General features: G+C 36.8%; 1 protein-coding gene across 2 annotated transcripts; it reads left to right on the forward strand.

Annotated features, from left to right (window-relative positions):
- Positions 1-11805: 11805 nt before the first annotated feature.
- Positions 11806-113106, forward strand: CWF19L2 (CWF19 like cell cycle control factor 2). 2 transcript variants are annotated; one of them, XM_037137657.2, is made up of 18 exons: positions 11806-11916; positions 15285-15395; positions 18290-18412; positions 24586-24699; positions 25421-25540; positions 31649-31742; positions 37095-37210; positions 42316-42965; positions 60732-60831; positions 65893-65985; positions 74032-74148; positions 75767-75904; positions 95039-95251; positions 98859-98975; positions 101725-101880; positions 103983-104063; positions 109528-109629; positions 112352-113106. In XM_037137657.2, exons 1-18 carry the CDS (start codon positions 11824-11826, stop codon positions 112493-112495), a joined length of 2682 nt encoding a protein of 893 aa, XP_036993552.2. In that variant the 5' UTR covers positions 11806-11823; the 3' UTR covers positions 112496-113106. The 2 variants fall into 2 exon arrangements, with proteins under 2 accessions (XP_036993552.2, XP_036993553.2); XM_037137658.2 differs by having other exon boundaries at positions 60735-60831.
- The last annotated feature ends 31073 nt before the right edge of the window (positions 113107-144179 follow it).

The following is a 144179-nucleotide window of genomic DNA, read 5'->3' on the forward strand; positions in this document are numbered from 1 at the left end:
TCCAAAATTTGCAGGTGCGATCCTTGGTCAGGGCACGTACTTAGGTTGGGGGTTTGATCCCTGGTCAGGGCACAAACAAGAGGCAGTCAATCAATGTTTCTCTCTCACGCTGTATTTCTGTCTGTCTGTCTGCCCCTCCCTTTCTCTCTCTGTAAATAAAATTAAAAGAATATCTTTGGGCGAAGATTTAAAAAAAAAAAGATTGGTGTAATGCTAGGATGCCCGCATGATATATTATCCTGCTTGGGACACTTTCAAAAACAAAAAGGGGTACTATTACTAACTTCACTAGGATAACCAGATCATACATCCAAGGTATATTTCAATTTCAAAGACATGCAGAGTACTGGTGAGGTTGCCAGTATTGTACACATTACATATTAATACATGTGTACTGCTATACATGGATTTTTTCCCTCTAGACCCTGTACCTATATTTTAAGGGAAGTTTGAAGGATTTTTGAGAATGACCTTGACTATGCTTGATATTTGCCTTACTCTTGGATGATGGAATTTAACCCCTACAGAATGTGCCCTCGTTATGTAAATAGGTTAAAATTTTTCAAACAGGTTCTCTCTCTTTGTTTTAAAGATTATATTTATTTATTTTTAGATAGAGGGGAAAGAAGGGAGATGAGAGGCAGAGAAACATCGATGTGTGGTTGCTTCTTGTGCACCCCCCACTGGGGACCTGGCCCACAACCGAGGCGTGTGCCCTGACTGGGAACCAAACTGGTGACTCTTTGGTTGGCAGGCTGGCACTCAATTCACTGAGCCACACCAGCCAGGGCTCAAACACATTCTCTTACCCAGCAGGCTAGCTGAGCTGTAGAAAAATGTTTACTGAAATATTCAGTGTGAACTGATAACTTGACTTCCTGTAAGAAATAGCATAAATTCTAAATAAATGAGGTTTGAAAAGAGTGGGTTTTAAATTTTTTAAATGTATTTATTGATTTTTTCATAGAGATGAAGGGGGGAGGAAGGAGAGAAAGAAAGAGAGAGGGGCCGGTGGGGAAAGAGAGAGAGAGAGAGGGAGAGAGAGATTCGTTGTTCCATTTATTTATGCCTTCATTGTTGCTCCTTGCATATGCCCTGACCAGAGATTAAACCCACAACTTTGGCTTATCAGGATGATGCTCTAACCAACTGGGATACCTGACCACAGCCTCAAGAAGTGTTTTAAACTGTAAGTAGATTAATACTTTTCTTTAGACAACTCGTTTATTCACAAAAGTTTTTGAGCTCCCATGTGCCAGACACTTTGCTAGATGTTAGAGATACAGCAGGACACCAGCAAATAAGTAAATAATCAAGGTCATTGCCGGTAGAGATAAGTGCTCTAGGGAAGATAAAACAGAGTGATGTGATAGAGTAACTGGAAGGTAGTGTCTGGGTATGGAAATTAGATTGTGTGATTAGAGTAGACTCAGGGAAGGGGCATTTGATCTTAGGCACAAGTGAGCAAAAGTTGAATCATGTCAAAGTTCCTGGCAAAGAGAACACCAAGTGCGAAGGCCTTAGGTGGGAAAGAGAGAAGGAGGGAGTCTAGTGTGGCTGGGGCAGCAGAGTATTTGTGAGGCAGGGAGGTGAGGTGAGGGAGGCTGTGAAAGGATAGCAGCTGTGTAGCTCCTTCGCCCACCCATCTTTCAACACCTCATTATGCTTTGCGTCTTGGCGGTCTTTAGAGAGGAATGGGACTGAATGTCAGCATTGGCAGGAGTCAGGCCTCACTGATCTTCCTTTTTCTTTCCATGGTGGTGGGGACAGGGCAGAGCAGACCTTCGAGATGAACACAGAATCAGGCAGCTTGTGCAGGTGAGCCAGGGCAGGGCGGGCAGCTCTGATTTCAGTTGTAACAATATCAGATTGTCTTTGCCCTACAGACCCTAATGGGGTGGGGGCATGGGAATATCAAGAAAAGAAGGATCAAAATCTCATTTTCACTATCCTGATGGGCCCACTTCTGTTATTCTTCCAGTAGAAGGGCTGTTTTCTTCTCACTGATAACAAGACCCTTCAAAGTCTTGTGAATGATAGTGATACAAATTTGCTGTGTGAACCATACTAGAGTGGTTAGAGAATATTTGATGACATGCTCTCTTCGATGCTTTAGGCACCAGGTGAGCAGGCGTGGCAGCCTCGCCAATCAACTCTGCCTTGGATTGTCACCCTGGCCTGAGATGCACCAGGTGTGCGGCCACCCTAATAAGGTGACTCAAATCAGACACTCTTCAAGAGGCTGTCACTTTCTCTCCCCTTAAAACCTACTCTGGAGCTTAACAGATGACATTCATATCCTAGAGGAGTGAAAAGCATGTGGCTTCTTAAAATTTCTTATCTTATACACGTAAGTCCAGCTACCAATCAGATCTCTCCCCTTAGATATATAAGTTCCAGGTATCCCTGAGTTGCCAGAGGCAAAAATGACAGGGAAATGGCCTACCCCAACCTTCCTTTATCCACACATGGGCCAACTGGACTAAGCAGTCATGCCCAGACTCCTGATGCAGAGAACTATTTATTGGGATGTAAAGAAGACAAAGGGGGTGGTTCTTTGGTCCCTTGGTGAGAGATAATCTCATAACCGAGGCATCTTTCCTGATGATGATGGAAACTGCTCTTGTACCCAAGCTTAAGCAGTACTAGACCTCCAACCTCTGCAGATTTTTCAGGGGAAAAGCCCAGGAGTAAAGTCAGGTGTCAGAGTGCCATTCAAAGAAGCAGGATTCTTCCAAGTTTGCTACATCAGGAGAAGGGATGACTCCAATTTACTCCTAGTGAATTTGTTAGATGTAGGGGCAGTCAGTTTACTTGATTTTGTTTATTTTTTACCTCCTGAACATGCCATGTTTTCTCATGCCTCTGCACATTTAATCACACTGTGCTCTTTTTCCAGAAGTCCCCCTCCCCCTCCCATCCATTACTCTGCTAACTCTTATGGGAGTTTCAAAATTCAGTTCAGGATTACTGCCTTTTCAGAAATCTCAATACTGAGCTAGGAGCATCCTTCACCTCATCCCAGCATCTGCAGTCCTAATCATCCCAGGGATTTCTCTGTCAGAGCCACTACGCACCTTGAAATTCATTCAACAAAAGTGTATTTATGGTAGACTCTGTTTTAGGCACTGAAGCAAAAATAAACGAAAGTACCTGCTCTGATAGGACTTATTTTAGGGGTGGAAAACAGGCCATAAATGAATGGATACATCCTTGTAATAAGATACTATGCAGGTGTAAAAAGGAATCAGGAAGAGATACAGATCTTGCTATGGAGTGACCTCCAGGATGCATTATCAGTATTTGGTATAATTCTGGATGCAGTCCATCGTTTCTGTGCAATGTCACTTAACTTGTTTTTCAATTAACTAGTTAATCTAGATATTGGATTGAATTTATGTGTTTATGTCTTTCATTTTTGGCAAAAAACATGTCTTATGATATGATGTACTTTCTACTGCATCACACCACAAAAAACATGATGTCTGGTATGTTTCCTTTTGTGCTTATTGTTTTGAAAAAGAAACCAGAAAAAGATAACCAAAGGCTAATAAAAATGATCACCTATGGGGAAATGAGTGAACAGGAGTATAAATAAGACCTCTGAGTGTGTCTAGTTGAAACTGTATAAATATTTACATAATTTAAACAGAGCATTCCCACTGAAGGAACAGCATGTGCAAATGACCTGCACACGCTTGGTCCACTCAGGAAGAGCAAGGATGTCGGTGAATAATTTTGGTTTGCTTGTTTGCCTGTGCTGCTAGACTGCCAGGTTTTAACAACATGGCTGATGGTTTTCATCTGCGTAGAGTCTGATTTTACACAGAGCCTGGCTCATACTCTACGTTTGATACAAGTTTGTTGAATAAATGAGTGAAGGTTGTTTGAATGCAGTCATTCGGTGTCCTGAACAGGGGAGGAAAGAAAAGAGTAAGGCACTCTTGGGATCTCATTGCCATCAAATAATGAATTTATAACTTTCCTCATCAGTCGTTTCTGAATCAGAGAAAGGTTAGAAAGTCTCTAAAACAGGACAACTGGGGCAAAATTAAAATATTAGCACGCTATTACAGGTCTTCAATGTATATGGGAAACCAAAACACACAATGCTCCCTGGAAAGTAACACTTTATTAGTTATTCCTACATTTTACTATTACAACTATTTAAAAGCAACAGTTTAACACAAATAAAACATAAAAACTTATGTGATAAAATTATTAAACAAAATTTTTAAATAAGTAACATTAAAATTATAAATACAGAATAATAAGCAAATCATTAAAACCATAAATTCTCGAAATGCACAATGTGTTTACTTCCTAGGTGAGAATAAAATAAAAATTTTATTCTCAGTCCTTTGCCCTTTATTCCTCTCTGTGTGTGCTACATGTACTTCACCCTACATGTCCACCTGTGATCAGGGACCAAAGAAAGCTGAATGAGGTGGGATCCAATTGTCACACTGTTCTTTCAGTTTACCTCTACCTCTGCTGAGGCATCAAATTTATTGCATAAAATATTTGTGCAATAATGGAAAGGAAATGTTTCATTGTCCTCTGAGTGATTGGAGATGCATCTTTAGAGTTTCTAGAAATAGGAGACTGGTTAAAGAAAGGTGAAGAAAGATTCCTTCTACCCACTAGAATCTAGGCTCAGTGAGGGCAGGGGGGCTCATAGCCACGGGGCCTAGCAGGACAGTTAGTTTGTAGGTGCTCAGTTGATGGTGAAGATGTGAACGAATTCAGTGTATCCATGGGCAGAAGTCTTCTACATTGTGCTGCTCCATTACATTCTATTCTGATGTGAAGAAGGAAAGAGCAGAAATCAGGAGTGTTCAGGGGTTATCTGGGGTAAGAGAACTCATTTCTTTGGAACTCAATTTCCTGCTCTTTGAAATTGTTGGACAAGATTATTTTAAAAATTCTTTCCATTTTTGATAGACGAGTTATCAAGGCACTCGCTCAGTACCACTGTCCTCATCCTCTCTGTTTTCCCCTTTAAAGTTGATGACTGAGAAACTAACACATTATAACAACTTACGGAAATAGAATAATAAAAAAGCAAATAAAACTTCTAACCATTGTTCAATAGAACTTTCTGTGATGATGGAAGTGTCCTGTAACTGTACTTTCTAGTAGCAGAATGGAGGAAATGAACACTAGTAGCCACTCATTAGATGTGCCTATTTTTTTAAAGACTTTATTTATTTATCTTTAGAGAGGAAGGGAAGGAGAGAAGGAGAGAAATATCAATGTATGGTTGCCTCTTGTGAGTCCCCTGCTGGGGAGCTGGCCTGCAACTCACTGACTGGGAATCGAACCGCGATCGTGTGCTTCGTGCTTCGCAGGCCCGTGCTCAACCCGCTGAACTACACCAGCCAAGGCAGATGTGCCTATTTTTAATTAAATGAATTAAAATGGTATAAAATAGAAAATTGAGTTTTCTATTTCTGTATTTTTATATTTCTCAATAAACTGAATTTTCCCTCCCCCCTACCTTTTTTTTTCTTTTCTTTCTCTTGCTTTCTTCTCTTTCTCTCTCTTTCTTTTCTTGCTCCTTACCTGACAGAGGAATGGAGAGGAAGCGGAGGAGAGGAAGAGGGAGTGGGAGACAACAGTTACCTGCCGTATGTGCCCCGACCAGTGATTGAACCCTCAGTATCCACATGTTGCTTGTGGCCATTCTTCTTGTGGACTGCAATACAGATACAGTGGTTCTGGGCCACCTTGTAGATGCGGACAGTGCCCTAAATGTTGGTTAAGTAAGAAGGAATCTGAGTCTCACTTGGATGATGGAGGAGTCCCACCACCTGTGTGTCTAACTACCTTCTTATAGCCAGGCCATTATACAACTGCAGGTTAACTTCTGTCTTACTTGAGCTGTTGTAATTTGGGTCCCTTTGTTACAGCAGCTTACTCTGTATTAGAGTGCAGTAATATGCCAAAGGAAAGGAAAAGTGGGAGCAAATATTCCAATCCTGAAGGGTGAGGAACACTCATTTGAAATAATGTTTTAAAATTTTAATCTTTCTTGTGCTTTTTTTCCATTACCAATTAACCCCCCTATAACACTGCCCCCAGCAATCACCACACTGTTGTCCATGTCCATGAATCCTTTTTCCTTTCTGCTCAAGTATAAATTGAGACAGTGGTCACATGTATAAGCAATAGCAACAAAATATATGTTTCAAAAGTTCTGAATACTGCATATGAACTTTAAAAACCTCTGTCTAAGCTTATATTTAATATAGATCACATATGTCAAATCTTACTCAGAAAAAAACATGAACTCTTTGGGGCCAAAAGAGCAGCATCTCATAGGCAGTCGTCTTCAATAAGAAAAAGTCGCCCCTGAGATCATCTTGCTGTTGTAATTCCTTGTTGTGTAAATGTCATCGCAGAAGGACTTGCACTAAGGGAACATAATAAATAAATGACACGAGAAGATTATTTTGTCCCTGATAATTAGGCCCTTATTCTCCTCCCAGGGCCTGGTTCTAGAACATGTGTTAGCAATTATCTTGGAGAAACACAAATTAGATATAATCATCTGTTGAGGGTGGTAATATTAAAATGGAACAAACACCAAAGAATGTCTAATCATTTAAATTTTGAGCCTAAGAAACCAAGTTTAAAGCCTTTTTCTCTGACTCATAATTATATGTATATTTTTATAATGCAAAACCACTGAATGGGTTTTACACTGTGAAACTCATTTGGCATGATTAAGGTTGATTAACTTATTTCTGTAACTATTAAAAAGTAGTAGAAAAAATTGGAGAATGACTTGTACATGTTGCACCCTCTCAGATGTTTGTAGAAAAAGCAAATGAATGTTATACTTTGTTAAAATTATTGTTAAACCATTTTACTCATTAACAAGCAAGAAGTGACTCACGACAGGCTGAAGTTTCTCATTTGCCACCGATAGGCAATATAGAATAGTGTTTAAGACCACATACGGGAACCAGAGATTAGCTGGATTCAAAAAGTGGCTCTGTAATTTTCTACTTATGTGAACTTTGCAAATTGTTTAACATTTCCGTGTCTCAGTTTCTCATCTGAAGAATAGATAATAGTAACTCCTACAGCACAGGGTGTTGTTCAGGACTAAGAGAATAAACTTTTATAAAGTACTCAGAACAGTGCCTGGTACAAATAAGTCCTTTACATGTTTGGTTAATAAGCTGTTGGGTTGGCCAGAAAGTCCATTTAGTTTTTTCCATAAAATAAAAGACTTTTTTTCCACATTTTCATCAATAACTTTATTGATTTGGATATTTTGAGTATGTCAGCTGTCCTCTGTGTGGTGTAACACTGACTGTTCTCAATTAATGTCTCGATTTGATCACTATCAACTTCAACTGGTCTCCCCAAACACAGAACAGTCCAGTGAGATATCTCCAACACGAAACTTCACACACCACTTCTGACATGTTCCATCAGTCACAGCACCTTCTCCATACAATGCACAAATACTTTTTTTATGTTTCAGTTAATTTTTTTCCTTTATTGAAATAATAAAGCATAATATGCCAAAATGTGTATTTTCTTCCATCTTCAATATTAAAAGGGCTACATAAAACTTCAGCAATTTTGATGTTCTTTTTAAAATGCACGCTGATATGACAGCTATCACAATATCATCTAACAAAATTGTTTTGAATGAAATTGAAGACAACTAACTAAGTGCTACTAGAGCCCTCTTATGGAAAAAACCAAACAAACTTCTTGGCCAACCCAATACCTTCCAGGGCAATAATTCTGTGATAGTAACAGGTGATGTTTCTGAGCAGTATGGAAGGTTTAAATCACTAATACTCAATCAGAGGTTCACTTCCCTGTGGCAGGCACAGAATCTCTAACTTTAGATTGAAGAATTATATTTAATATGTGCATGTTTAATATCATATTTCAATATGTGGAAAACTTCATCTAGTTTTCTAAAAATACAGACTGTAGAAAACATGAAAGTACTCCCAGAAAGCTATTTGGTAGATACTGATAAATTGACTCTGAATTTTATAGGGAAAGAAAAAAATCCCTCGATTAGCCAACACAATACTGAAAAACAAAGTGGAAGACTCACATTTCCCAACTTCAACATTTACTATAAAGCTACAGCAATCAAGACAGCATGATATTGGTGAAAAATAGACATATAAATTAATGGAACATAAAGAGCGCAGAAATAACCCACAGAAATGTAGTCAATGATCTATGAAAAAGGAGTGAAATCAATTCAATGAAGAAAGGACAGCCTTTTCAATATATGGCACCAGAACAATTGAAGGAGCACACACAAGAAAAGGAAAAAAATGAACCTAGGTACAGACCTTACATTTTTCACAAAAATTAATTCAAAATATATTACAAACCTAAATGTACAGTTTAAAAATATAAAGTATTTCTAGAAGGAAATATAGGGGGAAAATAAGCTATGTTACCATGGACTTGGTGATGGGTTTTTAGATACACCAAAAGCCCAATCTGGGAAAGAAAAAATAAGTTGTACTTTATTAGAATTAAAAATGCTGCTCTGCAGAAGACATTATCAGGAGACTAAAAAGACAAACCACAGAACTGGAGAAAAGATTTACAAAACACATATCTGATAAAGGACTTCTATTCAAAATATGGAAAGAACTCTTAAAACTGAACATAACAGTGGGAGAGACACTTTATATGATATAGATTGCAAATAAGCATAAAAAGATCTTCGCCATTATTTGTCACTATGTAATTGTAAATTAAAACAATAAAGATATTATGCATACCATTTAGAATGGCTAAAATTCCCAAAACTTATACCAATTATTAGCAAGGATGTAGAACAACAGAAACTCTTAATCAGTGATAAAGGGAATGTAAAATGGTGCAGACAATTTATTTATTTACTTATTTTTGTCATTTTATTTTTTATTATTGTTTGCATTCAACACTATTTTGTATTAGTTTCTGGTATACAGCACAGCAGATACAAATACAGGTTACAAAGTGTTCCCACCAATAAATTAAATTCCCACTTGTCATACCAGGTGACCTAAAGAGTACAGTATGGAAAGGGAAAAAATCCTGGCAGGTGTCCACAGTTAACATCCTCAATGATGAGCATGAGAAAAGTCCCTATTGAGGGGCATTCTACAAAAACACCTGATCAATACTCCTTAGAACCGTCAAGGTCATCAAAACAAGGCAGGCCTGAGAAACTGTTGCAGACGTGAGGAACCTGAGGAGACAGACGACTAGCAGGATGTGATGCTGGGTGGGGTCCTGGCACACAAAACGGACATGAGGTTAAAACTAAGGAAATCTAAATAAAGTGTGGACTTCAGCAAAATTATTGCAAGATATTAATAATAGAGGACACTGATTGTGGGGAAGATGGAAACTTCCTATTTTAACTTTGCAATTTCTCTGTAAATTTAAAACTGTTCTAAAATACTTGGTGAAAGAAACAAAATGTTCACCTTTTCATCCAATGGGGAAACAGAAGGAAAAATGGAAGAGTACTTTCGAATGATGTCTAAAATTAACATGGACTGTAAAATGAATGTGAATATGCAAGGAAAATTACACTGAATTTCCCAAAGCATATAACATACTATTAAAATAGGATGTTAGGGATTAGGAATAGAGTCCCATATACTGAGGATGTGACATAGACATGGGCGTATGATAAAAGTACCATTTCAAGTCTATGTAAAAATAATGAAGCAAATCAATAAATGATGTCGGGACTTTTGAATACTCATATGGAAAAAATGTTACATCCTGTGCAGATCTGTCTACCAAATCTACTTCCTCTTTCATAGTCTAGATTTTTAACTGGGAAGTGGCTGCAAAGCCAGGGGATTTTTTTCCAATCCCTTGTGTATTGGGGTGTGGCCATGTGACTAGCTATTGGTAATGTTTTGCGAGCAGATGGAATGTATTCCATTTGGGGCTCAAGTTTCTTACAAAGTAGGTGTGCTTCTCCAACACTTTTTTTTTCCTTTCCAAAAGAAACACCCTAGGTGCTGGCAGAGAAACAAGATGAAAGCAGTCTGGGCTCTTGAATGACTGCATGGAGCAGAATTAACCACTGGGAGGAACACCTACCATGAGCCATTGTAAAATTGAGCCATGTTACACTTTGTTAACCATAGCCTAGTGTAACTTAAATTTAGGACCATTTTCCCCATTGCTTATATAAAAAGTTTCTTGATTCATGGAAGAGATGATCATAGAAATAAAGTCAAAGAGGTAATTTACAAAATAAGTATAGTGAATATGCATATGGAAAAGTGCTAACCTCAAAAGGAATCAGGAAAGAGCAAAGTGAAACAGCAGTGATGTAGCATTTGAATTTCATCTATCTATTTCACAAAATCTTAAAAGAACCTGGTTATTACACTACTCATGAAGAGTTGGGGTTATAACAATCATGCTAATGGCAGTAATGTAAATTGGTAGATTAGAAAGCAAAGTTGTGTGTATAGACATAAACATATGGGGCAAAGTAGGGAGGGAGAACAAGGGAGAGTTTATACTGTTAGAATTTTTACTGTGGAAATGTATTATTGTAATTTTATATAATAAAAAAGCAAAACATTTTGAAATCAGAGAAGGAAAGATCTGGTAAGCCAGATCTGGCTAAGCCAGATTACAAGGAAACTTGTAACATATAATAAAACCAAACAGATGGTAATGATGTTTATAAATGCTAAGGGAGAATTTTTGAAGCCAAGCAGGTATAATAGAGAAAACATAAAAAAATCCTACAAATAATTTTTTTTTAATTTAGAAAACTTAAGAGTCTGTATGTGTATGCGATTGTAGATGGTGGAGAAAGGGTGTCCAAAAGGCTTAATTTTGATAAGAATGAGAGGGTTGGGCAATAGATGATCCGGGTAAGGATATATGAATAGTTATTGCTTTTACTTAATAATGAAGATATAAAACGTTTAGTCATGATATAGAAGAGCAGTAAGATAACAATTAGCACTAGAATATATAGTAAGATTTTCACATCAATGAGGGAAAGCTTGACCCAGCCCCTTTCGAAAGGAAAAGGTAAAAAAAAACAAAAACCAAAAACCAAAAACCAAAAAACAACCCAGTAAAACTAATAGTACAGAGTAGAATTTAAGATAAATATAAAAGTGTAACATGATATAGCAGTTATTACACTAAATGTGAATGCACTTATTTCTCTAAAAAGGTAGGGTTAAAATCTTTATTTTTATTCAATAAAATTTACAACGGCTTAAATAAGTACCGATAAATTATAGAGTACAGTGCAAAATTCACATGACGTTTCCACATACAAAAGTGGAAAACAAATCCACCAAAGCAAAACATTAAACCTTCAAAATAATTTTGCCTTGTCGTCCACCTTTCAGGCCAGTCTCCCTGCAGCCCATTCCTCCAGCCAGGGAAACACTTTGGCGAAAAGGGTGTTTCGGTGGAAAACTCTTGAGAAGTACAGGTTTAAACTCTATAAGCTCCTAACGTACTACAGTGATTTTAAGAGGAGATAGGTGAGAGAGAATATTGTTGGTATCGCGCAAAGAGCTCAATTAATACAGTGACATTAATCCCGCTCGTGAGGACCGCAGCACCCCAAGGCGGAGACTTCCTCAATTCAGTCTCCAACCTTCTCTGAACCCTGGTGTTGGAGTAATCACGGTAACCTTAAGCGCACTCTCAGATCCGCGCATGCGCCTTAGGTGGAGCAGCCCCGCTCTCTACCAAGTCGGAAGTCCTGTTTGTTGATTAATTACGACAGTCGTAAACTAAGATTTCTTGACGGCTTCCTACTTTACGACGGCAGCAGCTATGGCGGCTGCCAGTGGTCGTTTTGAAAGTGCGAGAAGTATCGAGGAGCGTAAGGAGCAGACCCGGATCTCCAGGGCCGAAGTGTTGCGCCAGGTACCTCCCTTTTTGCGCTAGTGGAAGCACGTAGAATTGTGGGAATGGAGGTTTTCTGGGAGCTGGGCCTCTGGCTTTTCTCCCTAACCCTTCTGTTCTCTCCCCACCTTAGTATCACCTCCTCTGGGTTAGAAGTGGGTCTCTGGGGTGCGTGGGAACTCCTGGGTATCTCCCGTCTCCTAGGTGCTCCGGCAGGCTCCAGGTGCTCGTTTTCTTTTCAGGAAGCCCTGTTTTTGTCCTCTTTTTCTTGTTCATATATCCCGTCCCTAATATTGCTGTCCCATAGGCTGCCTACTTTCGAGGGACTTGGCCACTAAAAACGAGTCTCCCCAGAGTATTTCACAGCCCCAGCTCTGTCTCGCTGTGTGTGAAAATGAAGACTTTTATTTTCAATAATATATATGAGACGCATTGTAGTATATTTTGTTTGACCATTTAATTCTCCTGTGGCACTATTGGTATCAGTTCCTGGCTCATTATACATCCTTACTGATGCAAACAAGGGTTGACACAAGAGACCAAGAAAATTTTACTCCTCGGAAAAAGGTTGAGAACCGTTGTAGTTCTCATTAAATAGACAGATGCAGAGAGGTACCTTACAAAGAATGAAGGAAGTTGTATTGAATTATCTGAAAAGATGGAAGAAATGTGGTAATGAAGAGGGAAATGAAAGGGAGAGTGTCATAGAGTATGTGAGGGTTTTTGTTTTTATTTGTTTGAAGATGGAAGATTTTAAACAGGTTTAAATGCAGATGAGAAGGAGCCAGTAGAGTAGACAGGAAGGAGAAGGCATAAAGATACAGCCAGATTTTAAAGGGAAAGAGTGGGTGATTAATCTTTGACAGGTGAAAGGTTAGTATTGTTCTTTGATGTGAGCACATGTGACATATATTTAAAATAAAATATTTTCATTCTTGTCTCTTTATTACTTCAGGCAGTTTTGGGACAGAGTAAGGTATGTAAGCTGTGGTAAATATTACAATAGGGATATGCATAGAGTTTGAGAAGCCCAAATCTGACTTTGGAGTTCAGGGAGAGAATGAAGAGGCAGGAACAACCTCCTAGGAAGAACTTACTTTATTTGACTTACTTTATTGTTGAAGCATGAATAAAAACTAGCGATATGATCATCTATATTTAGAAAGATAATTCTTCCTGAAGCATTTTTGGGGTGTGGATAGAGGGTTATGGGCATTGCAGATTGAAGGTATGGAGGTCAGTCACTTATCAATTACAGAAGTCTCAGGTATAGCACTGGGATGGTGAAGGGGCAAGAGATTAAAGTCAGACTTTAAGTTGGGAGCTTAAGGAAAGGGGAAAGCCTACCTACAATAGGCCCCAGGATTCCGTCCTTGATTGGTGGATCAATTCACTAGAGATTGGTAATGTGATGGTAATGTGGAAGGAGAGGGTTTTTCTTTTCCTTTTCTTTTCTTCTCCTGAAATCTTTTTTTTAAAATTTTTTTATTGATTATGCTGTTACAGTTGTTCTATTCCCCCCTTCATTCCCCTCCACCCTACCCCCTCCCCCCACCATTACCCCCCCTTTAGTTTATGACCATGTGTCTCAAGTCCTTTAGGTTCTATATTTCCCATGCTATTCTTGCCCCCCCCATCTATTTTCTATCTACTGTCTATGCTACTTATTTTCTGTACCTTCTCCCCCCATCTCCTCCCTCCCACTCCCCTGTTGCTAACCCTCCTTGAGATCTTCATTTCTATGTTTCCACTCCTGATCTAGCTGTCCTTTTAGTTTGCTTTTGTTTTAGGTGTGGTTGTTAATAACTGTGAGTTTGTTGTCCTTTCACTGTTCATGTTTCTTTAACTTCTTTTTCTTCGATAAGTCCCTTTAACATTTCATATAATAAGGGCTTGGTGATGATGAACTCCTTGAATTTGATCTTATCTGAGAAGTGCTTTATCTGTCCTTCCATTCTAAATGAAAGTTTTGCTGGATAGAGCAATCTTGGTTGTAGGTCTTTGGATTTCATGACTTGGAATACCTCTTTCCAGCCCCTTCTTGCCTGTAAGGTCTCTTTTGAGAAATCTGCTGACAGTCTGATGGGGACTCCTTTGTAGGTGACTGTCCCCTTATCTCTTGCTGCTTCTAGGAATCTCTCCTTCATTTTAATTGTGGCTAATGTAATTATGATGTGCCTTGGTGTGTTCCTTCTTGGGTCCAACTTCTTTGGGACTCTCTGAGCTTCCTGGATTTCCTGGAAGTCTATTTCCTTTGCCTGATTGGGGAAATTCTCCTTTATTATTTGTTCAAATAAGTTTTCCACTGGTGGCTGTGCCTTTCCCCCTTCTGGTACCCCTATAATTCGGATGTTGGAGCGTTTAAAGATGTCCTGGAGGTTCCTAAGACTCTCCTCATTTCTTTGAATTCTTGCTTCCTGACTCTTTTCTGTTTGGCCATTATTTGCTTTCTTCTGGTCCACTCCATTGATTTGAGTCCCAGTTTCCTTTTCATTGCTATTGGTGTCCTGTGCAATTCCATTCATTTCAATTAGTTTCGCCTTCATATATTTGTCTAATTTGTCGGTATAATCAACCAGTTCTGTGAGGATCCTGATCACCAGTGTTTTAAACTGTGCGTCTGAGAGTTTTGCTATTTCTTCATCGCTTAGATCTATGGGCTCTGGGGCTTTGAGAACTTGCGACATTTTTGGTTTGTTCTGGCCCTTTAAGTGTGAGAAGCGGTGTCTTGGACTCCCAGGTCGCTGGGTTGTGCCACTGTATGTTGGGGCGTGGTCAGAGCGGGGAAATGGCGGCGCCCTCCACCGCCACTTGCCATGGGGACCGCAGGGGCCCCGGTCCAACCGCCCACTCCCTCGCCCGTCCGCTCGCGCACAAATCGGCGACCACAGTCAACACACAGCACCGCTTCGCAGTCGCTCAACACACAGCACTCCTTCGCAGTCGCTCACCTGGTGGCTCGCTCGGTCGCTCACTAGGTCCAGCCCTGCGTCTGGATTCGCGTGTCTGGATTCCGCGCCTGAGCCCGTCTGACCGAGTCCTCCTGTGCAACCCCTCACCAGCCGCTGGTTTCGCCCCTTACCGGTCAGGCTGAAGAATTTGTTGTTAACGGACTTCTGAAAAGTTCAATTTTCCGTGTTCTGGCTGTGTTTTCTGTTGCTAATATTTAGTTGTCTTTAAACTTGGTTGTGTGAGAAGGCACGGCACATCCACCTATGCCTCCATCTTGGCGGAAGTCCTCCTGAAATCTTCCCAAGTGCTCTGGTAGAAGTGAATTCCTGTCAAGGGAAAATTGGTTTATGAGAACATACATGAAAGTGAGAGAATTTGTTTTACTTTTTTCTGAAAAGCAATTGGATCATCGTCAATTTTTTCCTTCAACACTTTAGGCCAAAGCCAATTTTGAAAAGGAAGAAAGGCATAAAGAACTTAAACGACTTCGGGGTGAGGATACTTGGATGCTACCTGATGTGAATGAGCGGATTGAACAATTCTCACAGGTGAGTACTTACAGGTGTACTTGATTTAAGCATGTCCGACTTTTATTTTGTACTTAAGTTAATATTGGAGGAGCTACTTTATAGACTTTTAAAAAGTTACAGAATGAATATTACATAGTGGGCATTACAGAATAGTTTTATCTCTGGCAAAAATAATATATTTTGATATTTTTGGGCATTATGACATTGGACAGATTTCATTAGTTGAATTGACTGATAGAAAGTTTAGCTAAAAATTTCTGAACTGTTTGTACAAGCTTATGCATTTTAAACTTAATGTCATTTTTTTGTCTTAATTCTTGTTTTCTTTTTCATAATTTGAATTTATGCTATCTTGTATTTTAAGTGGCCTAATAATCTATAAGTTCTTTTGGGGCCATAGAAGGATATGTACACATACATATACATATATATATATATGTTTGTGTATATATGTGTTTATTTGATTATATATATCTGTCAAATGAATCTACAAATAAATTAAAACTTCCCTTGTATTTTCTGATGAAGATATCTCAGCTCTATGATTTTTTTTAAATTTTATTTATTTATTTTTAGAGGGGAAGGGAAGGAGAGAGGGAGAGAAACATCAGTGTATGGTTGCCTTTTGTGCATCCCTTGCTGGGAACTGGCCTGCAACCCAGGCATGTACCCTGACTGGGAATAGAACTGTGATTGTCTGGTTCACAGGCCCGCGCTCAATCCACTCAGCTATACCAGCCAGGGCTTATGATTAACTTTTTTATTTATTATTATACCATTTTTAAATGTATTTTATTGATTATGCCATTACAGTTGTCCCATTCCCCCTCATTCCCCTCTACCCTGCACACCCCTCCCCCACACATTCTCCCCCTTTACTTCATGTCTATGTGTCATAAGTTCTTTTGCTTCTACATTTCCCACACTATTCTTGCCCTCCCCTTGTCTATTTTCTCCCTGCTGTCTGTGCTACTTATTCTCTGTACCTTCTCCCCACCTTTCCTCCTCCCACTCCCCTGTTGCTAACCCTCCATGTGATCTCTATTTCTGTGGTTCTGTTCCTGTTCTAGTTGTTTGCTTAGTTTGTTTTGTTTTTGTTTTAGGTGTGGTTGTTAATAGTTGTGAGTTTGCTGTCATTTTACTGTACATGCTTTTTAATCTTCTTTTTCTTAATTAAGTCCCTTTAACATTTCATATAATAAGGGCTTGGTGATGATGAACTCCTTTAATTTGATCTTATCTGGGAAGCACTTTATCTGCCCTTCCATTCTAAAAGAATGCTTTGCTGGATAGAGCTTTGCTTGGATGTAGGTCCTTGCCTTTCATGACTTGGAATACTTCTTTCCAGCCCCTTCTTGCCTGTAAGGTGTCTTTTGAGAAATCAGCTGACAGTCTGATGGAAACTCCTTTGTAGGTTACTGTTTCCTTATCTCTTGCTGCTTCAAATGATACAATTATGTATTTTCCTGGTCATTTTAATCTTGGGTAATGTTTCATTTATCAATTATGATGTGCCTTGGTATGTTCCTCCTTGGGTCCACCTTTGGGACTCTCTGAACTTCCTGGATTTCCTGGAAGTATATTTTCTTTGCCAGATTGGGGAAGTTCTCTTTTATAATGTGTTCAAATATTTTTTTCATTTGTTGCTCTTTCTCTTCTCCTTCTGGTACTCCTATAATTCGGATGTTGGAAGGTTTAAAGATGTTCCGAAGGTTCCTAAGCCTCTTCTCATTTTTTTTGAATTCTTGTTTCTTCATTCTTTTCTGTTTGGCTATTTCTTTCTTTCTTCTGGTCTACTCCATTGATTTGAGTCCCAGTTTTCTTCCCATCACTTTTGGTTTCCTGTGAATTTTCCTTCATTTCACTTAGTGTAGCCTTCATTTTTTCATCTAATTTGCGACCAAATTCAACCAGTTCTGTGAGCATCCTGATCACCAGTATTTTGAACTCTACATCTGATAGGTTGGCTATCTCTTGGTGGCTTAGAAGTATTGGCTCTGGGGCTTTGATATGTTCTTCTGTTTGAGCCATAATGTTTTGGTCTGTTTGTGCCTGTTATGTATGAGGGGCGGAGCCTTAGGTGTTCACCAGGTGGGTGGGTCAACCCAGTCACTTGGATTTCAGTCCCCTCTCAGTCCCCTCTGCCGCTTCCCACAAGCAAATTGGGCCCTTCTGATGCTGGTTTCCAGGTGGATGGGCTTGTGTATGTTCTAGGACCCTGTGGGTCTCTCCAACAAACTCTCCTGTGAGGCTGGGAGTTTCTCCTGGCACCTCAGCCCTCGCAAATGTTTTCAATCGGTGCTTTTAGGCTTTATTTCCTGGCGCTGGGGCCCTGGGTCGTGCAGTCTGTCTTGTTGCCCATTTTTTGCCTGGTTTATCTGCACACAAATGTGTGTCTGCAGTCATCTAACTGCCTGTGTGGCTCACTGGGTCTGCTCATTTCCACCCCGTGCCTGGGGTCTGTTAGCCTCGTGCGCCCTGTGTGCCTGGGTCTGCCAACCACTGCTCTTTCTTGCTGTGACCCCTCTCCACTGGCTGTCAACTCCGCCCCTCTGATGGGTCTGGTGAATGGTCTGTTATTGGACTTCCGTACAGTTCAATTTTTTGTCTGTTCTGGTTGCGTTTTTGTTTCTAAATCTTTGTTGTCCTTAAATTTGGTTGTGCAAGGAGGTACAGTGTTTCCACCTATTCCTCTGTCTTGGCTGGAAGTCAGCTCTATGATTTATTAGTAGTGCATATATTTTAGAAGTATGCCAAGGTTTCTTAGAAGATCTTATTTATGTAGTCATGTTTCTTGTTTCATTTCCTGAAAACTTGAAAGTTTTTTGGAATGTAGATTTTTTTCCTTGAAATACTTTTTTTAAAGTAAGTTAAGATTTAAGTTCTTTTTTCTTCAAAATGATTATTTATAGGAACACTCTGTGAAGAAAAAGAAGAAAAAAGACAAGCATTCAAAAAAAGCAAAGAAAGAGAAGAAAAAAAGGAGCAAGAAACAGAAGTATGAAAAAAATGATGAGTCAACTGATAGTTCATCAGTAAGTATGTACTAACACTAACCAAAGCATCCACTTGACAAAATTTAGTTTCAAGAATTATGTATGGGTACTTAATAGGTATGAGAACTTAAAAAATACTACTAGTTGGGATATGAAAATGTCTGGTAGACATCTAGAGAAAAGTAAGAAGATGGAGATGAGATTTGGGAGCTGTTGCTTATTGATGCCAATAGAATAAGTGAATTGTCAAGGGAAACTGAAAAGAAAGAACACCAACAATGAGGAGCCAAAAAAGACGTTAAGTAGAGGTGGTTGGAAAGTTAAGAGAAGCAGGGAAGGGTAGTGCTTTACAAATAAAGGAAAGAAGTTCCAGGATATTTGAAAGTCTGTTACCCCTATTTGCTTTTTCATAGAAAAAGACATAGAAATTAACATTTAAGTGTTTAAGGTATTATATGTTTATATATTTATTTTGGGGTCCAAAAGAAAGAGAATGCTGCATCTGCTCTGTCTCTGGCTGGTTCTGGGATGAGCAGACTTACAAAGGACAGGAAGGCAGGCCAACCCTTCAAACTTGTTTCCAGGAAGAAAGAAGTCCCTGCTTACAGAGCAATGAGCCAGAGGTGTTAGGGATGATCGGTCTCTGAGGTATGAAATTCAGAGGCTATGCTTTCAGGTGAGTCACCATATTCCAGAGTCTGGCCCTCTCGTAGTTTCAGAAAGTAAAGTTTTGGCAGCATACCCTGAGATGATAATTGGCTCATGAAAGCCTATCTTATGAGAAGTCAGTGTATAAATTCATAGTGAGAAGTATAGCTGGATTGTTGTGTGAAGTAGCCAGCATATTTTGTAATGGTTGGAATAGTTCAATTATATAGGAAAAAATGTTTTTGGAGTATAACTCAGGTCAAATTCAGTTCAAACATCGTAAAAGTGATGGGAATAAAAAACAGAAAACTACTTGAACAATAATTAAATAAATTTTTTAAAAAATCCTACAAGTGAAAAGAAGATAAAGACACTCTCTTCACATTTGTGGGTTTGGGTTGTGGACTCCATGGAGAAATTGATAAAAGTAAGCGATCCTTTCTTCAAAAAGAAATTAATGTACGAAGTTATTTATTTCAGAGGGGTTAACAAAACTCCCTTGAGTTTATGTGGATCACAGGTTAAGAACTCCCATCCCCTGGGAGTTCTTAGATCTGCCAGGCTGGCTAAACATTATGTCATTTGGTTAGGGACATTACCCTGTGTTAGAGACACATTACCATGTTCCTTGTTCATTCCTGGAAATGTGTGTAAGTTTTTTTGTTACAACATATGATATATACATTTATATATTTCTATTAAATTGTATAACATACACTTTTTTAGAGAGAATAGTTCGAATGCGTGCTCAGTACCCACACTGAAGTGAATTTAGGAAGGAAAGAGAAGCCTATACTGACAATGAAGGGAAGGAAAGATGGAAGGATAGTTAGAGGAGTGTGTGTATTTGGGTGGGTCTTTTTGAGAAAATATTTTTAGGGAAAGAAGGATAAATAATGAAGAGAATGACAGTTGTGGATTAGCAAGACCCCAGGGGAAAAGCTTTGATCAGGAGTAGCAGCATCTTCAGAGCTAGGAGGGAAGTTGTAGAGATGTGCACAAATCAGGTAAATGAGGTATGGAGGGAAGGGGAGCAGATTATCGGCTGTGTTTCTGCAGTTCCCTGTTTTTGTGGAGAAGATCGAAGCATCTGAGTAGATAATTTGGGAGTGCAAGTAGGGTGGAAGGATTGGGGAAATAATGTAAATTTGAAACAACGTTGCTTCAGCAGTAAAAGAGAAGCTAATAAATTGCTCAGTATCTGTGTAGGGTTGTAAAGTATATCTTGACTTTATCAAGGTCTCTCTTTTTTTAATGCCAGCTTTATTAAGGTATAATTTACATATAATAAAATGCTCCTATTTAAATTGTACTATTTGGTAACTACACCTGTTTAACCCTGTCTATTAAGATACTCCCTCATCCCCCACTCTGGGAATGGGCAATCATATATTTGCTGCTGACACAATAGACTAGTTTTCTGTGTTCTAGAATTTCATATTAATTATTCATATAATGCGATCATTTTTGTGTTGGGCTTCTTTGGCTCAGTATAATATTTTGCACTGATGTATGTAGTTGCATGTTATCAGTAGTTCATTCCTTTTTCTATATTTTAGTGTATGAATATACCAGCTTACCTGTTGAAAGTCATTTGGGTTGTTTTTTTAGCTTGGGGCTTTTATGAGTAATGTTAATGTGAATGTTTGTGTACAAATCTTTTGGGTACATGTTTTTATTTCTTTTGGGAAAATGTCATTGTTTTTAAAAGTGGCAGGACTATTTTATACTCTTACCAGCAGTGTGTGAGATGAGAGTTCTGGTTATTCTGAGTTCTTACCAACACTTGATATTGTCAATTTCTGTACTTTTGTCCATTCTACTGTGTGTAGTAAATTTCATGTGAAGTCATCCCTGAAGATCAGTCATGATTGTAAAGCATTATTTTGAGTCTTTATTTGTCATTCTGTGTTTTCTGTTGTGAAATCCAGTGTATCAATTACTTTCTTTTCTCATTATTCTTTCTTGGTTATTGCTTTTGGAATCCTAATCTTTTCACATCTCAAGGTTGTACAGGGGATAGGGTGGGGGAAAGAGAGGGAGGAAAACAACAATGTGTGATTGTTCTTGTGTGCCCCCTATTGGGGACCTGGCCTGCAACCCAGGCATGTGTCCTGACTGGGAATCCAACGTGCGACCCTTTGATTTGCAGCCCTGAGCTCAGTCCACTGACTTACACCAGCCAGAGCAGCAGCATTATTCTTAATGAGAATTCCGTGGATATTTTTATCCCTTTCCTCCATGTATAATTTTTTTGCTCTGAATGCTTTTAAAGTTTTTTTCTTCACCATCTTTTTTTTCTTCTTTTAAAGCAGATCAGTTATGATGTGTCTTTATACTGTTTTCTTTGTATTTCTCTGCTTGGGTTCATTGTGCTTTTTTGATTTATGAGTTTATAGTTTCCATTAAATTAAAAACTTAATGGCAATTGTTTTGTGAAATATTTTTTCTGTCTCTTTATTTTGCTAGTCTCTGTCCCACAGGCCACTGAGACTGTTCATTTTCTTTCTGCGTTTCAGTTTGGATAGATATGATAGTTATGTCTTTAGTTTCAAGTTCACTGTCCTTTTCTTTTGTAGCATCTAGTGTGCTGTTACCCCATTTAGTGATGTTTTCATTTTTGGTATTTTTCATCATTAGACATTTCAGTTGTGTCTTTTTTATATCTTCAAATTGTTTATTATTATGTTCATGTTTTTCTTTCCTTCAGCATATTTATAATAGCTGTGTCAAAGTCCTAGTTAGACATGCCATTATATCTCTTTTTTTGTTCTTTTTCAGTTAACTGCTTTTTCTTACTTTTAGATTACATTTTTCTGCCTTGAATGTCTAGTAAATACTAGTTGGATACTGAACCTTGTGAAAGTTGTATTGTAACTGCTGGATTTTGTTAACATCTCTGGGTGTTGAGTTTTCTTTGGTATAGAGTTAGTTACTTGTGGATTAGTTTAATCCTTTTGAAAGCTGGTGTTTAAGTTTCCTTAGTGTATATCTAAAGTAGCCTTAAGTCTAGAGCTGACTTAGCTTTACTAGCATGACATGCTAAGGCATGGCCCTTGTGGGTTTTCTGGTGATTATTTGGGTATTTAAAATTTCTCTATTCTGGTTGGTAGGAACTAGAATATCTTTTGGCACTTTGTGAGCTCTGGGAATTGTTCTGCTTATAACTCTCTAGTAATTGTTCCTTGAATGGTAGTTATTCTTTGCTGGGCTTTGTGGACTTTGTCCTAAGCATGTTCAGTGTGGTATTCAGTTAAAAACTGGGGTGGGGGGAGGTCTCCCATGCAGGTCCCTGGAACTCTTTCTCTGTATAAGCTCCCTTTTCATGGGTACTGTCTCAGCCTTCATAATGTTAAAATTCTGTTTCCTTGGCTCAGTGAGGTTGTCATACTTGGCTTGAGTTATGTCTTTTGTGCCATGATGTGGAAAGTGACACTAGGCAGAAGGCAGTAGAGATTTTAATTGTGATGTTCATTTAATTCATTTCCTTTTTCTCAGGATCATAGACCTGCACTAAGACTCAATGTCCAAAACAGTTACTTCATACATTTTCTATTTTTGTTCCTATTTCTATATTTTTAGTCTGATGGCATTTACTTTGTCAGGGACAGAAGCAGAAGTCCTCAAGTACCTTTGACTTATTTTTAACTTGAAGTACTTTCTGTCTTTGTTCCATATTCTAGGTTTCGACTGTTAGGCTCAGAGGTTAAGTACGATGGATGCATGGGAGAAGGAGAGCCTGGGAGCTGTGATAGGTCAGGGCGCATGTTGATGGTTTATGAGTTCTAAAGGTAAAATGGAGGATGGAAACTGAAGTCGGCAGGAGAATGAGGTCAGCATGGGGACAGGGCTTTACAGAGGAAATGATGCTTGCGTTGAGACTTGAAGGTTGAATAAGAATTAGCCTGGCATTTAAAGGGGTGTGTGGCATTTCATGCCAGAGGAAATGTAAGAGCAAAGGCCTGGGAGTATGAGATAACATGTGTATAAGTGTGTGTGAAGTATGTATCTAGATATTATTATAAGCAATTTAATAGCATTAGATTATAACAAGAGGGGAATGCGTGGAAATGAAACTGTAAGAGTTGATAGAACCTTGTAAACGAAGCGGTGGCCCCCCAAGTCCTTCCCTGGGGCCTCCATGTGATCGTGCCTGTCTTAGGTCAATGCTCCCTTGAGGAATCTTACCTGCCATTGGCTAACCGACCAAGCACTGGAGGCCAGTTATGGAAAAAGGAGCAGAAGCAGTGCTCCTGCCAGGGAGATAAGCTTTGTCTCCTTAGTAGCTTATGGTCTGAAGGTCGTTCACTCAGCCTTAGCTGTGGGGGGGTTACAGCTCCTGAGACCAGGCAGGGCGGTTCCCAACACACTTTATTATAGCTTTCACTTTCCAGCAAGGGAGACATTATGTCTCCAAATAAAATTGGGTTCTGTTGGTAGGAAAGAGGAGGAGCAACTGGCAGCCTTTGTGACAGGGAGCCACAGAAGAGGAGTACTGTGGTCAGAGTACTGTGCCCTTCTTTTATGTTAAATGTATTCAGGGTGGGGGTTGGAGAAGGAAGGGGATCAGGAAGGACTAGAGAACAGGAGACTAATTTGGTTCTTACGGTCATCTGGGTGAGATGTAAGAAGATTTGATCTAGGGTTGCTGCTTTTTAAGAATGGAGAGGAGATATGTATTAGTTGGCGCTTGGATACAGGTGACAAAAACCAAACTTAAATTGGCTTGTATGATTTATTTGAACTACAGAGTTGCATAGGACATCTAGGAATGCAGTTGGGCTTCAAGAATAGTGGGAATTAGAGTCATAAATGCTTTTATGAGTTTTCTTCCAATTGGATACCATGTAACCTGGGGAAGTAACTTATTTTGGAGAGCTCGTCTTATCTGTAAAACCAAATTAATATTTCATGTTGGGTTTTTTAAGGAGTCAGCATGATAATAATATGTGAAAATACTGATTATGATACTTAATGTGGAAGAGGTGATTAATATATTCGTTGAAAAGAAAACCCCAAACCTGGCATACTGGTTAGCTCATAGGGGATGCTGCTAAATACCACTTCATTGATGGAATAACCTGCTATTTAAACATAGTAAGTGTGTTTCCAGCCTAGATGTTAACTGAGATCTCTGCATTTTTAGATCTAGAGGAATCTAGTATTTGAAACTTGGAGGCAAGCTCGTTTAATTGGGCGTTGTTTCCTTTGTTCTGGTTAAGCAAAGATGTCATTACTGCTTGATGTTGGTAGGACCTATAGCTCTGTGGGGAAGTGAGCTCTTTATCCAGCAGTTCTGATCTTGTGTTTTGCTTTCCCTTGGTTTGATAATAAACTACTAAAAACATAGAAATAATTCTATTGGGGCTTTGTAAGTTTATTCCTAAAGAAAGAGTTTACATATACTTTCTTTACATTTGTCAGTGTAATTTTTTTAAAGGGGAAGGATAGTGTGTGAATTTTCTCTAGGAAGCTGATTTTCTGCTATTTCACAACAGCACAAAATTTTTATATGAAAGTGTGCAAATTTGAGAATTTACTACTTATATGGTAAAAATTCTTAGAGCTCTGAAGATGAGTGGGTTGAGGCTGTTCCATCCCAGACTCCTGGCAAGGAAAAAGCCTGGAAACTGAAAGGTGAAAAGTCAGACAAAGAAGATAACAACCAAGGTATTCAGGTAAGCCACCTGATTTTTAACAAAGAAGTGTGAGCTTATAAGAATAGATGAATATTAAATGAAAGATGATTGTAATTTCTTATGTAGAAAAACTAGATTTTGAAAACAGTATACATTATGAATCATTTTGGCAGGAATGCTATTTACTGAGACTTTAGACTCCCCTTCTACTTCCGTGAGAAAGTGAGTGCTTATCTCTATTACGGTTCCTCTGGAAGGGTTCCTCCCTCTGGTTCTTGATGGAGAAGTGGGACTTTCCCCATGGGTACTTGAAGCCTTTACTGTTACCTTTATCTGCCCTTTCTACAGTGTGTAAAGTTCAGTCACAGTTTTCTTTTTCTTCTCCTCAGGTCATAATGTTTGTAGCAAGCTTATAGTTTGATGGTTCCCAGATTTTGGTTCACAGTTCATATTGCCTGAGGAATAATGCTATTTATACAAAGGGAAGGAAAAAAGCTGAAAAGGAACTAATTTTAGAGTGGCTGTTGAGTGTCAGGCTCTAGTCTGGATGCCTTAAACCTCTTTTCTTGTTGCCCCTTAAAACAGTCCTGAAAAGCATGGATTTTATTTCATTTTATAGGGGAGAGAATAAGACTGAGACTAAGAAACTTGTTTCAAATTAGTCATGTAGGATTAAACCTAGAGATTTGAGTGCCTCTTATTACTAAGTACTTAGTGTTAAGTTTGATTTTAGATCAAAATAACTTTTTTTTTTAAACAGAGGGATGAATGGATGACTCTTGATTTTATGTCTGTTAAAACTGTGTCGTCATCATCACTCAGAGCTGAAAAGGAAACTGTAAAGAAAATAGAGCAAGAGAAGGCCCAAGCACTTGAACAGGTAAGATACTGAAAATAGTTTAACTTTCTAATTTGTCTTAATAAACTGATAAGACATGCAATTTTACTTGTAAGATATTATTTGTGGTATTCAACAAAAATTAGTAAAAACAACTATGAAATATAAGTTCTTTTAAAATAAGTTTCCTGTAGGAAGTCAGTTTAAAAAATACTTGATTTATTAATCAAGGGCATATATAGTTAATTGGGTTTGCTTTATGGCCTGGATTCTAAAGGCTTGAACTGTCCTGCGTCTGTGGTTTGGAAATCTTTAAGAATTTATTTGAAAGTATTCTTCGGTCGGTAGTGCCTGGAGTGCTTGGCAGCAGTAAGCACCAGCCCTTTCTGAAGGACCACACTGTCGACGTACACAGCATAAGTTCCCAGGAATAAGTTCTGTGGACTGCGTGCTCATCATCTAAAGTTGTAAAGTACATGAAAATTCCAGGGTGGTCCCTGAATAAGAGCCATCTGAAACAGTGAACAGCAGAATCAGACCTGTAAAACCTTTATCTGTTAGACTATTGAATAATTTTGTACAGTAACAGGTATAGAAAATATGAATAAAACATTACTTAGAAGGCAGATTTGAGAAAGAGCAAATAAGAACTTAAAGAATGAAAATTATTACGGTTGAAATTAGAAAGTCAGTAGATTGTTGAACAACAGATTGAATCCAGCCCGAGAGAATTAGTAATAAAGAAGAGTCTTTAAGAATTTACCTTGGGTGAAGCATAGAGGGACTAAAAAAGGAAAAATATGAAAGAGTTATCATAAGAGTCTTGTGATCGGTGTTGTTTTCTGTTTTTATTTCCTGCAGTTTAATTTTAATTCTGAAACTATAGATGTGGTTAATAGTATTGGCTTATAGTTAAGCAGCTCTCAATATGAAACATTGGAAGCTAGGGGTTTTGGAATATCTCAACAATCCTATAAAATGTCTTTGTCTCTGAGTTAGACCTGAAGGAGCTGAGACTCATTGTGCTAAAAGGAAAAGGAAAAGTGCAACAGAAGGGTAATCAGTGGGCAGTGGAGCGAGAGCGGGGAGCTGTCTGAAGTTGGTTTCACCTAGTGCCATACATGCCTGCTCCTGAAATAATGCTCTGCTGTGTGTGAGCAGTGACAGTCTGCCTTGTTAGTCCTCCTTGACTCGGGGTCTTTTGTTTTGCTGTATTCAAGCCTGTTCTCTGTATCAAACAATAGAACATAGTGATCTCTTAAATGAATATCTTTAATAGATTAAAATGATTATTTTTTCTTAGAAATACTTTCAATTAAATGGCTTTTGCTTCCAAAGAATGTGATAATTTTGTGCTTATCATAGCAACTTCCCAGCTTTGAATTTCAAGCTTTCTAAATAAATGTATCTTTTCTTACAAATTCTTCTATGAACTTTTGATTTAATTAAATCAGCATTTAATGATTTACTCATTTGCTATGTGGTTTTTGTCTTTTGCATCTGTATCTTTTTCATTCCTGTTGCTACTGCTCTAGTTTGAATGCCACTTCTTAGATGTATGTCTTCCCTCTCTGAGCCATATTCATGTCATCTCTACTGGAGTTGAATTAATCATGTGTAATGAACTGGGGACAGTCCCAGAACTCAGAACCATTTAAGGTTAAATGTTATGGTTCAAGCCCTAATTTACTCTTTTTTACCTGGACAATTACACTCACCTCTTTGTTTTCCAGCACCCTACAACTGACGTCAGGTTGTTTTTCAAAGTGCAGTTTGATCATGTTGTTCTGTATAGGTGTCTTCAGTGATTAAAGTTACAGAGAATGTAACTTTGTCTTTTCTGATGTCTCTTTTCTGGTAGAAGAATTTGCTCCACTAGTGGTATTTCATGCCATGCTCTTTTCTCATACTGTTCTTCAGGATATGGAGTAAATTACCTATTTTGAATATGGAGAGAATTAACTAGGCGTGCTTTGCTTAGTTCTGCCTTTCCTGCTTGTGGAACGTGCAGTCTGCAGAGACCGTGTGGGGAATGAGGTGAGGTGGGGTTGGTTCAGTGTATCTGTACCTGGGAACGTCTGCCTGGTTGTTTCGGTCAGTGAACAGGCCCATTTGACTTTAACTGAAAGAAAAGTTCTCTTCCTATTAAGCCTTCATCAGCAATAAAGGTAATTTGCCTTTTCCCTCCCATGTTTCTTACTGTATTTTTTAAAAAACGTTTTCAGTCCTGGATGGAAAAAAAGCGCAGCATTTATTGTTTTACTTTAAAGGCTCCTCCAGAAGCTGCCTGCAGTTGGAGTCCATACACATTACTTTCTTTTAGGTAATTCATACCTCAACCAAACCAAGTTAATTATTTTCCTTCATATTTCTCTGCACATTGCTGTCTCTGAATTCTTGTTCATCTGTTTTTTTTCTGAGTGAATTCCTTCTCTATGTCTGCATCCTCTTTAACCCTCCAGGCCTGACTTGATACATACTATAAAATTCTTCCTATTTCCTTTGACTGAAACAAATTTCTTCCTTTTTGTTTCGATAGCACTTTATTTTTTCCTTTCCTATGTAGTATTTGCAGTTTTCTGTAAAGTACTGTAATTTAATAGTTTTAATCCTATTATGAGATTATAATTCCCTCATGAGATTATAAACTTTTTGAGAAACCATTTTGTTTATATTTGTGTCTTCCTTAGCAGCTAGTATAGAACTCTGCATATGGTGGTGCTTTTAAAATATTTTGTACCACTTGAAATTGTAGAAGATTTATTATTCTTTACCCCTTGATTTTATGTTTTTGCTACCTGGATTTAGTTCTGAAGTTCATAATCTGTAATTGTTGATTTTTGCTTCAGTAAGAATTCCAGTCGTTATATACAGAAGGCAAACACTGAGACTAGTGACTGAAGCAAGCCAGTTTTCAGATGGCTGCACGTCAGCTTGAGTGTGTTGGTTCTTGCATGTCATCATATTCTTAACACATGATAAATACTTGGTTTGAGAGAAAAATGGCCCTAGCCTTAGAACCAAATGTTAATCCTTATAATGGGAGTGGGGACAAAGTGAAAATAATGGGAAGAAGTCTAAAATGATGGCCCTTAGCGAAAGCTTGGTATGAAGCATGTTGCTTTATGTCTCTTCTTGGTTTTGAAGATAATATCATTTTTTCATTTTCTGTGGTATTTTTCAAAATGTGGATCATGAACTTAATTTATTAAAATCAGTATTTAAAAATATAAGGTATTAGCATGTATTTCATGCAATAAAGATACATTTTGTTTCCTTAGTTGAGGAGACAGACACGTGCGTGCACACACAACTTCTCTTTGGGTGAAGGTCACAAAAAAGTTTGAAAACCAGTGCTCAATGTTATGTCTGGGTTCTCTGGGCCTCTTTATGCCCACATTGTGATGTATGTAAACTATAGATCTGTAGCACAAACCTATAGAATGAATCTGTAGCATTGAAGAGATTCATATCAACTTTTCAGTCTTTTCTTTACAAGCAAGAGATCACCCCAGCCTCGTGCTTGGCCTTGTGTGGTAAGACTGGCTTCATTCTCCTCTTTCAGCAGGAGCACTTTTAGCATTGATCTTACATAAATTCTGCTTGCGCCTAGAGTCCATTAGGCCTGTGGCTTCAGTTCTGCTTATTACTTCTTTGCATTTCTGTTCTGGGCTATAGAACTATTTATCTTTTTTCGAACCGAAGTATGTTTTGTATTTTGTGTATCTTTTCTGTTCTGAGCAGGGGGGTTGTGATGATTGGAACTTTAATGAGCCATTTTGACTAGAAGGCCTGAGAACATTGTAGAGATTGATTGATCTTGATATGTTTTATTTCTATTCCACCTTTTAATCACTGCATAGTCTTTCATTGTCTATGACATACTATAAATATTTATTCCTTTAGGATATCTGTAAACATCTACTTTGTGTGCTGTTTTTCATTATTACAAATAGTGTTAAATGAAGGTCCTTATATACAGGGTGGGCAAAAGTAGGTTTTACAGTTGTTAGTTTATGAAGCAAAAAGTTGATTCTTATTTATTTATTTATTTTATTTCCTACATGAACAATTGTAAACCTGCTTTTGCCCCAGTCTGTATTTTTTCCTCCTGCACATGTGCAAGTTTCTCCACTGTGTATATCTAGAAGTAAAATTGCTGCTGTGTGTATGGTATGCACCTACCTTTTACTAGTATTTTGAAAGAGATTATAGCAGTCTCTACTGCTCAGTGTATGTTCTTTTACTTTAGTAAAGTATTTGTATCGCCAAGCTTAAACATTTTTGTCATGCTAATTGATGGGTGAGAAATGGTATTTTTGTTTTTATATATATCTGTTTTCTAGGAGAGAGGGTTTTGTTTTCGGTCATTCAGATTTCTTGTACTATGAACCGTTTATGTTCTTTTGCTTACTTCTCTTCAGTGTTCTTTTACTTACTGATTTGTAGTATCTTCACATACTCGGTTGTTTTCGCTGGTGTAGTTGTAGGTAGCGTCTCAGTTTGTCATCTCAGTTTGTGTAGCCAGTTTGTCAGCTGTCCTCCTCAGTCTGTAATGACAGCCCTTTTCATCCTGCTGATGTCTGATGCATATCTCTGAGTGTCTAGATAAGACCACGGGAAGAAATTCCTTGATTTTAAATACCATGAGCTATTGTAGAGATGACAGAATCTTTTTTAGTACAAAAGAAGTCAAATCCTGTGGTTTTGCTTACCCCTCTAAGTTAAGCTTTAACTTAAATTTTGCCCTTTGAAGATGTACATTTTTTTTGTCATATTTCTTTTTGATAATGCAGTTGGTCATGTCATTGTAAACTGACATTTAACTCTTTCCATTCATCTAATTGCCATTATTAATTCTAATAATTGCTGTTATTCTCACATTTTCTGACCTCCTGAAGTTAAGTTAGGAACCCCAGTATGTTGTTCCATAGCACCCTTTACCTTCATAGTGCTTAATGTACTGATATTGCTTAATGGTCTCTCCCCTTTCTCTAGACCATGATTTCTTTGTTGACCAGGACTGTGCCTGGCTTTGTAACCCCAGTGCCCAGCATAGGCTTGGGACACAGGAGGCACTTGACTTGTGACTAGGCTACCATTCCTGATTTTTGCTACTATCTTCTGACTGGATCCCTGCTACTAATCATTAAAAAATTTTTTTTTATCGATTGATTTTTAGAGAGAAAGGAATAAGGTTGGGGAGGGAGGGGGCAAAGAAGGAAAGGGGGAGAAAGAGAGAGAGAAGGAACATAGGAAATTGAAAGAGAGAAACATTGATTTGTTGTTCCACTCAATTATGCTTTCATTGTTTGATTCTTGTGTGTGCTCTGAACTGGGATCAAACCAGCAACCTTAGCTATTGGGACAGTGCTGCAACTGACTGACCTACCTGGCCAGAACCTCTGCTTCTAACCTTGCTTTTCTTTACTCTCTCTCCTCTGAAACAAGTTTGCTCTTTCTGTAATACAAAGCCAGTCTCTTTTATGGCTCATTGTTCCCCAGCATAAAACCTTAACAGCAGTTTAAAATGGTTTATGTGGTCTAGTCCCCGGTTATTGTACAACCTAATCTCTTAACCACTGTTTGCTTATACTGCTAATTACTTTAAGTTCCCTAAAAGTGACGTTTTCACTTTTCTCTAGGGTTTTATGAGCATGCTGTTGTTCCTTTTTACCTGGAGCACCTCTGGGCCTTTTCCTCCCACAAAAGAAAATTTGGCTAATTTCTGCTCATTCTTAGGTCTAACTGCACATATTGCTTACTCTAGAAAGCCTTTAATCCTTCAGTGTGAGAGGAGTTTGAATTATGTGTGGCTTTAGCACTCTGTACTTTTATAAAGCATTTGTCATTTACTTGTTTGTTGTCTGCATTCTTATAAGCTAGTAAGGACAGAGTTAGGCGTGTATTGATTTTTACATCTTCTGTATCTAGCACTGTTCTGATTCATACTATAGGCATTTAATGGAAGCATTGGATGAATGTTATTTAAACATTATTTTCTGAAAGTTACAAAAGAGTGTCTTAAGAATGTTTTAACTGTTTGTGCCATGTTACAGGTGTTAACTATGTCTCAGATGGGTTATTTATTAATACATTTTATGGTGGGATTATTTTTAAATTAAAACTTCTGAAAATGTTTTGTCCTAGTCCAGGCTGCAGGAAAGAGAATTGAATCCATACTGGAAGGATGGCGGGACAGGTCTTCCACCAGCAGACTGTACTACGTCATCAGTTGCTAAAGGTATCTGTGTAATGTTGTTGTAGCTCCACAGGCATTTCTCACAACTTGGTGTTCTGAAGGCAGTGGACTGAGTTTGTGGGTAGATTGGCAAGATGCATTATAAATTTAAAAAATGCTTAATGATCCAAATCAGTCCTGGCTGGCATAGCTCAGTGGATTGAGTGCGGGCCTGCGAACTAAAGGATCACGGTTCTATTTCCAGTCAGTACACATGCCTGGGTTGCAGGCCAGTTGCCAGCAGGGGACACGAGAGGCAACCACACATTGATGTTTCTCTCCCTCTCTCTTTCCCTTTCCCTCTAAAGATAAATAAATAAAATCTAAAAAAAAAAAAAAATCCAAATCAGATTTTAGGATGTATTAAATCTAAATTCTATCACCGGTTATATTAATATTTCTGTTTGATGCTATAATTTTGATCAAGTTCATGATTACTTTTTGTTTATATTTTCAAAACAACTTAAAAAATTTTTTATTTTAATTGTTGTTCAAGTACAGTTTTCTGCCCTTTACCCCCATCCCAGCCCCCTAGTCCTCTCCACGTCCCTCCCTTGTTATTGTCCATGTGTCCTTAATACTAGTTCCTGCAAACCCTTACCCCCTTCCCCTGAAATCCCCTCCCTTTGCCCCTCTGGTCACTGTCAGTCTGTTCTCAATTTCAGTGTCTTTGGTTATATTTTGCTTGTTTCTTTGTTTTATTGATTAGATTCCTGTTAAAGGTGAGAGCATATCGTATTTGTCTGTCACCGCCTGACTGATACCACTCAGCATAATGCTCTTCAGTTCCATTCATGCCGTTGTGAAGGGTAGAAGCTCCCTCTTTCTTTCTGCTGCATAGAATTCCATTTTGTAAATATACCGTAGTGTTTTGATCCATTCATTTACTGATGGATACCCAGGTTGCTTCTAGCACTTGGCTATTGTAAATTGTGCTGCTATGGACGTTGGGGTGCATAGGTTCTTTTGGATTGGTGTTTCAGGGTTCTTAGGATATAATCCTAGCAGTGGAATTGCTGGGTCAAAAGGCAGATCCATTTTTAGTTTTCTGAGAAAATTCCCTATTGTTTTCCATAGTGGTTGTACCAGTCTGCAATACCACCAAGAGTCTACTAGGGTTCCCCTTTTTCCACAGCCTCTCCAATACTTGTTTGTTGATTTGTTTATGATGGCCATTCTGATTGGTGTGAAGTTGTATCTCATTGTGGTTTTAATTTGCATCTCTCTGATTGCGAGTGATACTGGGCATCTTTTCATATGTCTCTGGGCCCTCCGTGTGTCCTCTTTGGAGAAGTGTCTGTTCAGGTCTTTTGTGCATTTTTTAATTTTTTTTTTTTTTTTGTCTCCATGGAGTGGAGTTGTGTGAGTTCTTTATATATTTTTGAGATCAAACCCTTGTCGGAAGTATTGTTGGCAGCTATGTTTTCCCATATATTTGGCTCTCTTTTCATTTTAATGCTGTTTTCTTTAGCCATGCAGAACCTTTTTAATTTGATGATGTCCTATTTGTTTAGTCTTTCCTTTATGTCTCTTGCTTTAGGGGACATATCTGTGAAGATGTTGCTGTGTGGAGTGTCTAGGATTTTCCTGCCAATGTTTTTCTCTAGGACTTTTATGGTGTTACAACTTATTTTTAAGTCTTTTAAAGAGCTGTTCTTTCTTCCTCTTCATAACATGCTTTTACCATTTCCCTTTCCCACATTGTGTTTTCTTAGAAAAGAAAAAGGACAGAAAGCTTATGTCTGTCAGAGGTTCAGATCCCAAAGTTGAAATTAAGAAGTGAAATTAAGAAGTGATCTGCACTTTTTTACTGCATATGCAGTGTTGTCTTTCTGTTTAGACCAATGGTAGAGCTGAAATGGTTAGTTACTTAAAAGTATTACAAGTTTAGTATTGATGTATGTAAAGGTGATATGGTATTACAGTTTAGGACTCAGACTTTGGAGATAGGGTACTTGGGATTAGACCTTTGCATTTCCACTAACTAGCTTCATGATTTTGGGAAGTTTTCCTGATCTCTCTGAGTCCAGTTCACTCATCTGTTATAGGGACTAATGATAGTACCTACCATACAGTTATTGTGAGGATCAAATGAGAAAATCTATTAGTCCAGTATCTGGAATATGGTAAATATTTAATAATAATGATGTCATATTACTTTCTTTATGATTAAATAAATGTTCTGGGGAGATTTTATCAACTTTTCTTTTTTGGTAATGATAGAGGTGCTGTGTTTTTAAATAATTCATTAATCTTAGGTTGCCTTTATTTAAACAAAATTAAGTGGAAAAGAAAGTAAACTTCTTAGCATCCATATAAAATTATTTTAAGTTATATTTTAGTAATGGGAATATTTGTACATTTTAAAGTATACATGGCACATTTACATATCAGCTTATTTTCACAGCAAGCAGGTGAAGATAGTAAAGTAGACAGTACTGTCCTAACTTTATAGCTCAGGAAACCAAGGCTTAGAGCGGCTAGGTAACTATTTGTTTATAGTCATGTGAGTAGTACTAGAGCCTGGGTTTTCTGATTTCTAGTCCAGGGTTAGTTAATCTACATTCTTCATGAGAAGACTATGTTTGTTACCATGTAGTTACTAAATACTTGCTCACAAAACTCTTTTATGTTTCCATTATTTTTGTAGATTCTGTTCCCTCTATTTTTTGGATTGCCTTTTAGAATCTTGAGTTGGAAGAAATTTCAAAGGTGGTTTAAATCTGCTGTCTTACATTACACATAAACAGGGATTCAGAGAAGTCAGTGACTTGCTTAAGATCTTTTAAACTACTTAGTAGCAGGAGCAAGACTAAAAATCTAGGTTTCTGAATCTTTAAGTTTATTGCTATAGTTATATTACCCTGTCTTCTGAAACTAATGGGGCGTGCAGCACTGATTTCATTTTGTTGTATATGGTCTGTAACAATGTAACTTTTAGTTATGCTGGAAGCATACTTTTTTCAGTTTCTTAATTTTTGATTTATAAAAATAATTTTAAATACAGGTATAAGGTGTTGTGTACCAATGAATTTCTTATAACTATTTGATATATGTTTATCTTAGCACAGAGGGCTAAGATAAACATATGGGGCTATGTTTCATTCATGTTTTTGCTCCCTACTTTGTGCAACAAATTTTCATATTCATAGTAAATATCATTAAATATTTACCATATTCCAGATCATGGAATTCAATTCCAGAATTGAATTTCATGATTACTGATGCTGCAAATTAGTATATTTATTTGCTTTTTAAATATTAAATCTGGTGATTGCTCTCTTTTTAAAAAAATGTTTATTTTTTTAGAGAGAGGGGAAGGGAAGGAGGAAGAGTGGAAGGGAAATATCAATGTGTGGTTGCCTCTCACGTGTCTCCTACTGGGGACCTGGCCTGCAACCCAGGCATGTGCCCTGACTGGGAATCGAACCCGCCACCCTTTGCTTCACAGGCCCACGCTCAATCCACTGAGTTACACCAGTCAGGGCTGGTGATTTCTCTTTTTAAAAATACTGTATTTTTGCCATCTCTAATAAAATTAATAAGACTATTGAAATAGAATATAAACTGACTGAAGGTGACATTATTATATAAATACTTCTAAAATAGTGGATTTTACTCATGACTGAATTGACTGAGAATTTTTATTCTTGCTAGATTTTCATAATAATTGTCAACACAGTGATTTTAAAACAGTCTTACTTTTTCTCAGTTTTTTTCTCTGAACTGTTACATATTGGTGATCATTTAGGAAATTTTTACTGTGCCAATTTGCATTTTATCAGTTTACAAATAAGCGTTTAGAATAAAATATTTAATTACATAGTTGGGACATTGATATAGGTATTAATTATAAGAGGTGTCTTTAATCCCTGTAGAAATTGCAGATTTAGACTAACTTCCTTGATAATTTTGAGCTCATAGACTAGAAAAATAAGAAAAAAAAGAGCAAGAACAAAATAAAAAGTGAATCATTGAATTCACTAGAGATGTAGGTTTTGAAGTACAAAGTATTTAGACCTGTAAGGAGAGACCCATTATGTTAGAACAAATTTCTTAATAAAGATAAACTCAGATTTGAATGATGGACTAGAATTTGAGGGTTGAAAATCTGTTTTTTCAAGTAGCCATTTTATTGATGTTTAACACTCAGAAAAGAGTATACAACTCGTAAGTATAGTGACTGATCATTTTTACAAAGTGAAAACATCTGTGCTATTGGCACATATTTTGAGAAGCAGAACATTATTAGCATCCCCAAAGCTTCTTTGTGTTCTTCTGGTCCCTATACTCTTGCCAGAAGGGTTGCTACTGTTCTGGTATCTAGTACCAGAAATCAGTTTTTCTTAGAATCATACACCATGCCTTCCTCCGTTTCCTGCTTCTTTGTCCACATTTTCAGATTCACTTGTTCTCACTTACTGTACTCACTTATTCTCATTGCTGCATAGTAGTTTTTTTTAGGAATATAATTTATAATACACATCCATTTGACTAATAATCAACATTTGAGTTGTTTTCTAGGCTGGTGGGATTACCACAGATTTTTAATGAAGATTTTTATATATGTTTTTTGGGGTCTAAGTGTGTATATTTTTATTGGTTATAAAACTGGGATGATATAAAGTAGTCCTGTATTTGTACAAGGGAATCAGGTACAGAATTTTTACTTAAATATTTGATTAGATTTTTCTTTATGCATAGCAAAAGTGTGATGTATATATATAGAAGAAAACATAAGTGACTTAATAAAGTTTGTTGAAGGCATTCACATTTTCATAGTTGGTAATCGTGACTAACTTAGGATAATCTGAATTAATGTACATTTAAGCATTATCTATAATTTCCTTATTTCTTTTTGGGATATATGGAGGTAGTTTCTCTCCCTCGCCCCCATGTGTATACCTTTGTACCTTATTTATTTCTGGGAATGCCTTGCCTTCTCTTACCTTTGTTTGAAGAATCTCAATTCATTTTTTTAAGCCTGGTTAGTGAAATTTTTTCTTACCTCTCCTTTAGAAATAATCCTCTCTTTTCAGTAATTCTTTATATATTTTTTATAATAGCTGGCCAATATTATCGCTGTTGTTATTACTTATATCCTTTTATCCTCATTCTTTTAGCTTGAAGTTTTTTGAGGATAGTTTTATTTATTTTTTCTTTCTCATAGTCACAAACCTCTGTACTTTGCATGTGTAGGCACCCAAGTATATGTTAAATTTCAAGTATACTTATGCCTTTTATGTTCAAGAAGAATATTCAGTTTTATACTTCAGAAGTGATTTTATAAGCAATAAATATTAATACTGTTATACCACATGAAAAGAATAACTGACATTTAGTACTGAAATGTAGTTTCAGTAATAGAAGATGGTGGATTAAGCTGGCTAAGGAAGTCCTATCAAAGAATGAAGGAACAAGCTGAGAGGCAAAATAGAAATTTTGAAGACATTGTCGCTGAAAGATATGGGGTGAGTATTCATATTAAGGAGATCGTTTGTTGCTTTCCGACTTATATGGAAAATTGTGTCCTTTTGAGAAAAAAATTGAAATTAATGTGTTTAACTTTGTGTTTTGTACCATGAAACACTTTTACATTGATTTTTTAATTAAAAATTTAAAAAAGAATTTATTTATATACTTTTTTAGAGAGGGAGAACAAGAGGGAAACATCAGTGTGTGGTTCCTCTTATGCACCCCCCACTCAGGACCTGGCCTGCAACCCAGGCAATGTGCCCCTACTGGGAATTGAACTGACGACCCTTTGGTTTGCATGGTGGCGCTGAAGCCACTGAGCCACATCAGCCAGGGCTGATTTGGCATTAAATTTTAAATCTGTATACTGTTAAAACCTTTTTCTGCTTTTCCTTTATTATGTAAACTTATGTCACATTATCAATATAAAATTGAAGTTACGTGCCTGTTTGAGGTAAAAATAACATGTTTTCACTGTGAGGAAAGCCTCCATTGTATACCTCTGGAGATAACCACTGTTGACATTTCGATTTATATTTTAGTTTTTTCCCTCAGAGTTTTTGTTATGTTCCAGAGTTTTGGAATATAACTTTTTAATTTTAGAATATATATGTTTTTTAAAACAATAGAACCATGCAACAGTACATGATATTTTAAGACTAGTTCTTCTATTCACCATCTGTGAATAATCTGTTTCAGCAGTTACCTGATGGATGTCTCCTTTTTTTTTTTTAATTTCCAGGAGAAGTAGGTTTAGTAGTAAGAGTCTGGAAAAAGAGAGAAAAACTATTCTTTAAGGTAATCTTTGTGAACATTTTGATATACACATTTTTTTAGATAAAAATAGTTTTGTTAAATTAGGTTTATAATTTTATTAAATAGGCTTATAGAATAGATCCTGTTTCTTTCATACTTACTAGTATAGACATAGTTGGATATCTATCTATCTATCTATATATATATATACACACACACACTTTAATGACTTTTTAGTATTTCAATTATATTTACCGTTTATATTTACCATATTTATTATGTACCATTATTTAATAGTCAGTGGAGGGACATTTATATGTTTTTATTTTTTTCTCCTGTTAAATAGTACTGTGCTGACCATCTTTGTACAATGCATTTTGCATACTTATCGGGATATTTTCTTTCCTTTTATTTTAATACTAACTGAGGATATGCTTATTGATTTTAGAGAGGGAGAGGCAGGGAGGAAGAGAAAAGAGAGAACCATTGATGCAAGAGGGAAACATCAATGGGTTGCCTTTTGTACTCACCCCAGCAGGGGACTGAACCTGCAGCTTAGGCATGTACCCTCCCCTGAAATCGATTCTGTGACATTTTGCTTTATGGGACAACACTCCATGCAACTGAGCCATACCAGCCAGGGCTTATTTGGATATTTTCTTAAGATGAATTACTAAAAATGAAAGTGCTGTTTTAAAGGATATAGCAAAGTGAGATATAGATAAAGCCAAATTTCTCTACAGAAAGATTGATCAAATTATGTTTTCAGTAAAATGACTTTGGTAAACACATTTTTCTTTACTTTTATTTTTTATTATTTTATTAGTAAATTGTAAGATTTTTTCCTTTTTTTAAAGGATTTTATTTATTTATTTTTAGAGAGGGGGAGGGAGGGAGAAAGAGAGGGAGAGAAACATTAATCTGTGGTTGCCTCTCACTTGCCCTCTACTGGGGACCTGGTCTGCAACCCAGGCATGTGTCCTGACTAGGAATTGAACCAGCTACCATTTGGTTCCCAGTCTGGTGCTCTGTCTACTGAGCCACACCAGCCAGGGCTGGAATATTTTTTCATATATTTTCTGGCCATTTGTACTTTTTAAGTGAACTGATTATATTGATAGTATTTACCCATTTTTTCTTTGGGATATTGATTTATTTAAGGCCTTTTAGTAAATCTATATTTCTTTCTCTTAGTTTCATTAAAAAATAATATTTAACAAATATTCATTGATTGACTACTATGCGTAAAACTATACAGATAAATCAGATGTGGTCCTGGACTTCTAGGATTTGAAGTTCATGTTCTAATAAGGGAACCAGACATATATAAATGACTTTAACACCAATCCAACTTTAATAAGAGTAGTAATTTAAGAGAAGAACTCTATCAGGATGTACAGGGGGATGAGAGGGAGGAAGGATTATGTTTGTTATGGATAAGTTTATTTGTACCTTACAAAATATATATTTTTTTGCGACTTAATATTCTTGATATAATTCACTTATAGGCCTTCTCCATTCCCAAAATCATAAAAATGTACATCTATATTTACATCGAATATTTGTTTAGGTTTTTTTATGCATTTATTTTTTCTGTAATAAATATTTGTATATGGTATGAAGTTGACATCTAACTTACCACAAATCTTCAGATTGTTGTTTAAAATATATTAAATGAATTATTTTTCCTACTAATTTGAAATGACAGATTTATTATATATTAAACTGTCTTTTATAAAAAAGGTATTATTTTACTCAGATCTATTCTATTAATTTTTCTGTTATTGGAATTGGCATCATACTGTTATAATTATTATAATTTTTAGTAACTGATGCAAATAGCAAATAATTAGTGAATATCTACTATGTAATGGAGTCTTTTATTAGACATTAAAAAATTAGTTTTTCATTCTTGCATGTTTATATATTTATTTATTTTGCTAAACTTAGAATCACTTTGTCAAGTTCAAGCTTAATAGGAACATTTTCCAAAATTCATTATAACCTTTCAACTCTTTTAGGCATTATGATTTGAATTTAACTAAATGTATAGATAAATTAAGGATAATTAATACCTTATTATGTAGAGTCATGTTATCCTGGAATACTGGATATTTTTCTGTTTAAATTTTCATTTACACTATAGTAAATTTCCTTGTGCATGCAATTTTTATCTGTGTGTGTCCTTAAGGATATTTTAAATATTTTTTTCAGTTGTATATTGAATCTTTTTTCCCTTCTGTTTTCTGATGTGCTGTTGGTGCTGGTCTGCCAGTATTCTAAACTCTAATGTTTTAAGCCTCATTAAATCTAAATCTTAATTGGGTAATCTCGGAAGATAGGTATATGCCATTGATTACTACTTTTGGCTTTTCCCCTTCAGTATTACAGTATTTGAACTTTCTCGACTTCTCAAATAGAATTTCAGAATATTGATAAAAACACTGGAAGCTAGTTTTCTTGTTTTTCTGTGTTTAATCAGTAACTTCCTATACTTAAGCTGAAGGTAATCATCTTTAAAAAGTATGCATTCAGAGTTTAGTCAGAGATGCTTTTTTGTTTCTTTGCCTTTGTTTTTAAATTAGGAAAAGGTGGCTAATTTTTATGAAGTAACTTTATAGGTATCCTTTGAGATAATACATTTTTTCTTTTTCTTGTTAGTGAGATGAGTTGTATTAATAGATTTCGTAATATTCAACCATTTTTGCATTCTTTGAATGACTCCTATTTTTAAAAATTGATTTTTTATTACAGTCAACATTCAATATTATATTAGTTGTGGGTATTTATATAACTTATGAAATAACCCCCAGATAAGGCTACTTTGCAACCCAGCACAGTACATATAGTCATTACAATTTGTTGACTGCATTCCCTGTGCTGTACTTTACATCCCTGTGACTGTTTTTGTAACTGCTAATTTTTAATTCTTAACCATTTCACCTTTTTTTATCCATCTGGCAACCATCAGTTTGTTCTCTGTATATGAATCTATTTGGTTTTTTTTCTCATTTATTTGTTTTGATCTTAGAGTCCACATATAAGTCAAATCATATGCTATTGTCTTTCTGGCCTGTTTCACTTGGCACAATGCCCTTTAGGTCCATTGATGTCACACATGGTAAGATTTCATTCTCCTGTTTGGTCGTGACATTTTCTTTAATTACTGAATTTATATCTTAATATATTTATATGGCCTTCAGTTATTTTTTTATGTTATTTTTATTAAGTTTTGATAGCAGGAGTTACAATGTTTATTATTTGGATTTTGACATTTTATGTAATTTCTTAATTCTTTAGAACAGTTAAGAGTCATCATAGAATGAGGCATTTTGACCTGGTAGTGGTTGGCTTTGTAGTCATATGCTCCTGAATTTCAATGTCAGGTTTATTTCTCTATTGCTTTGTGATCTTAGCTTCACTGCTTTCCCATTTTAAAAGCATGACTATTCTTATCAATCTCATCGAATTGTTGAGAATGTTAATTATCTGAGTGCTTTTCATATGCCAGGCACTGTTAAAATCTTTATAATAAATAAATCTTATTTATTATAAGTTAAATAAGTTACTTATTTAACTTATAATAACAGTATGATTGTTCTTTTGTAAGTGAGGAAACTGAGGCAGACACAGGTTAAATAACTTAAACAAGATTACGTAGTCAGCGCATAGATTTGAACATGTAGAGCCTACTAAAATTATGCAATCAATGTAATATAATAAGCATTAAATAAGTTGTGATAATTGCTGTTATTACTGTCTCTATTTTATCATATTTCATGGACTTCAAGAAGCTACTGATTCTAACTGCCTTGGGCTGCCATACCAAAGTTCTACAGACTGAATGCTTAAACAACAAAACATTTATTTTCTCTCAGTTCAGGAGAATGGAAGTACAAGATCTAGGTGTCGGCAGGTTTGGTTTCTTCTCAGGCCTCTCTTTTTGGCTGCCTTCCCAAGGTGCTCCCACATGTTCTTTTCTCTGTATTCTTACCTGGCATTTCTTTGTGTGTCCAAATTTCTTTTCACAAGCACATCAGTCAGATTGGTTTGGGGCCTAACTTAACAACCTCATTTTAATTTAATCACCTCTTTTAAGGCTGTTTCTCAGTATGGTCATGTTCTGAGGTATGATGGGTTAGAACTTCAACATAGAACTTTGGTCTGGGAGAGGGAAGGCACTGTTTAGCCCATACAGGTAGGATGATTGGCCTTTTTCCCCCTTTTGTTGGGTTTTTCTTTCATTGTGCTTCAACAGCGCATCATGGCACAGAGTCATATGGGGTATAAGTTACTGAACCTTTTAAAATTTTATGTATCTTCTTAATTTTTTTCTCCTTTTTAGTCCATGGAAATATTTCAGTCAAAATTAGATGAAGCTGAAAAAACTGCATCCACAAAAGAAGACTGTAGACGAGAACGTTGGAGGAAGCCAGCACGTTCAGAAAAAGCACAAAGTGGTCAAGAAAGTAGAAAATCAGACTTGATACAATCTAATAAAAGTTCAAGGGATAGATACAGTTCAACAGGTATTACTAGTAATGAAGATAAGTTTCGTGGTGATGAAAAAGATAATAGATCTGGGTCTTCAGAAACATACAGAAGAGACTTTAATTCAAGGCAAAATAAGGAGTTTTCTTCTCTTGGAAATTTGAGAACTAAATTTTTAAGACCTTCTGATGACGAAGAACTTTCATTTCACTGCAAGAGCAGAAATTTTGAACCATCTGGTTCATCTTCAGCACTGGCTTCTAAGGGTTCTGTGCATTTTGGTTTTCAAAAACCCACAGAGAACAGCAAAGAAAGCTTATCATCACAGGTTCATTCTGATGAGAGAGGAAAGAGGAAACATTCAAATCAAAAGCCATTAGAAACCTGTCATGTTGACTATGGACACATTTCGGAAGATGCAAGAGAAAAATCACAGAATGAAAGCTTGAGGGATGACTCTCTGAAAAAAGAATGTCTACAGAACACCGAGTCTTCATTTGCTGGGTATTTTGTCATTTGTTTTTTAAACTGATAATATTAAGATCTGTACGATTCAGAGAAGTGAACCGTATTTTTAGAACATCTGTTGTTAATTAGATGTGAGTTGTGATGTCCTCTCTCTTAAATTTGATGGAAGAGATAAGATAATGCACATTTAACAATTCAGTCATTTCATTTTATGGATTGCATTTCATTTCACAGTTTTACTTAACATAAAAAGCTGGAAGAATTCAATAGCTGTATTTGCTTAAAATATGTTGCTTTTTTGCAACTTAAACTGAATAAGTTAATAATCGTTTTAAGTGGAGGGCTACAGGAAATATTTTGGTATGTTACTTTTTCCATGTTACTTTCAAAAGGAATGGTTCCATTGTTAAGAAGAATCATAATTGTAAATATCCCATGTCTACTGGAGGTCTGGAAGACTGTAGGAAAGTATGTTGCCAAAGCCCAAATGAGAAGTGAAAAGGAATGTGACAGGTCCTGCACAGGGCAGCATGAATTGTGTAGTGGTGGTTTTACACGGGAAGAAAATAATTTGCTTTTGATAGTTGACAGGTTTTAAAGCTAGTGTTAGAGTTTTCAAAGCAAAATATAGGTAGGATAGTGGTCATATCTGTAATAATTAGAGAAATAGGTAGTACTTACCGGTTTTATCATTCTTGTACTTATTATATACTTATACATAGGGCTGGGTCAATAGAATAGGAAACCCAGGTAGAGTGGACTCAGACCTAGGAAAACTTGAGTTAGCCATACAGGTAGGTCTGTAGGAGATAACTGTAAGTAGAAAATTACTATCCAAAGGATAATGACTAAATTATACTTGAATGATCAAAATATGTTTAAAAATATCACCAAATGAATGTGACAGTAAAGGAAGAGGTTTTAGGAAATAATAATAGAATTCAGTGGTGGCAGGCGTAGGTTTAAGCATTGTGGTCCTGGGTCGTGAGTCTGATAAATTGCTTTTGGTAATGACTCGATCTGAAGCTGTGCATTATAAAGCACAGTGTGCTGCTTTCAGTGGGAGGAAGCTGGAAAAATTTGGACAGTTAAATGGGCTCTGGTTCAAGCCAGGGCTTTGCTCCTGGGAAACCAAAGGAGAAACTTAGTTGTACTGACTTTATAAAGATGGCAGGGATTAGAGAATGTTTAAGGCTGTGTACATGTATAATTGTCCGGGCTTTACTGCAGGTACTCAAGAGGGTAGTCTCTTTCCAGTCCCCAGCTGTTAGTGGGATGAAGCTCTTATTTCCTGATTTCATTAGGATTGACTTAACACTTGGATGATATGTAGGTCTTGAATTCTGTGACTGCAGCTAAGCATATTATGTGCAACAGCCATGCACTCTCTTAAGTATTGTGTCTTTCTCTAATTGCTTCACATTTGCATGTTATATTTAAATGGAAGCTTCTGATACATATATTCTAATACAGGCACTTACTAAAAGCCGTGTTTTTTGGTATGAAGACAGTATTCTTCGTTAGCTGCAGTAATTTTGATGTTGCAGATGGTTTGAGGCTTTCCACAAATTCCTTGATTAACTGGAGAGGGAAAGAACAATCTAGGAGGCATCCACAAGTGTACGTCCTGAGGTCAAAGTAAGAGGCCAACACAGGACCCTGAAGAATGCCTATTTTTAGGGACTGGAAGGATTTCATTGAAGGATTATTAGAAGCTCTTAGTTTATCTCAACGTTACCCTGGTCTGGTGGTATATGTTGGATTCTTTATAAAATGTCAGAGTTGTAGGGAGGTTTAGAACTAATGAATTTTAAAACTAGAAAAAAATCATAGAATTGATTTTAAAGTTAGAAGAAATCGTAATCTGACCCTTACATTTTTCAGATGCAGAAATTAAGGTAATTGAGGTTGTGAACTGCATACTGTTATGTAACTAGGGCTGCCAGATTTAGCAAATAAGAAAAAGTTCCTTGCAATATTTGTACATACCTGTACTAAAATGTTTGTTGTTATCTGAAATTCAAATTTAATTGGGTGTAGTGAATTTTATCTGCAACTATATGTGACCGTCATTTTCCTGGGTCTGTGATCTTTTTACAAGAAAGAACACTTTTTACAAGTAATATAATTATATATAAAAATCTTTATATATATGATGTAGTTTCACAATACATGTACTATTTCGACCCTTGTTTTTTTTCCAGCCAGTATATCTTAAAGATCTTTTTACATCAGCCTATATGTATGTACTTTTTTCATTTTAAAGGCTCTTTCATATTCTATTATAAAACTTCAATAGCTCCTGGAGAAAAGAGGTTTGTAGTTTGTTGCTCTTACAAATAATGTTGCCCTGAATATTGTATGTGCCTCTTTGCAAACTATTTAAGTAGAGCTGTAAAATGAATTCCAAGGAGTGAAATTATGTTTTGTCGTATTAACCAATTTACACTCTTACCATCATAGATGAGAATGACTTTTTTCCTTTGCTGATAGTGTTATTGACCTTGTTAACCTTTGCCATAGATGTTGTTGAGAAACAGGAACTTTCCTTGATTTACATTTAAGTATGAATGAAGTTGGGCATATTTTTATAAATGATGATCATTTGTATTCTTGTTAACTAGTGGTATGTTTTGCCTATTTTTTTACTCTTTTTGTGAGAATTCTTTATAGTTGTCATGCAATGTATATTTTTTATCATTTATAGTTTTCCATTTCTTTCTTTTTCTTTTTTTATTCATTCTTTCATTCATTCTTAATGTGATCATATTTATCATTCTTTTTTCTTTGTCCTTTTTGGGCCCGATTTAAAATGGCCAAAACACACCCTGTAGTATTGGCCCAAGCGATTAAGAACTTTAAGCTTATTATCCTAGAAATAAAATGTGTTTGTATATAATTTGTTTTGTGGGAAAATATATTAGCTATGTATTTTGAGGAATTTGAAACCTAGAGTAGTAAATAATATGAACAAAACTAATGTGATGTCCTTAATTTAGATTTTATAAAGTTAATATGAGGAACTAACTCATATTATGTAATATTTTAATCTTTGGATGTCATTCTTGGCAGTTTACTATTTTGGCCTGGATACACAAAAGAAGGATGCCAGGTTCTAAAGGCTTTAAAGAGTCATGACAACCTTAGACCAGAGAGAATATTTGAGGATAAGTGGTGAGAAAAGAATAATTAAAGGCGAGAGATCTGGGAACACTGTCAGTGTGCAAAAAAATTGCAATATCATAGACTCAAGGTTTTAGAAAGGTCATTGGGATAGAGCTCTTTTAGGTATTTGAACTTCTTTTGGTTACTTACTTGTTCATCACAAGTTTCCAGCCAGAGCAGTGTTTGTGTGTGTGTTGTAAAGAGAATACATTTTAATGTGAAAGTAGGATTTTCTTTTTAGAAATTAATTATGAAGAAGGCTTCTGAAATAGCAGGTATCCTGGAAAATGAGAAAAGCTTGTCCTTTTCTCTCTTTTGTAGGATAATTGCAGATGTCACGGAGATGTTTCTTTTAGAGCGTGTACTCATCCTTGTAAAAGCTTATGGAAAGTGAGGGTCCATTCTGCACTGTTTGCTGCAGAGCAGTTGCCCTGGTATTAGCAAGATGAAGTAATGTATTCCTTGGTTGTTGTGTGCCCATCAATTCTTATATAATGTCTTTATGTGATACCTATTACTGTCCTATTAAGTGTATTATCTATTGATATTTAACATATTAAGCATTAGACATTTTTAGAATTCTAGTATATCCTTTCATTTATCCTCATTTATTATTCATCTACTAATAAACAATGTAATTCCTGTTAGAAAATATTCCCACTCCTCACAATGTTGTAGAGTGTGAATTTCATGACAGTGAATATGGCCTCTTTTAAAGGTCTGTTGGGCTTCCAGTTATCTTCTTGAAACTTGTGAGGTTTGGTTGGATTGTAGCATATCTTCATTTTCTTCTTTTGATTGACTGTTTAAGCTTGTATCAAAAAGGGAAGGGGAAGAGTAACATTTCTCAAAAAAAGGTCAGGGTCAAGTAAAATACAAAGATGTACCTTTGGATAAACAGTAATAGAGGTCATTGGCAATTTGCTCAACAGTATTATCATTGGCCCTGGCCTCTGTGGCCCAGTCACTTGGAGTATTATCCTATGCACTGGAAGGTCACAGGTTTGATTCCCAGTCAGGGCACATGCCTGGGTTGCGAGTTCAGTCCCCAGTTAGGGCATGTAGGAGAGGCAACTGATTGATGTTTCTATCTTGTATGGATGTTTCTCCTTTCTCTCCCTCCCTTCCCCACTCTAAAAATCAATAAGCATGTCCTTGAGCGAGGATAAAAAAAAAGCATCATTGTAAAAGAGGGTTTATAAGCCAGATTTCATAGACTAAGTTATGATTATGGGTTATGAAATGATAGCGATAGAAAGTGTATGTGGCATCCATGGATTAAATGAAGTGCCTCGTCACTCTCTACCTTGTTTTCTTTTAGGGTGAAAATACTTGAGTGTGTTTCTATTTTAATGGGAAAGAGTGTCGTTTTTAGAAGAGGCTAATAAATGGAGAGATGATAGATGAACTAACTGACGAGACCCCAAGATTAGTGTGGACGAACATAGGATCCAGTGTCCTCACACAAAGTAGAAGCGTTAGCTTTGGGTGGCAGTGTTAGAGAAATGGAAATTGTGGCTGCAGGTTCTGGGTCACAGGAGAAAATTATGGCAGTTCTTTTCTGAGAACTTAGTGCTTTTCAACATACCACCCCCAGAATATTAGTGTTCCCTTTTTGATCTATATCTATATATGGACTACAATGAATGTGGTAGCTTCAGAAAAAAAAAGTAATGTAAGAAGGTTCACATTACAGCTCACACAACTGAAATGTCCTCGCCTTGTTTTGACCTACTGAGATTAGCTTATTTTACTTTTACCAAAAAATATTGGTAAACCTTTGGAACACAGTTATTTTAAAATTGTTAGTCCACTTGCACATCATGTTTGCTTTAAGTATTCCTTGGAAACTGGAATTGAGTATTACTTTCTCAAGTATTCCTTGAGAAACAGATTGTTTCTTTTACTCATTCAAATTTGAGAAAACGTGCTCTGAAGGGGAGGGTGTTTTGTATCAGGATGTCTCTTGGAACTGACTTACATGATGCTGACAAATTCTTTTTGCTTTTCATCTTACATTTTATGGATGCTTCTTAAATCTGGCTATATAAAAATAATTGACATGGTATTTGCCTTCAAAGAACTCACAATATTGAAGAGGCAGTTATATAGACACGTGAACAGATATGGTACATAAATGTCAAGATATTTATAAGTACGGGTGGTTAACAGCTATAGTACTTGCATACAAGATGGGGCGATTTAACTCTTCTGGGATAAGATTAGGAGGAACAGAATCCAGGAAAGTTGTGTAGAGAAAAATAGTTAGCTTTTGAAGGGTAACCCATTAGGTACTAGTTGGGGAAAGGCAGCCAACATTGAGGGAAAATGTGGAGAGAGATCTCGAGCATGATATAGTTTAGCATTTGCAAATAGTATTTTGGAACATAGGTGTAGTAGCATCTTTAAATCTTGTTAGAATGCTTAGCATGCATTAGCTTCTCTACTGAGTGGGAGAAAAATGGGTAAGCAGATAGTACAAATATTGCCTTTTTTCTCCTATAAATGGCTCCTGAAGCATTCTTATGAGTTGGACAATATCCTGTAGTGATAGGGAATAAATATCTCAAGGATTTGAAATAGATCATACTTGTATTTTTAGATTCAAAGATAGTGTGAAGGTTAGTTCTGGAAGTGGAACAGACTTAAGGCTGATGTTACTCATTGGGAGAATATAGCTAAGACAGAAGCTGTCATGAGCCAGAGGAGTGAATGTAGAGAGGAGGAGCTTGAATAGGCAGCCATGACTCAGTGAGGAAACTTTTAATTTTGTGGCCCCTCCAAAGGATTTGGTTACTTATCATCTGTGCACCAGCTCTAAACCCTGTTAAACTGTGCTGACCAGATTTCACAATTGGATTTGAAGCATGATGAACAAAGAACTGATCGGAGGATTCTTCTTTGAATCAGTTATTAATTGGCTTTCACTGGCAAAGGGGACTAACCTTTGTGAGAGCACCAGGTTAAGTGTTCTGTTTTGGGAATGTTTGTTTCTTTTACTTATTCGATTGTGGGAAAAAAGTGTCTGGTCTGAACAGGGGCTTATTTTTATATCTGACATGTCCCTTGAAATTTAAGTTAACTTTATAAATTCTTTTTGTTCACATTTCTATAAATATATTGCTACAGTTACTGTAATATTTTTATCCATTATTGCATTTAATCCTGGTAAGGTGAGGGTAACTATTAATCATTTTCTCGACTCTATAGCCTCCAGGCAGTTAAGGTACTTGCCTGACCATAAAGCTAATACATGACAGGATATGGATTTGAACTCATGTGAACTTGACTGCAAAACTTCTTGTCTTATAATAAATACTAAGAGGGATTTCTTGAAGGGATGGTGCAAGATAATGATTTGAAGTAGGTTTCAGTGCTTTATTAAAAACTTGCATTAGGAACTCAGAATTTAGGAGTCTGTTTTTAGGTATTTATACTTTTATTTTGCTGCATATCTATTAGTAGGCATGATTCACTTGACATTTGATGTAGTCGTTTATTAACATTTCTAGTCCTTCTCCTCAGAAGGAAATGGGTTGATGGGTGCCTTTTGGCCTTTATTTATTTATTTTTTTGACCCTATCAAATTTCAGCTTACTTGCAGAATGGCTGATTTTCAAAATAAGTGAACTCAGTAAGAACTCCTGTGTGGGCCTGTATCTGAATTGTAATAAGCATTCACTGGATTAACAGAGAAAGGTTTCGAGAAATATTGGGGAAACCACCCCCTCATGTATTTTTTCTTCCTCCATTTTTTAATTTTCTCAGTTGGCTGGTGTTGAGATGAAAATGGATAAACTAGAATGGGACTTTGTAGGGGAAAAAAAAAAACCCTGGTCACTGAAGAAAAGCAGAAGAAAGAATGAAAAGCAGCCAGAAAGTTTCTCACTTAGGAATCTGGCAGTGGTGGCAGACTGTGGGGCAGGCCGGCTTCTGAGGGAATAATTGCACTGATACTCCTTGGAATGGGCACGACTGTTAATTTGTTTTACATTGTACATGCATATAAAAAATTTAATACTTATAAATTCCACATAAAGGACCGGGATAGTAAATTTTCAAAAGCAGAGAACTTTCGGATTAACTGCATGGGAAAGAATGCAAATTGAGAAAAATTATGTTGATTCGTAAGTCAAAATTCTTATTGAAATATGATTGGGTTGCCTGGAATTCAAACAAATTACATTTACAAGACAATAGAAATGACTCGTACCTCAGAATTTAATTTTAAAGAGTGATTGGAAACTATTTTCCATACGAAAGGAGGACAGCTAATGATACCAGCAGTACCTCAATCCACAGAAGCCTATAAAAAGTAATGAAGTTACGCTCTTTACACAAATGCATGCCCTTACTGTTTGTCTTGATTAGTTTTTAAAATGTAGACTGAAAGACCTTACGGGGAACAAAAATACGTTACTTTCTAATGACATTTTACATGAAATATTTTAGGTGTCTTAGTTTCAGCACCAGAATATTGCCTTTCTTTTCACCAATATGAGAAGAAAAGCTCAAATGGTGTCTCCGAAAAGATTTTATTTTGTGCCCAAAAGGAATTCACTGTTTAAAATAATTTTCATATATGGTTGGTTATTAGGTCAGGTTTTGATTTGGAGGTCTGTTTATGTATTTTTCTATTACTTTCTCAGAAAAATATGTTGAAAACTCAGATTAATTTCGGTAGAGTATGATGACTTCTGAGAACTCATAGAAACTAGTAATATCATAGATAAACTTTATATTTAAAATTTATGACAAAATTTTTTCTGCTTTTAAAAATTTTTATTACTCTCCTGTGATAGTTTTTAAAAACAACTTTACTGAGCCTTGACTGTTGTAGCTAAGTGGATTGAGATTGGGCCTGCGAATTTAAGGGTCGCCGGTTCAATTCCCAGTCAGGGCACATGCCTGGGTTGTGGGCTGGTCCCCAGTAGGGGGTGCGCGAGAGGCAACCACAGACTAATGTTTCACTCCCTCTCTTTTTCCCTGCCCCTCTCCCTAAAAATAAATAATTACAATCTTTAAAGAAATAAGTAAAAACTTTATTGATGTATAATTGACATATGATAAGTTGCACTTATACTCTGGAATGTGCAATTTGGTAAGTTTTGAAATAGGTGTATTCTAACAAAAGCATCATTCCCAAAAGTTTCCTGGTACCCTTTCATAATCCCTGGCCTCCACCTGTCTCCATACCCTCCCAACCCCTTTAGACAACCATTTATCTTCTTTGTTTCATTAAAGACTTGTTCTCATTTTTTGAAGTCTAACATACATAGGGTCATATTTCACACTTTCTTTTTGGTCTGACATCTTTCACTGAGCATAATTTTGAGTTTTGTCCATTTTGTTGTTTATAACAGTAGCTCACCCCCCCCTTTTTTTTTTGAATGAGTAGTATACCACTGTTAGGTATATCACAATTTGTTTTTCCGTTCATATACTGGTGGACATTTAGAATATTTCCAGTTTAGAGCTATTGTAAATAAAGCTGCTTTGAACCTTCAGGTACAAATCTTTGTACGTACGGGTGCTTCTTTTCCTTTTGAGTAAATACCTAGGAGAGGAATGGCTAGGTCATGTGGTAACCACAGGTTTAAATGTTGAGAAACTGGATATTTCACCACATGGCTGTATCATTTTACATTACCACCAAAAATACATGAGACTTTTAGTTCCTCCACATTCTTCCAGGAACTTGTAATGGTGAGTCTTTTTAATTTTAACTATTCTGGTGGATGTGTAGAAGTATCTCTTCATGGCTTTAATTGCATTCCCCTAATGACTACTGATGTTGAGCATCTACTCATGTGCTTGTTTGTCATCGGATATCTTTTTGTAAGTGCTTAGATTGTGTAGTATTTTTAGTTCTCTCAGCTCTTTGTTGGTCATTTGTATCTTTTTTATTTTTTGATCAGTAAGGCTAGAAATTTATCAGTTTTATAGATTGTCTTAACCAGGTTTGGTTTCACTGCATGTCTTTATTGTTCTGCTTTGTATTAATTCCACTCTGATCTTTTTTTTTCTTGTATTTTGCTTATTTGAGGTTTATTTTGCTCCTTTTCCTGCTTTATTGGTTATAAGCTGACATCATTAATTTGAAAACTTTTCTAACAAATATCTAGTGCTATAAATTTCTGCATAAGCAGTTCTTTAGCTGCATCTGACAAATTCTGATATGTTGTATTTATATTTCTGTTCAATTCCAAATACTTTAAAATTTCTCTTTGATTTCATTCTTGTCCATTGGGTGATTTATAGGTAAGCTATAGGTATGCTATTTAGTTTCCAAATAGTTGAAGATTTTTCCAGTGATCTTTGTTGATGGTTTCTAATTTAATTTCATTGTGGTCCGACAACATAGTTTGTATGATTTGATTCCTTTAAATTTACTGAGACTTGTTTTATGACTCAAAATATTTTTTAACTCGGTAAATATTTGGTATACACTTAGGAAGAATGTGTTTTCTACTGTTTTTGTGTGGAGTGTTCCTGAATGTTCGGCACGTTTAGTTGATGGTGTTACGCTCATCTTTCATATCTTTGCTGATTTTTCATGTGCTTATTCTATCAAGTATTGAGAGTACCTCTACTCTCAATTGAAGTCAATTGTAATTGCAACTTTGTCTGTTTCTCTTGACAGTTTTGTCAGTGTTTTAAAGCTCTATTATTAGGTACATAATGTTTAGAGATTCTTCTGTGTACTTGATGTCTTGACCTCTTTATGAAATGACTTTTTTGGGTCTCTAGTGATATTTTTTATTCTGTACTCTAGTTTATCCAATATTAAAGAAGCCACTTCAGCTTTATTTTGACTAGTTTTAAAACATGATAATGTCTTTTCCCATTCTTTTATGTTTAACATATTTGTGCCTTATAGTACATTTTTATAGTCGAGTTTTGCTTTGTTATCCGTATGACAGTTTTTGCTTTTTAATTCAGGTGTTTAGACCATTTATATATAATGTGGTGTAATTAGGTTCAAATCTGTCTTATTTGTTTTCTATTTATCCTGTCCTTTGTATTCTTTTTCCTTTTTATCTGGCTTCTTTTGGATTGAGCCTTTTTTATGATTGTTTCATTCCTCTTACTGTTAATCTTTCTTAGGGCAGTAAGCCAGGGCAGCTGTATGTTCCAGGAATATGACATTGGATTGAAATTTGTCTTTTGTGAAGCTTCCAGAGTATAGATTTGGTACATTATATTAGTTGTAAATTAGTTTCAGTTGTCTGAATAATTCTGGGTTGACTTTGCAAAAGGACACATGATCATCATTTTTATTCTTTGAATGCAGTTAAATGTTATTTCTTTAGATTATCAGGGGTATCACATTGGATGAAGAGTTTTTGCAGTTGTGCGTAATGGCCTGATCACAGTGCTTTTATTTATTTTTATTTGCTTGTTTTAGAATGTGTATGGGAAGATTAAATAATGAAGAATAGTTGACATATTTTTAAAAATTTTAATTGTTCAAGTACAATTTTCTGTCTTTTACTCCTATCAGAGCCCACCCACCCAGCCCTCCCCCTTCCCTCCCATTTCTACCCTCCTGTTTTTGTCCATGTGTCCTTCATATGTGTTCCTGTAAACCCTTGCCCTTTCTCCCTGAAATTCCCTCCCCTCTCCCCTCTGGTTACTGTCAGCCTGTTCTTTTTTTGAGTGTCTTTGGTTATATTTTGTTTGCTTGTTTGTTTTGTTGTTTAGGTTCCTGTTAAAGGTGAGATCATATGGTATTTGTCTTTCAACCCCTGGCTTATTTCACTCAGCATAATGCTTTCCAGTTCCATCCATGTTGTTGCAAAGGGTAGTAGTTCATTCTTTCTCTCTGCTGCATAGAATTCCATTGTGTATATGTACCACAATTTTTTGATCCATTCACTACTGAAGGGCACCTAGGTTTCTTCTAGCACTTGGCTATTGTAAATTGTGCTGCTATGAACAATGGGGTGCATAGGTTCTTTTGGATTGGTGTTTCAGGGTTCTTAGGGTATAATCCTAGCAGTGGAATTGCTAGTTCAAAAGGCAAATCCATTTTCAGTTTTCTGAGAATATTCCCTACTGTCTTCCATAGTGGTTGTACCAGTCTACAATCCCACCAACAGTGCACTAGGGTTCCCTTTTCTCCACAACCTCTCCAACACTTGTTTGTTGCTTTGTTTATTATGATGGCTATTCTGACCAGTGTAAAGTGGTGTCTCATTGTGTTTTTAATTTGCATCTCTCTGATAACTAGTGGTATTGAGTATCTTTTCATGTGTCTCTGGACCCTCTGTATGTCCTCCTTGGAGAAATGTCTGTTCAAGTCCTTTGCTCATTTTTAAATTGAGTTGCTTGTCTTCTTAGAGTGGAGTCGTAAGTTCTTTATATATTTTGGAGATTAAACCCTTGTCTGAGGTATCATTAGTAAATATGTTTTCCTATATGTTTGGTTCTCTTTTTATTTTAATACTGTTTTCTTTAGCCTTGCAAAAGCTTTTTTCTTGATGAGATCCCATTTGTTTATTCTTTCCTTTATATTCCTTGCTCTAGGGGACATAGCAGTAAAATGTTGCTGTGTGAAATATTTGAGATTTTCCTTTAGGACTTTAATGGTGTTACATCTTTAATGGACTTTAGGACTTTAATGATGTTACATCTTATATTTAAGTCTTTTATCCACCTTGAATTTATTTTTGTGTATGGTGTAAGTTGGTGTTCGAGTTTCATTTTTTCACATGTAGCTGTCTAGTTCTCCCAACACCATTTGTTGAAGAGGCTATTTTTAGTCCGTTTTATGTTGCTGCCCCCTTTGTTGAATATTAATTGACCGTAGACACTTGGGTTTATTTCTGGGCTCTCTGTTCTGTTGGTCTATGTGCCTGTTTTTATGCCAGTACCAGGCTGTTTTGATTACAGTGGCCTTGTAATACAGTTTGATATCAGGTATTGTGATCCCTCCTACTTTGTTCTTCTTTCTCAAAACTGCAGCTGCTATTTGGGCTCATTTATGGTTCCATATAATTTTTGAAGTGTGTGTTCTCTGTCTGTGAAATATGCCATTGGTACTTTAATAGGTATTGCATCGAATATGAAAATTGCTTTGGGTAGTATGGACATTTTGATGATGTTAATTCTTCCCATCCATAAACACAATGTATGTTTCCATTTGTTTGTATCTTCCTTGATTTCTTTCTTCAGTGTTGTGTAGTTTTCTGCATAGGGGTCTTTTACCTCTTTGGTTAGGTTTATTCCTAGGTATTTTATTTTTCTTTTTGCTATATCAAATGGGATTTTTCTCTTTATTTCTGCTTCTGCTGATTCATTGTTGGTATACAAAAATGCCTTTGATTTCTGGATATTGACTTTGTATCCCACTGTTTTTGCTGAATTCATTTATTAGGTTGAGAAGTTTTTTTGGCAGAGTCCATATGATTTTCTGTGTAGACTATTGTGTCATCTGCAAACAGTAACAGTTTTGTTTCCTCCTTTCCTATTTGGATGCCTTTTATTTCCTTTTCTTGTCTGATGGCTGTGGCTAAAACTTCCAATACTATATTGAATAGAAGTGGTGGAAGTGGACAATCTTGTCTTGTTCCTGATCTTAGTGGAAAAGCTTTTAGTTTTTGCCCATTGAGTATGATGTTGGTTGTAGGTCTCATATATGGCCTGTATTATATTGAGGAATGCTTCCTCTATTCCCAGCTTGCTGAGTATTTTTATCATAAATTGGTATTGTACCCTATCATAAGCTTTTTCCACATCTATTGACATGATCAATCTGATTTTTGTCTCTGCTTTTGTTTATGTGATGTATTACATTTACTGATTTGTAAATATTGAACCATCCTTACATCCCTGGGATGAATCCCACTTGGTCATGATAAATGATCTTTTTATTGTATTGTTGGATGCGATTTGCCAATATTTTATTGAGGATTTTAGTGTCTGTGTTCATCAGCGATATTGGCCTGAGGTTTTCTTTCTTTATTGTGTCTCTATCTGGTTTTGGAATTAGGATGATCCTGGCTTCTTAAAAGAGTTTGGAAGTCTTCCATCATTTTAGATTTTTTTGAATAGTCTGTGAAGAATAGGGGTTAGCTCTTCCTTAAATGCTTTGTAGAATTTTTCTGTGAAACCATCTGGTCCAGAGCTTTTGTGTGTCAGGAGTTTTTTGATTACTGCTTCAAATTCTTCTGATGTTATTGGTCTGTTCAGACTTTCTACTTCTTCATTCAGTTTTGGAAGATTATATTTTTCTAGAAATGTGTCTATTTCCCCTAGGTTTTCAAATTTCTTGGCATACAGTTCTTCATAGTAATTTCTTATAATCCCTTCTATTTCTGTGATATCAGTTGTAATCTCTCCTCTTTCATTTCTGATTGTGTTTATTTGGGTCCTCTCTTTTTTTCTTGATGAGCCTGCTTGAAGGCTTGTCAATTTTATCTTTTTAAAAAAACAGCTCCTGGATTCATTGATCCTTAAAAATTGCGCTTTAGTCTCTATGTCATTTAATTCTGCTCTGATGTTGGTTATTTTCTTCCTTCTGCTTGCTCTAGGCTGTTTTTGTTGTTGTTCCTCAAGTTCTTGTAGGTGTAGGGTTAGATTGTTTGTTTGAAATGTTTCTATCTTTTTTAGGTAGGCCTGTATTGCTATGAACTTCCCTCTCAGGACTGCCATTGCTATATGCCATACATTTTAAGTTGTGGTGAGTTCATTTTCATTTCTTTCCAGAAACTTTTTGATTTCTTCTCTAATTTCATTCTTGACCCATTCATTGTTTAATAGCATGCTATTCAGTCTCCATGATTTTGAGTGTTTGGGGATTTTTCCCGTGGAGTTGTTTTCTAGTTTCAGTCCCTTGTGGTCAGAGAAAATGCTTGGTATGATTTCAGTTTTCTTGGATTTGTTGAGGCTTGTTTTGTGTCCTATCATGTGGTCTATCTTTGAAAATGTTCCATGTACATTTGAAAGGAATGTGTATTTAGCTGTTTTGGGATGAAGGGCTCTGTATATATCAGTTAAGTCCATTTCATCTAGGACGTTGTTCAATTCCACAATATTTTTGTTGATTTTTTTTTTGGAAGATCTGTCCATTTTTGACAGTGGGGTGTTAAAATCCCCAGCTATAATTGTGTTGCTGTCAATATTGTTCTTGAAGCCCTGTAAGATTTTCTTTATATATTTGGGTGCTCCTACATTGGGTGCATATGTATTTACAATGTTTATGTCTTGGTGGATTCTTCTCTTGAGTATTATGAAGTGACCTTCTCGGTCTCTTTCTATGGCCCTTTTTTTGAAGTCTATTTTGTCTGCTATGAGTATCGCTACCCCGGCTTTTTTTTTTTTTTTTCTGTCTGTTTGCTTGGAAAGTTTGTTTCCAGCCCTTCACTTTTAGTCCGTGATGGTCTTTTGTCCTGAGGCAGGTCTCTTGTAGGCAGCATATGTGTGGGTCATGCTTTCTTATCCATTGAGCTATTCTGTGTCTTTGGATTGGAGCATTTAATCCATTTACATTTAAGGTTATCATTGATAAGTACTTATTCATTGCCATTTTTGTACCTGTGTTCCTCTCTGTCTCTCTCTTTTCCTTTCTTCTTTTAGAGCAGTCCCTTTAGCATTTCCTGCAGAGCTGGTTTGGTGGAGGTGTATTATTTTAGACTTCTTCTGTCCCGGAAGCTTTTTATTTGGCCTTCTATCTTGATTGTGAGCCTTGCTGGGTAAAGTAGCCTTGGTTGCAGGCCTCTGGTTCTCATTACTTTGAATATTTCTTGTCATTCTGTTCTTGCTTAGAGCGTTTCCATTGAGAAGTCTGTTGCTGATCTTATTGGGGCTCCTTGTATGTTATTTCTTTTTTCTCCCTTGCTGCCTTTAGGATTCTCTCTTTGTCTTAGAATTTTGCCATTTTAATTATGATGTGTCTTGACCTGGGCCTTTTTGGGTTCCTCCTGATTGGGACTCTCTGTGTTTCCTGGATTTGTGTGATTTTTTTTCTCTCATCAAATTAGGGAAGTTTTCCATCATTACTTTCTCAAATAGATTTTCTGTCCCTTGCTCTTCTTCTCCCTCTGGTATCCCTATGATTGCGACATTATTACATTTCATATTGTCTTATATTTCTCTTAATCCCTCTTCATTTTTTCTGAGCCTCTCTTTTCCTTTTCTTCCTCCTTCTGGGTATTTTTTTATACTTTGTCCTCCAGCTCCCTGATCCGATCTTATGCTTCATCTAGCCTGCTTTTGATTCCTTCTACTGTGTTCTTCAGTTCAGAAATTGTATTCTTCATTTCCTCTTGGCCTTTGCTGATAGTTTCTATTTCCCTTTTCATGTTGATATAGTTTGCAGTGAGATCATTGTAGCTGCCCTGTAGTTTCTGGTGAGCTCTTTGAGCTTCCTGATAACCAGTGCTTTGAATTCAGTATCTGATAATTGACTTGCCTCTATTTCATCTAGCATTTTTTCTGAGGCTTCCGCCTTTTCTTTCATTTGGGGACTGTTTCTTTGTCTTCCCATTGTTTGTGAGACTCTTCTTGTTAGCCTCAGCTTCTTAAATTGATCTGTTTTGACTCCCTGGGTTTATGGTGTGGTAGAATACCTGTTAGACTCAGTGGCTCAGACTCCTTTGGGTATCCTGGTGTTCACTGCTTCTACCTACTCTTTTTTGTGATCAGTTGGAGGGGAAGGCAAAATGGTTATCACAGCAGGAGAGTATTCTATTGTATTTACAGTAGCAGCTGGTAAAGAAGAGATAGGAGATCCTTTGGCTATGTATAGTGTTAACCCTGATCTTCCACCCAACTAGCCACTTTTTAGAAAGGTTGGAAAGAAGGTAAGACTCTTGTTGGGGAGGGAACACTTGTGAGTTGGATCTAGAAAGCAGTGAGGTTGTGGGAGGTCAGATTCTGAGGTAAGGTGAGAGTAAAGGATAGTAAATAGGTGTAGCGTGTGAGAGAATAGAGTTAATCACTACGGTAATAGAGTTCAGGAAACTGTGGACTAAGATCTGGGAGGGGTGTTGCAAAGTATTTACAATAATATGGAACAGCTATTATTTACAATAATATTAGAGCAACAATTTTATGACAGAATCCATGAGATCTGAATACTAAGAATAGGGAGTATCGGATCTTCTGGAGTGTGCCAGTGGACACAGGTGAAGTGAAGACAGTAAATTAGCAATACACTGTGAATGAGAGAGCAAGGGGAAACCTGTGAGAGGATGCAATATAACCAGCCAAGCAATGGGCCCTAAACAGAAAGAAGAGGAATATAAAAGTATAATTCAAATCAAAGATGTAAGAATAATGTAAAAATAATAACACAAATATGCAGTATTTTGCAGGTTCCCTGCAATAGCAAAGTGAAATTTGTCTGTCTCTGCTGTTGGGATGCCCCTTCTTTGGTCCAAATCTGGTCTTTTCACAGTTCTGGGGTTTTTTGTCTCATTTGTGGGTATTTTTTTTTAAAAAGCAGACTAAGGAAGGTAGAAGAGATACAATTGGAAAGAAAGGAAGAAGGAATAAAGCAAGAAAGAAGGAAAGAAAAGCAAAAGGAATTGAGAGGTTAAAAATTAAAAAATAAATTACTTAAAAAATCAAACAAAAAAAACAAAACACAAAAACAAACAAACAAACAAACAAACAAACAAACACCTCTTGCTGGTTTCAAGCTGGCCAAACCGGTTTTTCTGTTCTTGCTGCTGCATCAGGCTGAGGGGCGGGTTTACAGATGTGGCCTCTGGGTCTCCTGTGTTGCAGGAGTGCTCACTCCGGGTTTGCCGGTGCTGTCTCCAGAGTTGCGGGCACTCACTGCGGGTTTATGGGTACAGGCTTCGGGTCTCCTGGGGTAGCATGCTCTCTCTGGGTCCACGGGTGTGGTCCCCAGGTGTTCCACAAAGCTCTCTCCCCCGGTTGCGAGTGCACGCACATGGCCAGGCTGCCTCTGGTCTCATGGGTTCGGGTTCGGGTTCGGGTGCACACTCTTCCCAGGGCTCTGCATGGTTACTCACAGCCCCCGTGTGTTTGCCACTCAGTCGTTACTCCCCTCTCTGCAAGTTTAAGCAACCAGGTCACCCCTAGTGCTGCTCAAACCCTGCTTGGCTGGGGAGGGAGCGCTGACCCAGGTCTCTCCCAAGAGCCCTGTGGCTGGCCCAGTGGGCCCTGGGCCTGGGGCTGCAGCCGCCCTGTTCCGTGTGCTGATCCCTGGGCCCTTATTGTCCTGAAGCACTCTCCTTACCCTCTGGTTTTTCAATGTCTGCTACAGTGTCTGATCTCCTATTTTCATATATGCTGTGGTCCTGTTGGCTGTCTGCTCTGTTCCTCTATAGATCTGCCAGGTTTCTCTCCCCTTTGTAGGGACATGGAATCTGCTCCCTATTACCTAGACGCCATCTTCTCTCTCTGAATAGTTGATATATTATTTACCTCATTTTTAGGGGTCTTTTTTTAGTTACCTTTATGACTGTCATAAACCATCATAGCATTGTGACAAGAACCTTAAACTATTAATTTATGGTGGAACATTGAGATTATATGTATTTATGGATCATGATCACTTGGTATTGATGCTTTCTTGAGGCTAGCTATAGTAACATTTGAATCTTGATGCTGTTATTTGCATTGTAGCTATATTTCTTATGCTCTTAATCTCTCTTGTTCAAGTAGAAGTAGTCCAGAGGATGAGTCGGTCCACTTCCTGAGTGTTGATGAGAAGAACAAGTTGGGAGCCAAGATTATCAAGGCAGAGATGATGGGAAATATGGTAAGACTTGTATGTATTTTGGAGAATAGTAGTTAAATATTTAACTTTAGGTTACTGATTTTGGAATTTCCTTAGCAAGTGGATATAGCACACTCTGAGGATACCTGCTGCTTATTGATCATTTAAAGAAATTATTGAACACCTCTAAAAACAGAGCTGTCTGCTTCTAAATAAATTACCTATTTTCTCTGTCAGATTTCTGAAATTTAAGATTCTAGGGAACTAAATACTTTTAATGTCATTTTTACTATTTGCTTTGTTCTTGCATTTCTAATTTGGAATTCAAGCAAATTACACTGAGCAACTTACTGAGCATTTTTGAAGGGATGAAGATATCATCCACTTCTTTCCCTTTTTATTTTTATTCTTGACACAATTACAGATGTCCCTGTTGACCCCACTCCCCTTTTCCCACCTACACCCAGCCCCCACCTCCTCCTCTTCCCTCCTGGCCATAATAATACTGTTGTCTGTGTCCTTGGGTTATGCATATATGGATGTTGTTTGGCTGATCCCTTCACCTTTATTCATCTAATCCCCACTCCCCTGCCCCTCCGACAGCTCTCAGTCTGTTTCATATATTCATGCCTCTATTTCTATTTTGTTCATCAGTTTATTTTGTTCATTAGATTCCACATATAAGTGAGATCATATAGTATTTATCTTTCTTTTGGCTTACTGCATTTAGTATAATAATCTCCAGTCCCATCCATGCTGTCACAAAAGGTAGTACTTCATTGTGTAGATGTACCACAGCTTTCTTATACTCATCTACTGATGGGCTTTGGGGTTATTTTTAGATCTTGGCTATTGTAAACAATGCTGCAATGAACATAGGGGTACAAATATTCTTTCAAATTGGTATTTTGGGATTCTTAGGCTGTATTTCTACAAGTGGGATCACTGGATCAAAAGACAGTTTCATTTTTAATTTCTTGATGACACTCCATACTGTTTTCCATGGTGGCTGCACCAGTCTGTATTTCCAGAAACAGTGCGCTAAGGTCCCCCTTATTCCCCATACTCACCAACACTTACTGTTTTAGTGGCTGTTCTGGCAGGTATGAGGTGATAATCTAATTGTGGTTTTATTTTTTATTTTATTAACACCACAACACATATAACCATTTCACATGACAATATAATGAAATTTGTGTTTGTATTCTTTATAAATTATACATTTTATTAATGGTTATAGAAATAATTTTACAAAGTACTGGATAACCAATGCCAGATATAGTATGAATGTTTTAAAATATTAAACTGTGCATAGTTTGCTAAAACTATAATAATATGGTTGTTTTTCAAGCTATTTTTTGTTTTTGTTTTTTAAATATATTTTATTGATTATGCTATTACAGTTGTCTCATTATCCCCCCTTTATTCCCCTCCGCTCTGCACACCTCCTCCCACCCGCATTCCCCCCGCTTTAGTTCATGTCTGTGGGTCATACATGTAAGTTCTTTGGCTTCAACATTTCCTATATTATTCTTAACCTCCCCCTGTCTATCCCCTACCTACCATTTATGCTACTTATTCTCTGTAACTTTTTTCCCTTCTCTCCCACTCCCCCTCTGATAACCCTCCATGTGATCTCCATTTCTGTGATTCTGTTCCTGTTGTAGTTGTTTGCTTAATTTGTTTTTGTTTGCTTTTAGGTTTGGTTATTAATAGCTGTGAGTTTGATGTCATTTTACTATTCATATTTTTATCTTCTTTTTCTAAGTCCCTTTAATAATTCATATAATGAGGGTTTGGTGATGCTGAACTCCTTGAATTTGATTTTATCTGAGAAGCACTTTATCTGTCCTTCCATTCTAAATGAAAGTTTTGCTGGATAGAGCAATCTTGGATGTAGGTCCTTGCCTTTCATGACTTGGAATACTTCTTTCCAGCCTCTTCTTGCCTGTAAGGTTTCTTTTGAGAAATCAGCTAATAGCCTTATGGGAACTCCTTTGTAGGTAACTGTCTCCTTTTCTCTTGCTGCTTTTAAGTTTCTCTCCTTATCTTTAATCTTGGCTAATGTAAGTATGATGTGCCTTAGTGTGTTCCTTCTTGGATTCCACTTCTTTGGGACTCTCTGAGCTTCCTGGAAGTCTATTTCCTTTCCCAGATTGGAGAAAGGAAATAGACTTCATTATTTTTTCAAATAAGTTTTCAATTTCTTGCTCTTCCTCTTCTTCTTCTAGCACTCCTATGATTCAGATGTTGGAACATTTAAAGATGTTCCAGAGGTTCCTAAGCCTCTCCTCATATTTTTGAATTCTTGTTTCTGAATTCTGTTCTGGTTGACTGTTTCTTTCTTCCTTCTGGTCCAAACCATTGATTAGAGTCCTGGTTTCCTTCCTGTCACTGTTGGTTCTCTGGGCATTTTCCTTTATTTCACTTAGCATAGCCTTCATTTTTTTCCTCTATTTTGCGACCATACTCAGCCAGTTTTTGTGAGAATCCTGATTTCCTGTGTTTTGAACTGTGCATCTGATAGGTTGGCTATCTCTTCATTGCTTGTTGTGTTTTTCCTGGAGCTGTAATCTGTTCTTTCATTTGGGCCATTTTTTTTTGTCTTTTTGTGCCTGTTACATAGTAAGGGGTGGAGCCTTAGGTATTCCCCAGAGTGGGACCATCCTCATGCTGGATTGTGGCTCTGTATGTGGGACACAGGTCCAAGAGGGAACAATACCACTTGCTCTGCTCTCTATCAGTTTTCAGTCACTTCCCCCGCTTCCCCACAATCAAATTGGGCCCCTCTGGTGCTGATTCCTGGGGGGGTGGGTTTGTGTATGTTCTGGGAATCTGTGGGTCTCTGTAATGAACTGTCCTGTGAGGCTGCGAGTTTCTCCTGCTGCCTCAATCCCCACAGGTGTTTTCAGTCAGAGGCTTTGAGGCTGTCTCACTCCCAGTTGTTCCTCCCAGTTTATCTGCACACAAATGTGGGGCCACCTGGTACGCCAGAGGCTGCCTCGCCTCGAGCCCTCTCTGCCCTGGCTGCCTGACTCCACCCATCCTATGGGTCTGGATGAATGTTTCTTCTTTAACTCCTGGGTTGTCAGACTTCTATAAAGTTTGATTTTCTGTCAGTTCTAGTTGTTTTTTGTTTTTAAATTTGTCGTTGTTCTTCTTTTGGTTGTGTGATGAGGCACAGTCTGTCTAGCTATGTGTCCATCTTGGCTGGAAGTCTAATTGTGGTTTTAATTTGCATCTCTTTTATGACTAGTGATGTTGAACATTTTTTCATATGATGTTGGCCATCTGTATATCCTCTTTGGAGAAGTGTCTACTCGGGTCTTTTGCACATTTTTTAATTGGATTGTTTGTCTTCCTGATTGTTGAGTTGTATAAGTTCTTTATATCTTTTGGAAATTAACCCCTTACCAGATATATTATTGGTAAATATGTTTTCTTATAGAATGTGTTTCTTTTTTATATGTTGGTGTTTTCTTTTGCTGTGAAGAGGCTTTTTAGTTTGATGGAGTCCTATTTATTTATTTATTTATTGTTTCCCTTGCCCAAGGAGATAATATTGGCCAAAGTACTTGTGCAAGAGATGTCTGAGATTTTACTGCCTGTGTTTTCTTGTAGGATTTTTATGTAAAATTTTTGGTCATGTGTTTTTAAGGACATGTATTACTTTCTTAAATTCCCTTACATAGGAAGTTAAAATATGAGCTCCTTATAAGGATGGTTAATTAATTTATTTAAATTTTAAGGCAATGTGTTTGTGTCTGAAAATGTGTTAGATACTTTTGTATAGGTTGTTAGCTCAGTGATTTTTCAACTGGTGTGCCCCAAGAATTTTCAAAACATGCAATACCTGACTGTAGTCAGGGGCAGTGACCTCTTTTCCCTTAGATTGCTAAATTTAAAAAAAATCACAGCAGTCACTACAAAATTGCCATCTGGTATAAATAAATCCAAATAATACTATGTTTTTGTCAGATCAACAAAAAACATTTTTTTGGTTTGCTGCAGAATTTTAGTAATTAGTTTATGTTGAAAAAGTTTGAAAATTGCTGGATTAGCTCACTTAAATTCTGTAATAATGTGATTTAGACTGATTTGCCTCAAATTTGAGTAGAAATAGGGATGAGTTGATAGGAGCAGCATCTTTCTATCTGTTATGTTGCCACGTTTCTGTTACACTGACACATGTGACATTGTTGCACATGGCAGATGAGCAAAGTCAGGTAGCTTTTTTGTCTTGACCAAAGAAATTCCCTCATGGTCATATGAATGTACTCACCTCAAACTCAGATATAAGCAGTCTTCTGTTTTGGTATGCTGTCAGTTCAGCACTTTTTAGTAGAAGTGAAGGTGGTCAAATAATATATTTTTACTCATTTGTTTGTCTAATAAAAGGCATATCTTGCATATGCTGCTCTTCCTCTTTGAATTTGGTCCTTGGTGACAATGAACTTCAACTCAGAACTTTAAACCAGCAATTGATGAGATGAAAAATGACAACAAAAAGAATAGCAAGAAAATAAAGTTTGAGTTTGGAAAGCAAGGGGGTTAACATGTTAAAAGAAGTGTTTCTGTGTACTACAGTGGAGAATGCTGTTTTTTGCTTGTCATATAAATCTATGTATATCTGTGTGATTTATTGCTTTGGTGCAGTTATTCATATAAATTCCTGTAGAGTTTCTAGAGTAAAAATAAATTTAGAATTTTTATCTAAATTACTTATCATCAATAAAGAAGGTCATATTTTAAGTCCTGTGATGTCTCCCAGCTTACAAATAACTAAGCTTTTGAGGATTGGAAGTTACAGTACCTAAGAACTATAAAAATGTAATTCTTAAGGTTATATATTTCTTCCATCTTCCTATCTTTCCTAAAATATATATTGTTATAATTATTTACTTTCAAAATGCAAACACATGCCACAGGTATTTGAGAAGTTTGTAACCGAAGTTTGTTTAGAAGCAATACCTTAGTTTAGGTGATGGCTACATGGGTGTTTACTATGCTTTTTTCTTTTTATTGTATAAATTTGAAATATTACACAATGAGGAATTGAACTATCTATATTCACGCCGGTTTTTCTTGTTTTTCTGTTTGAAGGAATTAGCTGAACATCTTAAAGCCCAACTTGAAAAGGCAAATAAATTCAAAGAAACTGTAACACAGATATCATCAAAAAAGTCTGGGGTAGAGGTAAGTAATAAGAGTTTGTTTGCAGGTATAAAATTACCTTGTACAATACTACTTGGCAGTGGTAGTATTTTAATATGAAAGATGTCTCTGTCAGGTGTTTTTTTCTGTGTGTGTGGTATGTGATTGTTTGCTTGTTTTTGAAATTTATTTTCATATGAATTGTTTTATGTTCCACTAGTGCAGGGGTGTCAAACTCATTTTCACCACATGAGCCTTGTGGTTGGTTACCTTCAAAGGGCCAAATGTAATTTTAGGACTGTATAAATGTAACTACTCATAACAGTTAAGTGAGAGCTCGGCGCTGCGGCCAGGTAGAAACAAGGTGCTGGGCCAGGTAAAACAAGGTAGAGGGCCGGATTCAGCCCACAGGCTTTGTGTTTGCCACCTGTGCCCTAGTGTGTCCTAATGCGAAAAGCCCAGGCCAAGGAGACCTGCTTTTGTTGTGGATTCTGTCATTCTGTTGGTGCTAGTCTAATAGATGGATGGATGAATCACAGAACAAACTAATTTGTTTTACATAACATGCACACCAAACCCAAGTCTCTCATTCTAAAGGGCAAGAACTTAAAAACTGGTGTGACTAGCACCAACAGAATGCCAGAATGCCAGGTAATTAACAGCATACGTAAACAGTGAAGAGACAGGCAGGTCATGTGTAAGACAGCTCTGGGGGGGGCTGAAAAATGGGGCAATACTGGGTACTGGCTAAAACTAGGTACTGTACAGTCTATCATATACTTTTGCCAAATTTATTTTCCCAGGTGTCACTGTGGTCATAATTCTTCTGTACTCTGAAACTTTTGTGGTTTCTTAGTGCTGACTGCATTAAACACTTGGGTCTTCCTGCAGTGTCACCTCCCACAGTATTGCCCCATTTTTCAGCCCCCCCCCAGCTGTCTTACACATGACCTGCCTGTCTCTTCACTGTTTATGTATGCTGTTAATTACCTGCGTCAGGTCCACCCGCGTCAGGTCCACCCTCTTTGCCTTGTCCACTTTTCAGTTTCTCTCTGCCTCCTTTATGAACCCTAAGAATTCTCAGTGGACTTTGTTCACATTTGTATTCTTGTCATTACCCTCCAATCTGTACCTGTCTTTCCCTGACACTTTGTATGAAAGGTTCTAAAGTTGTGGCTGGGCTTCAGGCTGTCCTTGAAATTGAAAGCACTTCAGAAAAAAATTAAAGCAGATCTTCTGTTAAATAACATTTCTTCTGATTAAGGATACTGTAGACTAATTGACAAATTGTATCTCATCCCTTGAATGTATAACTTTATACTATTGTTGTTGCCCTTAAGCATTTTAGCTCCTCCTAGCTTTTGAACACTGGACCTCATAACTCAGTGGAGTAGAATTCAAACTTGTGTTCAAAGTAGTGTACAAAGTAGAATTTCTGTTTGTCAGCTTTTTTTGGAAACTGTTTAGTCCTTTGATGCTCTCGAAGAAACATTTTTGTATTAAGGATTCTTTGACCAGAAGGAAAATTTATCTTCTTCGTAGAGATAAGATACTTGCAGGTTTAGTTCAGGTTTTATTGAAACAAATCCCTGCTGACAATTGTGAAGTACTTTTCTACTGCCATTAAAATATTTATTCCATCAGGGTCAGGGTCTGATGGTTCATCTGCCTTTCAAAGTACAGTAGTTTTGTTAAGACATGAGAATGGAATGCAGATTTATTTACTACACCAGAGAAATGTGCTGACTTTATAGAGGAAAATCCTGGAGTATTTGTGATAGAAATTTTGCCCTTTCAGAGGAAAGAAAATCCCATTCATAGAACAGTTGAACTGGGAGGAATCCTTTCATTTTTTAGCTTGTTAGAAATGTTAGGTTATACGAATAAGGTAAATCTCTTGATTTAATGATCTATGAATATCATTTGGCCTTAGTGAAAAACAGGCAGCACTTGTAATTATTGATTTGCTTACTTCTATTTCCCTTTATAGGGCGAACTATTTAGTATGTAGGGGAAGGACTCTTTTAGTTCACTTATAGTGCCTAAGTTAATGCTTGACACGTTGTAAATAACCAAGAAATGCTTAAAATATTTGTTGTCTGAGTGTCTACAGTTTATTTTCTTCCCTATAGTTTTCTGTCGGAAACCTTAAAACTCCATGAACTTAGTACATCCTCTAGTCTGGCCTTCCTACAAGTGTAGCTTCCTTATCCAGATAATCACCCAGCTGCATAGTATCTTCACCTGACTTGTGCTTGGGCACCGAACGATGAGATCCATTGGCTTTGGGAGGATTGTCAGTTCTGTATCAGGACAAATCTAATCTTATTCTTTAATATTATTTGATGCTAATCTGCCCTTCTTTAACCAGTGAGCAGTCCTTCAGGGGAATCACATCACGGGCACATTTAATTTAAGGGAAATCAGCTCTACATTTTTTCTTTTTTCTAGCATTGTAGGAAATTCAGTGTACTATTTGCAGTAAATAATGAAATAATCACTCCATAATGAATGGTGCAATGGCTTAAATGTTTAGTTCACACTGCTGGCAAGGAAGAGAAATACAGTATTATAACCCACAAGCAGCTGTGTGGAGGTGGTTTCATAGACATCTTCTTGAAAGCAATTGGAGAAATTAACTGAAGGCCTTAGAGGCTCATAGAGAAACATTCACTAATGACTAATTAAAGAAATAGATAAACTCTGTGGCATTTTGTACATAAAGTCAGGCATTTGAAAGTACTTCCAATAGTTTGACCATAATTCATTATTGCTGTAACACTGTGTTTTTAGTTGGATTCCTAGATACATTTTAAGTTCACTATATTACCATTGCTGTGATTCATAGACTCTGTGTATGCCTACACTATTTTCTGTTTTGGCATTCCAGCCTCTGCAACTGATACCTAGAAAAACTGTAAAACAGAAAAAGAAATTTTTAGTACAAGATAAAAAAAATACAGTAATGATTATTTGCCTTTATTTTTAAGCAGTGAGGTTTGACCTTTATTGAACAATTTTTTTTAATTTTTAATTTTAATTTTTAATTGTTTAAGTACGGTGCTCCCCATTTCTCCCCACCCCTCCCCCTGGCTCCACCCATCTCCACCCTACACCCTTGATCCTACACCCCCTTTGGCTTTGTCCATGTGACCTTTATACATGTTTCTTGGTGACTCTCTCCCTTCTTTCCCCTGCTACCAATGCCCCCCCCCACACACACACACACTGGTTACTGTCAGTTTGTTCTTTCTTTCCATGTCTCTGGTTATATTTTGCTGCTTGTTTGTTCTGTTGATTAGGTTCCACTTGTAGGTGAGATCATATGGTATTTGTCTTTCACCACCTGGCTTATTTCACTTAGCATAATGCTGTCCAGTTCCATCCATGCTGTTGTGAAGGATAAGAATTCCTTCTTTATTTCTGCTGCATAGTATTCCATCGTGTAAATGTACCACAGTTTTTTTTGTCCACTCATTTACTGGCGAGCATTTAGGTTCCTTCCAGCACTTGACTATTGCAAATTGCACTGCTATGAATATTGAGGTGCATGGGTTCTTTTGAATTGGTGTTTCAGGATTCTTAGGGTACACTCTCAGCAGTGGAATTGCCAGGTCAAAAGACAGCTCCATTTTTAGTTTTCTGAGGAAATTCCATACTGTTTTTCATAGTGGTTGCACCAATCTGCAATCCCACCAATAGTGAACTAGGGTTCCCTTTTCTCCATAACCTCACCAGCACTTGTTGTTTGTCGATGGCCATTCTGACTGGTATGAGGTGATATCTCACTGTGTTTTTAATTTGCGGCTCTCTAATGGCTAGTGATGCTGAGCATCCTTTCATATGTGTCTGGGCCTTCTCTGTGTCCTCCTTGGAGAAGTTCTTTGCCCATTTTTTAATTGGGTTTGTTTTCCTGGAGTGGAGTCATGTGAATTCTGTATACATTTTGGAGATCAAACCCTTGTCTGAGGTATCATTGGCAAATATATTTTCCCATATGGTTTGTTCCGTTTTCATTTTGCTTATGTTTTCTTTAGCTGTGTAGAAGCTTTTAATTTTGATAAGATCCCATTTCTTTATTCTTTCCTTTATGCCCCTTGCTCTAAGGGACAGAATGGTGAAAATATTACTGCATGGAATAATTGAGATTTTCCTGCCTATGTTCTCTTCTAGAAATTTTATGGTGTTGCAACTTATGGATGGTTAAGTCTTTTATCCATCTTGAGTTTATACACAAATACTTTTTTTAATTTTAAATTTTAAATTTTTTATCTTTTATTAAATCTTATTGGGATGACATTGGTTAATAGGATTATATAGGTTTCAAGTGCACATTTTTAAGACACGTGATCTCTACAGTGCACTGTGTGCCCACCACCAAAGTCAAATGGTCTTCCATCAACACATATTTGGCCAGCCCCCTTTACCTTTTACTATTCCTCAGTCCCCTTCCATTTGGTGACCACCGTTCTGTTGCCTATGTCTAAGAGTTTCAGTTTTATATCCTATATGTGAGAAAGATCATATGGTTCTTATTTTTTCTGACTGATTTCTTTCTCATTTAGCATAATGTGCTCAGGGTTTAACCATGTTGTTGCAAATGGCAGTATTTTATCTTTTTCTTATGCCTGACTAGTATTCTATTGTATATAAGGTTGTGTGGAAAAAGTCCAGCTATTGTTAATATGACAAGAATGGTTAGTGTGGCATCATTGTAACCTGGCATCCAGGGAGAGTGGACTGAAATGAGCATGTGTGAACAATGACGACTGCACTGTACTAGTCAGTGGGGATGGTAGATGCTGTTGAGTGAGCCTGTGTACCGTGTGACCGTCATATTCAAAATGTCTTGAGTAACTAGAGCAATGATGAATCTGCATTAAATTTTACATTAAGCTTGAATGTTGCTGCATGGAAACTATTTGGATGATTCAGAAGGCTGCAGGTATGGGCATCTGGTGATTGGCAGCTTCATCCTGACAACATACTTGCTCATGAATTACGTCTTGTGCAGAGTTTTTTTTGTGAAACATCAAATCACCCAGGTGATGCAGTCCCACTACAGCCCAGATTTGGTGTCCTGTGACTTCTGGGTTTTCCCCAAAATTAAAATCACTTTAGACACGGAAGAGATTTCAGACCATCAGTGGGATTCAGGAAAATACGACAGTGCAGCTGATGGTGATTGGGAGAACTGTGTGAGGTCCCAATGTGTCCACTTTGAAGGGGACTGAGATGTCATTGTCCCATGTACAATGTTTCTTGTATCTTATATCTTCTTCCAATAAATGTCTCTATTTTTCATATTACATAGCTGGATACCTTTTGGACAGACCACATATATTTACTCCATCTTCTTTATCCATTCTTCTGTCAAAGGGTACTTTGGTTTTCTCCCTGTCTTGATGACCATGGTAATGCTGCAGTGAACATAGGTGTGCATATGTCTTTGTGAATAAATGCCTTTGAGTTTTTCAAGTAGATACCCAGAAGAGGGATTGCTGAATCACGTGCTAACTTGATTCTTAACTTTTCGAGGAATTGCCATGCTGTGTTCTGTAGTGGCTATATCAGTTTACATTCCTACCAGCAGTGAATGAGGGTTCCTTTTTCTTCATAGTCTCTCCAGTACTTTTTATGGCCTATCTTATTGATCATAGGCTAGCCAACAGGTGTGAGGTGGCATCTCATTGTAGTTTTGATTTGCATTTCCTAGTAGCTGGTGAAGTTGAACATCTTTTCATATATCTGTTAGTTGTTTGTCTGTCTTGGGAGAAGGGTCTGTTCAGGTCCTCTATTCATTTTTTAATTGGATTGTTTGTTTATTGGTGAATTGTATGAATGTTTTGTATATTTTGCATATTAATCCCTTTTTAGAGCCGTTTGCATATATCTCCTATTTGGTTGGTTGCCTTTTTGTTTTATTGTTGGATTCTATGCTGTGCAGAAGTTTTTAATTTGGTCTAGACCCACTCATTTGATTTTGCCTTTACTTCCTTTGCCTTTGGGTTCAAAATTATAAAATGTTCTCTATGGCCAAAGTGTGTAAATTTAGTACCTATGTTTTCTTCTATGTAATTTCTTATTTCAGATCTTTTGTTTAGTTCTTTGATCCATTTTGAATTAATTTTTGTATATGAGGACAAACTGTAATCTAGTTTCATTATTTTGCATGTGGCTTTTCTATTTTCCCAGCACTATTGGAGAGGCTTTCTTTTTTTCCATTGTGTGTTTTTGGCTCCTTTGTCAAAAAATATTTGCCACATATATGTGGTTTCATTTCTGGGCTCTCAGTTCTCTTCCACTGGTCTATGTATCTGGTTTTTCTGTCAGTACCATGCTGATTTGATTATCATGGCTCAGTAGTATAATTGGAAGTCAGGTAGTGTGATACCTCCAGCTTTGTTCTCTTTTCTCAGGATTGCTTTGGCTATTCAGGGTGTTTTGTGGTTCCTTACAAATCTCATAATTACTTTGTTCTATTTCTTTAAAAATGACATTGGAATTTTGATGGGTATTGCATTAAATTCAAAATATTGCTTTGGGTAATATGGCCGTTTTAACCATATAAGTCCTTCACATCCTTCGTTAAGTTTATTTCTAGATATTTTATTCTTTTGCTTGCAATTGCAAAAGTTTCATTGAGTTTAGTGAATTTGGCTTTCTTTATACTGATAATTCATGTAGAGAATAATTATTTCAATTGGTTACAAGCTTCTTATAGGCAGCAACTATATATTTTTTTAGTTACTACATAGGGGAGGCATTTAAAAATACTGAATAAATGAATGAGTCAGAGAGGTAAGGCAGAACCAGGAAAGTGAAGTGCTTAAAATTGGGGAAAAAAACTTTTAGGCAGATAATATGGGGTGTGGCAGAAGTAATAACACCCAATTGAGTGTGATTGGTAGGGTAATAATATGGGTATAATAATTTATAGTTTTAATTCGAACATATCACCTAAAAGGTCATATGGTGTGCTTGCATGTGATATTGTTATGTTACAGAATTACATGCTTATGATTTTGTAATAAAATTTTTTTGTAATAAGAAAGGGGCATTATTTGTGCTGGACCCCGTATAATAACCAATCAAATGCTTTCCAATCAAGTTAGATGATAATTGGTATTTATTAGAGTTGGTAATTTGAAAGTCCTTAAGAGATTAGCATTAGCAGTAATATAAATTTAGAAATTTTGCCCATCTCTGTTGGGCAAAACACTATAAGTAAGAGAGCGAGCAGAAAGATGCCCTCTAAAACATGATACTTCATTAATTAATGTTTATTAATTAATTAAAGAAGAAAAATAGTGATATTTTTAGCATCCACTTAATATTGTGTATGAATGTAAGATCAAGAAGAAAATTGAAATAGGAAGAATTTGCTTTCTCATGTTTCAACTTGATTTTTAACACTTTACTAATAGTCTTTATTTAGTTCCTTATTAAAACCTTCCCAATAACATTCTCTTCATCATAGAATAAGGACCAGGCATGTGTGTAGTTGGTTAAAAATCTGCAGGAAAAGGTTACAGATGGGAAGTGTGTGAAATACAGTTTCTTCTGAAGACCCAGGAAAGTGGAAAGCATTGCAGAACTGAGAATGAAGAAAATAGAAGTTGTGTGGAGTGGCTAACTTCACAGTTGTGTAGAGTGGCTGATTTAAAAAGCTTGTTTTGTCATTTAGTTGCTCTATTTCTTATAATTGAGTTTTAGGATTTTTTTTAAGTTGAAGAAACATTTATAAAAATGACATCTACTGCATAAGTGATAGACCTTCTCATACAGTGTCTCTTTAAATATTGGTTCTTTATCATCTTAGTTGATCACCTTATTTGAAGTTTGATTCTATGATTCTTTTAAAAAAACAATAAAGTAAACTTTTGATATTTTCCCCTACTTTTTCTCTAAAAAGATTATGATCATAATTACATTATGGTGGGTATTAAAAGTCTAGGAAACTTAAGATAATACATAATATGTGAAAGCTAAATCATTTTTATGCTTATATGTTCTTGTCGTTATTAAATATAAGCCTTCAGCACTCTTCACAGTAGTTTTGAAAGTTATCTCTAAATATTTCCATAGGGTGAAGACCAGCGAGAAGTGATTCTCATGAGCACAGATCAGTTGGGAAGAGTCTGGCCTGTGAACACACCAGCAAAAGCTCTGGAATCTAAAGGAGGAAGAAGGAAGAGACAGATGGTATGTGTAGCACACATCTGTGTTTCTTCAGAATTCCTTTTTTTCTTCTTGGGGCTTTCATTTCATCAGACTACTTCAGATTATTTTCTGAAAAGTCACTGCATAATGCAAATATTAGAAGGCAGTAAATTACGTTATTACTTTTATTCCTAGTTCGATCCCTTTGCCTTTTAGAAAATGGAATGTAATTCACTACAGCTTTCAAAAAACTGTGAACGTTGACTTTTGAAGGCAACTTTAATTTTAATGCACATTTCTTTAACATTATTTCTAGCTTCGTCTTATGTACTTTCCATAGGTTTAGTGGAAAACTTCGATCTCTAGGCCTCATATCTGTGTTAGCTACTTTGAGACCTGATGGTGCACAATGTCTTAATTATGTAGTTGCTGTGATCTTTATAAACCTCATTTTCTTTTCCATCTTTCAGCTCTAGCAGTTCGTTTTTGTCAGTACTTTTAGGCTCCTGAGATCGCAAAAACAATGTATTCAGTTTTCCCAAATTAGGGTTTAAAAAAAAAATTTGTAAGGTCATACATGTGGTGGTTTAGTCCACAAAAGTTTATAATTCATTCAGTTTTTCTGTCAAATATTTATTATTTGCCTGTTCAGTATCTATGCTGCTAGAGATAATAATGACCTCATTCAGCAAATAGGCCTGGAAGAGAGAGCTCTTCTTCTAACGACATGGGACAGATTCGGGGTTTGGAGGAGGGGTTTGGCAGGAAAAAGGAAAGATTTGAACTATACAAAATGATAGAACTGACTAGGGGCCCATAGTTGCACTGCCAGATGGCATCGAGGGCTCTTTTAGAATTGCTTGCTACCAAACAGTCTGGACATAGGAGTGAAGAGGGTAGACACACTTTCTCGAGGTTGAGGTTTGCTTTTTGTGTGCAGTGAAAGGATAATGGGGCCAGAAACTAAGGACCTGGAGCCAGAGAATGACTGAAGTCATGGAATATGAGATTCAAGCTAGTGAAGGCAGGAATAGTTGGGGAGAAATATTGGGAATGTGGTTCCAAAGATTTAAAAGAAATTAAAGAGTGGGTTTTATTTGTATAGGAAAATGTGCAAATAGTACTGGGGGGATTTGATTTGGGAGGGAATAAATAGCACTTTTATTTTTCACAAGTAGGTATGAGACCATCTTATAGGAAAACATAGGATTGATTTAGTGAAGAATCAAAATATCTTCTTTGTTTCTGATAGAAATGTTCAATTTGGGTTTGGTAATACTTCTCTGTTTTCAATGTACTTAATTAATTTCTGGATAACTGCAGACTTCCCTCCATAGTGGTAGGGAATTTTTCCTACAAGGAGGAGGCGAGCAGAGGGGACAGAAGGTATACAGTTATTCTCCCTTTTCCCCCAAACTCAGAAATCCCAAAACATCATGCCTTGTTCCCTGGGCAAGAAGAAAGGAAAGAGGCAGAAAAGTAGGGAGTGTTACTGTAATGGAAATTCTTCCACATGGAATCAAGTAGAATAGGTATTCATAGGAAGGTAGGATTGTGATACATAGTGGGATTTGTACATTTAATATCAGATTCCTAGGTAATTCATTGAAATGCTTCAGAAACTTATGTTTTCACTAAATTAGTGTTCATTTTGTCATAGGCTTCAACCCATGAGGAAAAAGAAAGGGTCAGATACTTCCATGATGATGATAAACTAAGCCTAAATGATTTAGTCAAGAATGAGAAGATGGGAACTGCAGAAAATCAAAACAAACTTTTTATGAGAATGGCATCTAAGGTAAGATATATTCTTAGATACCTTTGGATTTTGAGAAGCTGGTTACTGGTGACTCAATGTAGTATTGATCTACTTTTCAGACAGAGCTGGTTCTTTCTAATCCTGATTAATTTTAGTAAATTAAAACCTGGGTAAGACATATTAGGAACATGCATTTTGGAATTGATTTGATTGGGAAATATATGTTTAGGATTTAGTTTGCTTTTAAACATAAACTCTGGTTTCATTTTTTAATGTGTTGCATGAAAATGTTAATTATATATTTGATCTATCATTTAAAGGTAAATTTTAGGTCAGAGTTTAATGTTGACAGTATGGTGATGTTAGGTTACCAGTCTGTTTTGTCATAATATTCCTCTAGTTCTTCATAATTATGCCATGAGAGTATATTTGGTGTAATATATTATAGGTTATAGAGAAGACATCTTGGAATAGTATTGTCTATTTATATGAAAATTGTATTTTTACATGAGAATGTATATTAATACATAAGTATGGGTAGTAGTATGAATTTTTTTAAACAGCATTTTTTGTTGCAGTCTGTTCCATTGCAGTCCTTTCCAAGCACTACCATTAAAGATTTTTATAAAAGAGAATTATTTAACTTAGCTTTATAACAAAGTTTTATTGGGATACAACTGTGCACATTTGGTTACATATTGTGTATAGCCAGGTGGAACAGTCATGACAGACTAATAGCCTGCAAAGCTGGTATTATTTACTATCTGGTCCTTTACAGAAAAAAATTTGCCCATCCCTGCTTCATGATACCAGTGGTTACTTTGTGATGATAGAAACTTAAACTAGGTATCTGAAGGACAGGAGGTATACTTTGTACTTTACTTTTTCAGACTTCTTAAAAAACTATGTGAACATATTACCTGGTGAAAAAAGTTAACTTAAAACTGGAATAAAGGTAACCAAGGTACCTGAGTTCAGGTGTGCCTGTGGGGTAAAACAGTCTTGGGTTTCAATGTAAATGGTCATTCTTCCCATCACCTAAAAGTGTGTCCGATCTTAAGGTTAGCACATTAGAAACATTTTACTTTTCTTTATTTTGGGGGAAATACTTTTCTTTATTTTGGGTCTGGAAATTCAGTGCAGAAATAACGACATTTTTGTAAATGTTTTATCAGAAATGGGACAGATCACTTAATGTTGAAGTCTGAATTAAATATAGTTTTAGTAATCTTATCATAGTCCATTTAGCTTTATACACAAGATAAAAACTTGTTAAAATTGTAGTAGTCATTTACGGATTCAACAGTGGTTTATTGAACACCTGATTTGTGCTGTACGTAGAGAAGTGGTCAGGTCGGAGTTGCTCCCCTCAAAGGATGACAGAAAACGAACAAACACATGATATAACATATCATATAACATAAATAATGTATCACAAATAATTTTTTTTTTTAGAGAATAAAGCAAAATGAAGATAGGGTGGTATCTTCAGCAGAGTGTTGATTAAAGGCTTTTGAGGGGTGGTATTTCAACAGACTCTGAACAAAGTGAGGGAGAGGTCCATGTGACTAGCCAGGGGAAGAATATTCATGTCGGAGAAACAGGGAATGCAGTGTATCTGAAGCAGAGATAAGCTTGAAGAGCATTAGAAGATAGCACGATGACACAGGCAGCTGGTAGTAGGGGGAAAGGGAGGTGGAAGATGAGGTGGGAGACATACCAGGGGGCAGATCATGGAACGTCGAACAGGCTATTGGCATAAGGACTTTCATTTTTGTTTAAATGATGGGAAGCCTTTTGAAGGTATTTTACCAGGACTGTGGCATGATCTGGTTTATGTTTTATAGTTGTCCCACAGATATCGTATATTCTGGTTTTTTTTTTCCCCAGTCTTTTTTTTCTCTCTGCTTTTCAGTTATGGAAGTTTATTTGCCCCATCCTCATACTCAGGGATTCTTTCCTCAGCTGTGTCCAGTTTACTGCTAAACCTATCAAAGGCATACTTCATTTCTTTTACAGTATTTTTTAATCTCTAACTTTTTGTTCTTTCTGAAAATTTCCCATCTCTCTGCTTACATTATGCATCTGCTCTTGGCGAGCCTGTGCCCCTGGCGTGTATTCTTCTCCAGTATTTCTCACTGTTTTCGGAGCTTAGTTGGGATAGGATGGCTAGAGGAGGCTGGGGTTCTGCAGGTAGGTTAGGCTCTGATAAAACCCTAGTTGGCTAAGCTTCAGTAGAATAGTTTTTACTGAGGGCAGACCTTGCTGAGCAGAATGTTCTGGTATATTTTTAAATGGTTCCTTTTCTCTGGGAAGCAGGGGTGGATTTTTTTCCTAATTATTACTGAGGACCTGGTAGAGCTCCTCGAGCTAAACTTTACAAAAGCATGGGGTGGAGGGCCCCGTGACTGGCTTCTCTGGGGATTTTTTAATTCTCAGGCTTATCCACACCAGTCTTTCAGCAGTTGGATGGTTACTCTGGCATTGCTTCCTGCAGAACCACTGGTTTCTGCACGGATGAACTGAGACTCTTTGTACCCACCTTGCTGTCTCTCCAGCTTTGGGGGCAGCCACTTTCCTGATGGGACTTAAATTATTAATGATGAAAGTCTGAAGACTGAGCCCTGGAGCATTATGTGTAAGAGGATAAAAAGGACTTAACAAATGAGATTGAGAAAGGAGGGAAGGAGAAAGAAAACTGAGGGTGTGGTATTTCAGAAGCCAGAGGAGATAGCAAGGAGGTGTTGGATAACTGTCAGCTGCTTGAGAGGTAAAATGCATCTATATTGGCAAAGAAGAAATAACATTTTCTCTGCTAATGTTACAATCTTGTATGTAGAAAACCCTAAAGACTTTACGAAAAAGGTGTTAAAACCAGTAAACGATTGAATAAAATTTCAGGACACAAACTCAACATACAAAAGTCAGTTGCGTTTGTAGATACTAGCAATGAACATTCTGGAAAAGAAATAAAACAACCCCATTTACAATAACATGAAAAACAATAAAATACTTAGGAATAAATTTAACAAGGAGGCGAATGATCTGTACACTAAAAACTGTAAGACATTGATAAAAGAACCTGAAGACAAAGAGAAATAGATACTCCATATGCATGGATTGGAAGAGTTAATACTGGTAAAATCTCCAGACTACCCAAAGCCTTCTGTAGATTGAATACAGTAACAAAATTCCATTGGTACTTTTTACAGACATAGTAAAAACAATTCTAAAATTTGTATGAAACCGCAAAAGACCCTGAATAGCCAAAGAAATCTTGAGAAAGAAGAGCTGGAGGCATCACACTTTCTGATTTTAAACTAAAATACAAAGTTATAGTAATCAAAACAGTGTGACACTGGCATAAAAGCAGACACATAAAACAGTGGAACAGAATTGAGAGACTAGAGATAAATATCTATGACCCATATATGATAACTAATATTTGACAATGGAGCCAAGAATACTGAACAGGGAAAGGTAATCTCAGCAGATGGTTTTGGGGAAATGATGTCCACATGTAAAAGAATGAAATTGGACATCTTTCTTACACTTAATACAAAAATTAACTTGAGCCCTGGCTGGTGTGGCTCAGTGTACTGAGTGCGGGCCTGCGAACCAAAGGGTCGCTGCTTAGATTCCCAGTCAGGGCACATGCCTGGGTTGTGGGCCAGGTCTCCAGTAGGAGGCATGTGAGAGGCAACCACACTTTGATGTTTCCCTCTCTTTCTCCTTCCCTTCCCCTCTCTCTAAAAATAAATAAATAAAATCCTTTTAAAAATTAACTTGAAATGGATTAAGGACTTAAATGAAAAATTAACTTGAAATGGATTAAGGACTGAAACCGTAAAACTCCTAGAAGAAAACAGGGAAAAAGCTCCTTGATGTCTGTTTGACAACGAATTTTTCTATATGACACCAAAAGTGCAAGGAACAAAAACAAAAATCAACAAGTTTGACTACATCAAACAGAAAAGTGCACAGTAAAAGAAACTCAGCAAAATAAAGGAAATCTACTGAATGGGAGAAAATATTTGCAAACTATCTCTCTAGTGAAAGATTAATGTCCAAAATACATAAAGGCCTCATCCAACTCAATAGCAAAAAAGCAAATAATCCATTTTAAAATAGGTAGAGGTATTGAATAAACAAATTTTTGTAAAGATGACTTACAGAATGTCTATTAAATACATGAAAAGATGTTCAATATCACTAATCATCAGAGAAATACAAATCAAAACCAGAATGAGGTATCATCTCACACCTGTTCAAATGCTGTTATCAAAAAGAGAAGAGATAAACACTGATGAGAATTTGGAGAAAGAGGAACTCTGTGCACTGTTGGTGTGAATTTAAATTGGTACAACTGCTGAGGAAAACAGTACGGAGACTCCTCAAAAAAATAAAAATAGAACATGATCTACCAGATGATCTACCAATTCCACTTCTGGGTATATATATACAGAGAAGATAACATCTTCAGCTCCTTATTAATTATAGCATTTTTCACAGTAGTCCAGGCATGCAAATAACCTGTGTCCACCAAAGAAATCCACCTAAGTATCCATCCAGAAAAATGGATAAAGAAAATGTATATATGTATGTATATAGATACATATATATGTTTATGTACATATGGACCTTGAAGGCATGAAGGTAAGTGAAATGAGTCAGACAGCAAAGACAAATAGTATGTGATTTCATGCATATTTAGAATCTAAAAACACCACACTCATAGAAGCAGAGTAGAGTGGTGGTTGCTAGGGCTGAGAGGGAGGGAAGAGAGGAGATGCTGGTTAAAAGGTAGAACCTTTTAGTTGTAAGTTGAATATGGTAGGGGGACCTAAAGTACAGCATCGTCGCTATGGTTGATAGTACTTGAAAGTTGCTCTGAGAGTAGAATTTTAATAGTCTTAAAGCAACAGCAATTATAAAATGGTAATTACATAATATAATGGATATGTTAATGAATCTTTCTGTAATAAACTTTTACAGTATGTACATGTCAGATCATCACATTGTACATCTTAAACTTACACAGTATTATATGTCAGTTATATCTCAATACAGCTAGAAAATTTTTTTATCAATGCTATTTGATCCTTAAAAGTTTCATTCCAGTCTGTGTTAGCTACAACAGAAATTTTTGACTTAGAAAATTATGTCCTAATTCTATAAAATGGCATTTTGGATCAAATACTCACATGAAATCACCCTTATTAAATGAATTTATAAGAATTCTCCCTAGTATAGATAATAGGCACTCATTAAATATTTTTTCCATTCAGTTTTTACACTATTCATAAGTAAATACTTCTTTTTAAATGGTTTAAATATTGCCTAATAATTGGCAGAAATTGGCCAGAACTGATAGCAATAAGTAAACTTACAAACTGGATAAGTTTTTGAGTGTGTAACTGATATGCATAAAATTCAGATAAAAAAAAAAGCATAAATTGACCAATTTATGTATTGTTGAATTTGTACTAGTGCTATTAAGATTTTGAAAAGCACGTGGTTTTATTCTGAGCAAATTGTTTCCTACGTATTATTTAATGGAGTCGTTAATTCTGTTGAAGCAGCCGAGGCAGTGAAGTCCCATCCTGCCGTGCCCCCCTGCAGTCAGTTGTTTTAACTTTATCACGTCTTCTCTTTTTTGGCTAAAGATTGGTTTGTATGTGATAACAAAAGGAAGAGGGTTGGCTTGAATCATGTTAGGTAATTTCTTATAGAAAAGGATAAACTTTATGTTTAAATACAAAAGGGAACACCTGTCCCTCCCCTCTGTGTGGTAGAACTAATGGAATTACAGATTACCATAGAAGAATGTTGATTTGGCATTGTGATTTTTGTTCACCATCGCTAATAATTAACCATAGCATAGTAGCAATTTTTTGTATATTTAATAGTTGGATTCAGCTATGCTAAAAATTTGAAGTAATTCTGAAAGTTTATACAAACAAGTTATTTGGAATATTGACCATTTCTGTTAATACTGTGCTTAATCCCTTCACTCTTACAAATTTACAAACTAATGTGCTGTTATTAAATGTTTAGAGATAGTAATATCATTGGTGTGTAACTTAGATATGTTAAGCAGTTTCTCGAAGACACATTATGCTTCTTTTATTTGTTAAAAGCTATTGGTCTAGGGCAGAGGTCGGCACGCTTTTCCCTAAATGGTTAGACAGTAAGTATTTTCAGCCTTCTGTTGCAACTGCTAGCTCTGCTCTTGTGGCATAAAAGCAGCTGTAGGCAGTGTATACATGAGTCATGTGGCGATATTCCAATAAAACTTTATTTACAAAAAAGCAGGTGGCTGTCCTGATTTGGTCTATGCACCATGGTCTGTCCATCTTTGGCATAGAATATCTAAATGTTCATATTTTTTATGGCAGGTGTGTTTGGATTTGGGTGATTCCTTTACTTAGTAGTTACTGCGAAAATTGATCTTAAGAGACCTTGGGAGGTAACCCAAGTCAGGAATAGGTGATATAGATCAAGTTCCTGTTTATTTGTTTATTCAGTCAACAAATGTTAATTGATTGCCTTGAGTGTGTGAGATACTGTGCCAGGGGGGGGATTCACGGCACCTTAGGGAGACACGGTCCTTGCCTTTAGGGAGATTGTGGGCTAGTGAGGAAAAAGAAACATTCAACAAATAATTACGAGACATGAATCCAGTAACTATGGTTGTGAAAACAACTGTCAAAGATGAGTGCAGAGTCTTCTGAGAGCAACACCAGGGTATCCGGACCTAAACTGGGAAGAAGGAAATACTTCTGGTTTGACAGAAAATTTGATACTACTTATGGTTCATATTTAGTTCTGTCCTTTTGTATTATACATATTTATTTCACTTTTACTGTCCATTCTTTTTTTATAATTCTGAAATTCAGATTATTTTCAGTTTGCAGTCATTTTTTACCATTAAATTTTTAATAGCATCTCTTATTACCAGGTTAACAAAGCTGACGCATGTCAAATATAAAGTGGATTATATTTTTATGTTTGGATAGGATGATTATGGTTGGTGGTTTTTTAATCCTTTCTATATTTTTTCTGAATATGTACAACATAATTAATGAAAAGAAATAATAAAAATATATTCTGACAAAAAAAGAGTATGTGCATCTGTTATCATATGGTATATATGTAACTTACAGTGTGGATGACTCTATTATGATTTCTTAGAAGAAAATAGGTATAGAGTAACTTTTTGAAAGTATCTTCCTTCAAAGTCATAAAACTAAAAAATATTTAATTCTAGAAAGGAACTTTACTAATCTTGCTTAACTTCCCACATTTTACTAATGATGAAAAGAGAAGCGGCTTATGCAAAGCTAAGTAACTTTTCCAAGTTCGCATAGCTAATGACTTGCAAAAGCCAGCACGAGAAGACCCCCAGTCCAGCATTTTTTCATTAAACTGTACTGCCTTTCCAATGACTCAGGTTAATTCATAGTTGTTGATTGTTGCCCAAATTTAATTGTCTTTGTGCAGTTTCCATGTGTCATTTGTGGGTATTTGGGAATAAGTGGTATGTGCTTTGCTCTTTCTTAAAATACATTCTATTGACTCCAACATCCTTTAAATATAAACTCTTCCATTTAAAATCTAAGACGTCAGTGTTTCCTTGGCAACGTAAACTTAGGCACATCTTCATGAGCTCTATATGCATCTTTCCTCTTTTAATTTTGTTAGCACTGTGGGCAGTAGTTTTTTACTTTTTGTACTGGTGGTGTGGTAAAAACAGACTGCAGGGGAGGGAAAGAGGCAGGTGTAAGAAAAGGATAGGAGAGAAAGACTCAAAGTAATTAAGGTTTTAACTTAAATTGTGAGAAAACAAGATTTTATTTTCTAGTTAAAGATGCTTATGTTTCTGTTTTTATTTTCATTTGAGTTTTACTTTTCTGAATTTGTGGCACTCAGTGCTTGATATATTTTCTGGTGGTAGTAGTCTTTAAAAATGCCAAGTATGTATTTCCATAATATATACTAGGACCTAAATCCTTTATGTTTTATTTTTTCATGAAAAATAATACAATCATTAACAAATGATAGTACAAGAATAAACTCACAACTGTAAACCTCACTTTGCTCACCTTGTATATTTTCCTGTGATCATAACCCTTTTGGAACAGAGTTTCTCAGTGGTGGCATTATTGATATTTTGGGCTGGCCGACTCTGTTATGGGGAGACTGTTTACTATAGAATGTTTAGCAGCATCCCTGCCCTCTACTCAGTAGATGCCAGTAGCATCCACACGGACCCCATATTATGACAGCTGTGTCTTCAGATATTGCCACATGTCCCCTGCTAAGAAAGTCACCCCCAGTTGAGAATACTACTCTAGGAGAGAATAGTAACTGCTGTTTTTTTGAGGGCTTGCTATGTATCAGGCTGTTTCTATACATTGATGCTCATAATTGTCTGACGGTCTTGTTATCATTAACCCCATGTAATAAACAGAAATTGATGCTCAGAGATACTCAATATGCCGCCTGTGGTCCCATATCCCTTTTTTGAACCTGGTTCATTTTCAAAGCTTTACCTGTATCAGTAGATGATACTACTGTCTACCCTGGATAGAAAGTTAGGATTTATCAGTGACACCTCTCTCCCCCTTATTTGCCACATCGAATCTGTCACCAAGCTTGTCCTTCCTCTACTCCTAATCACTCTGCTTCTCTTCATTCCCATTGCTGCACCAGGTGTATGAAAATAGCCCTGTAACTGATTTGCTGGCATTTCTCACCTTTTCCTGGGTCCTTTTAAACTCTGCTTTACAGAAGGCAGAGTAATTTCTCCCCCCAAAATGTGTATCTGATACTTTGGCCTCTATGTTAAGATATTTCAAATGGCTTAACATTTGGCTGCTATTAGGTTAAAGACCTGATTTTTAAACAGGGCTTAAACAAGACCTTGAATGATCTGCTCTTTGCCTGTCTAGCCTCCTCTTTAATCTTGTTTGCTTTGCTTTGCTTTCCTGGTTCCAGCCCTGCTGATTTTCACTCGGCCCCTGAAATGCGCTCTCCCCTCTGCCGCCACAGGCTCTTTGCTTGTGCTGTCTGTGCTGTCCTTTCCCACCTCCCGTCTAGTTGGCTCTTCCTGTTCATGCACACTCTTTCAGGGAAGCTTCTTTCACCTGCGTGGGTTCCCTCTGTTAGGATTTCAGATTGCCATTGTAGCTTGAATTTGCCTTTTTTACTGAGCAACTCTTTAGTTAATGTCTATCTTTCCCACTACTATATAAATTCTATATTTTGGAGATTATATTTGTTTTGCTCACCATTGTATCCTAGCTATCCATTAGAGTCCTTAGCATGTAAGAGCATTCAGTAAGTGTTTGTTGTCCAGAATTACATACTTGAGACTTGAAATTGAGTGCAAAAATGCGTTTTTCACTACTATATTTCATAGAAAATTCAGATATTTTGTTTTTCTCAATAATGCCTCTTGTTTTGATTTACAAACAATATTATTTTTAAAAAGAAGCACAATCTCTCATCTCTGATCATTGTTGGCCATCTTATTATCAACCTTTTCTACATTTCTAAAAATTTCAAAGTGATCATACAACTGAACTGCAGAGAAATAAATAGTTTAAGTTTTCTCAGATAGAAGAGGTGTGGTCATAGGGACAGTCAGATAATGGGACCACTTTCCTGGAATGTGTGGGTAATTTGTAGTGCACAGAATCAAGAATTGAACGTATGTTTTTAAATTTCAAAATAGTGATATGTTTGAAAGCTCACATACTTAACAGAGCATGATGATAATATGTTAACTACTAAGTTAACATAATGCACGAATAAAACTAATAAAAGTTTAATAGCACCCTTTTAAAAAATAAACATTTGTATGTAACCCGTGCATTTATTTGAACATCTAATACATGGAATTACATATCGGCCAATAGTACTGTTGTGGAGACTATTCTTGAGTTCTGTGCCTAATACCTATTATACTTGCTGGATTAATATACATGACTCAATAAAGCCATAGATGGAAACACTGGAAAAGTAAACTTAAAATTATACAATACCAGTTTTTAAAAATGAGAACAAACCTTTTGGAATAGTTCTCTTAAAGGTGTTGTATTATTTATACAACAAAACATGAATGAGAAGTATTATTTATAATGTTCTCAGGGTTTTTTAAAAATAATTTTATTTAGTTATTTTTCTTTATTTATTTTTATTTTATTTAGTTATTTTTCAAGTACAGTTTTTTGTCTATTTCTCCCATCCCAGCCCCCCCACCCCCACCCCGTGCTCCCCACTTCTCTCCCATTTCCACCGCCCTCAGGTCCTTTAGACACAGAAATATCCTAATGAAAAACATTTCCAGTTGTTTGTAAAAGTGAATGTTAAAGCTTATTTTTATTTCTGTAGATAATAAGAGATTGTGAAATTAAAAACTGCCCTGATTTTGCTTTTTGATAGGTCAGATCTCTTATACTACTTACGACATCAGAAATTTCAGCTTTAATGTTCTGTATTTAAGATGAGGTTTTCTTTTTTTAATATATTTTTATTGATTATGCTAGTACAGTTGTCCCATTTTCCCCATTCACTCCCCTCCACCCTGCATACCCCTCCTGTCCATATTCCCCACCTTTAGTTCATGTCTATGTGTCATACTTACAAGTTCTTTAGCTTCTACATTTCCCATACTGTTCATACCCTCCCCCTGTCTATTTTCTACCTACCATCTATGCTACTTATTCTCTGTACCTTTTCCTCCTCTCTCCTCCTCCCACCCCCCTGTTGCTAACCCTCCATGTGATCTCCATTTCTGTGGTTCTGTTCCTGTTCTAGTTGTTTGCTTAGTTTGTTTTTGTTTTTGTTTTAGGTGTAGTTGTTAATAATTGTGCGTTTGCTGTCATTTTACTGTACATATTTTTTATCTTCTTTTTCTTAGATAATTCCCTTTAACATTTCATATAATAAGGGTTTGGTGATGATGAACTCCTTTAAATTGTCCTAATCTCAGAAGCACTTTATCTGCCCTTCCATTCTAAATGAAAGCTTTGCTGGATAGAGCAATCTTGGTTGTAGGTCTTTGGATTTCCTGACTTGGAATACTTCTTTCCAGTCCCTTCTTGCCTGTAAAGTCTCTTTTGAGAAATCAGCTGACAGTCTGATGGGAACTCCTTTGTAGGTGACTGTTCCCTTGTCTCTTGCTGCTTCTAGAATTGTCTCCTTCACTTTAATCTTGGGTAATGTAATTATGATGTGCCTTGGTGTGTTCCTCCTTGGGTCTAACTTCTTTGGGACTCTCTGAGCTTCCTGGATTTCCTGGAAGTCTATTTCCTTTGCCAGATTGGGGAAGTTCTCCTCTATTATTTGTTCAAATAAGTTTTCCACTTGTTGTTCTTTTTCTTCTCCTTCTGGTACACCTGTAATTCAGGTATTGGAATGTTTAAAGATGTCCTGGAGGTTCCTAAGCCTCTCCTCATTTTTTGAATTCTTATTTCTTCATTCTGTTCTGGTTGAATGTTTATTTCTTCCTTCTGGTCTACTCCATTGATTTGAGTCCCAGTTTTCTTCCCATCACTTTCAGTTCCCTGTGCATTTTCCTTCATTTCACTTAGGGTAGCCTTCATTTTTTTCATCTAATTTGCAACCAAATTTAACCAGTTCTGTGAGCATCCTGGTCACCAGTGCCTTGAACTGTGCATCTGATAGATTGGCTATCTCTTTGTTGCTTAGTTGTATTTTTTCTGGAGCTTTGATCTCTTCTTCCATTTGGGTCATATTTTTGGGGGGGTCTTATTGTGCCTGTTAGGTAGTGAGAGGCGGAGCCTTAGGTGTTTACCATGGAGGGGCCACCCAGGTCACTGGGTTGCTTTTTTTTTTTTGCCATGACCCCTCTTTGCCTGGCTCCGCCCTTCCTACTGGTGTGGATGAATGTGGCTATTTTAACTCCTTGGTTGTCGGACTTCCTTACAGTTCAATTTTCGGTCAATTCTGGTTGTTACTTTGTTTCTATATTTTTGTTGTCCTTATTTTGGTTGTGCAGGGAGGCACAGTGTGTCTACCTATGCCTCCATCTTGGCCAGAAGTCCTCTAAGATGAGGTTTTCTTAATTCTGTAATACAACATCAGTGATTCCTTCTCTTTTCTTGGGTGTGATCATTTGTTTGTGTGTGATTGTTTTTTTTTCCATGAAGAAAATAATCACTTAAGAAAGAATGACTCATTCTTGTGTCATAAATACTTACATTTCTAATAAGTTAGTTTTACTTCTCATGTGTTTTATGAGGAACAAATAAGTAAGAAATCAACTTCAGAATTTAATCATCTGGAAGTAAATGATTTGTTAATGTTACCTCATCAGATTTTAATATGATTTATTGGAATTCCATGTTTTTTAAATAGACTTTGGTAGTACCTAAAATTATGTGTGGTCCATTTGGTATACCACTTAGCTGCTGACTTTTTAGCATTGCCGAGGTACATGATTGAACAGGAGAGCAATTTTTAGAGAGTTTTTCAGCTGAGAGTTGCTATAGTAGGATGTATTTCATTTGAGATTTGTATCTTAGCTACAACTTAAATGTAATGTTTATTTAATTGTCAGCAGACAGTGCATCAAAAGATTGTCTTTCTTGCATGCTTACTTGTATTCATAACTGGAACATGGGTATATTTTTAGTCATTTCATAAAGCTGATAGTTGAAAATTAATATTCATCAATAAAGTAGTTTATAATGATGCTGCTTTTTTATGAACTATGACGGTTTGAATTATGTGTAAAAAAGTTTGGGAATATGGTGCTTCACATATTAAGAATGTGTAAGGTGAAGACCAAAATCACAACTCAAGTTATGTTGTCTTAATACATCATTTGCTCTTATTTATCTTTGTCAGTGGCTGTAGTTCCACTTTGAAAAATAATTCCTTGTTAGTCTTTGGGTTTTAAATAATCTTTAAAAATGTATGGAATCATTTTTTAATTTTATTCCTCTAACAAATTATAGTGAATATTTCAGTATCATAATGCTACAATATATAAATGGTCATTGGTAGTAGGAGAAACAGGATTCAGAAAGTTGCTACTAGATAAAATGTAATTATAGACCAGAGAATAAGACAGGGATGTGAAATTTTTCCCATGATATGTCATAGTTTTAAAATATAGCATTTCATGACCTGACTGGGTGGCCCAGTTGGTTGAAGTGTTGTCCTGAACACCAAAGGGCTGTGGGTTTGATCCCCAGTCAGGCATGTACCTGGGCTACAGGTTCCATCCCTGGTCAGGACATGTTCGTCCCAGTCAGTGTTCCTCCCTCACATGTCTCTCTCTCAAATCAGTAAATATATCCTCAGGTGAGTGTTAAAATGCAGCATTTTGGTTTCTTCTCTTGATGCTAATCAAATGTTAATAGATTGTAGGCTAGCTTTTTAAATTTTTTGCTCTAAATATAACAACTATTTATTGATTATTTAGAGAAGGTACCTTAGGAGCCCTACTTTTTATTATTGTTTTTGCCATGTATAATGTGCACTTTTTGCCCAAATTTTTGAGGGGAAAATAAGAGTGCGCATTATACATGTGTAGTACCAGAAATAACTTGTATCTGTTCTTGTGTTTTGTAATTATTTGGTATATAAAATTTCTGTTCCATGATATATTAAAAATAAATGCTAAAATTCCTTTATAATGCAAAAAACAAGCTATCTAAATATAAATTAATAAAAATTGAATAAAAAAATTAAAATGAAAGATTTTTTTCCTGAAAGTTTGAGTTGAAAACGTGGCTGTGCATTCTACATGGCAAAATATGGTATATACAATGCTAACGTACTGGTTATACAGATTTTGACGAAATGTAGAATCAAAGCAGCAAATTAAAAGTGGGAAAACAGACTACCACAGGAAATGCTTGCAGTAATGGAAACTGCCAGCTGACTCAGTATTGAGAGCAAAGAATAAGATGGGGAAATGGAGGGAAATAACCAACAGACCACACACATCTCAGTTGATAGAGCTCTCGTAGAAGCAACCAGCCTTCCAGAGGGCAGTTCTGGAGTTACGACACATTATAGTAATTGTCCCAGACACTATCCTGTACTGCCAGGGAAAGATTTATGTTTCCACATACTGTGCTTTAAAAGGCAGGAAGGTTTATAACATTGGGAACATTTCCTTTCAAAATAAAATAAATGTTTTTATACTTCAATGGTAATCCATTAGCTATTTGGAAATTTGGCTATTCAGAAAGACTTACTACTCTACCAGTTCACAATAATAGTTGTCTTATAAACATCAGTCATAATTTGACATCTCCCACGTTTTTACCAATTATGAGTCACTATTGAATAAAATCCTGACTTCTCTTCCCTTGAAAAAATATATTTAAGAGGTTTAGCTCTTGACTGTGATATGTATTCCAAAGGAATGTTTAACTGAATATTATTTAACATGCTCAAATACTTAAATTCTGATTTGGAAGAGTTCCTCGCCAGGGAAAGAAAGGGCAGTAATGAAGGAAAAAAGGGAGAAGTTAGGAGTAGTATATCGGAGCAGGCTGTGCAGTATCAAATCCTATCCAGAGTATATACAGAGGAGTTAGGGTTCAGCACATGGATGGCAGCATTAGCTTGATAGGAGCACATGTGCCCCTCCATTATAGCGGGAGGGAGGGAGTCCAAGCCCTGCGTTTGGATGGTTTGCAGGTTTAGTGTGGTAGGAGGATGAGGAAAATCTTTTCTCATTTAATTCTTGAGGCCATCTACTGAGAGTGAGAGGGGAGTTGGAGAAGTGCCCAAGGTTGATGGTGGTCTTCGGCAGTAGGCACTGTGGAAAACAGCAGGTGTTTCTGTGTTGAAGAGCCAGTTCAGCTATGGGTTTCTAGTGGAACTTTTAGCAAGATTTAGTGACTTTTCTATAATAACATACATAGGACCAGAGAAGGAAGATGATTGACTGCATTCAGAATAGACTAAAATAGTATGGGATTTGGTCATTAGGAACAGTAGACTGAAACAGAGGAGGGGTTTTGCTTTATTTTCAACCATCATATTATACAGTTGACATTTGAAACATCTGAATTTTAATAGTGTTATATATTGTTTGTGAACAGTGGCTAATGATATTAAAAATAATTATTCCTAGAATATTCTTGAAAAAATGTTGTACAAGCAGAGCCCTTGAACAAAAGGAGCTTGTTACTGCTATTTGTAGAAGGTTAAATCTGCATCAGTCACCTTTCTGTTACAGAAACAGAACTACAAGAGATACACAGACATGGGTTTCTTACAGGGATTTGACCTTAAGAAGTTGTGGGAGCTGGTTAAGCAGTCTCTTGAAGGCTGTGTTTGTATCTGATGTGGGATCTCGAAGTCCCGAGGGCAGGCACTTTGGAGGGAAAAGTGAATGTAAAAAGGAGAAGAACAAGTTGGAATCCACGAGCATGAGCTGGAACTACCAAGGACAGACAGAAACACATGTCAGTTCTTCCTGCCTCTGACCTTGGTGGTGTGGATATTCTGTAGCCCAGGCCAGGAGCTAAATGCACACAGCTGGCCTGAAAGTTGGAGAAGCTGAAGTAGGATGAGGATGGAAGGAAAGGGAGAGCAGTGCAGGTGCAGCTGCTACCTTATAGCAAGAGATGAACTGCAGCAAAGTGACAGTGTATGCGGTGTTGCTGCTTCGTTTCTATTCTCTAAGCCTCCTATAAGAATCTCTTTTGTTGCCTGCCCTCATCCTAACACAGATAAGGCAATTCTGGTAAATGTATGACAGATGAGTCAGATTGACAATGACCATGACCCATGCCTTGTTACCTTGGTACATCTCCTTAAACTATATTTAATTTTCAAATAAAAGAATGAAGTCATGCTTCTAACACGTTATAACTATTCGATGAACTACCAAAAGCTTTCCAACCCTTTTCCCAGAATAGAATACAAAGGTGCTATTAACATATTTTGTGTTAGATGGTAAGGGGATAAGAGGAGAAGAAAAAGAATGGTTAATATTTACATGTACATTTACATATACATGTTCATGTAAAATATTGAAAGGCTATTATAAGTATTATAGTATTAATTTCTGAAACTGGTTATGTGGTTTTAGCAGAATGATGGGCAACATGGTGAATTCATTGGGCTGGGTCATTACCTGGTGGTCAGTTGATCTCTTTTCCTCTCACATTTTTTTTTCACTCCCCCCCTCCTACACTTAATGCATTCTCCACAGTCTATTAACAATTTGTCCATCAAAAATGTGTTTTTAAAAAATGTTGAGTATTGTTGCCAAATATAGGAAGATGGTGTAGGAGGAGGGAATTTTAGTTTTTGTTCTTGGATAGCCAAGTATCATATTTTATTTCAGTTGTGTTGAAGTGTCATTCAGATGTAATTGGCAAGACTGTACCCTATTTAATTCAAACACTATGAATAAGTCAGAAAGTTTGGCAGTATCCATGAACACAGATATAAAGAATAGGAATGCTGTCTTCTGTGTGCAGAAGATTTTATTTATATTGAATAATCTCTGATGAGTTATGAACTGATTTTTAATAACAATGTTTTAATAGTTTATGAAGGCTCAGTTATATATAAAAGTGCATATTCTTTTCCTACTAATATATTTTTAGAGAAGATAAATACTTACTATTACAATTGGGTATGTTTATTTTGGATGAAATTTAAGTTTGCTTTGAATTCTCCATTCTGCTTGAAAGACTTCTATTCAAAGTATACTCTTTTTTTTTTTAAAGATGAATTTCTTCAGTATGAGAGGCCCAGCATATATAATACTAGGCGCCCTTCAGTTTTACAATTAGATTCACCTGTGTTGGATTCCTCACTCTGCCTCTTAGTAGCTGTGGTTTTGATTGTTATGTCGTCTCTCTTAGCCTCAGCTTTTTAATCTATCACGGGAGAATGACAGTTCCTCTGTTGAATGACAGTTCCTATGATATTTTTAAAAATGTAGTAATTTTTAAATGGTTGAGATATGGGTCTCAAGTTAAAATAATAACTTGTAAGTTAGGGCAGTTTACATAAATAGACAAACCTGAAAGAATAAAGAGATATACCAGGATTAATATAGAGAAAAATAAGGTATAAATAAATTCCTACTATGGACAAGGAAGCTAATGTGCTCTGGGAAATACCTAAGCAGTAATCTTTTTCCTGATTCTCTCGATGATATTTTAGACATTTTCTTCTATTTACATTTTGTTCCATTTTCTCTTACAGTTATTTAAGGTAGGAGTTGACGTTCGAGGCCTTTCTTGTTTTCTAATACAGGCGTTCAGTGCTTTCGTTGCCCCAGGGAATTCTGCGTTACCAACATGCCACATGTTCTCATATGTTGGGGTTTTTGGAGGCTTTTTTGTCATTCAAAAATACTCTCTAATTTTCTTTGTTGTTGTTGTTGATCCAAGGGCTATTTGCAAGTGTGGTATTTAGTGTCCAATAGTTGGCAATATTCCACATATCTTTATGTTATCAGTTCTAATTTAATTCCATTGTATTCAGTGTACATACTTTATGTTACCTGAATCCTTTTAAATTTATTGAGACTTGTGTTATGTCACGAATGTCATCTATCTTAGTAAGTGTCCTGTGTGCACTTGAGAAGAATGCGTATTTGCTGATGTTGGATGAAACTTCTGTCATTGTCAGGTCAAGTTGGCTGATAGTTTGTTCAAATCTTCTATGTGCTTAGTGATTTTATACTTGTTCTATAAATTTTTGAAACAGTGGTGTTTAAATTTCTGACTGTAATTGTGGGTTTTTCTGTTTCTCCTGTCATTCTGTCAAGTTTTGCTTTATATCTTTTGAAACTGTTACTAGGCACATAAACTTTAGGATTGTTATGTCCTATTGATGATATGACTCTTTTGTCATTATGAAATGACCTTTATCCTTCACAGTGTTCTTTACTTTGAAATCTACTTTCTCTGACATTAATAGAGCCACTTCAGCTTTCTTCAAGTCTTAAAATATTTGCTAAGATCCAAGCATCTTGCTTTTGCTTTGTAGTTGATGATAAAAGATAGTTCTCTTTTTGGTACTTAGTAATCTAAGTAGAACTTAGAACTGAGTCTGATGGAAGTGAAAACGCAAGTTAATAGGCAGTTATGATACGGGGTGGTCATCATAAGACCGATGGGAGTACAATACTGGAGAAACTTAGAAGATCTAGAAAAGTTATTTGTGGAGGTGACAACTAACTCTAAGCCTCATGTTGGAATATGAGTAGGAGTAGATTGGCAAAATGGGTCAGAGAGTGGTATGTGCAAAGCCTGAGCATAACAGTACTTTGGTAACTAAAAATAGGGTGGCTGGAGCATAGAGTTTGCATAGGGATGTGATCAGATGTGACTGGAGATGTGACTGGTTATCAATTCCAAATCACAGAGAGACTTGTAATAATAATAACAACCGTGGTTCACATATATAAGTTCTTACTGTGGGCCAGACATGTGTTGTGAGCATTAAGTGAGATAACCCTATTAGACAGATAATATTGTTATAACCATTGTAAAACGAGGAAATAAAGCATAGAGAGCACAGAGAAATTAAATAACTCGCCCAAGGTAATATAGATAGGCAGTAGAATTTTACCATGGTCGTTCTATCATGTTCAAGCTTTGAACCATTATACTTTCTGTGTCTATGATTTAGTAGACTAAACCAGAGCTTGGACTTGATTCGATTCACAATGCAGATAGCTCTTTGAGGATTTTAATTAGGGACATAAATTTGTGTTTTGTGTTATAAAAGCCTCACCCTGGGTACAGTTTATTTTGTGGGTGGTGTGGAGAAGGCACCTAGAGATATAGTTAAAAAATGTTTCAATATACGCTGATTTTAAAGTGAAAGTGGTTGTCTGTGGTTCAGTTTCTCATCTAGTAAATGGAAATGAGAACGGTCCTCTCTTTGCAGGAATGGAAAACAATCACTGTACATAGAATTGCATGTAGTAATTACTCAGTAAACTTTAGCTGTGACGATGACAATGATGGTGGTAGTGATGGATTGACCCTTGAAGGTCAAACTGAAATTTTAGTCATGTTTTCTTTTTCTCTTGTTTTTAATGTAAGAGTTTTATCATAGAATTTACAGGTACGATTTAAACGTGCTATAGTACAATAAAATCTTAACTACTACCTTTTACCTGCCTCTGTTGTTTTGTTTTTTCAGTTTATGGGAAAAACAGATGGAGACTATTATACGCTGGATGACATGTTTGTCTCCAAAGCAGCCGAGAGAGGACATTTCGGCGAAGAGGAAGAGAACCAGAGGAAAAAAGCTATTGCCGAACACCGGAGTCTTGCTGCACAAATGGAAAAATGTCTGTATTGTTTTGACAGCTCTCAGTTTCCCAAGCACCTTATTGTTGCAATAGGTACTAAGGTAAGAAATACAACATTTATTGTTCTAAGGAAGCAGTTCAGTGGTGTAGATAGATGTGCTTCTTTTTTCATATCTATGCTATTTCTAAGGAATCTGTCTTCTCTTATTCTGTGTTTCAGATATTTTTCTTTTCTAGGGTCTCATGACCCACGATTCTTAAAACCGTTTTTAGAGTGGGTGTCCATATTTAAATGACATGATGCTGCTCTTCAGCGTTGGGTAGTAGTTGAGGCCCTGGACTTTGGGAGCCAGACTATCTCAAACTCTAGCTCTGCCATTTACCAGGTGTGTGACCTTATTTTTATGATTGGCACTTGATTCTCCTTATTAAAATCACCTCGGAGATAAACTCAGTCTAAAGTAACTTCTTCTTCCCTTACTTTGTCATAGAACCTATTTATTTCTTCATGGAATACCTCCTAAGTCGAAGAAGTTTACTCTGTTTTGTTTTACTTGTTTATTGTGTCTCTTCCCCAATAGTCTTTAAATTCTATGAGGATATAGATAACTTTTCCTCATCATTGTATGCCAAGCATACATGTTTATAATGTTTCAGTAAGTCTATATGTTGTCAAAATGATCACTTATTTCAGTAAATTTAATAATTACTTATTTAATTGTCACTTATTTCAATAAATATTTGGTCATTTGATTCTTATATTAGGTAAATCATTATTATGTGTACCTGATATACGCCAGACTCTAATTAGTCACTGGGGAAAATAGAGACTCAGCTGTAATTATGGAACTTGTTATTCTAGTGAATTAGGGAAGAAAATAAACAAAGTAATAATTTCTCTGATCTAAGAAAGTATTACTTGTCACAAAGCAGATTAAGCAAGAGAATGGGATGAAATGATAAGTATTTTTGAGAAGGTGGTATTTAGAAAAGGCTTCTGAGGAGGTATTTTGTAAAGATATGAAAGATGAGAAGGAGCAAACAACATGAAGAGATGAGTGAATAATGTTTCAGGAAGGGGCATCAGTGAGTGAAAAGCCTTGAAGAGGAAATGAACTTGGCACTCATGGAACTGAAGGAGGACTAGTGTAGATGGAGTGGAGTGAGTGAGAAAAAGTGATGGGAGAAATAGAATGAATTTCCTAATTTTAGGAAATCATAGTTCGGGGAACATACACATACGTTTTTCGTAATTTAATTAATTTGTTTGTTTTGTATACACACATAAACACCCCTATATACCCAATGGCTCTTCAATTCCACCTTTAGTATTTAGGTCATTAAGATAGTCAATTTTTTTTCTTCTTTTCCTCCATACTTTATGAAAAAGATAAATGTAAAAATTCCATTCAAAATTTGGTCAATTAAAAGCAAACGCATGTTAACTGGTTACTTGTATAAAGTTTTGTTAAGTTCTTTTCCAGACCATTATGTAAAATTTTATATTTTTATAATTATGACATTATATATAAATATTTCATTCCCCTCTAGTCTGATCCCTACCTTTAAAAAAAGTAAGAATAAAGTAACACTTAAATTTTTCCTGCGGTGTCTCAGGAGCAGCATGGGTTTATTTTCAGTGACTTCGTTTCCCTAGTGCCCGAAGACAGTCTGCGTTTGGGGAGACACGGAGTGTGCAGACCTTGTCAGTCTTCTGTCTTACAAGGCCAGCAGTTACTTTGCTGTGAAGCAGAAATGATGGATAGTATTTCAAAACAATTCAGATTTGCACTCTGCTTGATTTTCTCATATTTAAAGTTAATGTTTTAAATTCAAATGTGTTAATGGAACTGCATTGGTCCTCATTAGGGTCAGACAGTTAAATAACAGGCTGGTCGTCAGCTGTCTCTGCTTTCTCTTTCCTTTTTGTAAAATAAAAGTCACCTCACTACTTTTGTGTCTTACCACTGTGCTTTACTTTAAAAAAAAGAATTGACTATTTAAAAAAGTTTTTAATAGTTTATTTTTTATTGTATTTGATTTTTTTGACTTTGTTTATAAGAACAGTTTTAGATTTATAGAAAAATTGAAAAAAATAGTACAGGGTTCCATATACCTCACATCCAGTTCCCTCTGTTACTACATGTTATAGTAAGTATAGTAAGTTTGTTACAATTAATGACTCACTGCGGACATTGTGTTTAATTGTGAATATGTTTGTGATTTTACTGTAAACTTAGGTATTTACAGTATTTATTTTAGGTATTTATATCTACTTCTGCCTTGTCCTTTCTCAGGAAAGTTTTTAAAATGTGCATTATTTTGTTAAATATAGAAATATTATTTGCTATACAAAAGATTTCTAGCTAAAATCTACCAAAAAAAGTAGAAAATGAGGTCAAGCCCTTTTGCAGAATATTATTTATGTTTCTCATGAATGCCTTTTGCTCATCATACATGAGGTCTGTCCAGAAGGTATCTAGCCACATAATATGAAAAATAGAGACATTTATTGAAGAAGATACAAGAAACCTTTTACATAAGACAGTGTTGCCTCAATCCCCTTCAAAGTAGGCACCTTGAGACCTCACACAGTTTTCCCAGTTGCTATTAGTTGCCCCATCTTATTTTCTAGACTCTCATCAACGGTCTGGTCTGAAATCTCTTCCCTGTCAAAGGTAATTTTAATTTGGGGAAAAGCCAGAAGTCACAGGGCACCAAATCTGGGCTGTAGGGGGCTGAGTCACCTGTGTGATTTGATGTTTCACTTACAAGCTCTACATGAGACATGGTGCCTCAGCAGGTGTGGTGTTTGATGAAACTGCCAATCACCAGTTGCCCATAGTTGCTGTCTTCTGTCTGCATCACCCGAGTAGTTTCTGTGGAGCAACGTTCAAGCTTAACACAAAATTTGATTTGGATTCACTGTTGCTGTACCCCCTCAGCCATTTTGAATGTGATGGCCACACAGTACACAGGCTCACTCAGCTGCATCTACCATCCCCACTGACTGGTACAGTGAAGTCATGATAGTGCAGACATGCTCATTCCAGTCCATTCTCCTTGGCTACCAGGTTATATCAGTGTTGTGTAAACTATTCGTGTTATATTAACAGTAGCTTGACATTTTCCAGATAGACCTCGTACATACTAATTGACCCTTTTAAAAAACGATAGCTTATTATGGAAAAATAGCACCAGCTTATAGGTAATACATGTATGTAAATAAGTGGAACTTAGCCAAAGAAGTAAAGCCATACAGGGGTTATTTCTGTTTTCTCTTAGTTGGGTTAATTATTTTTTCTCAGCCAATGAGAGGAAGAAGGACTGAATTAATAAACATTAGTTAGACATCTCTGCTATTACCAGGCCATGTGTTTTTTTTATTTTTGCAAAATTATGTCAAGAGCTTTTAAAGCATGCAGCTTTCTCAGACCAAGGAAAAAGTGTCATTCATTCTGCCCTTGGGGAAGCTTAATCTTTGATATGTAACAGTTAAAACTGAAACTTTTGTTGTTACTTTGCAATTGATTAAAAGCTATCTTCCTGGCTTATAAAATATTAAATATCTTTAAAATATTAGAATATATTGCTTTAAACAAGTATGCTTTACTAAATGTTAGTCATATTTCCCTACTAAGGGTTTATCTGTTGCATCTGAGAATAAATAGCAATAACATTTCACATTTGCAATTTTTTTCTTTTTAGGTATACTTATGTTTACCCAATTTTCGATCTCTTACCGAGGGTCACTGCTTGATAGTCCCTTTGCAGCACCACAGAGCAGCCACCTTATTGGATGAAGACATCTGGGAGGAAATTCAGGTTAGCATGATAATGTTCATTATTATTGTAACACTCATGAGCAATCTTCACAAAACTATTGTGATAAATCCCAAAGGTTTTATACCTTCATTGATTTTAACTTTCTGAACTTGAAATCTTTTATACATTTCTGCAGTTGTGCATACCTGTGGATTATGATGTTTTCACCGTGATCCCTCATGTCCTGCAGGCTTTGAAAACCTTAAAAAAATTTTTTGAGATATATTGACATATAACATGTAGTTTTAGGTGTGTGGCTGAAAACATTTGTCTACTAAATAAACTGACAAAGTAATTACTATTTGCACTTTAAAAAAATCAGTGTCAATGGAATTCTATGCAGCAGAAAGAAAGAAGGAGCTCCTTCCTACCCTTTGCAACAGCATGGATGGAACTGGAGAGCATTATGCTGAGTGAAATAAGCCAGGTGGTAAAAGACAAATACATATGATCTCACCTTTAACAAGAATCTAAACAACAAAACAAACAAGCAAACAAAATATAACCAAAGTCACTCAAATAGAGAACAGGCTGACAGTAACCAGAGGGGAGAGGGGAGGGAATTTCAGGGTAAAGGGGGAAGGGTTTACAGGAACAAGTATAAAGGACACATGGATAACAACTAAGGTGGGTGGAAGTGGGAGGGAGGTGGGGAGCACTGGGGGAGGGTGGGCTGGGATGGGAGTAAAAGACAAAAAACTGTACTTTAACAACAATGAAAATAAATTTAAAAAAATCAGTGTAAGATTTCTAATCTGTGCATTTGTGAAACATGAGATAATCATTCTTACCACAGTAAGATAATACAATACAGCCAAAAGAAAAGACATTTTCAGAAAATAAAAAATAAATTTTGGAAGTCAGATGGATGAATATACATTCAGCATTTACTATGTTTTTATAATGGAACTGTCTGTCTCTGCTGCTGTGATTTTTGTGGGGATTTTATTACCAGCTTTAATTTCTGTTCTTTAATAATCTGGCCCAGAGTTTGGATTCAGGGACTCTTTTTCTTATCTTTTGTGTGTGCGTGTGGCCTTAAGAAATTGAAAAGCACAATATAGGTAAAATTGTTGCTGAATTATTTCAAGACCTCATAGTGATGGGGGGCAGGCAGGGAGAGAAAGGGAGAAAGGCGAGGGAGAGGTGGGGGGAGGGAGGGAAGGAGGAAACAGAAACTGTTTTTCTGATACCTGACAACTAACTAAATGGGGGCTACAGGGACTCCTAGTTGGAAAAATGTGTGAGAACATTTAAGACTTCAAAAGAGACTATATACTGGTCTCTTTCATCATGCTGATAAAGGTCTTTTCATCATGCTGATAAAGATGCCAAAAGAGGGGACACTTTGACTGCATTCCTGAAATTCAGTCTCTTTCTCCCTGTAATATTTAAGTTTATACTGTGAAAGTTATAGGGCAGACTATTGTAATGCATCTATGGCTAAGCAAGGATAACAATGTGGACAAATATATTTGATGTGAAAATTTGTTTTTTCCTAGTATTGGATGGCAGTGCAAAAAATAATTTAAAGTAGAAAGGATGCAAATGTAGTTTTCCATTTTTTTGGACTTTTCTAAAATGCTTTTTAAAAATTTATATGTGGAAAACGTATTTAACTTAGAGCAAAATATAGTGCCAAGTGGATTTAAGTAATACAGAAATCAAGTCTGCATGTTTTATATTTCTGTAAGAAGTTAAGCTACTTGATGAAAACATTGGGGTGGATAAAGAAGAAACTTGTTCAGTGTAATACATGTGAGTGCATGAGTATAAGATAATCCAAGTGTTGTGAGAAATTCAGACACAAAAGCATTTATTAATTCTGCCCAAAGGTATGGTATGTTCTAGTACAGGTTACGTTATAGTTTAGCAGATCCGATAAGCCGTATGCATTACAGAAAATTGAGTGAGGGAGGAAAAGCCGGACTGTTTTGTGTGAATAATGGCATTATAGCTCTCTTTGTGTGTGTGATAAAAGAGTATGTTGGAAGTTGTAAATTACTGTAACATAGTAAATGAATAAGATACCTGAATTCCAGCTTATTTAAAGAAATAGACTTTTCTGATTTTTATTTTTACTTTCAAATATGTATACAAAACTCAAATTATGTCCTGGTGAATATCCTTATGGTCATTCACCTGTTTTAGAGAACATATTTACAAAAATGATTAGATTTCATGACTAGGAATACTTCTTTCCAACCCCTTCTTGCCTGTAAAGTCTCTTTTGAAAAATCAGCTGATAGTCTGATAGGAACTCCTTTGTAGGTGACTGTCCCCTTAGCTCTTGCTGCTTCTAGGATTCTCTCCCTCATTTTAGTCTTGGGTAATTTAATTATGATGTGTCTTGTTGTGTTCCTCCTTGGATCCAACTTCTTTGGGACTCTCTGAGCTTCCTGGACTTCCTGGAAGTCTATTTCCTTTGCCAGATTGGGGAAGTTTTCCTTCATTATTTGTTCAAATAAGTTTTCAATTTCTTGCTGCTGTTCTTTTCCTTCTGGCACCCCTATAATTTGCATATTGGAATGTTTCAGGTTGTCCCAGAGAGTCCTCAGCCTCTCTGCATTTTTTTGGATTGTTTCTTCGTTCTGATCCACTTGGATGTTTATTTCTTCCTTTTGTTCCAAAGCATTGCTTTGAATCCTGGTTTTCTTCTTGTCAACGTTGGTTCCTTGAATATTTTGCTATATTTCATTTTGGGCATCTTTCATTTTTTGGCCAAGTTTGACTATTTTTCTTTCTTCAGTTGTTTAGAAAATCATTGGTAAAGATGTTTGAAGATAAAGGATTGGACTGCATCTTTTTAGAAACTAATATGAGCATGAAGAAACAGTATCATATGGTTTATGAATGCATTCCTCTTCCGAAAGAAGTGGGTGATATGGCTCCCATCTACTTTAAGGTATTTATAGATAATCTTTACATGCAGACGTATATTTTGGTACAGTGCTGGTATACAGTACCAAATACAGTCATCTTTATTCTTGTGTTTTTCTTTAATACGCCTACATGAAATTTTATATCATATACATAAGTAAATAAATAATGCTATATAAATTTCTATAGAAAGAAATTTAGGATTTTGACCTCTAAAGGCATACTTTTTAAAGTAAGTGTGAATATGCTAGCAAATGGTAATTTATAATTACTATTTCATTTTCTTAAATGAAAAATCAGTTTTATCTTGCATACTTCCACATCAAAATTATAGTCATAACTCTAGAAAACTTATCATTGAAATTCATGAGAGCCTTAGTTTATATAAACAGTACAAATAGCAATTTGTACATATTTGTACAAATAAACAGTACATTTGTACATATAAACAGTACAAATAGCAATTGCTGACAGAAGTTATAGCTGTAAGTTTTAATATTTAGTACCTCATTATGCTATTTGTAAAATGAAACTTATATCTAACCTTGACATATACTTTTGGATATATAGTAAATGACTAGAGTTCTTAATTAAGTATCATAATATTCAAGCATGTGAATATAAATAGCTTTTACTAAATAGCATGTGTTTGATGCTGATCTGAATACGTTATATTGGTAGTTATAGACTTATGTAAATATATAAATGTAGAACCATGTATGAAATGGTAACATGCACAATGAAAAAAGGTAATATTTTGTGTGATGGTTTTGGGAGACTTACAGATGCAATGTTTAGACAGTATAGGATGGTAATGTTTATTAATGTGAACTATACATTTCAGTAAAAAAGATTATAAAATGTTTTAAGGCTGCTGAGGTGGTGAAAATCTACTTTCTCTGTAGACCTTTTAAAAAAAATCTGAATGTTTGATTTAAAGAATTATGCTATTACAGTATAGAAGGATATGATCCCCAAATCCATGCCAACCCTGTGTTAAAAAAATCAGTTGAGTCAGTTAAGAGATTATTTTTTTTTATTTAAAGAATTTTTTTAAGGATTTTATTTATTTATCTTTAGAAGGGAAGGAGAGAGGGAGAGAAACATCAATGTGTGGTTGCCTTTTGTGCATCCCATGCTGGGAACTGGCCTGCAACCCAGGCATGTGCCCAGACTGGGAATTGAACCGCGATCCTCTGGTTCCCAGGCCTGTGCTCAATCCACGGAGCTACACCAGCCAGGGCGAGGAAGCGATTATTATACTGGTCTTCAGTGGAATTTTTTTTATTCTTCCTCAATATAGTCTTAGGTAATTGTGAATATAGGCATTGAGGTATAGGGTACAACCTTTGGTCATTAAAAATGCATTTTTTGTATTCAGCTTCAATTTTATGTGGAATGGGCACATTGTAGTGTCAACAACACAAGTGATTCCTGCCTTTTAATTGGGAAACAGTATATCTGATGCATTTAAATTGTTCTTATTTGAATGTTAATTTCATCATTAATATTGGCTTTGTTAATAATGATACTGTACAAAAATGAGATTATTTTGTGCTTAACACCCTGGCCTTTCTATTAAATATTTGTTTACCATAAATATTAGTCATATTGCCTAGCCTAGAAAGTTTTATAATGCCATTTGTATGTTTTTCCCCTGCATTTTTTTTTTATGTCTTTGTTATATAGGCAGAAATAGTTCAACTACTTGGTTGCTAAAAAGCATATAAATTACTCTTCATACTGGGAACAAGAGCTGTAAAACTAAATGTATTTATTTGAATAGATTTCTGTGAGTGGAGTAAGGAATTTGTAAACTTTTATACTCGTAATTTATGTGCAATATTAAATTGCTTTGTATTATTAAGGATTTTTAAAATCATATAAAGTTGAGCTGAAGTTAACATCAGTACAAGAGTTGAGTGAGAAAAATATAGCATGGCTAAAGGTAAGACTTTAAAAAATCAAGGAGTTCTAATTTTAAATAATAGAAATTAAAACCTATTCATTCAGAATCACTTACCATGTATAATATACCCTGTAGTTAATTTACTGTTATTTCATTTTTAAATTGTTTATTGTATTTGCATATATGTTATTTTTCATTAACAAATGGCTGTTTCCTAGAAAGCCATAATGGAATCTGATGAAGAATGGTCTATGAACAAGAAATTGATTGATCTCTCTTCAAAAAATATCAGAAAGGCTGTAAGTATCTTCTTTTCCCCTAATATTAGAAATTACACTTAAGGATCCTCATTAATTTCCATATCTTATTTGAGAAAGACATTTGTCTGGTTCTACAAATAAAGGAGATATTCTCTTCACTTTGCTTGATCTAGCCAAGGCACACTTGCTCCAGTGCTTGTCTGAGTGTTTCTCTCGGACCTCCTGGCCCTCTGCCGTGGTCCTGCCTGGATCCGGCTGTGACAGCCGTCAGACCTGCCACGGGAGTTCCGCTCCTGGGCTTCCCAGCTTCCGTGGGGCGAGTGGTGAGAGAGGCTTTCTTGTGGATAGAATTACAATGAGAGATATTTTCCTAGGTGTTTTATTTTGAATTTGGAACTTGTTTTTTGTTTGTTCTTTGCACAAGGTTTCCTGTTAAATCCCTTTAAAATAAATATAAGTAGGTAGTTACAGAATAGCCATGGGGATCTAAAATACATTATAGGAAGTGGAGTAGCTAAAAAACCTACTCATGACCCATGGACATGAACAAAGGTGTGGGGATCGCCTGAGGGAGTGGGGGTGCTGGGTGGAGGGGGCCAAGGGGGAAAAACTGGGACAACTGTAATAGTATAATCAATAAAATGTAATTTAAAAAAATATATAGAGACTGCAAAAATTAATTGATCTCACATGTAACATATAAGTGTATTTTTGTTCACGAGAAGTAGATAGTATTAAATAAAATAAGATTAAATAAAAAATAAAATAGACTACAGGTTCATTATTCTGTTGGGGAGTTTTTCACCATTTTTCTTAGTTCAATGTTGACTTACAGAAGAAGTTTTAGATACAAGGTTCACATAAGTTGAGTACTTTTGTAATAAATGACTTGTCTTTTCTAGAAATACAAATTAAAGGGAATAGAAGTAGAATTGTGACTTTCAGCTTGTTTTTTTAATTAAATAAGTGATTTAGTTTATAAATGTTTATTGAGTGTCTCCTATTTACCAGGCACTATTTAGGTGCTTGTCATGCATAGTGGAACAAAGCGGAGAAGATCCCTGACTTGATGGAGCTTATATTTTTGTGCAGGATTTAGCACCAGCCTGGGTGCTAAATCCAGTCTGCTGCCTGCTTGTATAAAGGAAATTTTGGGGGGAGACAGCTGCACCCATTTGTTTATATTTTGTCTTTGGCAGATTTCGTGCTGCAAGGGCAGACAGAGAGTTGTGACAGAGACTGTATGATCTGCAAAGCCTACCCCCTCAAATATTTTATTGAAACTTGTATAAGCTTTTTTAAATTTGCTGACCCCTCTTCTAGTAGTAATTATCACTAGAATATTTCTTTCCCATTTCTTCTTTGGGGAAGCTAGACTCCTGTTACCTGTGACTGATAGGGTTCCTTATTACGTTTATTATATCCCAGTCAAAAGATTCAAATTCCATTGCATTATTGAAGATAGTTAACTCAAAGATAAAATATTCTCTACCATCTTTTTTTCTTCCATTTCTGGTGAATTGAGCTAGACAATATATTTAAAAACAAAACATAAAAACCCTCCTAAAGTTCCTGTGTACTTCTGTCGTATGAGCCTATAGAAAAATGTATCTAATGTACATGCAGCTTTTGTGCCTGTGTTTCACTTGTCATACCATAATTTCCAATGCCATTAAATATTCTTTTAGAACATAATTTTGATGGCAGTTGAAAATATTTTGAGGAAGAAATTTTGAAAGAAATATATTCTCCATTTGCTACATTGCATATGCAGTTTTCTTACTGGTAAACCACCACCTACCTAGTGTAAGTTTGTTTTTTAAAAATCTAGAGAAATACTTAAGAACCCATAGGGTTCTAATATTTTAACTTAACCAATATGGAAAATAAGAAAAGATACAGATTCTTGCTAGTATATTCAGCTTTGAAGTATTTCAAATATAGCACCAGTTGCCTTTGTTAAGTCACCACATAGCATTGCATCGGAGAGTCCCAGCAGATGGGGAATGAGCCAGGTGACTTGTTAAGGTTCTTCTTAGCTGTAGGATTTAGTAACTAGTGGATGGAATTGTGGAGAGAACTTGAGTATGAGAATAATTCCAAAGCAGGTCACTTCTTAGGTTAATAAGCTTTCCAATATCTTTTTTAAATTGTAAAAGTGTTTTGAGCATGAAATGAACAGTCTTGAGTTATTTTAACATTATTTTTATTCTGAAAAAAGTCTCACTCTCCTTCTTCTAAGAGTGCTGCGTCCTTGGCAGTTTCATGAAGTGTTTTACCTGCCTTACTGTGGGTGGAGTGTTTTTTTTCCCTACAGAAGACTCTTAGCTTTTAGCAAGATTCACGTATTTGCAATTCATTCTGATTCTTTGTTGATTTATGGTTTTCCTTGCTGTGTGAGTATAAGCTTCTCTTTTTATGCCCATTTTGTTTACTCTCTATGGGTCTTTTGATGTCTTTGCAGTGTAGTCTGAAGTTTATAGAAACACACAAGGGAAGCAGATCTGACTATTTATTGTAGGGGAGTTGACATGCTATTAAATAACTTGTCAAAAAGGTGGTCATTTTTTACATAGCTATTGAGATTTCATATGAGTTCTTTCTGAACTTTTTAATGTTGTAAATTTTAAGTTTAATTTTGTGAAAAACAGCAAACACATTAGGGGCCGATTTTTTAAAAGAACATCTAACACATTTAGAGACTGATTTTTTTAAACTAAGGAAAGTCAGTCTCAAGAAGATTTTGGATTTACCCAGAGATCTTCAAATTCAGAGACAATTATATGAAGTCAGGAGTAACATCTGGAATATTAAAAGGAGAATATTAAAATATTACTGTTTTCTACCATAAATAATTTTTTTGCAATTATGGTGATTATAAAAAACAGGTAACTCTCAGTACCTTTTCAAGAGTGGTATCAAAGTTTTATCTTCTTTCCCTCTGGCTGGTTAGGCCAGAAGAGGTAAGTGCTAAATGTGCATATATTTTGATACTAGGAAAACCATAGCTTGTACCTTTTGCAGCAGGAGCACAGAGGAGGAGTTGTGGTAGAAGTTGTTCTTTGTGTAGAAGTAGTTCAGAGTTTGTTGTGGCATCTTGGCAATTTTGTCATAGACTGTTGACATTTGGTGTGTATATTAGTTTCTTAGTGCTGCTGTAACAAATTGCCACACACTTAGGGTTTTAAACACCACAGATTTATTATCTTATAGTTCTGGAGGTCACAAATATAAAATGAGTTTCACTGGCCTGAAATTAAGATGTTCAGCAGGCCTGCATTCTTTCTGGAGCCTCTCGAGTAGACTTTTTCCAGCTTCGAGAAGTCACCTGCATTCTATGGCTTTGTCTTTAAATCTAATGGTCTGTGATCTTCCAGTCTTTCTCCGAGTCTCACCTTCCTTGTTCTCTCTTGTAAGTACCTTTGTGATAACATTGGGCCCACTGGATAACCCAGAATAATATCCCCATGTCAGGATTTCATAACTTAATTGCATCTGCAAAGTCCCTTTTGCCATATATAGTAGCATATTCATAGCAAAATAATGGATTAGATTATTGGTGTATTTTTAAGGGATCATTATTCTGCCAAACACAGTATAATACAAACAAAAGGCAAGGGCACTGTCATTACAAATTGCTTCCTTAAGTTATCTCTCCTTCCCAGTGCTGTCCTTTAGTTGATGTATTTCTGTAATATTGTTTAGCCATTCAGATTTGTGTTTCACACATGAGCATCTCCTACAGAGACCAGAAATACTCTCATGGAGTCCTCCACCCTTTTTTCTTTTTCTTTTTTCTTTTTTTTTCACTAGTTTGGCACAAGGTAGTAGTATTTGGGAGACAGAAATACAAGTGATATTTGGAGATCTTGACTGTGCTAAACGCTGGGCTGCATATTTTATGTGCATTTTCCTTTTGATTCTCACAGCAAACCTCTGAGCTCTTCGCAGTTCTCATGAAACTCAGAGATGTCAGATAGCTTGCCTGTGGGTGCACAGCCATAAGGGTTGGGCCTGTGATAGAGCCTGTCTCTTTATTTTTTCTTAATTATCTAGGTCATACATGTTTGTATTTAAAAAATGTGAAGATACAAAAAAACCCCAAAGTTATAAAACAGTAATCTATTTCTCTGCATATTTTATAAACTAATTGGTTTTTACTTATATTTTTTCTATGACATGCATAACTCCTTATTAGCCCCAATTTTAAATGCTTTATATTATGCAAACTGACTGCTTTTGTTCCACTGTACTATCCCATCTCTATTCAAGTCATGCCTTCTGGAGGACACAATACAAAACACAAAGATGTGATTCATAGTAAATGCTGATGGTATGAGGGGATTGGAGAGGACAGATAATACTGTTATGTGACTCATTCGAATAATTTCTACTGACAGAATTGGAGCTTGGAGGGAAAACTTGCATGCACAAAGATTTACTTCATTGATAAATAAATAAATTACAGCCTTTTCCAATCAAGATAGAGTTTAAAATACTGTGTGTGTGTGGAGAGGGAAAGGAAAGGGGGGGAAGGTAAGGATCCTTGACAAATGTAGATTTGAATTGCATTGGTCCACTTAATGTAGACGTTTTAAGATAAATCACTATATTGTTTTTGGTCTGTGCTTGGGAGTCCATGGATGCAGAGGGTCGACTGCATGCACGCATTGATCTGTGTCCCCTTGTAATAAGGGATTGGAGCATTTTTAGATGTTAATATCCATGGGGGTCCTGGGGCCAACCCCCCAGGGATACTGAGGGCAGTTAAGCTCGTCTGGAGTCAAGATATATGTGGATTTTCAACTGTGTGGGCTCAGTACCCCTAACTGCGGAATTGTTCAAGGGTCAACTGTTGTTAATCCTGGAAATACTTTGAAATGAGGTTGGTAAACTAAGTATTGCCATACCCATCTCCCTAGTTAATAAAAATTATGGTTGTTCGAGTTTAATTTATCTTTGACAAATAAATAGTAATAAAGTCTCAGTGGTATTATAAACAAAGCTTGATGTATATGGCTAGGCCCCTCTTCCTGTTCTGCATTGTGAGAAAAATACAAGAAAGCTTATTTTTATTCTCTGTTTGTATAGTCTAAAGGAAATTATTCTGCTGTTATATTTTTGAAATATACCTTTCTTTTCTGTTTTTCCCAAAGACAGGGAAATAATTGGCTTTGATTATAATTTTTGAATGTTGTGAAGAGCTGTCTGGCTGAAAGGCTACTGAGTGAAAGGTTTTAGAAAGTTAGGTTGTTGCTTCAGTATTGACTATCATTGAATCAGCATTCAGTGATTTGTAAATTCATTGTATACTTTTTCTTGAGGGATACTTAATTACTGCCATGCGAGAGAGCAAGAAGAGGGATTAAGCATGGCTTTCTTTTTTTTTTTTTTTTTTTTTTAATTTTAATTGTTGTTCAAGTCAGTTTTCTCCCTTCTACCCCAGTCCCAGCCCACTCCCCCAGCCTTTCTGGTTTCACATTGCGATTTTATGTTTGTTTAGGTACCCAAAGGCTTACCGTATTTCTCTGTGGATTTTGGCCTCCAAGGAGGGTTTGCTCATATCATTGAAGATCAACACAAATTTCCTCATTACTTTGGAAAGGTATATTCATAAATTTAATAAAATTTCAGTGTTTAGCCATTTGGTAGCACTTTTCTGTTGAAGGGAATTAAAAACTTTGGTCACAAGATACAGTGAGATTGTTCAGTACTGTTCTACCCAGGTTTTAGAGGGATGACCTAGAAACTATTAATGCAATCACCCCAGAATATTGGGTACAGTCAGGAATGTCACTTTGGAATGAAAGATTTGTTAGAGTGTCAGCAGTGACTACAGTGGAGTCAATCAGCCTTGTGCTGAAAGTGATACTTAGCAGCATTTATTGAGGGTTTACACTAATATAGGTATTATTCTAAGCACTCACTTAATTCTCACAATAATTCTGTTATGTGGATACTGTTATTACTTTTATTTTACAGGTGAAGAAACTGAACTGCAGAGAGGTTATATGAAACCTCTCTGCAGTTCAATGTCATTTGCTAACAAATGAGAGAACCAGGGGTAACCATGTATTCATGATTTAACCAAAGAACAAATGATCTCATCTCCATTTATAATTAAGCACCATGTACTTCAAGAATTATATGACCTATTTCATGCATAGTTTCTGACCAGATGCTAGAGTGCAGATCTTTTGATGGTCAGTAGGCTCTTCTCAGTACTACAGACTGCCTTCTAGGGGCATAGCCCTTACCCGTGTCTACTGAGCATGTGGGTAGTGTGTAAGTAGTACTGGGGACTGGAATCAATTACATAGCCACTGAAGCGCTCTAAGGAAGTCCAGGCAGTAGGAGCTCTAGAAGTGACCTTTCAAACCAGTGTAGCTCGGCCTTTCTGCTCAGGTCATCTCCTAAATCCTCGAGGAGACTTGACGAGTTCCCAGGGTTCCCTGTTCCTCCTCCCCACTTTCATCCCCTGTAGAAGACCATCATCTACAATGAATAGGGACATGTCAAGAGGAATCTCAACTCCAGAGGTTGGGGTTACAAACTTCATGCTGTTGCCCTTAAAGGATTGACCAGGGGTGCAAAATCACGTGCATTTTTGAACTGTTGAAGTGTATTACAGAAGCTAGTTTGAGAAATTTTCAGAATATTTTTTTCCAAAGTTAACTAGAAAGAAATTTGTTTTCATTGCTCTGTTGTTATTCGGTGATGACAGAATTTTGTCATTGAACATATCTGTGGATTTACTTTTTTAAAACTTGGTTCTAATGCAAATGAAGTAAATTATCATTTACTTTTGTAAATTTAATTGGAAAATAGTCCTCCCTCGAATGTTATGCATATTTATAGTTGATACGATACTGTTTTAATGCTTAAATGAAAGCTTCCTTGGTTAACACTGCATTACTGATTAATTTTTCACAAAAATTGCTTTTGAAGAATCAGCTTGTGAGCCGAAGAATTCCTTTATTCTGCTGCCTCAGCAGTTGTTCACAAAGCAAGAAGGGGTTGTCTCTTTCCATTAATACTGTGTTAGTAAGAAACAAGAGTGAACCCTATATGGTACACATAAGACAAAACTTGATGTTTTATAGAGACAATATTAGGTCAGTTTATAATACTAGGGATTAGGTCAAATCCCTTCTAGGCTTTCTTTAACTATGTTGCTTACTTGGGCTGATGCCAAGAAACTCTTGCATTAAACCTAAATTTACCTCATTTCTCTTGATGTCTTCTACAAACTATTGGCTTCTTTATTTCCCAGCCTCAATGATGGAGATTCCCATTTCCATGAAACTTTTCCTGATATATTTAACAAATAGAATCTTTCTTTTTTGAGTCTCCTTATAATTTGCATTTACCTACTCTACTTTGTAAGACATTCCTTTTTATAGTTGGGTTATCACCACAACTCCACATTCTGTTATGAGCTCTTTGAAGAGAGAGCTCATATGTATGTTAGTTCCTTTGTATCCCCTACAGTATTTCACTCTTCCTCTTCACAGTAGGTTCCCTTGGTATGACTGTTGAGATGAAAAATCTACGTCTTAGATTATGTCCAAGATTTTACCACCACAGAGCTGGATTGAACATGCAGAATCCAACCCTTATCCCATTGTTTACCTAGACTGTGTTTCTGTAAATATTACAGTCTTCCTGTGCCTTTCTGTACATGAATACTCAAAAGCACATATTTGATTAATTTCTGTAGCTAATAGCATAAAAAGAGGATCATGAAGGAAATAATGTAGAATAATAAGGAGATAAAATCATTTTTTTAGGGATTGGGAGTATGACTTTTAAAATGAAGATGATTTATACTTTTTAATTCTGGATTTATATGTATTGTATTAAAATTTACTTTTGATTCCTGAAAAAGATAATAGAAGAAATTGGTTTATAAGTGTACTAGCTAGCAGAGAAAACATTAATCTGAGATTCAACTGCAGTTGAACAACAACATTAATAATTATTAGATGTTGATTAACTCTTTCTTCACACTGGAGCAGCTAATAAGGAGTAAATTAATTAAAATTCACTTTCTCTTTCTCCACTTGGCTGCTGTGTGGTAATGAACAACAAAATGGACAAACTGCTTGACAAGGAGACACAGCCAGGACCCCTAGGTTACAGGGTTTGCATAGTTAGAACTAATTGAAAGCAAGATATGTTTAACTTGAAACTAATATTTATGTAAAATTGGAACATTTTCATGGAGAACAACTTAGTGCTATATTTAGTAGCAGAATAAGCAAATAGTTTCATCCTGTTTTTAGTATTTATATATATGTGTTTGTATTTTTCTCATTCTTTAAAAGGAAATCATTGGTGGGATGCTGGATATAGAACCAAGACTTTGGAGGAAAGGGGTCCGAGAAAGCTTTGAGGATCAGAGGAAGAAAGCACTGCAGTTTGCCCAGTGGTGGAAACCATTTGACTTCACCAAAAGTAAAAAATGTTGAGTCATACCTTTCCAGTTTTATTTCCTCTTCAGATTTTTTTCAGCTTTATTTCCATAGCACCGTCTAAACCATTGACCCTTGGATCATGGGGAAAGTCCTGCTCCAGATCTCTGACAGCTGTGCATCATTGGATTGTGTGGTTTCCTCCCCCACCTGCGCCTGTGGACTTCATTGCAGTAACTGGACTAAGACCAGATATGTTGGGTGACCTGCTCACGTTTCTGTTCTGTACCCACATCTTGGTGTTCTGAACTCGTTGGTGAATATATAGAAAGACTTTTCCAAAGGATTAGCTGAGAAGTATAACAGATCATTGGTTGAGAAAGAGATGGGTTGGCTTCAAGGTCGAGTCTATTAATTGACTTCTTTGAAAATTAAGCGTTTTTAAAATTTAAGAGTTGGCATATTTGCTAATACATGAAATTTTTTTTGATGACATTTTATAGATCTCTTAATCTTCTACCAGTAGTGTGTGTGTATGTATTTGTGTGTATGTATGTATGTAGATGTATGTATGTGTATATATGTGTGTATATATATATATATTATCACCGTGATTCTTTTTATTAAAGGAAAAAGAATGTTCCAAAGGTAATAAAGAATTGAATGAAGATCCTGACTGGTGTAGCTTATTTGGTTGGGTGTTGTTTCATGGTGTGAAGGGTTGCCAGAATGGATCCTGGTCAGGGCACATGCCTGGGTTGCAGGTTCAGTCTCCAGTTGAGGTGCATATGAGAGGCAACTGACGGGTGACTCTCTCTCACATCCATGTTTTTTCTCTCTTTCTCCTGCCCTTCCTTTCTCTCTAAAAATAAGAAATAAATAAAATATTTTTTAAAAGACAGTAATTTAAAAAAGAATTACATGAACTATATATAACATGTTTGTGATTTATTTTTAATACTAGATTTTAAAATAGTGTCTTTGAATTTTAGTGATTTTAAAATAATTGTTCTAAAATATGATTTTTTAATTGTATTTTATTGATTATGGTATTACAGTTGTTCCAATTTTTCCCCCCTAGCCTGCTTCTACCCAGTATCCCCCACTGTCTCAGGCAGTCCCCCCACACCATCCTTCAAGTCCATGGGTCATGCATATAAGTTCTTTGGCTACTCCATTTCCCATACTGTACCTTACATCCCCATGGCTATTCTGTAACTACCTATTTGTTCTTCTTAATCCTTTTACCTCTTCAGCTGTTGCCCCACAACCCTCTCCCATCTGGCAACCATCAAAACACTCTCTATATCCATGGTTCTGTCTCTGTTCTTCTTGTTTGCTTAGTTTGTTTTTTAGATTCAACTGATGATAGAGTTGTATCCATTGCCATTTTATTATTCATAGTTTTGATCTTTTCTTAAGTAAGTCCCTTCAACATTTCATATAATAAGGGCTGGGTGATAATTAACTCCTTTAGTTACTTTCTTGTCTGGGAAGCTCTTTATCTGCCCTTCAATTCTAAATGATAGCTTTGCTGAGTAGGGCAACCTTGGCTATAGGTCCCTGTTTTTCATGACTTTGGATATTTCTTGCCAATCCCTTCTGTCCTTCGAAGTTTCTTCTGAGCAATCAGCTGAAATTTTTATGGGAACTCCTCTGTAGGTAACTAACTTCTTTTCTCTTTCTGCTTTTAAGAATGTTTCTTTATCTTTAACCTTTGGCATTTTGATTGTGGTGTGTCTTGGAGTGGGCCTCTTGGCATCCATACTGTTTGGTTCTCTCTGTGCTTCCTGGTCTTGCATGTCTATTTCTTTTGCCAAATTCAGGGAGTTTTCTTTCATTATTTTTTCAAATAGATTTCCAGTTTCTTGCACTTTCTCTTTTCCTTCTGGCACCCCTATGATGTGAATGTTGGATGGCTTGAAGTTGTCCTAGAAGCTCTTTTTACACTGTCCTTGATTTTTTGAATTCATTTTTCTTCTTGCTGTACTGATTGTATATGTTTTTCTTCCTTATGTTCCAAACCACTGATTTATTTCTCAGCTTCATCCACTTCACTCTTGTTTCCCTGTAAATTGTTCTTTATTTCACTTAGTGTCTTCATCATTTCGAATTGGATCATTTTTATGCTGTTGAAGTACCCACCAAGTTCCTTGAGCACCCTAATAACCAGTATTTTCAACTCTGCATCTGATAGATTGCTTATCTCCATTTGGTTTGTTTTCTGGCATCTTGATCTGTTCTTTCATTTAGGCTGTGTTTCTTTGTCTCCTCATTTTGGTAGTCTCCCTGTTTGTTTCTATGTATTAGCTAGAGCTGCTTTGACTTTGTGTCCTGGTAGCATGGCCTAATGTAGTAAGTGCCCTGTAGGGTCCAGTGACACAGCCTCCTTTATCAACAAAGGTACTTGAGGTGTGCCCTTTGTGTGGGCTGAGTACACCCTCCTCTTGTAGTTGAGCCTTGATTGCTGCTGGCAGGTCAGCGAGAGGGATTTACCTAGGCCAGCCAGCTGTAAGGACTGACTGACCACTGACCACCAACCTCCACTGTCTGTGGAGGATTAGCTCTGCTGGGACTGGGTATTGGTGCTCCAGCATGGTCTGCAGCTGTCCACGGGGTTTGCAGGGTCTGGGGTATCCTGGGTCATATAGGCCCAAGCGAGCTTCTACCTATGTTCTGCCTGGGGCCACTCTATATGAGCTGTAAACTAACCTGAGATGGCTGCTACTTATGCTGGGCTTGGAGATCCCAGGTGAAGCGAGGCTGGATCCCCAGATCCAGGCTGGCTGCTTCTAGTGCCAGGCTTGGGTCACTTAACTGCTTCTTGTTTGAAAGGATTTAGGAAGTTGTGAGGTAGGAGACATGACCAGCCATTCATGTGGGAAAGTCACAGTTAACAGTTTGGTCAGGTCCATAAGTTGGGTGGAATGCAGTCTCGGGGGATCTCCAGGGCGGGGCAAACAGTGTTAGCCAGGTTGATGGGAGTCTCAGATATGGCACCTGCCTGCTGGCTCTGTGTCTCTCTGAGGGGAGGGCTCAGAAAAGGGACAGTGGCTTCTGCTCGCCTTGCTGTCTGGGAGAAAACTGTCTCCCAGCTCTTGCCTTGATGCCAGACACTTCAGTTCCTCCCTCTGTGCTGCTGGTGCCTTTCAAGCTGCTACCCTGGTGCTGGAGCTCAGAGGGAGTGAGTCTGTGTAAGTCTATGTGTAGAGTAAGTCCCCACAGCTGGCTGTTTAAGGGGAACTTCTTGGGACTCCAGACGTTTCTTCTACCCACTCAGTCCCTGCTGGTTTTGACAGCCAGTTGTGGGGACTTACTTTCCTGGTACTGGAGCACCGTGCTGGGGGGGCCTGGTGTGGGGCTGGGACTCCTTGCCCCCGAGATATCCCTACCAAATTTTTATCCACCACACATGGATGTGGGACCAACCTGTTCCGCATCTCCACCCCTCTTACCAGTGTGGATGAATGTGTTTTCTTTAACTATGTAATTGTAAGACTTCCATTCCACTTGATTTCTGACGTGATGATTGTTATATTTTTAGTTGTAATTTTGATACGGTTGTGCAGGGAGGCAAGTTGTGTTTACCTAATGAAGATATCAAAAGCTAACAGTTCTAAGTAACAGTGTATACAGTTGTTTGGGATTCACATGAACCTCAATTGTAGACAAATCATCATCGTTGCACTGTATTGATTACTATAAAGTCTTATATGATAAGAGGATGCTAAATGTCAGAAGCACATTGTGTTTACCCCACTTGATCTAAGTTTCTTCAGTTTTTCTTGTTCTTACACATGGTGTCCCTATAAAATACAGCTGTGGTGTAAAGGTTCTACTGCTGTTTTTAGTGTGGAAGATATTTTTGTAGTACTATTTTTGGAAGATGTTGGTTTTTTAGAGCCAATCCTTGACATTTGATAATGAAATGTTGAATACCTGGGATGAGTGCAGTGTGTGTTCTAGATTAACTTACAATTGTAGTAATTTTTAATATTAACATCTTATTTCATTATGTTAAAAAAGAAATGGTTTTGTTCTATCTATAGTTTTTAAATTTCATGATAATTGAAGTTTAATGGGTTCAGTTACTTGGTATTTGCAATTTAAATGTGTATCAAATAGGTCCTTGATAGTATGTTCTTTATTGCTGTTTTCAAACTTTGGGCTTTGCTGTAGTACCTTCGAGGATTCTATAACATTCATTTATTCTGTGTCGGTGAGTTAACAAACAGTTGTTGGCAGGGCATTTCGTTGTGTGCTAATAGTGCAAAACTGAAAACTACTTTCCCTACCTTAAGTAATGTTAAGGTTTAGTGGAGAGACAGCTCATCAATAATGACAGCACAATATAAGTTGGAGTGAGATATGCGCCAAGTGTTTTCAAGCACAGTGCTAAAAGGACTGTTTTACATCTCTCCTGTCTTCCTTCTTAGCGGATGATCTTGTGCTGTTTTACTGAGAAAATAGAAGCAAACAGAAGGGAATTTCTACCACTCTACCTGCAATCCATACCCATGTACTATACCTTTCCTCTTGCTAAGTGTAGATAAATTATTTTGTTATGCTTATCTAGGGCTAATCCACTCATTTATGAACTTCACTTCACCCCTTTTTACCTACTCAGTTGCCTCTACTCTCTAAGTGTTATTAGAGTTTTCCCTCTCCATAAGATTATTCCTTTTTAGCATACAAATCATTGTATAATATGTCAACAACAAACTGTGGCATCATATCCCCTTTTAACCATTTCTTTTCTCCAGTTGACAGCAAAATTCATTTTTTAAAAAATCTGTTTCTTCTAAAACATTATTTTAAGCTTTCGGAGAACTTTCTACAGGGACTAATCAAGTAGTTGATGCTCAGTACTGGTGTTACCCTACCCACCAGCATCGGTGACGTACATGGTCACTTCCCCTTCTTGAAACTGTCTACTTTGCTTCTAGAGTATCATCTCTTATCTCTCCTCCTTTCTTAGTGGCTGTATCCTCTCGATCTCCTTTGCTGGTTTTTCTAATCTTTTTAACTTCTAAGTGTTGAAATGCCCATTCTCAAACCTGTCTTTAATATACTCACTCTCAAAGTAGTTTCATTAGTAAAATGGCCTTAAATAACATGTCTAGCTTGGTTCATTTACTCAACAAATATTTGAGTGTCTCATGACACTGTTCAGTATGCCAGTCACTGTTTTGCATGCAGGGGATATGCTGAATAAAACAAAAATCCTTGTCTGTGTGGAGTTTACATTGTATCGAGGGAAGACAGACAGTAGTCCTTAGACATAATAAATTGTCTAGAAAATGTCAGAGATTAAAAGTACTATGAAAAAAGGAAAAGTAAAAAGAACAGAACAAGGAGATGTCTCCCAAATTTATATCTTCACTCTGTGCCTCTTCACTGAACTTTACAATCATATACCCAGATACCATATCAACTTGATACCTCTGTTGCATCTGTATCTGTCATAGGGACATCCAAAAGTGGAGGGACATCCTCCACTTTTCCCATTTGTTGTTTATAAAAGCCGTTATATTTCATGGTTTCATATGTGAGGAATTTGGTCAAGGCTCAGGTAGATGATTTGTGTGGTGCCTCAGCTGGAGTTGCAGAAGCATCTGGAATGACTGCGGCCATGTGTCCAGGCCTCTATTCCTTACAGGGTATGTGCTGGGGCTGTAAGAGTTGAGATGCTCCCTCCCGCACACACTGGTGTCTGCACTGAAATGACTGGAACAGCGAGCGCCGGGCCAATGACACTTCTTTATGGAAATCTCAGGGTCGTTGGACTTGCTGTGTGGCTTTGGCTTTTTCAGGAGCAACCATTCTGAAAGACAGTTCCAAGAGAGGAGAGGTGGAAGGTGCCACTTTTTTAGGACTGGGGGTCTTTTTTAGGAGGGAAGCCCAGAAAAAAGCACAGCTTCATTTTTGCTGAATTCTGTTTGTCAAAGTTATAACCTGTTTTATAGTTGTCAGCCCACCTACGTTCAAGAAGGGTCACAACCCTACCTCTTGGTAGAAATAGTGTCAAATAGTCTGTGGCCATCTGTAATCCACCACGGTCTACTCACTGGCCCCAGATTCATACTCCTCCCCCTCCATGACAAATACAGGATCTGGCAAAAATAGCACCCCCTTTTTATGACAAAATCTTTAGTTACAAAGTCGTAAGCATGTAATTCTGTAACACAATGTCACATTCAAGCACACCATATGATATTTTAGCTGAAATGTCCAAAAACTATAAATTATTATACCTGTGTTAATACCCTACCAACCACACCCAAGCAGGGCTGACTTCTGCCAGACCCTGTGTATTCCAATCCTTCAGAAAAACCTTACCCCAGTAGGACGTTAACCTGAGACTTGAGATTGAAGATCCTGTCTAAATCAGTCCAGATGGAGATGAGGCTGTTCCAGTGCTTTACCTCTGAAGACCTGTGAACTTCAGAGGTAAGTTATCTGCACTACACACACAGGCACCAAACAGAATAGTAAGAGAAGCATGCACACTAGCAGTGGGCACATTCGTTGGAAAAGACCAGAACCTGAGGGACGTTGCAATCACTGTTCACTGGTATTCTCAAATTAAGTCGAGCCCGTGTTGTCAGTTGCTTGATTAGGGTCATAGTCTTGCTTCTTGAGAATGATTTTATGGGCTCCTTGCTGGGCCATTGTGTACCCTTGATCCAACTCTGAGTCAGCCTTTATTTTTCATTAGAAATAAATCAAGACTTATGTTCCCACCTAAGGCAGAGTAACCATATTCTCCTCCTGACTGAAACAACCTACAAATAGACAACACCTATGAAATGTTGGTTTTCAAGACATGGGATGGATATCAGGCAAAAAGGTACAATGATACCTAAGAAGTGGGAAACAAATGACATGAGCCCTGGCATTGCCCGCCCTTATTGCTTCCAGAGCGTTCCCATCTCGTGTAAGGCAGGGGAATCCAGGTAGAGCCTATTGAACTAACTGAAGTGAGGAAATAGAGTTACATGAGTCTGAGGAGATCAAGACAACAGAACAGGTTCTTAGAGAAGGGATGGCTATACAAGAGACCTCCAGAAACCTTCAGAGGATCCCTTTCAAGTGTCTGTGCACTGGTGGGTGCATACAGGTGAGGAAACTATTGAATACCTGAGAGACAAAGATTGACCTACCTGAGTGCAGTAGAGGTTAGCATTTCCCGTTAGCCAGAGTGGAAAGTTTCAAGACTGACCAGGGACTGGGTGGAGCACACAGAATGGTAGTGTGTGGTAGACAAGACAAACAAATCTTAAAAAACAAGAGGCTGAAGGATCAGACTGTTTCTAAGTAACTTAAATGTATCCCAGAATGAAGCTCAAAAATATTTATAGGAATATAAATAGATCTAGTAGTCACAACACAAAATTCAAAGTGCCTGGTCTGTAGTCAAAAATTATCAGGCATACAAAGAAGCACTGAAATGGTAACTGCCTGGGTAAATACGTGGTTTTATCTTTTTCTTTAAATTTCTTTGATATTTTCCTGTTTAAACGAAAAGAATTAGTGTGAGGTTTATAACATGTAAAATGACATAAATGACAAGAATGCAAAGGTGGACAGGGAGAAATGGAAGTGTACTATTACAAAGTTGTTACACTACACTTGAAGCATTATAATATAACAAATTTAGACTGCAATAAAGATGTATGGTTTTGAACTCTAAAGCAGACCCTAAGATGAAAAAATAAGCAAATATTTTTAAGAATAATCTAAAAAAGATAAAATGGAACATAAGATAATATCGATCCAAATGAATGCAGAAAAAGAGGAATAGGGAAATAAAGTACATATAGGACAAATAGAAAACACACAAAATGATAAATTTAAACCTCAACATTCTATCGATATTCACTTTTTGTCACTGCATGGCAACCACAGTTGAAGCCTACAGGAACACACACGTATTCTCTCCCTGCGTCTGTGGGTCAGGAGTTCAGGCACAGCCTGCTGATCCTTTGCTTAGGGCTGTCCAACCTTTTGGCGTCTCTGTGCCACACAAGAAGAGTTGTCTTGGGCCACACATTGAATATATCACGACACATAATCCCAGAAAAGTCTCATAATGTTTAAGGTAAACTTACGATTTTGTGTTGGGCCATCTTGGGCTGCGTGTGGTCCACAGGCCACAGGTTGGAGGCCTCTGCTCAGATTGTAATCAAGGTGTTGGCCAGGACAGGGTTCTCATCTGCAGGCCAAACTGGGAAGAGGTGCACTTGCCCACTTATGTGGTTCTTTTGCAGCATTCAGTTCTTGCAAGTAGGACTAAAAGCCTCTGGGTTTTTTGTTTGTTTGTTTGTTTGTTTTGAGGGCATTTTTTTTACCAGCTCTTGGTCAGAGGCTGCCCCGCTGGAACTATGGGGCATCAGCAGTTTCTTACCACATGGGATTCTCCAGCATGGCCACTCGCTTCCTCACAACCAACAGTGGGGAACGAGATTCCAGCAAATGGCCACTGAGCTCTTTCATGATGCAATCACGCAATCACACAAAATCTCATACATCCATTGTCATATACTATTGGTCAGAGGCATGTCACACTCGGGGCTGGGATCACACAAGGATGTGAACACCAGGAGCAGAGCATAATGGAAGCCACCCACCCCAAGGATTTGTCCACCAAAAGTATGCCCCTTCACATTTTAAGAACATTAAAACTTTTCATTTCTCTGATCTTGTCCTTTCTTCTCTTACATTTTACTTCTGTATCTATTGTAATCCACAGAATACATTATTATTTTAGCTCCAAACACCTATTTCTATTTCAAGGAAATTTTTCACAAGAAAAAATATTCTACATTTATTCAAATGCTGGCAGTCCCCAGTACCCTGCATTCCTTTGACTTGATTCAAATTGACATTTGGTGTCACCTCAGTAAGTGGGTGTAAATTTTTTTCAGCCTTTCCTCTTCTGTCTCCTGCTGTTTCTTATTCATTATGCAGTAACGTTGTTCACTCATTTTTTTATAGCTTAATGATCTTACAAATTCTTTTTTGTCAAATCATCTTGCTTTTGAGCTTGTGCTTATTACATTCAAATTTTCATCAAGTTCCTTAAGAAGTGGTTCATAGAAATTTATTACTTTTGTGTGAGTTTTTTTTTTTTTTTGGTCATGTTCTTTGTAGTTTGCATGCTGTGTTCCAATTTATTTATACATTTATTCTTTTATTAATATTTTTGTCACAGTGTGTATGCAGTGTTACTGAGATGTTACTTTTCATCTTGCTCACACTGGAGATCTGTGCTGCGTGTGCTGTGAAAAACGGTATCACTTGATTTTCTTCACACTTTAACTTGGATCAGTTTGTTTTCCAATCAGTTCTATAGTTCAAGGCCTGGATATTTTATATTCTCTACATTTTTTGTAGCCTGAGGGAATTGTAGGGCAAGGTGGAGGGTGGAGGTGTGGTTGAGATAGTTTCTTGTTTTGTTGGAATTGCTGATCTCTGTGTTGTTTCTCTGAGATATTGAATATTTTGTGTCAGTTTACATTATCTGGCTAGGAATCTTTCCCATTTGGGAAGACCTGTGGGGTTTAAATTATTTCCCAACTTAGTGTCTAGCACTGGACCAGGGACTTCAAAAGTCACTCTCATTGTCCACTTTTTCATAGGGTATAGCACATTTATCTCCAGCCATTTGCACTGTTTTCTCCAGTCGCTACTTATTTTTGGAAGCCGCAATAACAGTGTTGATCAGTTGCCCAGTTCAAAGGAAATTAACTGAAAAGACTTTTTTTCAGTCTTCATCTTACTTATTGGGTTGGCCAAAAAGTCTGCTTAGTTTTTTCCATAAAATAAAAGATACACTTTTAGTTTCACCAGTAACTTTATTGACTTGGATGTTTTGAGTATGTGGGCTCTCTCCTGCTATTGGCTTCTAGTGGATAGAGGCCAGGGGTGCTGCTAAATATCTTCCAATGCATAAGACAGCTCCACAGCAAAGAATTATTTGGCCAAAATGTCAGTACTACCAAGACACTTCACAAACCACTTTTGACCTGTTTGGTCAGCCATAACACCTTCTCCATATACTGCACAAATCTTTTCTTGCATTTCAGTTGCATTTTTTCCTTTATTGAAATGCTGGAGCATAATATGCTGAAAATGTTACATATTCCATCTTCAGTATTAAAATGTCTGCACACAAAGTCACCAGTTTTGATAAGATTTTTTAAATACACCCTGACATGACAGCTGTCACAATACAATCAAACAAAATTGTTTTGAAAAACGGAGCACTGCTAGAGTTATCAAATGGAAAAAAATTAACAAACTTTTTGGCCAACCCAGTATTTCCTCTGTAGGACTGAACATTCTTGAATATTGCTTGAAACTCTTCTTCTTACTTCATTGGAGTCTTGCCTCTATTTTCTCATTCTCTGATTTTTTTTTTTTTGCATTTTTAAAAAAATTTTATTTAGTTATTTTTCAAGTACAGTTTTTTGTCTATTTCTCCCATCCCAGCCCACCCTGCCCCATGCTCCCCACCTCCCTTCCATTTCCACCCCCCTTAGTTCTCATCCCTGTGTCCTTCCTATTTGTACCTCCAAATCCCTCCCCTTTTTTTCCCTTTAAATTCCCTCCCCTCTCCCCTCTGGTTACTGTCCCCTTGTTCTCTATTTCAGTGTCTTTGTTTTTATTCTGCTTGCTTGTTTGTTTTGTTGTTTAGCTTCCTGTTAAAGGTGAGATCATATGGTATTTGTCTTTCAACACCTGGCCTATTTCACTCAGCTAATGCTTTCCAGTTCCATCCATGTTGTTGCAAAGGGTAGTAGCTCCTTCTTTCTCTCTGCTGCATAGAATTCCATTGTGTATATGTACCACAATTTTTTGATCCATTCATTTACTGATGGGCACCTAGGTTGCTTCCAACTCTTGGCTATTGTAAATTGTGCTGCTATGAACATTGTGGTGCATAGGTTCTTTGAAATTGATGTTTTAGGATTCTTAGGATATAATCCTAGCAGTGGAATTGCTGGGTCAAGAGGCAGGTCGATTTTTATTTTTCTGAGAAAACTCCATACTGTTTTCCATAATGGTTGTACCAGTCTGCAATCCCACCAACAGTGAACTAAGGACCCCTTTTCCCCACACCCTCTCCAACATTTGTTGTTTGTTGCTTTGTTTGTGATAGCCATCCTGACCAGTGTAAAGTGGTACTCATTGTGGTTTTAATTTGCATCTCTCTGATAGCTAACGATATTGAGCATCTCTTCATGTGTCTCTGGATATTCTGTATGTCCTCTTTGGAGAAGTGTCTGTTCAAGTCCTTTGCCCATTTTTTTAGTTGGATTGGTTGTCTTCTTAGAGTGGAGTCGTGTAAGTTCTTTGTATATTTTGGAGGTTAAACCTTTGTCTGAGGTATCATTGGAAAATATGTTTTCCCATACAGTTGGTTGTCTTTTTAATTTAATACTGTTTTCTTTAGCCACACAGAAACTTTTTATTTTGATGAGATCCCATTTGTTCATTCTTTTCTTTGTATTCCTTGCTCTAGGGGACATATCAGTAAAAACGTTGCTGCGTGAAATATCTGAGATTTTCTTGCCAATGTTCTCCTCTAGGACTTTAATGGTGTCATGGCTTATATTTAAGTCTTTTATCAACCTTGAATTTATTTTGGTGTATGGTGTAAGTTGGTGCTCAAGTTTCATTTTTTTGCACGTAGCTGTCCACTTCTCCCAACACCATTTGTTGAAGAGGCTACCTTTACTCCATTTTATGTTACTGCCAACTTTGTCAAATATTAATTGACTGTAGAGAGTTGGGTTGATTTCTGGGCTGTCCATTCGGTTCCATTGGTCTATGTGCCTGTTTTTATGCCAGTACCAGGCTGTTTTGATTACAGTGGCCTTGTAATACAGTTTGATATCAGGTATTGTGATCCCTCCTACTTTGTTCTTCTTTCTCAAAATTGCAGCTGCTATTCGGGGTCATTTATGGTTCCATATAAATTTTTGAAGTGTTTGTTCTATGTCTGTGAAATATGCCATTGGTGCTTTAACAGGTATTGCATTGAATCTGTATATTGCTTTGGGTGGTATGGACATTTTGATGATGTTAATTCTTCCAGTCCATGAACAAGGTATATGTTTTCATTTGTTTGTGTCTTCCTTGATTTCTTTCTTCAGTGCTGTGTAGTTTTCTGCATACAGGTCTTTTACCTCCTTAGTTAGGTTTATTCCTAGATATTTTATTTTTGTTTTTGCTATATCGAATGGGATTTTTTTCTTGATTACTGCTTCTGCTGATTCATTGTTGGTATATAAAAATGCCTTTGATTTCCGGATATTGACTTTGTAACCCGCTGTTTTGCCAAATTCATTAATTAGTTCGAGCAGTTTTTGGGTAGAGTCTATAGGATTTTCCATGTACACTATCATGTCATCTGCATACAGTGACAGTTTTGCTTCCTCCTTTCCTATTTGGATGCCTTTTATTTCCTTTTTTTTGCCTGATCGCTGTGGCTGAAACTTCCAAAACTGTATTGAATAGAAGTGGTGAAAGTGGACATCCTTGTCTTGTTCCTGATTTTCATGGAAAAGCTTTTAGTTTTTGCCCATTGAGTATGATATTGGCTGTAGGTCTCTCATAAATGGCCTTTATTATATTGATGAATGCTTTTGTTTATATGATGTATTACATTTACTGATTTGCGAATATTGAACCATCCTTGCATCCCTGGGATGAATCCCACTTGGTCATGGTGTATGATCTTTTTGATATATTGTTGGATGTGATTTGCCAATATTTTGTTGAAGATTTTAGCATCTATGTTCATCAGTGATATTGGCCTGAAGTTTTCTTTCTTTGTTGTGTCTCTGTCTGGTTTTGGAATTAGGATGATGCTGGCTTCTTAAAAAGAATTTGGGAGTTTTCCATCCTTCTGGATTTCGTTGAATAGTCTGTGGAGAATAGGGGTTAGCTCTTCCTTAAGTGCTTTGTAGAATTCTCCTGTGAAGCCATCTGGTCCAGGGCTTTTGTGTGATGGGAGTTTTTTGATTACTGCTTCAATTTCTTTTGCTGTTATTGGTGTGTTTAGATTTTCTGCCTCTTTTTCATTGAGTTTTGGAATATTGTGTTTTTCTAGAAATGCGTCCATTTCCCCTAGGTTTTCAAATTTCTTGGCATACAGTTCTTTATAGTAATTTCTTACAATCCCTTCTATTTCTCTGGTATCAGTTCTTCTCCTCTTTCATTTCTGATTGTGTTTATTTGTGTCCTCTCTCTTCTTTTCTTGATGAGCCTACTTAAAGGCTTTTCTATTTTGTTTATCTTTTCAAAGAACCAACACCTGGATTCATTGATCCTTAGAATTGTGCTTTTAATTTCTATGTCATTTAGTTCTGCTCTGATCTTGGTTATTTCCTTCCTTCTACTTGCTCTGGGCTGTCTTTGTTGTTGTTCCTCAAGTTCTTGCAGGCATAGGGTTAGGTTGTTTGTTTGAAATGTTTCTATCTTCTTTAGGTAGGCCTGTATTGCTATAAATTTCCCTCTCAGGATTGCCTTCGCTGTGTTCCATAAGTTTTGGGTTGTTGTGAGATCATTTTTATTTGTTTCCAGAAACATTTCGATTTCTTCCCTAATTTCATTCTTGACCCATTTGTTGTTTAATAGCGTACCATTCAGTCTCCATGATTTTGGGTGCTTTGGGTTTTTTCCTTTGGGGTTGGTTTCCAATATCAGTCCCTGGTGGTCAGAGAAGATGCTTGGTATGATTTCAATTTTCTTGAATTTTTTGAGGCTCGTTTTGTGTCCTATCATGTGGTCTATATTTGAAAATGTTCCACGTACATTTGAAAAGAATGTGTATTTAGCCTCTTTGGGATGAAGGGCTCTATATATATCAGTTAAGTCCATTTCATCTAGGGTGTTGTTTAATGCCGCAATATCTTTGTTGATAAATTGTTTGGAAGATCTGTCCATTTTTGATAGTGGGGTGTTAAAATCCCCTACTATAATTGTGTTGCTGTCAATATCTTTCTTGAAGTCCTCTAAGATTTTCTTGATATATTTGGGTGCCCCTATGTTTGGTGCATATATATTTACGATGTTAATGTCTTCTTGGTGGATTCTTCCCTTGAGTATAATGAAGTGATCTTCTGGGTCTCTCTTTATGGCCCTTTTTTTGAAGTGTATTTTGTCAGATATGAGAATTGCTACCCCAGCTTTTTTTTCTTGTCCATTTGCTTGGAAAACTTATTTCCAGCCTTTTACTTTTAGTCCGTGATGGTCTTTTGTCCTGAGGCAGGTCTCTTGTAGGCAGCATATGTGAGGATCATGCTTTCTTATTCATTGAGCTGTTCTGTGTCTTTTGATTGGAGCATTTAATCCATTTACGTTTAAAGTTATTATTGATAGGTACTTATTCGTTGCCATTTTTGTACCTGTGTTCCTCTCTGTCTTCCTCTTTTCCTTCCTTTCCTTAAAGCAGTCCTTTTAGTATTTCTTGTAGGGCTAGTTTGGTGGAGGCCTATTCTTTTAGACTTCTTTTGTCTTGGAAGCTCTTTATTTGGCCTTCTATCTTGATTGAGAGCCTTGCTGGTAAAGTAGCCTTGGTTGTAGGCCTCTGGTTCTCATTACTTGGAATATTTCTTGCCATTCTCTTCTTACTTGGAGTGTTTTCATTGAGAAGTCAGTAGCTAACCTTATTGGGGCTCCCTTGAATGTTGCTTCTTTTTTGTCCCTTGCTGCCTTTAAGATTCTCTCTTTGTCTTGGAATTTTGCCATTTTGATGGTGATGTATCTTGAAGTGGGCCTCCTTGTGTTCCTCTTGATTGGGACTCTGTGATTCCTGGATTTGTGTGACTTTTTCTTTTATTAAATTAGGGAAATTTTCTCTCATTACTCTTTCACATGTTTTCTATCCCTTGTTCTTCTTCTCTTTCTGGTATCCCTATTATTCGGATATTATTACGTTTCATATTGTCTTATATTTCTCTTAATCCCTCTTCTTTCTGAGTTTCTTTTCATTTTCCTGCTCTTTCTGTGAGGTGCTTTCTACTTTGTCCTCCAGCTCGCTAATCCAATCCCCTGCCTCATCTATTCTACTTTTGAAACTTTCTACTGTGTTCTTCAATTTGGAAATTGTATTCTTCATTTCCTCTTGTTCCTTGCTGATAGTTTCTATTTCCTTTTTCATGTTGATGTAATTTTCAGAGAGATCTTTGTAGTTCGCCTGTAGTTTCTGATAGCTCATTGTGAGCTCTTTGAACTTCGTAATAACCAGTGCTTTGAATTCACTATCTGATAGTTGATTAGCCTCTATTTCATCTAACATTCTTTCTAAAGTGTCTGCTTTTTCTTTCATTGGGGGGTTGTTTCTTTGTCTTCCCATTGTTTGAGACTCTTCTTGTTAGTCTCAGCTTCTAAAATTGATCTGTTCTGACTCCCTGGGTTTATGGTGTGAACTTCTGTGGTCTGATACCTGTGAAGTTCAGTGGTGCGGCCTCCTTCATGTTCTTGATGTTCTCTGTCTCCACCTACTCTCTGCTGGTCCTCCTCCGGCTGGTCTCCCGGCTTGGCGCTGCTGGTCACGCCCCGTGTCCCACTGTCTGGTGTTTCAGCATTGGTGACAATCTCTGGTCTTTTAATTTCATAAATGCTGGGTAATTTATTACCTGATGGTTTATTGTGCTGTTTCTCTATAGATCTGCCAGGATTTTCACCCACAAGTATGGGAGCTAGAATCTGCTCTGTCCTACTCCATTGCCATCTTCCCAGCATCCCCTGATTGTTTCTTATTGACATAGTTTCTGATTCCTTTTTTTTGTGTGTAGTCCTTAAATGAGTTCTCTATCTACATACTCCATAAGGCATATCAGAACCAACATATCCAAAAGAAAACACATTTTACTCATCTTCAAATTTTTTTCCTTATATAGTTTCATATTTAATAAGCGAACCGCCATAAACTCAAGAGTTATCTTTTGCATCTTCTACATTCAGTCAGCAGTCATGTCTTCAGTAATATATTATCTTAACATCTCTCAAATAGCCTCCTTATTTCTATGTGGTAAGGCCTCTTCATCCCTCTTCTGCATTACTATAATGGTCATTTCCCTTCAGTAAATCAGAATCATTTCTCTAAAAGTCACATCTCTTCAAGGGTTCTTCTTCACCTGTAGGATGAAGTCCAAATTCCTCAACATGAAACAAATGTTCTTCATAATGTGACTTTATGCTACACTTCTATTGTCACTTCTTTCTTTGTATGCTCATCTCAGTCCTTCCAGCCAGTGATAACCATGCTAAATAAAACCAGCCCACTGTTTGAAGGTACAGAACAACTCACAAAGCAGTGAAGGTCTGGGAGAGGTGAACATTCCGAGAAGTCAAGCGTTTGGTATCACTTTACCTCTGGGGTGACTGATGCCAGAAGTCTTGCAGCATTGCATCTGCTGCATTTTGTATTCAGGCAGCCACACTGATCGTCCCATTGCAGAGGGAGGCCAATAGACTCCTCCTTTTGCTAGGGGAATAGCAAGATACCGGAAGAGCATGCAAAATAAAAAAAAAATACAGAAATATTTTTGGAAAATACAATTTGTTATGGGAGGTATATGGAGCTAAAGACTTCAAGACTGCTTTGAAGAAGGCAAGAGTACCCATTAACATTAGACTTTGAAAAGTCAAGGATACATAGTGTAATGGCTAATTAACCTCTATAAAACAGTTAAGAATGTATTTTTACTAAACTAATAGATGGGGAATATGGGATAACAAGAGAGAAAAAGAAGAAAGAAAAGAACATAAGGCATATGGTTAAATAGAAAATCTATAGTAAAATGGAAGTTTTAATTCTAAATATACCAACAGAAAAGATCGTCAGTCTGTATTTAAAGAGACAACCACCAAATTTGACTGATTTTCTATGAAATGTGGATCTTAGGAGGAAGTTTATGGTTTGTGCTTTGCAATCTGGTCTCCTTCCATTTCCCACAGTTTATTCATTAAATAAGGGTAGAGTCAAATTAGCAAATATTTACTGAATACCTGCTATAAACAGCAAACTGTGTTGGGCATGGTAGAAATGTGGGAAAGAGTAGGATGTGCTATCTTCAAGGAGATTAAAGTCCAAAGACATTATATTGTGAAAAGTTTAACCATGTTAAAATAGTTGATATTTTTAAAAAACTAAAAACTTGCAGACCACATCAAAAGTTTCTTAAGGGAATGAGAGGTAGTTTAGGATGGAGCAAGTTTAGAGAACTATGGAATTTCTGGTAAGTCAAAGGATAAGATTTGACTAGTCAGAGTTGTAGGATAGGATGTTCTGGTTGGGCAGAACAGTGTGAGAACAGTGCAAAGGTGGGAAATATAAAAGGCATGTTTGGAGGATAACAGGTAAACCAACTATTTCTACGAAAGTCATTTGGGAGATTGTTGGAGATAAAAATACCCTGAAGGATTTAGGACAAATTTTGGTAAGACTCAGTGTAAGTAATTTTGGCTTTTTCCTATCAGTATTGTGGCATTGGTGCAGGCTTTAAAAAGATGATAACCTACCTGCAGTAGTGTATTAAGAAATTAACCTGGAAGAGAGTATGTATGACCTTCCAAATTCATGAAGGTCATTTGGAAGGTCTTGCAATCATCTTGTTATAACAAAGGAAGGGATAGAATAAGTGTTACACAATTTTGGTCAAACGTCCCACAGTCACACCAGTGTAGCAATAAAGGAACAGAGTGCTGCTGAAGGAACAAGGAAATGAGTTAGAGCGCTCCTTTTGAGATACTGATCTGTGCCTCTTTTGTGATATTGGATTGGTCAAAAAGTTCATTTGCTTTTCTCTGTAAGATGGCTCTAGTAGTGCTTAGTTGTCGTTAACTTCATTCAAAACAATTTCATTAGATTGTATTGTGACAGCCGTCACATCAGCGTGCATTTAAAAAAACATCGAAATTAGTGAGTTTTTGTGTAGCCATTTAATATTAAAGATGGAAAAACATGCAACATTTTCAGAGTGTTAGGCTTTATTATTTCAAGAAAGGTAAAAATGCAACTGAAATGCAAGAAAAGATTTGTGCAGTGTATGGAGAAGGTGCTGTGACTGATCAAACATGTCAGAAGTGGTTTGTGAAGTTTTGTGTTGGAGATTGCTCGCTGGACAATGTTCCAGGGTTGGGTGCATCAGTTGAAGTTGATAGAGATCAAATCGAGACATTAATTGGGAACAATCAACCTTATACCAGGTGGGAGATAGCTGACATATTCAAATATCCAAATCAATAAAGTTGTTGGTGAAAATGAAAAATGTGTCTTTTATTTTTATGGAATAAACTAAATGGACTTTTTAGCCAACCCAACACATGCTACATTCTCCCTGTTCAGGTAGAAAGAATAGGAACAGGTTTCTGTGGCCCCATGGTATTCATAAAGAACAGCACTTAAATGAAATTTTGTTACTTACACTTTTTCTTCTTTTCTTTAATCCTTTGCATTTTTATATCATTAGAAAGGGTCAATTTAAAGTACTTGAGAGAGAATCTGTGAGCTATTGACCTCAGCACAACCATTTGTCAGCTTTTGGACAGAAGAGGGGATTGCCTGAGTTAAACAACCATCTGACCTCACCTCTTCTGTCAGCTTTTGGGCAGAAGAGGTGATTGCCTCAGTTAAACATACCCAGACAATTCCGATCTCTTAAACATCTAGATAAAAGTTGATAAACCCTTGGAATCTTTCAGCAGTAACTTTCAAATATCACAAATGCTGATGGTAAAAAGGGCATTTTTTTCTTGATGATTTATTGGTATCTTTGTGCTCCACAATGATCATCCTGGATTTATCTCTATGAAATCTGTGGTAACAGAATTTATTGCATAGTTAATGCTTTTCATCAATCTTACCTTTCTAATTAGTAGTCTTGATTCAGAAACATTTTGATGACAAGCAGTAAGACATGCCAACTTTACTATTAGTTATCTTTTATGTACTGAATACTAAGGTGTTGATTATCATTTGCACAATGGTCATATTTCATTATATTTAGCATTATTTAGTGTTGCTCAATGTCAGACTGCCCACTGGATGCATTATACAAGTCAGTAATCCAACAGCATTATATTTTTGGATTTTAAATGAAAGTATTCAGTTAAATGCAACCCCCTTCAATTTATTTAGATTTTACCACCAATACAAGAAGTCTTATTTGGAATCACTGTAAAGAGAATTTTTTCTTTAGAATGTGTTTCTTTAGACTTTGTTTTTTTAAAGAATCTAACTCAAGGGAATAAAGAAGGATGCATCATTGAGATGTATTAAATAATTGGCTGATATAATTTCTCAGATTTCTATATCACTATACAAAGTGTACATAATATTCAAAGGAGCTTACTTTTCTAGTAAGTGGGAAATAAATTCAGTTTTTTAGACCTTACTTGAATATCTCAAATTATTATGGTTTGTTAAGATTCATCTTTAAAACCTCTAAATGAGAACCGAATGGGTCAGCAAATTTGTGATCAAGGAATTTGAATGTCTGTGGTAACATATTCTATTAGAAGACAAAAACTATTTTTTTCTTAAGTGATTTACTGTGGTTAAATCTTATGAACTGTTCATTGAATTCAAAGGCCTGCCCCCAGAGGGTGTATTCTTAGAAGAGATTTTACATAACAGTGATAAGATTCTGCTAGATAGCTATTTACTAATCTGGCACTTGGACTTAAAGTGTGCATGGACCCCAAAGGACCTAGACATACAGTAATACAAAGACATAAAAGGCACAAAGAGGCTGTTGAACTGATTAGATTGGGGAAACTTTTTAAAAAATGACAATTAAATGCAAGGCACGTTTCCTGAGTAATGCCTAGATAAGGAAAAGACAACGACTGTAAAGGAACAGTTGGCAAAATTCAATGGGAACAAATGGGTTGAAAAGAGGTTGTATCTCAAGTACTAGTATTCTATCAATGTTGAATTTCTAGAGTGCGATCATTGCAGTGAGTTATGTAGGAGAATGTTTTTGGAGATGCACACTGAAGTATTTAGCAATGAAAGGTCAAAGTCTGCAAATAGCTCTCAAATGTTGGGGGGGATTATTTATCTTCTATCTATCTACCATCTATCTATCATCTATCTATCTATCTATCTATCTATCTATCTATCATCTATCTATCATCAATCATCTATCATCTTTATACCTATCTATATAAAGAGAGAGGGAGAACATGTGCATAAAAGAGGCAAAATGTTAGAACTGGTGAATCTAGGGAACAATATCAAACAGGTATCCAGTGTAGTATTGTTCTTCAAATAGTGAATGTGTGAAATTTTTTCATAATAAAAAATTTGGAAATGTATATACAAATCATCAAAAATTAGATTGGGTGAGCAATGTGTAAAGTAGTGTGCATCCAGTTATAAATTATATCATACCCAATTCTCATTTTCATAATATGTATTTTTTAGTGTTATTATTTTTTTCATTTAAAAAATTTTTATTGTTCAAGTACAGTTGTCTGCCTTTTCCCCTCACCACTCCCACCGACCCCAGCCATCCTCAACTCCCTCCTCTGATTCTACCCCCACCTTGGTTTTGTCCATGTGTACTTTATAGTGGTTCCTAATGACCCTTCACCCTTTTCTCCCATTATCCCCTCTCACTTCCCCTCTGGTTACTGTCAGTTTGTTCTTAATTTCAGTGTCTCTGGTTATATTTTGCTTGCTTGTTTGTTTTGTTAATTAGGTTCCACTTAAAGGTGAGATCATCTGTTATTCGTCTTTCACTGCCTGGCTTATTTCACTTAGCATTATGCTCTCCAGTTCCACCCATGCTGTCACAAAGGGTAGGAGCTCCTTACTGTTGCATAATATTCCATTGTGTAAATGTACCAGTTTTTTGACCCACTCATTTACTGATGGGCAGCTTTCAGCACTTGGCTATTGTAAATTGTGTTGTGATGACATTGGCGTGCATAGGTTCTTTTGGATTGGTGTTTCAGGATTCTTAGGATATAATTCCAGCAGTGGAACTGCTGGGACAAAAGGCAGCTCCATTTTTAGTTTCCTGAGGAAACTCCATACTGTTTTCCATAGTGGTTGCACCAGTCTGCATTACCACCAACAGTGTAGCAGGGTTACCTTTTCTCCACATCCTCTCCAACACTTGTTTGTTGATTTGTTTATGATGGCCATTCTCACCAGTGTGAAGTGGTATTTCATTGTGGTTTTAATTTGCATCTCTCTGATGGCTATTGATGCTGAGCATCTTTTCATATGTCTCTGGACCCTTTGTATGTCCTCCTTGGAGAAGTGTCTGTTCAAGTCCTTTGTCCATTTCTTAATTGAGTTTTTTGTCTTCCTAGAGTGGACTTGTGTGAGTTCTTTATATATTTTGGAGATCAAACTCTTGTCTGAGATATCATTGGCAAATATGTTTTCCCATATGGTTGGTTCTCTTTTCACTTTAATGCTGTTTTTTTTTTTAACTGTGCAGAAGGTTTTTATTTGGATGAGACCCCATTTAATTATTCTTTTCTTTATGCCCCTTGCTCTAGGGGACATATTGGCAAAAATATTACTGCATAGGATATCTGAGATTTTCCTGCATATGTTCTCCTTAGGACTTTTATGGTGTCACCACTTATATTTAAGTCTTTTATTCACCTTGAATTTATTTTTGTGTATGGTATAAGTTGGTGATCAAGTTTCAATTTTTTGCATTTGGCTCCCAACACCATTTGTTGAAGAGGCTATTTTTACTCCATTTTTATGCTGCTGTCTTCTTTGTCAAATACTAATTGACCATAGAGACTTGGGTTTATTTCTGGGCTCTCTGTTCTGGTCAATTGGTCTATGTGTCTGTTTTTATGCCAGTACCAGGCTGTTTTGATTACAGTGGCCTTGTAATACAGTTTTATATCAGGTATTGTGATCTGCCACACCTGTGCACACCTGTGCTTTGTTTTTCTTTCTCAAAATTGCTGCAGCTATTCAGGGTCATTTATGGTTCCATACACATTTTTAAAGTGTTGTTATATATCTGTGCAATATGCCATTGGTACTTTAATAGGTATAGCATTGAATCTGTAAATTCCTTTGGGTAGTGTGGACATTTTGATGATGTTAATTCTTCCAATCCATGAACACAGTATATGTTTCCATTTGTTTGTGTCTTCCTTAATTTCTTTCTTCACGGTTGTGTAGTTTTCTGAGTACAAGTCTTTTATCTCCTTGGTTCAGATTATTTCTAGGTACTTGATATTTCTTGTTTCTATATCAAATAGGATTTCCCCCCTGATTTCTGTTTCTGATATTTCATTGTTGATATACAAAAATACCTTCGATTTCCGAATATCGACTTTGTACCCCACTGTTTTGCCAAATTTACTTATTATGTTGAGCAGTTTTCTGGTGGAGTCTATAGGATTTTCTTAGTACACTATCACATCATCTGCAAACAATGAAACTTTTGCTTCCTCCTTTCCAATTTGGATGCTTTTAATTTCTTTTCCTTGTCTTATCACTGTGGCTGGAACTTTCCAAACTATATTGAGTAGTGGTGAAAACAGACACCTTTGTCTTGTTCCTGATCTTAGTTGGAAAGATTTTAGTTTTTGCCTATTAAGTATGATGCTTGATGTATATTTCTCATATATGGTCTTTATTATGTTGAGGTATGCTTCCTGTACTCCCATTTTGCTGAGTGTTTTTTATCATAAATCAGTGCTATACATTATCAAATGCTTTTTCAGCATCAATTGATATGATGATGTGATTTTTCTCTTTCTTTTTGTTTATGTGATATATTATGTTTATTGATTTTTGAAAACTGAACCATACTTGCTCCCCTGGGAAGAATCCCATTTGATCATGGCGGATGATTTTTTTTTAATTTTTTTATTGATTATGTTGTTACAGTTGTTCTATTCCCCCCTTCATTCCCCTCCACCCTACCTCCCATCCCCACCATTACCCCCCTTTAGTTTATGACCATGTGTCTCAAGTCCTTTAGATTCTATATTTCCCATGCTATTCTTGACCCCCCATCTATTTTCTATCTACTGTCTATGCTACTTATTTTCTGTACCTTCTCCCCCCTTCTCCTCCTCCCACTCCCCTGTTGCTCACCCTCCTTGAGATCTTCATTTCTATGTTTCCACTCCTGATCTAGCTGTCCTTTTAGTTTGCTTTTGTTTTAGGTGTGGTTGTTAATAACTGTGAGTTTGTTGTCCTTCGACTGTTCATGTTTCTTTAACTTCTCTTTCTTAGATAAGTCCTTTTAACATTTCATATAATAAGGGCTTGGTGATGATGAACTCCTTGAATTTGATCTTATCTGAGAAGTGCTTTATCTGTCCTTCCATTCTAAATGAAAGTTTTGCTGGATAGAGCAATCTTGGTTGTAGGTCTTTGGTTTTCATGCCTTGGAATACCTCTTTCCAGCCCCTTCTTGCCTGTAAGGTCTCTTTTGAGAAATCCACTGACAGTCTGATGGGGACTCCTTTGTAGGTGACTGTCCCCTTATCTCTTGCTGCTTCTAGGATTCTCTCCTTCATTTTAATCTTGGCTAATGTAATTATGATGTGCCTTGGTGTGTTCCTCCTTGGGTCCAACTTCTTTGGGACTCTCTGAGCTTCCTGGATTTCCTGGAAGTCTATTTCCTTTGCCAGATTGGGGAAATTCTCCTTTATTATTTGTTCAAATAAGTTTTCCACTGGTGGCTGTGCCTTTCCCCCTTCTGGTACCCCTATAATTTGGATGTTGGAGTGTTTAAAGATGTCCTGGAGGTTCCTAAGACTCTCCTCATTTCTTTGAATTCTTGCTTCTTGACCCTTTTCTGTTTGGCCATTATTTGCTTTCTTCTGGTCCACTCCATTGATTTGAGTCCCAGTTTCCTTTTCATTGCTATTGGTGTCCTGTGCAATTCCATTCGTTTCAATTAGTTTCGCCTTCATGTATTTGTCTAATTTGTGGCTATAATCAACCAGTTCTGTGAGGATCCTGATGACCAGTGTTTTAAACTGTGTGTCTTAGAGTTTTGCTATTTCTTCATCGCTTAGCTCTATAGGTTCTGGGGCTTTAAGATCTTCTTGCACCATTTTTGGTCTGTTCATGCCATTTTTGGTCTGTTCGCGCCCATTAAGTGTGAGAAGCGGCGCCTTGGACTCCCAGGTCTCTGGGTTGTGACGCTGTATGTGGGGGCGTGGTCCGAGCGGGGAAATGGCGACCCCCTCTGCTGTTTCTCACAGCTGGGTGAGGAGCAGCGCCTTAGGTGGTTCACCAGGGCCAGGCCACTCAGAGTCGCTGGGTTATGATGCTGTATGTGGAGGTGGGGTCAGAGCAGGGAAATGGCGGTGATCTCCCTGCCGCTTGCCGTGGGGACCTGCCGGGCCCTGGTCCAACCACCCACTCTCTTGCCTGTCCACCCGCGCACAAATGTGCGACCACAGTCAACACGCAGCCCCGGTCCCCCGCTGTCTCCCCTGCTCGCTCGCTCGGTTGCTCACTAGGTCCAACCCTGCACCTGGATTCCGCACGCCTGAGTCCATCTGACCGAGTCCTCCTGTGCAACCCTGCTTCACCAGCCGCTGGTTTCGCCCCTTACCGGTCAGGCTGAAGAATTTGTTGTTAACGGACTTCCGAAAAGTTTAATTTTCCGTGTTCTGGCTGTGTTTTCTGTTGCTAATATTTAGTTATCTCTAAACTTGGTTGTGTGAGAAGGCACGGCACATCCACCTATGCCTCCATCTTGGTGGAAGTCTACCAGATGATTTTTTAATGTATTTTTGGATGTGGTTTGCCAATATTATGTTGAGGATTTTAGCGTCTATGTTCAACAGTGATATTGGCCTATAGTTTTCTTTCTTTGTTGTGTCTTTATCTGGTTTTGGGAGTAGGATGATACTTGCCTCATAAAAAGAGTTTGGGAGTCTTCCCTCTTTTATGATATTTTAGAATAGTTTAGGAAGAGTAGAGATTAGGTCTTCCTTAAATGTTTTGTAAAATTCTCCTCTGAAACCATCAAGTCCAGGGCTTTTGTGTGCGGGGAGTTTTTGATTACTGCTTTAATTTCACTAGCTGTTATAGGTCTGTTCAGGCTTTCTGCCTCTTCTTCATTCAGTTTGGGAAGATTACATGTTTCTAGAAGTTTGTCTATTTCACCCAGGGTTTTATATTTCTTGTCATATAGTTGTTCCTTGTAATTTCTTACAGTCTTTTGAATTTTTGTGATATCAGTTGTAATTTCTCCTCTTTCATTTCTGATTTTGTTCATTAGGGTCCTCTCTCTTTTTTTCTTGAGGAGTCTGGTTAAAGGCTTGTCAACTTTGTTTATCTTTTCAGTGAACCAGCTCCTGGGTTTATTGGTTCTTTGAATTATTATTTTAGTCTCTATGTCATTTAATTCTGCTCTGATCTTGATTTTTTCCTTATTTCTACTCAGTCTGGGCTTTGTTTGCTGTTATTCCTCCAGTTTTTGTTGATGTATGGTTAGCTTGTTTTTTGAAATGTTTCTTCTTTTTAGGTGAGCCTGTATTGTTATGAACTTCCCTCTCAGGATTGCCTTCACTGTGTCCCATAGGTTTTGGACTGTTGTGTGTTCATTTTCATTTGTTTCCAGAAACTTTTCAATTTCTTCCTTGATCTCATTCTTAACCCACTGATTGTTTAATAGCATGCTGTTCAGTCTCTGTGAGTTTAAATGTTTCTGAGTTTTTTCCTTGAGTTTGGTTTCTAGTTTCCAGCCCTTATGGACAGAGAAAATGCTTGATAGAATTTCAGTTTTCTTGAATTTGTTGAGGCTTGTTTTGTGTCCTATGATGTGGTCTACCTTTGAAAATGTCCCATGTGTATTTGAAAAGAATGTGTATTTTGCTTCTCTGGGATGAAAAGCTCTCTCTATATATATATCAGTTTGGAAGTCTATTTGATCTGTTGCATCATTCAGTTCCACAATATCCTTGTTGATTCTTTGTTTCGAATATTGTTCACAGTGGGGAGTTAAAATCCCCTACTATAAGTGTGTTACTGTCTATATCTTTCTTGAAGTCCTCCAAAATTTTCCTTATATATATGCATGCTCCTATGTTGGGTGCATACATGTTTACAATATTTGTGTCTTAATGGATTCTTCCGTCGAGTATTACAAAGTGTATTTCTGTGTATCTTTTTTTAAGTTCACCTACTTTTAACTTTTTTCAATTTTTTTATTGATTATGCCATTACATTTGTTCTATTCCCCCCATTCCCCTCCACCCTGCAAACCCCTCCTCCACCATCCCCCCCTTTAGTTCATGAACACGTGTCTCAAGTTCTTTAGATTCTGTATTTCCCCTACTATTCTTACCCTCCCCTATCTGTTTTCTATCTACTGTTTATGATACTTATTTTCTGTACCTTCTCCCCCCTTCTCCTTCTCCCACTCCCCTGTTGCTAATCCTCCACGTGATCTTCATTTCTATGGTTCTGCTCCTGATCTAGCTGTCCTCTTAATTTGCTTTCGTTTTAGGTGTGGTTGTTGATAACTGTGAGTTTGCTGTCCTTTCACTGTTCATGTTTCTTTAACTTCTTTTTCTTAGATAAGTCCCTTTAACATTTCATATAATAAGGGCTTGGTGATGATGAACTCCTTGAATTTGATCTTATCTGAGAAGCACCTTATCTGTCCTTCCATTCTAAATGAAAGTTTTGCTGGATAGAGCAATCTTGGTTGTAGGTCTTTGGTTTTCGTGCCTTGGAATACCTCTTTCCAGCCCCTTCTTGCCTGTAAGGTCTCTTTTGAGAAATCTGCTGACAGTCTGATGGGGACTCCTTTGTAGGTGACTGTCCCCTTATCTCTTGCTGCTTCTAGGATTCTCTCCTTCATTTTAATCTTGGCTAATGTAATTATGATGTGCCTTGGTGTGTTTCTTCTTGGGTCCAACTTCTTTGGGACTCTCTGAGCTTCCTGGATTTCCTGGAAGTCTATTTCCTTTACCAGAATGAGGAAGTTCTCTTTTATTATTTGTTCAAATAAGGTTCCCACTTGTGACTGTTCCTCTTCCCCTTCTGGTATCCCTATAATTGGGATGTTGGAATGTTTAAAGATTTCCTGGAGGTTCTTAAGCCTCTCCTCATTTTTTTGAATTCTTGTTTCTTCATATTTTTCTGTTTGGTCATTTTTTAATTCCTTCTGGTCTGCTCCCTTGATTTGAGTCCCAGTTTCCTTTCCATTACTATTGATTTCCTGTGCATTTCCCTTCATTTCAATTAGTTTAGCCTTCATATGTTCCTCTAATTTGTGACTAAAATGAACCAGTTCTGTGAGGATCCTGATCACCAGTGTTTTGAACTGTGCATCTGATAGGTTGGCTATTTCTTCATTGCTTAGATTTATTGGCTCTGGGGCTCTGAGTTGTTCTTGAGCCATGTTTTTATCTGTTTGTGCCTGTTACATATGAGGAGCAGAGCCTTGGATGTTCACCAGGGCGGGGCCACCCAGGTTGCTGGTTTGTGATGCTGTATGTGGGGGCGGGGTCAGAGAAGGTGCAATGGCAGTCCTCTGCACTCGCCCAGTCTGTCTCATCGCTCATTCCTGCCTGTTTATCTGAGTGGAAATGTGTGAGCCTGCCGCCCTGTGCAGTGTGGTCTCAATGCTCACCTCTTCACTGGTTTATCTGCATGCAAATGCTCGATCGACCAGAGCCAGCCAGCTGTGCCTCTTCCCTGTGTCTGCCTGTAGCTAGCCTGCACCTGGGATCTGCACCTTCGGCTGCCTGCACACCACCCGTCAGGGATCTTTTTGGCCAACTGGCTCTGCTGCTGGCTTCGCCCCTCTTACCGGTTTAGCTGAGCATTTTGTTGTTTTCGGACTCTGTATTGTCAGTTTTCTGTGTGATTTGGTTACGTTCATTGTTGTTAAAACTTTTTTGTTTTTAGATTTGGTTGTGCAAGGATGCAAAGTGTTTCCACCTACACTTCCATCTTGGCGGAAGTCCTTCTGTGTATCTTTTTGTGTGGCCTTTATTTTGAAGTCTATTTTGTATGATACAAGTATTGCTATATCAGCATTTTTTCTGTCCATTTGCTTGGAATATTTTTTTCTAGCACTTCACTTTCAGTCTTTGTAGGTCTTTTGTTCTGAGGTGGGTCTCTTGTTGGCAGCATTTGTGTGGGCCATGTTTTCTTACCCATTCAATTACCCTGTGTCTTTTGATGGGAGCATTTAATCCACTTACATTTAAGATTATTATTGATAGGTACTTATTAACTTTTCCCCTTTGTACCTGTGTTCCTCTCTCCTGCTCTTTTTCTTCTTCTTAAAGCAGTCCCTTTAGCATGTCTTGCAGTGCTGGTTTGGTAGAGTTGTATTCTTTTAGTTTTCTTTTGTCTGGGAAATTGCTCATTTTGCCTTCCATTTTAATTAAGAGACTTGCTGGGTTGAATAGTCTTGGTTGCAGGCTTTTGCTTTTCATTATTTTGAAACTTTCTTGCCATTCTCTTCTGGCTTTAGTGTTTCTGTTGAGAAATCAGCTGCTAGGCTTATTGGAGCTCCCTTGTATGTCACTTTCTGTTTCTCTCTTGCTGCCTTTAAGATTCTCTCTTTGTCTCTGAATATTGCTATTTTAATTATGATGTGTCTTGTAGTGGACCTCTTTGAGTTCTTCTTGATTGGGACCTTCTGTGTTTCCTGGATTGTGTGACTTTTTCTTTCACCAAATTAGGGAAGTTTTCCATCATTATCTTTTCAAATAGGTTTTCTATCCCTTTCTCCTCTTCTTGTCCTTCTGGTATCCCTATTACCAGATATTATTACATTTCATGTTATCCTCCAGTTATCTTAAACCCTCTTTGTTGTTTTTTTGTGTATTTTTTCCTTTTTTTTACTCTTTCTGGGAGTTTTTTTCTATCTTGTTCTTCAGCTCACTGATTCAGTCCTCTGCTTCATCTAGCCTGCTCTTGATTTTTTTCTACTGTGTTCTTCAACTCACAAATTGTATTCTTCATTTCCTCTTGGCTCTTGTTGATAGTTTCTATGTCCTTTTTCATGCCAATGTAGTTCGCAGCAAGTTCCTTGTAGCTTCACTGTAGTTTTTGGTAATTCTCTGTGAGCTCATTGAGCTTCCTTATAGCCATTGTTTTTATCTCAATATCTGATAGTTGCCTTCATTTTGTTTAGCCCTCCTTAGCGGGATTCCTTCTTTCCTTTTGATTTGGTTGTTTCTTTGTCTTCCTATTTTTGAGGATACTCTTCTTGTTTACTTCTGTGATACAGATCCTGATTGGCAGGATCTGTGTGTTATGGTGGCTATGAACAAATACCCATGGACTACAGAAGTCCTGCAGAGAAAAGGGGATGGCATGGCTGCTCTCTAAGTGAGAGAGAGGGGCCTGTCCCCTGCCTGGACAGGCTTTTATTGCTTTTCTGGGTACATTACATTGAAAATTGTTGTCATTTACTATGCACAGATTTGCTGTAGGTGATTACCTTTTACAGATAACAAAGGAAAGAATGTTGCTAACTACTTCAAAGAGAAGGGTGTTACAGATTAGGGGGGAAAGTGGTTGAAGTGGTTACACTCCATACTTGGGAGGTTTAGCACAGATTTTAGGAAGTTACTTTAGAGATATGCAGTAAGCATTTTTTTGCCTCAATCCAGGGTGAGGGAGTTTTAGCAAAAGCAAGTGCCATAACAGCCTACGTACAATGCAGGCCTGATTCCCCATGGGAGAACCTATCTGTGTATGTAGTTCCTGTGTGCTAACTCATTCCCCACTGGCCTTTCCTAGTAGGGGCTGACCTACATTTCCACACCACATGAAACAGCGGTACATTTCTGCTTCTTAAATTAACTTGTTTTGCCTTCCTGTCTTTGTGAACTTCTATGGTAAGAGACCTGTGAGATTCCATGGTGCTGCCTCCTTGATCTCCTGAACTTGCTGCTCTTGGAATGACCTTTATGTCATTTATGTTGGCTTTCTGGATTTAATTGGGTTTTGATTGTAGTTGAGTCATTCTTTGGTGGGTCCTTCCCTCTAGCTGGTTGACTGAGTGCCACTCTGCCTACCACATCTTGTATGCTGTTGTGCAGGTGTTTCCAAAACAAAACCATACAGCCCAGGAAACAAACCCACACCTGCAAAAATAACTCCACACTCCCCTGCAATCCCACTATCAACAACAAGTAAATCAGTATTTATAAGAGTGTAAAGAGATTAAGACTTTTAATAAAGGAGAGCTAAATGAGATGACCTACTGAAAGAAAAATGATTTTGAGAGGATATGAGGAGGATCACTAATAAGGATTGGAAATCAGAAAATGCAAAGAGATAATGTAAAATTTACATCATAAATAAAAAAGGTGGAATGGAGTAAGAGAAGGGAAGCATATAGTATTAGGTTTAAGCAGAAATTTAAAAAAATAAAATGAGAGAGAAAGAAAAAGGAAACAAGTAAATTAATAATAAAAAAATAGGAGCCAAATTGGAAAGAAAGATCCACCACAGCACTGTCAACAACAAATGATCTAATTAATATAGTTGGGATAGGAATAAGAGGGAAAAAAGAAGAAAGAAAAGATTAAGAGATGTCTAGAGGAGTGGGAAGTGATTTTGAGATGAGAGAGGGAGAGGGAATACTAAGAGTGAGGAACAAAACCAAGCTAACACAGGGAAAAAATTAAAGTTTGAGATGAAAAGAGTAAGAAAAAAAATGGAAAAAGAAAAGTGTAGGATGGAAGAAAAAGAAGAAAAAATTTAAAAAGTTAAAATGGAAAAGTTAAAATTAGTGACAAAAAAGTAGGAGAGATTAGTAAAATTTGAGATTTGAAATAAAAAATTAGTGAAGCTCTAGAAATAAAATTCAAAAAATGCAACAACTACTCTATTCATATCAACATGCAAGAATGGAGAGTTGGAGAGAATGTGGGTACTTTAAGAATGGAGAAAAAGGATGTGAGATGACCTAAAAGCTATGCAGGAAAGAAAATATCACAAATCGTGGAGGAGATCATGGTGGATTTCGTCTCGGTAGCATCTAGTATTTACTACTGTTTTCTTTTTGGATCTGCCTCTGGTGATGTCTGATGTTGACCCCATCTGACCATTGGCAGCCTGTTCGAGACTTCCAGGAATCAACTGTCTGTGGCTGATTCCTTCAGTTGTTAATATAGTCAGATTGCAGTCAGCCCTCAGGCTTAAGCACTGTGTGGTGGGGCAGAGTCCCTCCTAGATTTTGGGCTGTTGTTCCCCCTCAGGCTGCTGCTCGTTGGGGAGTGGTTTGCCTGAGCATGCTGGCTGCTACTGTATGGGGGATGACTCAGCACCAGGATCCCAGCATCTACTCTTTCAGTTCTCTCCCTAAAGCTTCCATCCCCAGTCTCTCCTCAAGGGTCTCTAGTCAGCTCTGTCCCACCTTTTCAGGGATCTACTGTCTGTGGCCACCTCTTTTGGCTGTTAATCTAGTCACTCTGCACTCAGCAGTCAGGCTTAAGCACCATAGGGTGGGGCAGAAGTCCTCCTGGGTTTGGGGCTATTGTTTCCCCTCAGGTAGCTGCTGCTGGGAAGGGAGTGGTCTTGCCTGAGCAGGATGGCTGCTGCCATATGGGTGATGACTTAGCACCAGGATCCTAGTGTCTATTGTCTCAGTTCTCTCCCCAAAGCTTCTGTCCCCAGTCTCTCCTCAGATATTTCTATCCCTCTGTGTCTCCCCCACTCCTTTGCTGGAGCCCAGGGTAAATGACTGCAAATGAAAATTTGTGCACTGGCCCTTTAAATGGCTCTTTG

The sequence above is a fragment of the Artibeus jamaicensis genome, unplaced genomic scaffold, assembly GCF_021234435.1.
Source record: "Artibeus jamaicensis isolate MK-2021 breed Jamaican fruit bat unplaced genomic scaffold, CSHL_Jam_final contig_585, whole genome shotgun sequence".
Lineage (NCBI taxonomy): Eukaryota > Metazoa > Chordata > Mammalia > Chiroptera > Phyllostomidae > Artibeus > Artibeus jamaicensis.

Excerpts from the sequence above, each read along its gene's own strand:
- CWF19L2 (XM_037137657.2), top strand. The coding sequence starts at position 11,824 with ATGGCGGCTGCCAGTGGTCGTTTTGAAAGTGCGAGAAGTATCGAGGAG. Across the intron at positions 18,413-24,585 it reads AGTCAACTGATAGTTCATCA|AGCTCTGAAGATGAGTGGGT; the intron begins GTAAGTATGTAC and ends AAAAATTCTTAG. Across the intron at positions 65,986-74,031 it reads CAAAAAAGTCTGGGGTAGAG|GGTGAAGACCAGCGAGAAGT; the intron begins GTAAGTAATAAG and ends ATATTTCCATAG.